Here is a 121,896-nt window from a genome sequence, read left to right as displayed (position 1 = left end):
TCGGATTACAGGCATGAGCCACTAGACCGGGCAGTTTTGCCTGTTTCTAAGCTTGATATAAACAGTAGTATCCTGAATATATTTTTCTGCTGTTTCCCCTTTTCACTCAATGTTGTTTGAGATTCATTCAAATTCACACACGTGGATGTAGTTTTCTCATGTTTGTTGCTGTATAGTATAGAGTACTCCATGGTATAAAGGCACGCTGGTGTCTTTGCCACTGTCCTACAGTTAGACATTTGGATTGTTTCCAGGGTTTTGTTACTGTTATGACAAATCATACTGGCTGGGTGTCGTGGCTCACCCCTGTAATCCCAGTACTCTGGGAGGCTGAGGTGGGCGGATCACCTGAGATCAGGAGTTGGAGATCAGGATGGGGAAACCCCATCTCTGCTAAAAATACAGAAATTAGCCAGGTGTGGTGGCACATGCCTGTAATCCCAGCTACTTGGGAAGCTGAGGCATGAGAATTGCTTGAACCTGGGAGGTGAAGGTTGCAGTGAGTCAAGATTGTGCCACCACACTCCAGTCTGGGTGACAGAGCGAAACACTGTCTCAAAAATTAAAAAATTTGGCCGGGCGCAGTGGCTCAAGCCTGTAACCCCAGCACTTTGGGAGGCAGAGGCAGGTGGATCACGAGGTCAAGAGATCGAGACCATCCTGATCAACATGGTGAAACCCCGTCTCTACTAAAAATACAAAAAATTAGCTGGGCACGGTGGCGCGTGCCTGTAATCCCAGCTACTCGGGAGGCTGAGGCAGGAGAATTGCCTGTTCCCAGGAGGCGGAGGTTGCGGTGAGCCGAGATCGCGTCATTGCACTCCAGCCTGGGTAACAAGAGCGAAACTCTGTCTCAAAAATAAATAAATAAATAAATAAAAAATAAAAATAATAAAGTAATACAAACTCCTGTCCCTTTCTCCTAGTCCAAGAGGGCAAAATTCTGTAGAAGTTTGTGTTCATTTCCTATTGCCACTGTAACAGATGAAGACAAAATCAGCGGCTTTAGACAACCTAAATGTATGATCTTACAGTTCTGGATGTCAGGAATCCAAAATAGTTGTTAGTTTGTTTTGAGACAGAGTCTTGCTCTGTCGCCCAGTGGCACAAGCTTGGCTCACTGCAACCTCTACCTCCCGGGTTCAAGCCATTCTTGTGCCTCAGCCTTTTAAGTAGCTGGGATTATAGGTGTGTGCCACCACATCCAGCTAACTTTTGTATTTTCAGTAGAGATGGGGTCTGACCATGCTGGCCAGGCTGGTGTCAAACTCCTGAGCCCAAGGGGTCCGCCAGACTCAGCCTCCCAAAGTGCTGGGATTACAGGCATGAACCACCTCGCCCTGCCCTAAATGGGCTTTATTGGGCTGAAATCCAGGTGTCCTCCTGGAGATTCCACTCCCTTGCCTTTTTCTGCTTCCAGAGGTTGCCTGCATTCCTTCGCTTGTGGCCTCTTCCTTCATCTTCAAAGCCAGCAAGGGAGCGTCTTCCAATTTCTCTGTGACTCTGACCCTCTGCTTCCACTATCACATTTCCTTCTCTGATTCTGACCCTCCTTTCTCCCTCTTAGAAGACCCCTTGTGATTACATTGGGCCCAACCTGGTGATCTAGGATGCTCACTGCATCTCAAGAGTCTTTTTTTTTTTTGAGTCAGGGTCTTGTTCTGTTGTCCACAGGCTGGAGTGCAGTGGTGCAATTTCAGCTCACTGTAAGCTCCCTTGTTCAAGCAATTCTCCTGCTTCAGCCTCCCAACCATCTCAAGATTCTTAACTTGGCAGGGTGGAGTGGTCAGGAGTTCAAGACCAGCCTGGCCAACATGGTAGAACCCCATCTCTACGAAAAATACAAAAAATTAACCAGGTGTGGTGGCAGGTGCCTGTAATCCCAGCTACTTGGGAGGCTGAGGCAGAGAGTTGCTTCAGCCCAGGAGGTGGAGGTTGCAGTGAGCTGAGATTGTGCCACTGCGCTCTAGCCCGGGTGACAGTGTGAGACTCCATCTCAAAAAAAAAAAAAAATATTTTTAACTCAATTGCATTTGTAGAGTCCCTTTTGTCATGTAAGCTAACATATTTACAGGTTCCAGGGTTAGGGTGGGGACGTCTTTTGGGGTAAGGGGAAATTATTGGATCTACCATAGAACAACCGAGTTGGTGTGATATGAACATCTGAACATCTTTGAGTTACCCAGTTTGTTAAAGTGTTCTCCAAAGTGAACAGATTCTGTCTTCTGATAACAGTGCATAAGAGTTCCTGGTGCTCCCCTTCCTTGCCAACACTTGATGTTATTGGACTTTTTAATTTGCACCAACCTGACAGCTATGAAATGTCTGAGCTCTGATTTCTATGTGATCAAGAAAAGAAGGGTGGTCCATGGTATTGAATGTGAAAAAGCAGGGCCCTAGCAGTAAGAAAGTGATTGGTAACCTTGAGTAGAGCATTTGAAATGCTGGGAGGGAATGAAATTAGACTGAGTCACAGAACAAGGGAGAGCAATGAGAAAATGGACAGAGGAAGTGCAGGGTGTAGAGGGTCCTTTCAAGATATTGGGTGGGGAGAGACAGGGAAGTCTAAAGGCAGAAATTACAGGTGAAACACACACACACACACACACACACACACACACACACACACACAGATTGATTACTGGTGTAGTGGAACAAGGCATCTTTTTTTTGGGTGGGAGGAGATGGAGTCTTGCTCTGTCACCCAGGCTGGAGCACAATGGTGCAATCTTGGCTGACTGCAACCTCTGCTTCCCGAGTTCAAGCAATTCTCCTGCCTCAGCCTCCTGAGTAACTAGGAATAAAGGCGTGTGCCACCACACCCAGCAAATTTTTGTAGTTTTGTATTTTTAGTAGAGACAGGGTTTCACCATGTTGACAAGGCTGGTTTTGAACTCCTGACCTCAGGTGATTAGCACCCCTTGGCCTCCCAAATTGCTGAAATTATAGGTGTGAACCATGATGCCCGGCCCAAGGCATCTGAAAGGAGTAAAGGAGACAGGTGAAAGTGAGACCCACAGCAGGGGTACCTGGGTTGGCTTTGGAATGGAGAGAGGTTGCCCCTCCTGGAGGCAGGAGGGAAGGAAGGGTTCTGAACAGAGGCAAAGAACAGGCTCACGCCTGTAATCCCAGCACTTTGGGAGGCTGAGGAGGGTGAATCACGAGGTCAGGAGTTGGAGACCAGTCTGACCAACATGGTGATTCCCCGTCTCTACCAAAAATATAAAAATTAGCCAGGTGTGGTGTCACGTGCCTGTAATCCCAGTTACTTGGGAGGCTGAGGCAGGAGAATTGCTTGAACCTGGGAGGCAGAGGTTGTAGTGATCACACCACTGCACTCCAGCCCTGGGGACAGAACGAGACTCCTCAAAAAACAAAACAACAATAACAACAAAAAACATGCAAAGGCCAGGTGCGGTGATTCTCACCTGTAATCCTTTAATCCCAGCACTTTGGGAGGCCGTGGTGCAAGGATCACTTGAGCCCGGGAGTTTAAGACCAGCCTGGACAATATAGCAAGACCATATTCCTACAAAAAAAAAGTACAACATTAGCTGGCACAGTGGCACATGTCTGTAGCCACAGCTACTGGGGAGGCTGAGGTGGAAGGATCCTTTGGCCCAGGAGTTCGAGGCTACAGTGAGCTACGAACAAGCCACTGCATTCTTGCCTGGACAACACAGTGAGACTCTGTCTCAAAACAAAAACAAAAAAGCAGGCTCACGCCTGTAATCCCAGCACTTTAGGAGGCCGAGGCGGGCAGATCACAAGGTCAAGGGATTGAAACCATCCTGACCAGCATAGTGAAACCTCGTCTCTACTAAAATAAAAAAATTAGCTGGGCGTGGTGGCCCAGCCCTGTAGCCCCAGCTACTCAGGAGGCTGAGGCAGGAGAATTGCTTGAACCCAGGAGGGAGAGGTTGCAGTGAGCTAAGATCGTCCAGCCTGGCGACAGAGTAAGAAAAAAAAAAGCAAAGATGTGGAGACAGGAACTGGCAGGAAGTTCTCCATGTGATGAGCAGGACAGTTATCTGCTGAGGGGCGGGAGTGGGCTTGGGTGTCTGAGGAGTTTTGGGGACGTTTGCAGGGGCATTGTTGTGGGGTATTGAGGCGGAACAAAGGGAGGTCAGTGAGAAAGAGGGGGCAAGGTGAGGCCGGAGCCTCCCGTCAGAGCTGACCTCGGCCTTTTAGGTTGAAGAAGGCTTGTAACAGAGTGGGAGGGACCAAGGGAGAGCTGATAGAGGGAGTATCTAGGAAACCCCTGAACACTTAGTGAACACACTGGGTCCTGAGGAAGCAGAGCAAACCGGGGAGCTCAGAAAGGCTTACCAGAGGAGGTGACACTTGAGCTGGGTTTCAAAGGTTGAATAGGAGCTCTGAAGTTGATGGAGAGAGTAATGGAACCAAAGCAAAGTCCACAAGGGAAGGCATAAGGGCCCAAAGAAATGGTGAAGGGGGCTGGGCGCAGTGGCTCACGCCTGTAATCACACCACTTTGGGAGGCCGAGGTGGGTGGATCACCTGAGGTCAGGAGTTCGAGACCAACCTGGCCAACATGGTGAAACCCCCTCTCTACTAAAAAATAAAAAAAAATTTATCCAGGCATAGTGGTGCATGCCTATAATCCCAGCCACTCGGGAGGCTGAGGCAGGAGAGTTATTTGAACCCAGGTGGCAGAGATTACAGTAAGCTGAGATCATGCCACTGATTCCAGCCCGGGCGACAGAGTGAAACTCTGACTAAAAGGAACAAAGAAACAGTGAAGGGGCTGTGTGAGTCCAGAGGAAAAGGGACTGACACTCTAGCCTGGGAAGGTGGAAAGGGCTTCCTGGAGGTGGTGATATTCCAGGTGAGTCTTGAAGGGGAAAGCCAATATGGGTTATCATAAAAATGTAGAAGTGTGGCCGGGTGCAACGGACCCTGAGGAAGCAGAGCAAACCGAGGAGCTCAGAAAGGCTTACCGGAGGAGGTGACATTTGAGCTGGGTTTCAAAGGCTGAATAGGAGCTCTGAAGTGGAAGGAGAAAATAATGGAACCAAAGAGAAGTTCACAAGGCAAGGCCTAAGGGCCAGGCGCGGTGGTCCACACCTGTAATTTTAACACTTTGAGAGGCCGATGTGGATGGATCACTTGAGGTCAGGAGTTCCAGACCAACCTGGCCAACATGGTGAAACCCCATCTCTATTAAAAATACAAAAATTGGGTCCGGGCGCGGTGGCTCACACCTGTAATCCCAGCACTTTGGGAGGCCGAGGTGGGTGGATCTCGGTCAAGAGATCGAGACCATCCTGGCCAACACGGTGAAACCCCATCTCTACTAAAAATACAAAAAATTAGCCGGGCATGGTGGCGTGTGCCTGTAATCCCAGCTACTCAGGAGGCTGAGGCAGGAGAATTGCCTGAACCTGGGAGGCGGAGGTTGCGGTGAGCCGAGATCTTGCCATTGCACTCCAGCCTGGGAAACAAGAGCCAGACACTGGCTCAAAACAAAAATGTAGAAGTGTTACCTTCATCGTCTGTCAACAAGCCTGTCCTGCCTTCTCTCCCGGACATTGGCACCATGCCCACCCACCGTGCTATGGCTGGATGGGGAGAGTCCTTGCACAGCTCTTCCTGCCCCTGTGCCTTGGCTTATGGATTTCTGTTTGCCTCCATTATTTTCTCCTTCGACTTCAGAACTCCTATTCAACCTTTGAAACCCAGCTCAAATGCCACCTCCACTGGTAAGCCTTCCTAATTGCCCTCTGTACTTTTGTGGCAGTGTATTAAGGTGGAACAAGCTCAGTTGTCATTTTTGTTTTTGTTTTTTGAGACGGGGTCTCACTCTGTTTCCCAGGCTGGAGTGCAGTGGCAAAATCATAGGTCACTGCAGCTTCAACCTTCTGGGTCCAAGTGATCCTCCCACCTCAGCCTGAGAAGCTGAGACTACAGGCATGAGCAACCATGGCCAGCTAATTTATTTTTTGTTTTTTGGCAGAGATGGGGGTCTCACCCTGTTGTCCATGCTGGGTCACTCACTGTCTGACTTACAATTTCTGAGTGTCTATTTCCTGAGATGAGGACAATGGCTAAGCCTACTTGTAAAGACAAGGTACAGGACATATCAAGCATCACATGGGAAGCACAAAGCCATCATGGGGTGACACCTGCCATTTGTCTTATACTAGAGTTAGTTGAGTGGGAATGGGACTCTGCCTTAGTCCATGAACTCCCTGAGGGCAGGGACAGCGTTCCTGCCTTGAGGGCTGCTCAAGCCAGCAGTGGCATGCAGAGCGGTATCACATGCTCTGTGGACACTCACAGATGAGAAGACAATGTGACATTGTCTCTGTGATGTATTTTTTTCTTTTTTTTTTTTTTTGAGATGAAGCAGAGTCTCGCTCTGTCGCTCAGGCTGGAGGGCAGCCGCCCATCTCGGCTCACTGCAACCACTGCTTCCCTGGTTCAAGTGATACTTCTGCCTCAGCCTCCCAAATAGATGGGATTACAGGTGTCTGCCACCACACCCGGCTAATTTTTGTTTGCCAGGCTGGGCTCGGACTCCTGATCTCAAGTGATCCACCTGACTCAAACTCCCAAAGGGCTGGGATTACAGGCATGAGCGTCCACGCCTGGCTTCTGTGACGTTTCCGCATCTCTAAAATAGGTCATAGTGGGTATTGGCCTTCTATACCATCACTGTCCATATTACTATCCCTCAGCATTTTAATTTTATTTTTATAGAGACAGGATCTTGCTGTGTTGCCCTGGCTGGTCTCAAAACTGAGTTCGAGCGATCTCCCACCTCTACCTCCCGAGTAGCTTGGACTACAGATGCATGCCACCATATGCTGATACTTTTTTTGTTTGTATTTTCGGTAGACACTGGATTTCATGTTGGCTAGGCTGGTCTCGATCTCCTGATCTCATGACCCACCTGCCTTGGCCTCCCAAAGTGCTGGGATTACAGACGTGAGCCACCGCGCCTGTCCTGTCCAGATGGATACTTTAAAAAAACATTTTAGTATTTCTTTAAATTTTTCTTTTCACTCTTTTGACAAATTAAAAATTTTTTTAATATAGATGGGGTCTTACTGTGTTGTCCAGGCTGGTCTCGAACTCCTGGCCTCAAACAATCCTCCCTTCTCAGCCTCCCAAATCTCTGGGATTCCAGGCGTGAGCCACCGCGCCCGGCCAGCAGTCAGCGCTCGCCATCTCTCCAATCCCATTTTACAGAAGAGAAAACTGAGGCTTGGGAAGGGCAGCAAGGCAAGAGCTCCTGGCGTCTGGCCAAAGTCAGAAAATTGTTGCTGCCATCCGAGGGGAAAATATGCACGGGCCCTGCAAATTGTATCCGCCTGGGGTGGGAGAGTCCGTGCCTGGGGGCGTGGTGAGCCAGGGCCCCGTGCTGGGTCGCGCAGCAGGGCGGCTCAGATTCCGGGAGGGGCGGCGGGGAGAACGGGCTGCAGGGCGATCCTGGGGTGCGCGAGGCGCGGCGCGGCGCGGCCGGGGCGGGGAGGGGTGCGGCCCGCCCCCTCCCAGCCCCACCCCCAGCCCCGGCGCGGCGGCTCCTTTAAGAGCGGGCGGGGCGCCCCCTGGCGGCGGAGCGGCGCGTGCGGCCGGAGCCGGAGCGGATCCCGGAGCCGGAGCGGAGCGGAGCGGAGCCGGGGCGGAGCGGGCCGAGCCGGCCGAGCCAGCAGCCGAGCTGGGGGCGCGGGCGGGCGGCATGTACCGGGCCCGGGCGGCGCGGGCGGGGCCGGAGCCCGGCAGCCCGGGGCGCTTTGGGATCCTCAGCACCGGGCAGCTCCGGGACCTGCTTCAGGATGAGCCCAAGCTGGACCGGATCGTGCGGCTCAGCAGGAAGGTAGCGCGGGGGGCGCGGGCGGGGGGCGCGGGGGACGGGCAGCGGCCTGCGGGACCTGCCGCCCGAGCGAAGGGCCGCGCGGGCTGGGCCGCGGGGCCGCCCGTGGGCGCGGAGCCTGGCACGTACGAGTGGGCCCCGCGGAGCCACCCCCGGGGGAGGGGGCGCTTGGAGCTGGCCTGGGGCGGGTGAGGCGCTGGGGACCGGGGGGGAGGCGCCCGTGCACCCCCGGGATGGCCGCGAGGCGTGTCCTACAGCGGATGCTCCGGGGAGGTGTGTTCCGGGGGGCTGTGTTGTGGGGGGCCCTGGCTCGCACACCCACGTTCTGTAAGGGCCAGAAAGAGGAGGCGCCTTCCACGGGGAGAACTCGGGGCCTGTTTGACACCTGGAGGGGCCATTGTGGGGGTCCACGCATTCTGAGGGCGCAAGAGGGGGCTTTGTGCCTGGCGCTGGGGAGGGGTGCTGGAAGCTGCCGTGTGTATTGCATAGCCACCGTAAGAGAAAGTTGTATATTTCACGGGAGATAGGCCCGGGCTGGGTGTCTGTGGGGGGCAGGAAGGGAAAGTGTGTGTTGAAAGCAGGCAGGCGAGGAGGGGCTTATGCATCCCACAGGGGACAGATGGAGGGGAGTGCGTTCTCCAGGGGCAGGGAGGGGAGGCTGGGCCCTGCTAGAGACAAGGAAGAAGCCTTCTCCAGGGCCAGGGGCTGCTGTAAGCCTGAGCAGGGTGGAAAAGGGGGTGTGTATTCCTTGGGGTGTGAGGATTCCACTGGAGGGCAGAGGAGGGGGTGGGAAGGGAGAGAGGGTGACCCGTGGGGGTGCTGTGAGGGGACAGGGTGCGGACATCCCTCTGGAGAGGGTGAGCAGGGGGTGGGAGTGTTTTCAGAGCAAACACCTGAGGAGGAAACAGACAAAGGCCTGGAGTGACAGGGAAGCTGTCCATGCGTGGAAAATGGGGCAGAGGAGGGAGGAGCACTCCTCCGGGACCTGAGCAGACATATTAATTGAAAAATTAAAAATTAACTAACATTTGTAGAGGCCTTTATAGTTTTCCTCACTTAAGTCTCGAAACAACCCGGTAAGTGGATGTTTTTAACTCGATTTATAAAAGAGGAAACTGAGGCCAGAGAGGGAGCTCAGGGTCCCCCTGAGTGGCTCTGGGTGTCTGGTCCCGGCCTGTCGCTGTCCCTTCACCTGTTGGGTTCGCCACCGTGGAGGCTGGGGCCTGACAGGGGCCTCTGGCCAGGCCGGAAGGCACAGTCGTCCAGCGTGGCAGTAGGGAGGACGGGACAGAGCCCCCGAGTGAGCCTCTTAGCTCCTCTCTGCCCGCAGTTCCAGGGCCTGCGGCTGGAGCGTGAGGCCTGCCTGGCCTCCAACTACGCGCTGGCCAAGGAGAACCTGGCCCTGCGGCCCCGCCTGGAGATGGGCCGGGCTGCCCTGGCCATCAAATACCAGGAGCTGCGGGAGGTGGCCGAGAATTGCGCTGACAAGCTGCAGCGACTGGGTGAGGGCACGTCTGGGAGAGCCACCTGGGGCTGGCGGGGGCAGTGGTCCCTCAGGCGTGTTGGCCTTGGAAAGTGCCAGGCTCCGATGAATGGGACCTGGGTGGACCTGCTCCTGGCCTCCTGGGCAATAGAGTTGAGGAAGCGAGAGGGAGTGAGGAGGGTTGGGTGGGAGAAAGGGGACGCAATACCCAGGGGTCCCATTGAGTTGCTCTGGGGGACAAAGCCTCCACTGTCTCTTTTGCAATAGGACAAGGGGAAGAAACTTGGTAGGGGTGGGATCCACGAAGCGGTCACATGGGCACCATACAGATGAGGAAACTAAGGTTCTAGGCCGGGGGGAGGGAAATGTAGAAGCACACGGGGTCGGTGGGAGCATGCAAACGCGGGGCCCTGGCCTGTCTGTCACCCTGTCCCTCTGTGGTCCTCAGAGGACAGCATGCATCGCTGGAGTCCCCACTGCGCACTGGGCTGGCTGCAGGCTGAGCTAGAAGAGGCGGAGCAGGAGGCAGAGGTGAGGGGAGGGGTGGCTGGGGCTGGGGGCCAGGAGAGAGACTCATCCTACAACACTCTTGGGCTCATTTCTTACACCAAAGGCTAGGGAGCCCCTCCTCCAGGAAGCCCCTCCTTCAGGAAGCCCACCCTGAATGCTTGGCCCATAGGAGAGGCTAGCATTGCTGTCCACCAGCACTGGACAGCCAGCAGGGCTCACTTTACTACCTGTGACTTTTTTCGGGGTCCCCTGTGACTGTGCCAGGGCAGCGTGGATCTGGGGCTGTAGAGGAGCAGGAGCAGACTTTGTGCTGGTTTGGGAGGGCTGCGCTCAGTGAGCTGAAGGTGGTGGGCCCCAGGAGGCCACGTGAAGTCTATACCTCATGTGTCACTGCCTCTGCTCCTGCCTCATCTCTGACCCAGCAGGTCTGGTGATGGCATCCTTATTTTAGAAGTTAGGGCCGGGCGTGGTGGCTCACGCCTGTAATCCCTGCACTTTGGGAGACCGAGGCAGGCGGATCACCTGAGGTCAGGAGTTCAAGACCAGCCTGACCAACAGGGCGAAACCCCATCTTTACTAAAAAAAAAAAAAAAAAAAAATTAGCTGGGGGTGATGGTGCATGTCTGTTATCCCAGCTACTTGGGAGGCTGAGGCAGGAGAATTGCTTAAACTTAGGAAGTGGAGGTTGCAGTGAGCTGAGATTGCGCCACTGCACTCCAGCCTGGGCGACAGTGAGACTCTTGTCTTTAAAAAAAAAAAAAAGGATATTTGTCCGCAGTTCACCCAGCAAGTGGTCAGAGGCAGGCCCTGGCTGGAATGCAGGTGGTACCTTGTCCCCCAGCTGAGGGGTGATCACCACGGGGAGGGCCTCGGGGTGGGGGGTGGGAGTGAGGACCAGCTCCCAGTCTGTGGTTGTGCCCCTCCCAAGCCCTCCCTTCCCTCCTGGCCCAGGAGCAGATGGAGCAGCTGCTGCTGGGGGAGCAAAGCCTGGAGGCCTTCCTGCCTGCCTTCCAGCGTGGCCGTGCCCTGGCCCACCTGAGGCGGACGCAGGCGGAGAAGCTGCAGGAGCTGCTGCGGCGCAGGGAGCGCTCTGCCCAGCCGGCCCCCACCTCGGCTGCCGATCCCCCCAAATCCTTCCCGGCTGCAGCTGTCCTGCCCACTGGGGCTGCCCGGGGGCCACCAGCAGTGCCCCGGAGCCTGCCCCCCTTGGACTCCCGCCCAGTGCCCCCACTGAAGGGCTCCCCCGGGTGCCCCCTCGGCCCGGCCCCTCTGCTGAGCCCTCGGCCCTCGCAGCCAGAGCCCCCGCACCGGTAGGATCCAGGGTGTGGCCCCCCAGTGGGGGGTCCTAGACAAACTTGATGCGTGGCTCCTCCTCCTCCCCCACTGCCTGGGTGGGGGGAGGGGCAGGCCCCTCCCCCTGGCCTCAGGCAGGCCCTGGCCCTGGAGGCTGAGCTGGGGAGGAGGGTCGCCTGGAGAGGCCCCAGAGGGGGCTGGGTGGGGGTGGGCAGGGGGTTATACCCCTGGCGCTGAAGACACCCTGCCTTTTTTGTTTCCCTGGCCCGGGGCCTCCAGGGTGGTGGACCAGCCCCATAAAAGAACTTGACTCACCTATGGGGGCCTGGGAAGATGCCTGCGCCCCCCAGGGGCCCTGCCAAGGGGACCATCGCACCCCACCACTCCACTGGGCTCGCACAACGCCAAGCCAAGGCCGCCGGGAGTGTTTTACATCATGTCCTGAGCCTACGTTTCCTCCAAATTCTGGGGCCCACGGCCTAGGAGCCAGGTGGTCAGGCCTTGGCTGTGGGGCCAGGGACACGGTGGTTCTGGGGCTACTACATGCCCCTCATATGCTCCAGACCCTGGGGCCAAGGTAGACCAGGGGCTTCTGACCTGCGCAGGTGAGAGTGGGCCATCCCCAGGAAAGACCATTCTGTATTTTTCTGTCCCTGTCTCCTTAGAATGGAAGCTTTTTGAGGGCAGGTCCTTGTCTTTGTACGTTCTGTCCCCAGCCCCGCCTCTTAGGGGCCGTCAATAAATGTGATGATGAGGATGACATGCTGCCGGACTGCTCTCTGCTGTTTCAGCCTCCAGGGCTCAGCTCCTGTGCTTCCACTTCCTACTTTTGAGATGCTCTTCCCTCCTTTCTGCCTATGCAAAGCCCAGCTGTCCGGGTCCAACACCGCTGCTGCCTCTTCCATGAAGCCTGCTCTGATTACCAACCCATGACAGCCTTTCCTAAATCTTAACTTCCCAGCACTTCCGGTCAGAAGCATGCACTGCTCCATCTTGGTTCTCCAATTGCCTCACCTGTACACACCTTCTTTTCCTGGGTCGATCGTAAGCCCAATGAGGATGGTACCTGGTCCTTCTCTGGCCTGCCAAATGACGGTCCCCACGGAGCGATGGAGTGTGTCCTGCAGGACTGATAGAATCTGTCTTTAGCCAGGGGGAACACTAGGTGCCAGCTTGGCCGATGAGTGTGGGACAAGGATGGGATATGCCCTGGGTCAGCTTAGGTCAAGTCCAGTGACATGACATTTGGCAGGGAGGCATGGAAGTTCTTGCAAACCAAATGGGACAGTCACAGTTTTGTGGAAACCTACAAAGCTAAGTTGGTCTTGGTCCATGTTAACAAGGACATAACTATCTGGAAAGACAGGTGGTGGGTTCACATAAGTTTTATCCTGAAAGAGGGATACCCCCACCCCTGCACCAAATGGCACCTTTGGAGAAATAAGGATGAGAAAGGAACGGTTTCAGTGAGGAACAGCTGAGGATCTGTGTGAAATGTGTGTTTGTGTGTGATGTTGAGACTGAATCTCTAAAGGGCTGGGTCACCTACAGCCAGAGGTCAGAGTCAAGACCAGTGGGTGGAAACCGCAGGGAGACAGATCTAGGCTCCATTTGAGGCCCTTAAATTAGGGGTGAGGCCAGGCGTGGTGGCCTACGCCTGTAATCCCAGCACTTTGGGAGGCTGAGGTGGGTGGATCACCTGAGGTCAGTAGAGCAAGACCAGCTTGGCCAACATGGTGAAACCCCCATCTCTACTAAAAACACAAAAATTAGCTGGGTGTGGTGGTGGGCACTTGTAATCCCAGCTACTGAAGAGGCTGAGGCAGGAGAATTGCTTGAACCCAGGGAGGGCGGAGGTCGAAGTGAGTGGAGATTGTACCACTGTACTCCAGCCCGGGTGACAAAAGCGAAACTCTGTCTCAAAAAAAAAAAGAAGCAAGAGGTGCTCTGTGAGATGGATGGCCCCATCCCTACTGATGTGGGGGCAATGACTGCTTGATAGGCTTTTTAGGGATTTAGACCGTAGCTAGAGGGATGGCGCTGTGAGAGCCTTCGAGCCTTCAGGCTTATTATGGACACGGTTCAAGCGCTGAGGGTGCCCACTTCAGAACCTCCATCCCACCTTGGTCTTGGTTCCACTCTCCTCTCTGCTGGCACTTCCGCTGCTGGAGGCGGAGGGACACCAGAACCGCTGAGTTCCTGCTGATTTGTCAGAAGAAGGAGCAGCCCTGGAAGGCTCTCCTCTGGCTCCCTGTCTCAGCACAGTCTGCCACAGGCCTGGCCCCTCCTGCCCTGGCGTCTGCTTCCTGGTCCAAGCTTCCAGAGTGCAAAGCAGTCCATTCCCATGAAAAAGTACTCTTGCCTTCATTTTATTTTCTTCTGAAAATGCACGGTCCCTCTGCAGTTATTTATTTATTTTTGGCTTTCCTTCATGATGCACATGGAGTAGAATTTGCAACCAAAAGGGAAAAGGGGGCAAAGATTGGGCAGATCTGAGCCTTTTTCCACTATCATCAATTGGGAAGCAGCCTTTAGAAGGCAGCGGTTGGCCAGGCGCGGTAGCTCACACCTGTAATCCCAGCACTTTGGGAGGCTGAGGCGGGCAGATCATGAGGTCAGGAGTTCGAGACCAGTCTGGCCAACATGGTGAAACCCGTCTCTACTAAAAATACAAAAATTGGCTGGGCGTGGTGGTGGGTGGCCTGTCATCCCAGCTACTCGGGAGGCTGAGGCAGGAGAATCACTTGAACCCGGGAGGCAGAGGTTGTGGTGAGCTGAGATGGCACCGCGGCACTCCAGCCTGGGCAACAAGAGCAAGACTCCATCTTAAAAATAAAAAAAAACAGAAGGCAGCGGCTACCAGGTTCAGCCTCCCCTCCCCAGGGCAGGTAAGAAGCAGAGAAAGTTGAGACTTGGACAAGAGAGGGACTGGGAAGAAGTGTTACCATGGGAACCAGATGGGGTCCTTCAGAAGGCCTCCCACACACCTCGTCTTGCACAGAGCTGATTCTGCTTTTGAGGGGCAGGGAGTGAGACCCCTCTGTGTTGAGCTCCAGCCTGAAAATGACCAGAGGCAGGACACCCCCAGAGTGGAGTGGGCCCAGTTCTGGGTGGGCCACCTAAGGCTTAAAGTTGGATGGTTTAAAAAAAAATCATTCACCCCTTTTGCTTGAAAGTAGACTGTTCTGGAAGGTTCTGGAATGTTCTGGAAGGTGCAGTACTCTAGGCCCTTCCTTTTGCCTAAAACCTTCTGGAACTTGCTGCTTCCAGATTCTGGGGGCCCCAGGAATGTTCCTGACTATGATCTTCTGTGAGAGAGAGCAAACTTGAGGGTCTGCATCTGGGGGCTCATGAGAAAGGTCCTACCTATTAGATACCGCCTTGCTTTTACAAAACGAAATCTCCAAATAAAACTCCCACCCCTTTTTGACAAAAACAGAGCTCCCTGTTCCTTGAGAAAGTCTGTTATGTGTACCTCCTCCTTTGCCAATCACTAGCTTCTGCACATTTTCTAACCTTCCCCCTCTTGGTTTCCAAATATGAAACATAGTAACATTAAATGTGCTTTTTTTTTCTCTTAACCAATCAAGGCTCACTGAGCTAAGCAGGCTCCAACCAGTGTGGGCTCAAAGCTTCCCCACTGAATCATGTAGTCCCTGCAAAGCTATGGCTAAGAGCTTGCCCCTGACCTCCAAGGCTACAGAATCGAATGGTTTCTAAGAGACCCAGTTGGACTTGTTGCGGTTTATCCCAGTGTATACAAGGATTTTTACACAAAAGATGGAGTGAAGGAACTGGGGTTACTGTACCAAAAGGCCTCTGGTCGTGTCTAAGAGCTTATCATTGCAATAAGATTTCACTCAACTTCCCTGTATAAAGTGCAGGCTCTTGCAGCAACAGACGATGTAGAAATTTGCAAACTCAAATGCCTCCATGGGTCAGGAAGGTGACACAGAGGTGCCAAGCAGTCCCTTTCCAGCAAGAAGTACCTCCTGTCCCTATTTTTCTGAAATTACGTGGTCCCTTTTTACTTTTCTGCTTTCTCTCTTGATGGATGTGGGGTACAGAAATGTTTTCCTATGGGAAAAATGGTGCCAGTGGACAAAAGGTCTTTACACTTCACCTCTGTTGGAGGAAGAGTAGCAAACTGTGTTGCAGTGTCTCATCTACATGGACACATTTTTCTTTTTTGAGACAGGGTGTTGCTCTGTCGTCCAGGCTGGAGTGCAGTGATGTGATGATAGCTTACTTGCAATCTCAACCTCTGGCCTCAAGCCATCCTCCCACCTCAGCTTCTCAAGTAGCTGGGACTATAGGTGCGTTCCACCATGCCTGGTTAATATTTGTAGAGATGAAGATTTTTTTTTTTTTTTTTTGAGATGAAGTCTCACTCTGTTGCCCAAGCTAGAGTGCAATGGCACAATCTCAGCTCACTGCAACCTCCACCTCCCAGGTTCAAGCGATCCTCCTGCCTCAGCCTCCCAAGTAACTGGGACCACAGGTGTGCGCCACCATGCCTGGCTTTCCCTCATCATCTTGCCCATGGGCAGGTGGCAGTATGTGACTTCATCACAGTGCTGAGGAACTGAGAGGAGGAAAGTTCAGGACAGGGCCAACTTTTCTAGCGCACTGAATTCCAGAGTGTGGACTGAGGTAGTACCTCCTCTTACCAGCCGTCCCTCTCTTGGCCTGTTTGCATGGGGTCTGTTGGACTTCCAGGAAACACAACAGTTTGAAACACAGACCTCTCCCATTTCTGAAAAAGGGAGTGTTGGTGGCCACTCTAAGCCAATCGTGACCCATTAGGACAGCTCTGAGGCCTAAGCTAAGCTATTCCTAATCAACTTGGCTCATACAGAGGTGCACCCAATGAATGAAATGCAGGAACCTCAGAAGGAAGTAGGAGGAACCCTACTCCTTCAACTCTGGGATCTGTAAAGGGTCATCTCATCCAGCAATAAATAAAGGGCAACATGGCTGGGCGCAGGGGCTCATGCCCGTATTCCCAGCACTTTGGGCAGGCAGATTGGGATTACTCATACCCGTAATCCCAGTCTGAGGCAGGCAGATTGCAAGGTCAAGAGATTGAGACCATCCTGGCCAACATGGTGAAACCCCCATCTCTACTAAAAATACAAAAATTAGCTTGGTGTAGTGGCGCATGCCTGTGGTCCCAACTACTTGGGAAGCTGAGGCAGGAGAATTGTTTGAACCCATGAGGCAGAGGTTGCAGTGAGTTGAGATAGGGCCACTGCACTCCAGCCTGGCAACAGAGCAAGACTCTGTCTCTAAATAAATGAATAAGTAAATAAAGGGCAACAGAGGGGGGAAAAGCAGTTTGGCCCAGGAGAAACAAGGTCCCAGTGAAGCTCAAAGACGATACAACTGCCCGGACGTGCGCACTTTTGGTTCAGGACCCATGCCTGCTGCCTACCTGCCTCCCCACCCCACTGAGCACAGCCTGGCCCCTTTACCCTGCTCTCCCATCCTAGGTCCAAACTTCTAGGGAGTTCTGTTTTAGTTTGTGAAAAACAAAGAAAAAGGACTAATGCTGGGCACGTCTGAGCCATCGTCCACGACCGGGAATCGAGGAATAGCCCCTAGAAGGCAGGGGCTGAGGTCGTAGCCCAGTCTGGTCTCTACTTGCAGGGAAGCAGCAGAGAAAGGGAAGACTCAAGCCGATCTGAGTGAGTGGGAGAGCACTGTTTCCATGGAAACCTGTTGGGGGTCCTTCAAAAAGCCTTCCACCCACTGCCCTTCCCATGAAGAGCAAAGGCACAGTTTCAGGGCCGGCAGGGAGAGGTGAGGTCTGGCCCACAAAACCCTGAGGCACCCGGGAATGGACTTATGAATGGAGTGGGCCTTGTTCTGGGCCATGGGAGAGGCTGAGGGTTAGTAAACCTTACACAATACTTTGCTTACAGTTCCATGGAATGCCCTGTAAGTTTATTTCAGTCTGGACGCACCCCCAGTCTGAAACCTTCTGGAACTTTCTGTCTACTCCAGATTCTGGGGCCTGTAGGGAATGCTCTTGGCTGGGATCTGCAGTGGGAAAACAAACTTCTATCTCAAGGAGCCTATGCTGGTATACTGCTAGTGCTTTACAAGCCCACACCGAAAGGACACCTCTTTGGTTTTTTTTTCTTTGAGACAGAGTCTTGCTCCGTTGCCCAGGCTGGAGTGCAATGGTGCGATTTCAGTTCACTGGAACCTCCACCTCCTGGGTTCAAGCAGTTCTCCTGCCTCAGCTTCCCAACCAAGTAGCTGAGATTATAGGCACATGCCACCAAGACTGTCTTAATTTTTATACTTTTAGTAGAGAGGAGGTTTCACCATGTTGGCCAGGCTGGTCTTAAACTCCTGACCTGAGGTGATCCACCCTCATGAGCCTGAAGTACTGGGATTCCAGGCATGAGCCACCATGCCCGACCCACCATGCCCGACCACCCACGCCCGACCACACCCAACCTCTTTCCATAGAAACAAAACGCCCTTGCCCCCCTTCAGAACATTTTGCTACACTCCACTTCCAGCAGTTTGTTTTTCCAGAAAAGACTCTGTCCTGTTTTCCAAATATGAAACATAGTAACATTAAATGTTCTTTTAAAAAGTACACCTCCCCTCCCCCCAAGTCCAGGCTGACTGAACCAGACAAGTCTGAACCAGACCGGGCTCAAATCTCTTTGTTTTCTTTTTTTTTGTTGCCCAGGCTGGAATGCAGCAGCGGGATGGCACCTCACTGCAACCTCAGCCTCCCAGGCTCAAGCCATCTTCCCACCTTAGCCTCCCGAGTAGCTGGGACTAACTACCACACCTAGCATTTGCCACCGCACCTGGCTAATTTTTGTAGAGGTGGGGTTTTGCCGTGTTGCCCAGGCTGGTCTCCCTACTTCTGAGGTCAAGCGATTCATCTGCCTCAGCCTCCCAGTGTTTAGATGACAGGCGTGAGCCACTGTGCCAGGCCCCAGATCTTCATTACTGAATCATATGGTCACTGCAAAGCCCTGACTAGGAGTATACCCCCACTCTCCAAGGCAAGAGACAATCAAATATATATATATATATATATATTTTTTTTTTTTTTTTTTTCTTTTCAGGATAGAATAATGGAATGGTTTTCAAGAGGCTAAGCAGGACCAGCTGTGGGTTTATCCCATTTTACATAAGGATTTTACACAACACATTGAGTACAGGGATTGCACGCAATTATGGCCCTCAGTAGTACATCAAACCACTCCTGGCTTTGTTTAGACCCTAGACTTGGGCCCTCATCCATCTCGTAGACCTCTTGCGAGGATTTTCCCTTTTTACAGATTTACACTCAGTCCTGTGCGTAAACACTCGAGCACCTACAATCTCACCGCCAGCTCACTGCCAATGTCCAGTGACTCACAGTTCAGAGCGCTCAGCAGCAGCTCTGACCAAACGATGAGCAACTAGTTAACATGAAACAGAGGGGAAAGAAACCACGCCTTTAGTCAGCTCTGCATAAAGAACCAAGTCGCCACCTTGAACAGCAAGGCCCCCATCCCTCCGTAGTCCTGTCTACTCCCAAAGTCCCAAAGTTTACCCCAGCATCAAGCAGCCTTGTTTCAAAGGTTCACGCAGGGCCTGTGATAAGCACTGCAAGTTAAACAGCAGCAGGAGACTCAAGCACGGAGTCTGGCATTCCATTTCTGGGAGGGGCTGGGCTGCACAGTGTGCAATGGGGTTGGCTGGTAAAAGGAGGGCCAGGGGACAGCCACACTGTCCCAAGGATGAAGGCGGCCCTGCTAGCATCATGCTATAATCCCCACAGATTAGAACAATGGATAATAGGCTAGGCAAGGTGGCTCACACCCGAAATCCCAGCACTTTGGGAAGCTGAAGCGGGCAGATTGCCTGAGGTCAGGAGTTGAAGACCATCCTAGCCAACATGGTGAAATCCCCTCTCTACTAAAAATCCAAAAACTAGCTCGATATGTTGGCAGGCACCTGTAATCCCAGCTACTCAGGAGGCTGAGGCAGGAGAATAGCTTGAACCCAGGAGGCAGAGGTTGCAGTGAGCCGAGATTGCACCACCGCACTCCATCCGGGGCAACAGAGCGAGACCCCTTCTGAAAAACAAAAACAAACAAAACAATGTCAAATGATTCTCTCCTCTGCTGTCAGGCTCACAGAGTAACTTCTCCAAGGTCACACATTAATATGGGCCCAGGAACACACATTCCTTATGCTCAGTGACCTTGTTTCCTCACTCCCACATGCTATCAACAGAAAGGGGAGTGCCCCAGGGGGCTGACTTTAGAGGGAGGAATGGCAGGCTGTCCACAGACCCCATTCTTACCCTGGACCAGGTCTCACCTGCCGCTTGGGGAACTCACAGAAAGACAAGTTTGGTACAACCCCAGACCTTTTCTTTTGGCAGCCAACAAATGGTCACATTGCACATTTCAAGGTTACAGAGGAGCCCCACCGTACACACGCGGGGCAGGAGCAGATAAATCCTGCCCGAGGCTTTACAATCAAGCTACAGCGAGTGTTACAGAAGTTAGCCACATCTGGAAGCAGGAAGGCAACTTCTGGAAGAAGCACCCTGGAGACTCCAGGGACCCCTCACTCGTGAGCTCTCGGGACTCTTTAGCGTGGGGCCTCTTTCTCAGGCATATGAGGCCTCCTTTTCTGGACCATAGGGAAGGGATGTGCAGGTCATCGGCTATGTTGGGTGGGTCCGGGAGGGGAGGGGGAGCACAGTTCCTTCGGATCCCAGCTGAGGTAGGCTATCAATGGCCAAGAATTCTGGGGCAGGAAAAAAGGCCGTTTTCTGGGGGCTGGCTGGGGACGCTCCCCTTCCTTCCTCTCTCCCGCTAAATATAAAAGCCAACGATGACAATGGTGATGAAGATTCCGAAGAGGAAGAAAACGACACCCGTGTCTCGGATGTCCTCCCAGGGACGGCTGGTCAGGGCCAGAGATTCCCGTCGCTTGCGAAGAGCCTCCCGCCGGGCCCTCAGGCGCCGTTCCCGCTCCAGCTGTTCCCCGTAGTGGGCCTGGTAGAAGGCGTCAAAGTTGAACTTCGTGCGGTTGGCGTCGGGGGCGGTCCAAGAACCGCTGTGGGTCCGAGAGGTGGGCGGCGGGGGACGCGGCGAGCCGGAGTCGGCTGCGGGCGTCCTGGAGGGCCGGACGCCGGGTCCGCGCAGGTCCTCGTCGCTGAGCAGGCCGCGATCATACTTGCGACGGAGGGTGGCACTGCCCAGAACCACGTAGGCCTCGGAGATGCGGGTGAAGCGCTCGGCAGCCTTGGCGTTGCCGGAGTTGCGGTCCGGGTGGTAGAGAAAGCACTGACGGTAGTAAGCCGCCTTGATTTGGGCCTGCGTGGCTGTGGAGGGGACGCCAAGGAGATCATATAGCGCTGTGCGCGAGTACGAAGAGTCGCCCCGGGAATAAAGCCTCGCTCCTAGGCCCGGGCCGGGTGCAGAACGTTGTGGAAAGCCACGGGCCTGTAGCAACCTCCACGTTAACAGTCGTGGAAACAACAACCCACACTTGGCTGCCATCTTGAATTGATTCGGCAGGCGGGGCAAGAGAAACTGGCCAATGGGAGGCGCCGGTTGGTCGCCCTGTAGCCAATCAGGTAAAGAGGAGGGCGAAAGAGGGGGTGGCGCATGCGTATTATTAGGCGGGCGCCGGCTGATGACATAAAAGCCGCGCTCGCTCCGGGAAACGCCAGTTGCAGGCGTGCCGCTGAGGAGTGAGGATGGCGTCTGGTGGCCAGCGTCCGGAGCACGGCGGCCCCCCGGAGCTGGTAAGTTCTGGGGTCAGCGGGCACCCGTCTCCCCATTTCTACGGCCGCGGCGTCTGAATTCCTTCTCCACCTGCCATTTCTTTTTCTCTTTTTCCCAGTTTTATGACAAGAAAGAAGCCCGGAAATACGTTTCCAAGTGAGGGGAGCCCCGGAGTACTGCGCGGCGTCCGGGGGTCGGGAAGCGGCAAGTTGCCCGGGTTGCGGGCGTTGCTCGGAAAGCCCGTAGAATTTGGGGGTGCGGGGAAGGAAGGACCCGGGTGGGTGCCATTTCGGTCTTTGGTAAATCACCTTTAAATTACCGACGTCTCTGGGCCTCGGTGCCTCAGTGTTGAGGTAGAGGGGATCGCGCCTGCTTTCCGTGGGTGGTTTTCAAAGTCGAGTGTGTAACAGCTTGTCCTAAGCATGTGGGCGGTGGGTCCTGGCGAGGGGTCAGTCCTAGTGGGGGGGAAGGAAGTAATGTCCGTAGGGTGCTTATCCCGGCGCCTTGTTTGCCAGTAAGTCTCCACGACGGCCGTCGGTGTGGTACTGTCTGAATTTCCTAGAGGGTGGTTTGTGCAACTACAGACTTGAGGTCAGGTGGGATGGCCCACGCCTGTAATCCCAGCAGTCCCAGGGCTTTGGGAGGGTGAGGCCTCCCGGGAGGATTGCTTCCGCTGGGGTTTGAGACCAGGCTGGGCAACGCAGCAAGACCCCCCCCCCACCCCATCTCCGCAAAAAACAAATTAGTCGGGTGTCGGTGGCCCCCCCCCAGCCTCCCCAGTAGCTGGGACCACAGGCGCCCGCCGCCACTCGTGGCTGCTTCCTATGATTTTTTGAGATGGAGTTTGGCTCTTGTTACCCAGGCTGGAGTGCAATGGCAAGATCTCGGCTCACCGCGACCTCCACCCCCCAGGTTCAAGCGATTCTCCTGCTTCAGCCTCCTGAGTAGCTGAGATAACAGGCACACGCCATCATGCCCGGCTATTTTTGTATTTTTAGTAGAGACAGGATTTCTCCATGTTGGTCAGGCTGGTCTCAAACTCCTGACCTCAGGTGAATCCGCCCGCCGCGGCCTCCCAAAGTACTGGGATTGTAGGCGTGAGCCGCAGCACCCGGCCTATTTTATTTTTTAAATTAAAACGGGGTCTCTCATTCTTCGCCACTTCGAGTGCAGTGGCAAGATATCAGCTCGCTGCAAACCTCCGTCTCCCAGGTTCAAGTGATTCTCCTGCCTCAGCCTCCCTAGTAGCCGGAACTAAAGGTTCATGCCGCCACACCTGGCTAATTTTTTGTATTTTTAGTAGGGACAGGGTTTCGCCGTGTTAGCCAGGATGATCTGAATCTTCTGACCTCATGATCCACCCAATTATTTTTAATTTTTGTAGTGACAGAGTCTCCCTGTGTTGCCCAACGTGGTTCAACCTCAGGGCTGAAAAATTCTCTCGAGCTTCAGTCTCCTGAGCTGTTGGGATTGCAAGCGTGAGCCACGGCACCTCGTCTCAAAAAAAAAAAAAAAAAAAAAAAGTTTGGGGGGCGGGTGTGGTGGTTCACACCTATAATCCTAGCACTTTGAGAGGCCTAGGTGGGCAGATCACGAGGTAAGGAGTTCGAGACCAGCATTGCCAACATGACGAAACCTTGTCTCTATTAAAAATACAAAACTAGCCGGGCATGATGGCGGGCATCTGTAATCCCAGCTATTCCGGGGGCTGAGGCAGGAGAATTGATTGAACCCGGGAGGGGAGGTTGCACTGAGCTAAGATCTAGCTACTGCACTTCAGCCTGGCAACAGAGCGAGCCTCCATCTCAAAAAAAAAAAGATTTTGCGGTTTTTCCATACTCTTATCACTGAGAGACTAGCCCTATTTCAATAAGTGGCTATTGGTCGGGCGCAGTGGCTCACCCCCGTACTCCCAGCACGTTGAGAGGCAGAGGCAGGCAGATCATCTGAGGTCAGAAATTCCGAGACCAATCAGGCCAACACGGGGAAACCCCGTCTCAACAAAAAATTCAAAAATTAACCGCGCGTGGTGGCAGGCGCCTGGCGCATATAGTCCCAGCTACTCCGGAGGCTGAGGTAGCAGAATCACTTGAGCGCGGAGGCGGGGGTTGAGGTGAGCTCAGATCAGATCGCGCCTGTTGCACTCCAGCCTGGGCAACGGAGTGAGACCCTGCTTCAATAAATAGCTATTGGATAACTTTTCTTTCTTTAGGGACAGGGTCTCTCTGTCAGCCAGGCTGGAATGCCATGGCGTGATCCCTAACGACTGCAGCCTCAAGCCGTTCTCCTGAGTAGCTGGAACTAGAGGCACTGGTCACCACAAGGCCGGGATAATCTTGATAATTTTTTTTGTACGAGGCGGGTCTGATTCTTTTGCCCAGGCTGGAGTGCTGCAGTGCTAAAGCCTTACCTCCTGAGTAGTTGGAACTACAGGCTGCCACCATGCTCTCCGCTAGCTTGGGTGATTTTTTTTAGAGGGGGTTTGGCTATGTTGCCCAGGGATCTGGTAAGTTGCTCACGGGATCCGGCTGCCTAGGCCTCCCAAAGTACTGGGATTACAGGTGTGAACCACCAGGCACGGTCATTACTGATGACTTTCTGTGTCGATTATATGTTGACGTGGTATTTGGAAAGTGATGGGTTGAAGAAAATAGGTTATTAAATATATGGGGTTAACAATATGACTCCAGTTTATTTTACCTGTTTCTTTGCATTTCTTTTTGACTGGCTATTGGAAAGCCATATGTGGCTTGCATTCTCTTCTCATGGCCAGCGCTGCTGTAGGTTTCTGTGGATTGTTGATTCTTTTGATGAGAAACTGGAGAATAATTCTTGCAGAAAATGTTTTCAACAAGTGCTAGAGCAGCAGAGCCTAATAGAGTTGCAGATACCCAATCTTTATTAGCTAAGTGATTTGCTTTTACACATCAGCTTGGCAGCTAGTACAGTGATAATTTTTTATCACAAAATAACGTCCTGAATTACGTGGAATTTTGGGGTTACTTTTAAATAGTTGAATTTGTCAATCTGAACTTAGAAGGAGTCAGAAAAGGGTATCTCGGAATGATTGATCCGTTTTTTTTTTAACTTGGCCTTTTTTTTTCTTTTTTTTTTTTTTGTCTGGGTGAGGTATTCACCCAGAACTCCTTTTCCATGTGCACTTGTGTTTCTGCCTTCCTAGCTCCCGGATGATTGAGATCCAGACCCGGATGGCTGGGCGAGCACTGGAGCTTCTCTGTCTGCCACGGAATAAGCCCTGTTACCTGCTGGATATTGGGTGAGACTCTGGGGCCTGGTTCAGATTGTCTAAGATGGTGAAGTCAGTCTTTGCAGACTGACCCTGGGTCTTGATCCTGTCTTCCAGCTGTGGCACTGGGCTGAGTGGAGGTTACCTCTCTAATGAAGGGCACTGTTGGGTGGGCCTGGATATCAGCCCTGCCATGCTGGGTAAGTATGTCCTGTCCAGCACCAGGGTGTATTAACCTGATGGGTGTAGAGAAGCCATGGGTATTCTGTCTCTCTGACTGCCTTTTTTCTGATGTAGATGAGGCCGTGGACCGAGAGGTAGAGGGAGACCTGCTTCTGGGGGACATGGGCCAGGGCATCCCTTTCAAGCCGGGCACATTCGATGGTTGCATCAGGTGAGGGTATTCACTTCCTGCTTTTATTTGTTTAGAGACAGGGTCTCACTCTGTCACTTAGGCTGTAGAGCACTGTCTGTGATTATGGCTCACACTGCAGCCTCTACCTCCTGGGTTCAGGTGATCCGCTCACCTCAGCCTCCTGAGTATCTGGGACTACTACTGCTCATACCTAGCTAATTTTTCTTGTATTTGTTGTAGAGACGGGTTTTTGCCATGTTGTCCAGGTGAGCTACCTGCTTGGGCCTCCTAAAATGCTGGGATTACAGGCATCAGCCATCCCAGCCACTTCCTGCTTTTAGTCCTGTGGCCCAGTGCCTCCCAAACCTGGCTGTGCAGCAGAGTCATGCAGGATATTTACAGATACATCCCATGGGATTTTCAGATTTACAAGGTCAGAGTAAGGCCGAAGAGTGCATTCTTTTTGTATTCTAAAACTTGATAGCCTGGTCAACACGGTGAAATCCTGTCTCTACTAAAAGCCAGGCTTGGTGATGAGCACCTGTAGTCCCAGCTAGCTACCCAGGAGGCTGAGACAGGAGAATTGCTTGAACCCAGGAAGTGGAGGTTTTAGTGAGCCAAGACCTTGCACTTCCATTATGGGTGACAGGGCAAGACTCCATCTCAAAAATAAAACTTGTCTACTGTTGTGGTTATTTTGCATTGCCGGGTTCAGGCATCACGGGTACACATTCTCTGTGGGCTTTGTGTGTCTCGTGGGGGAGGGGAGGTGGTCTTTGAGCCTCTGGCAGCCATTTTGTGGGCCTCATTAGCCATCTTGAGGCCCCAGTAGCCAGGCATCTTATTTCATTTGCCAACAAAGAACGGTGGTGAAGAGGCTGGGCTTGCTCCATCTCTTCAGTGCTCCACAGTCCTTTCTCCATAATCAGGGTCGGGTTGAGCATCTACATAGCACTTCGGGAACAGATCTTAGAATGTTGATCTGTGTGTGTAAGTAGTCTAAAGCTTGTTTCCTTGGATTGGTGGAAGGGAACAATGAGTGTGTGTGCAGACAGTGTTGACACAGGGACAGTTTTCAACTTGAGATGCAGATGGAAACAAGGTTGAGAAAAGGTTTCTTGGGACCGACTGAGGGACATAAATGCAGTCCTTCTGTATGTCCTATTTTTCAGTGTTAACAGAGTCATGACTTGCAGTGAACCTGCCCTTTTTGTCTTTGTCTTAAAATTTTCAAATTTAAAAAATACTTTTAAGTAGAGATGGGGTCTTGCTGTGTTGCTTAGGGTGGTCTTGAACTGGCCTCAGGCAATTCTGTCTTGGCCTCAGAAAGTGCTGGGGTTACAGGGTTTGAGCCACTGGACTTGGCCTGGACCCGCACTTTCTAAGAAGGGAAGCTGTGTGGGAGAAGGGTTTCTCTTGGAAATCCAGGCCGGATGATGACAAGAGGCTTGGAGCAGGTTGGGTTGGCGGGAGCAATGTGGATTGGTCCTTGCCTGACTAGGTCCCTTCCTTTTTAGCATTTCTGCTGTGCAGTGGCTCTGTAATGCTAACAAGAAGTCTGAAAACCCCGTCAAGCGCCTGTACTGCTTTTTTGCTTCTCTTTTTTCTGTTCTTGTGAGTATGAGATGTTCTCCCCATCTGGGTTGGCTGCCTGTCCCTCCCTAGTCCTGCAGGTAGAATGAGGAAGTTGAGGTGTCCCATGATGGGTAAGCTACTTGTATGGGACCGCATGGGGTGGCAGGGCCTTACTGTGGTTGCTTCTTTCCAGATCTTCAGCCTCAATGGAAGTCCAAGCTCAGTGGACTGATATACACTCTAATCAAACCCAGAAGTCACTGACGTCAAAATCAGAGACCCCTTTGTTAACTCATAACAGGGCCTACTTCTGTTGGTCGTAATTCCTATGTCTGCTACGCTGAATTTTAGTCAGAAATTGGTTGGGGGGCACGGACTGAGCAGAGTGAGGATGGAGATGATATGTCCAGACCATCCAGAGGGGTACCTTCCGAAGCGCCCACATCCTTCTGACTCCTCACTTCTCCCGCCTCCTGATGCTGACACTTTTCCTCAGATGGGGAACAGAATAGTTATTTACCATAGAGAGAGCCTTTCACCTTTATCTTGTCTTTTAACTAATGATGTTAATTTCAGTTGTTTACTAGGATTAGCAGATAGTCTGAGATTTTAAGTCCAAAAACTGAGTTCTTTTTAAATTTTATTTTTTGAGACAGACTTGCTCTGTTGCCTGGGATGGAGTGCAATGGTGTGATCGTAGCTCACTGCAGCCTCGAACTCCTGGGTTCAAGTGATCCTCCTGCCTCAGCCTCTCAAGTAGCTTGGATTACAGGCACATGCCACATGCCAGGCTAATTTTTTTACTCTTTTTTTTTTTTTTTTTTTTTTTAGAGATGGGGTCTAGCTATGTTGCCCAGGCTGGTATAAACTCCTGGCTTCAAGCAATCCTCCCGCATTAGCCTTCTGAAGTGATGGGATTATAGGTGTTTGCCACTGCCCCCAGCTTAAAAATGATTCTGTTTTGAAGGATCTGGGTGGTCTGGCCTCCTTAGCCTGATCCAGCCCACCCCTAGCTTTCCTGGGGTGGATCCTTCCTGCCAATGGCTGGCCGCTGGTCTTGTACATCACGTGAATTCTCCTTCCTGCACACTGAGGGCCTTTGTGTTTCTTCTGCCTGCCGGAGGGCTCTTCCCTACATACATTTAAACAGCCAGCTCCTCACTTGAGTTTTCTGCTCCAGTGTCCATCTGAAACAGGCCTTTTTGGAACCAAAAGCAAACTAAACTGAAACATTTCCTACTCTAAATGAGTTGTCTACCCTACTAAAACGTGAGCTCCAAAGTTCAGGGTGATCTCTTGTTCGTGACTATATCCCCAGCCCTAACAGTGCCTCACACGTAACAGAAACTCAGGAAATACTCAGTGAATGAAGGAAAGGAAGGGTGTCCAGGCCCTAAGCTCATGTGGTCATTTGTTAAACAGTGATTCTGTTCCTTTCAGGTCCGGGGATCCCGAGCTGTCCTGCAGCTGTACCCTGAGAACTCAGAGCAGGTGTGTCCGTCAGCTACTGGGTGTGCAGGGGAGAGGGGGGACTTAACAGGTGAGCTGTCCTGGGGAGGTGACAAAGAAACTTACGAAGATTGGTGGGAAAAGGAGGGAACATGCAGCCTAACCCTAGTGTGGCCCCTGATGGCACATTTGGTGACCGGATATCCTAAGAGGTTGGCATCTGTGGATGTGGGGTGGAATGTTTGTCTTCCCTTGGCAGATGACATGTATTACAGATAAGGTGATATGACTGATTTCCATAACAAAATAAGTAAAGGGCATTTAGGAGGGGTGAGAGGGCACCATCTGGTGTGTAATACGTAATTAAGGAATAGTGTAGTAGGATGTAGATGTTGAAAGATGAGTGAAGAGCCGTTCCTGACTAATAATATGAATGAGACTGGCTTCCAGTTGTTGGCCATCTCCTTCCTGAACTTGGGTGGGGGGCTGGGTCCCTGGGCTGGAAGTGAGAATGAGTGGAGCCGCTTTGCTCACTAACTCTCTCAAGGGAGGTATGTGCCATGCCGGGTTCCAGCCTGCACTTTTCTCTACATGGCTTATGGCAACCTTAAGCTCTCCCAGGCAGGATTTGTCTTGGAGCAGACTGGCTTCTGAAGGAGGGGAGGGAGGTGAAGCTGCCCGCTCCTCCCACCTCCCCTGCCTGACCCAGTGCCTTTCTTTCCTCAGTTGGAGCTGATCACAGCCCAGGCCATGAGGGCGGGCTTCTCCGGTGGCGTGGTGGTAGACTACCCCAACAGTGCTAGAGCAAAGAAGTGAGCGCTGGGATCCAGTGTGCTGCCTGGGCTGCGGGAGAGTGGGTAGTGGCATAACCCTCTCAGGTCACTCATTGGACCAGGGGAGAGCTGGGGTGTGGGTCACCAGGGTCCTGGCAGGCAGGAGTAGGGGGCGAGGACTTGTCTCCCTGTGGGGCTTTCTCTGCCCAGCCCTCACTTTGCACTTCTTCATTGCAGGTTCTATCTCTGCTTGTTTTCTGGGTCTTCGACGTTCATCCCAGAGGTGAGGGACACTTGGTTTGCAGGCCTCTCTCTTTGGACTTCCAGGCAGTGGGGCTCAGCCTGCAGAGCCTGCTGGGAGAACACTGGTGGGAAGCCGGGCCCAGCCCCAGAGGCCTGGAGTGCTCACATCTTCTGGAATCTGGAGGCAGAGACCTCTGCTCTTCAGGTCCCAGAATGGCCCAGAAAGTCTCGTGAGACTGGACCTCGTGCCTGTTGGAGGGGCTCAGGCCTGGGTGGCCGGGCTTCTGGAGTGGGGCAGATGGGTTGGAGAACTCTCAGGGTGACCTGAATGCACTTTGGTTCCTGCAGGGGCGGAGTGAAAAGCAGGGTGAAGATGAGCGCATGGAGTCCGTGTTCACCAATGAGAGGTAATGAAGCAACTGTTGAACCCTGCCTCAACTGCAGGGGGTGCTGCTGTGTTTGTTAGATGTCGATTTTCTCTGCTCTTGCCCAAGCCTCTCAGGTTACATGCAGCAGGGACACCAGGGTGGCGGTAGAAATGGCAGGCCCCATTTGGACTGTGCCGGTTTGGGGCTAGGGGTTTGGGGTCCTGGATGTCTCTGGGCAGCCGTGCAGCCCGGACTGTCTTTGTGAGCTTGCCAGGCCTGGCAGGCTGTCTCCCTCCTTCTTTATGCTGCCTTTCATCTGCATCCGGGACCCCTCCCTTGGCCGCCATGGCTCTCCCTTCCCTCCTGCATCCTCAGCTTTACTCTTACGGTCATTCCTGTCAGCACACAGACATGCTGCACAATTTCTCCTGTTCTAGAAAAGTTCTTCCCTTAATTAACCCCGTAACAGCTCCTCTGCTTTCCATCATAGCAGAACTCGGACTTGCCTTTTTCTTTCCCTCCTGCCATTCTTTCAGCCCACTTCTCAGGCAGATAGTTCTGTCTCATCACAAATTGTTCTTGTTAAGGCCACCACCAGTTTCCATCAAGCCAAGTCTGGTCACTTGTGTCTGTTTTTTTTAATGTCCTTACCTTAACATGCCTGCGTGATAGGGTCTGAAACCCTCCTTGACGCTTCCTTCTGGCCTCGTTTCCTCACCATAGATGGCTGGTCCTCAGTCTGCTGCTGCCTTCTCGAGTCCTGGGCGCAGCCTGGATTGGATTCCTTCTCTATTTGCGGTGCTGTAAATGCCAACCGGAAGTTTCTAACTCCCAAACGTGTGTGTGTCTCCAGTCTCAGCCACCTGGGGTTTCCCAGTGCCTCCTCAGTGTCCATACCTGCCTTTCCACAGGCATCTCAAACAAAAGCAGCTCTTGGTTTTCTACCTTTTTTTTTCCTTTGTACACACCTGGCAGCAATAATTTAAGTGAGAACAGCTCTTGGTTTTCATCCCCTAAATGTTCTCTCTTTTTTTTTCTTTCTTGAGGCAGGTTCTCACTCTGTCACCCAGGCTAGAGTGCAGTGGTGCAATCTTAGCTCACTGCAGCCTCGAACCCCTGGGCTCAAACAATCTCCTGCTTCAGCCTCCCAGGTAGCTGAGACTACAGGTGCATACCACTATGCCTGGTTAATTTTTTAAGTTTTTGGTAGAGACGGGGTCTTGCTATGTTGTTCAGGCTGGTCTTGAACTCCCAGCTTCAAGTGATACCCCTATCTCAGCCTCCCAAAGTTCTGGGATGACTGGTGTGAACTACCGTGCCTGGCTATCCTCCATTCTTTACCATTCTTGATGGTTCCTGTCTTTCCCTACATCTCGCATCCTGTCAGCCTGTCATCGAGCCCTGTTGTCCTTCCCTCAGTGTGTATCCCATGCTGACCCTCCCTGCTTCCGGCCTCCGCCAGCACTGCCCCTAGCCTGGATTGCTGAACAGCTGTCCACCTCGTCTCCCTGCCTTTGCCGTCTTTGCCTATTCCAGATTATTTTCTGCATAGCAGCAAGACTGGCCTTTTTCTTTTTTCTAAGATGTAAATTGTATCTCGTCATCGCTCTTTCAGTGTCCTCAGTTCAGTTCCATTCCCCACTTGGGTTTATTTTCCTTAACACCCTTCACTGCTCTGAGTCACACATACCAGTTTACTTGGTTATTATTTGTGTATCCAGCTAGAATGAAAACTTGGTGGGGACTGGTATTACCTCCCTGACATTCAGAACAGTGTCTTGTTAGTAAGACGATCTCAGTGTTTTTCTGAATGAATAACTGATTATAAGGCAGTGAAGAGGGAGGTTATTTCTGAGTTCCAGTTGACATGAGGGAAAGGTCTTCAGACTTTTAAGATACTTAAGAGGAAAAATGGGCCCCAGATGCATGCGTTTCGAAGGCCCACAACTGGGAAAGTCACGTGTTCCTCGCGTCCACCATAGGCTTATGCTGCCTGACCCCTTGGACCTTTGGTCATTTCTCTTAGCTTCCCTAGCCCATTCCCCATGGGGAGCTGGGGGAATGCCCCTTCTCTCAGGCGCCCATCTCGTGCTCCCAGGGAACACCCCATCTCCTCCCTCACAGGGGAAGTACACATTGCCTCAGCTCCTCCATGCACCTTAGGATCGCTCTTGTCCTGACACTGGTGTCTTTAGATGACATGTCCTAAAAGTAAACGTGGGTAAGTTGAATGACCTGAACCTCCATTCCTCAGCTTCTGAAAAGCAGGGATAGTGCCACCCATCTTAGCAGTGTGTTGAGGGTGCAGAGCCTGCTGGCCAGGACTCACCGTGCCTAACATGTACCTTGCCATCCTTGTTCTGTGGGCTCATACTTTGAGTTCCTCAGATGAGGTAGAGGGCAGGGGAGGGGCTCCTCTTACTGTCACCTCAGTCTGACCACATTCAGGACACTTGTTATAAAGTACATAGGTGAGTGAAGAATAAGTCATGTAAGCCTTTACTTGATCAGTCTCCAGGCTGTATTTTTTTGGCCTGTTCCTCCCTTCCTCCTGGCCTCCACCCTCCCATGCCTCTCATGTGCCCCTGGAGGAATGGGCCCCCACTTCTCCCTTGCGAACCTGTGCTTCGGGGCGCTGTGTCTTCACCTCCTCCCTTTATCTCCCTTGATAACTTTCTCTCTTGCTGCTTCTCCCATGGCTCACCTCTTGCCCCGTTTGCCATTCTGCTCCCACTTTATACTCCTTCTAGAATCTTGAGGTGAGTTGTCCTGTCTCTCCAGCCCTGCTGTGCCGCTGCTCCTGCTTTGTGCTGGCCCATCAGGTTCAGGCGTCCAAATGGCGGCTCCTTGGCTCGCCCTGTCTCTGGTTTCTCCTGACGGTCGCAGGGGTCTTCAGGGTTACTCCAGTCCTCTTTCCTTCTTCCCTCACATCCTTCAGTCCTGCCTTTTCAGACCCTCCTTTCTGTCCCGGTTTTCTGCCCCCAAGCTGTGTTCCCCGAGCTCCTGCCGTGAACTGTGGCCTGTGCACTGGAAGTCCAGGTGTTGCTGCATCACTGCACGGGTAGAAAGCGGCTGCTTCCTGCTGCTTAGCTACTTCCCAAGGAGGGAACAGGCTGCTCGCTCGCCTTTACATCTCCATGCCTGGCCCGGCCTGCCCTATCTTCCCATTAACTGCCGTGGCCCTGGTGGATGTCGAGTGGGGACTTGTAGTTAGGAAGGTGGAGCCTTTGAGGGAAGGCATCCGAGGCCACCAGACTCAGAGGGAAGCTTGCCATGGATACATGTGGGGGCCAGCCCGGGCAGTGTCATCAATTAGCTCATAGCTGCGTCTCCACCATAGGGTCCCATTCAGGTTGTTGAGGCGGGCAATGGTGAGGAAGAGCCGGGCATGGGTACTGGAGAAGAAGGAGCGGCACAGGCGCCAGGGCAGGTGAGTGCCAGACTGGGAACTGGCAGGGGGGGATGGTGGGGTAGGGGTGGGGGTGGAAGCCTGTTGCCACTTGAGTTCCCTTGCATTTGAAGAGTCCAGGGCTGCTTGGATCTTTTTTTCTGAGATTGTCCTGTTCCTTTTCTGCACAGGGAAGTCAGACCCGACACCCGGTACACTGGCCGCAAGCGCAAGCCCCGCTTCTGAGTCAGCATGCGGTTCTGGGCAGGCGCTCGCCTCCGTGGGTTTCTATACTGACGTGTTCCGTTGCCAGTAGTAGTTGAGAAAAGTTCTAAAGTTCTGAAAATGTTTCCTGCAGTAAAAAAAGTTCTCTGGGCTGGGCATGGTGGCTCGTGCCTGTAATCCCAGCTCCTTGGGAGGCTGAGGCGGGAGGATCATTTGAGGCCAGGAGTTTTAGACCTGCCTGGGCAACATAGTGAGACCTCGTTTCTAGGGGCAAAAAAAAAAAAGCTCTTTGTTTAAAAACAAGAAGTAAAAATTCCTTTTGTGAAACTCTGGCATCTCCCAGCTCTGCTTCTTAACAAACTTGGGTTCCTCTGTTGGGCTAGTGCACGACTCACCAGGCAGTTACTAGGTTTAAAAAACTTCCATACATGAAAACATTCTTTGAATTTGCAAGGAACAGAGTCCTTTAATTCGGGGCTTCCATGACTATAACATCTCACACTAAGCTAAGTGGGGAAGAGGGCCTGGGTGAAATGTTAGTGGTGCCTGCTGGCCAGTCTGGTTTCCCTTGCTGTGAAGGCCATGCCAGTCCAGCAGCCCCAGCCTCACCTGTTGCAGTGAGCTGCACAGTCAGCTGCCAACTAGTCTAGTGCTTGATGTCTTGGGCTGATCTCTTGTCCCATTGCTAGTGGTTGGAAAGGGCTGGTCCTGCTCTGGGGTTGTGTGGGACCATCCGGCAGGCTGTGATAGAAGAGGTCCACTGGTTGCTTGAGCCTTTTGGGCCATGTGGGAAGAGGGGGAAGATCCTGGGCGTTGCGGTACAGAACTGGATCAGGGCTGCGGTGGCTTAAGACATTGGGAGTGGGTGCAGGAGCCAGAGGGGCTGGGTGTCTGGGAGAAGGGTGGGGCTTGGGGCATGAGGATTTATGCCCCGAATTGGGGTCTCTTGTAGGTGTCAGATTCCAGGCCTTGAGCATGGCCTCTGGGCCTGTTCTCAGGGACTAAGGCCTGGATGGTCTCCACTGCATGGCCAGAGACAGGTCTGAGGAAGTTGAAGGCCCTGGGTGGGGCTGAGGCTGAGTTGGGACCCTTTGCCTCTGAGGCCTTTCGCTTAGAGCCACATCCATGCATCCTCAAGTTCTAAGACTGACACTGCAGATGGCAAGAAGTCCAGAGCAGTCAGGCCAAGCGCAACCTGTGGTCCCAGCTCGGTGGGAGGCCAGCTTGGGCAATGGCAAGAACCCTCCTAGGGTTCCCCCCAGAAGACCTGGGGAAAAAAACCTAGAACAGAGGCCTGGTACAGATACAAATGTTTATTCTACATAAAAATCTCACAAAATGGGCAGCTGGTTGTACCAAGACCTTTGGTGAAGGGGTTCAGGGGGATTGCTGTTGAAGGCAACACGGACGGTGGTCACAGTCACTGGGCAGGAGTAAAGCTGAGGGAGGGCGGGGCACACGGACACAGCCCCATCCCCTGCTGCATGCACTCGCATGCATCTCCCTGCCTGTCCACGAGGGAGGGGGTCCTGGGGCGGGGGCGCATTTCCCATGAGAAGCCCCAAGGTGGTGATGAGGAGGTAGCCCTCTCCAGCTGGCTGCCGAATACTGCATCCGGGACACCTGACACCCACGTGGTACATTGATGGGGGATGGCAAGGGCAGGATGAGACTGCAGGCCTGAAGTGACATCTGACTTCCCAGAGCGCAAGACAGCAGGGGCCACCATCCCAAACATGCAACGCTGGCTCGAGGACCTGACTGCAGCCTGCTCTGCCTCCCTAGCTGCTGGGGTGGCTTCCAGAGGGACACCTTGGGTCAGGCCCAGCCCAAGGGGTAGCTCCTGGGGCTGGAGGAAATGGGAAGGGAGGCGGAGACCCCGGACCCAATGGACTTTGCCCCTCGGCAGGGGAGGGAGCCTGGAGCCATGGCAGCCTGAGCCTCCCTGGCAGTGATCAACAATTGAGGCTCAGAGCTGGCCTATCCCTCAGGGCCACCTCTCCCCTAACCTGAAAAGCAGCACCATGTGGCCAGCTGGTCCCCACCCCTCGGGGCTCTGCTCGTGGGGACAGCTGGAGAGGCCAGAGGGCAGAGCAGGCGAGTTGGAGGCAAGGTTAGGTCCCCAGGGAAGAGTGGACCCTTGGAGCCACCGAGTCACTAAAGGCAAGGAAGGGTGGCCTGTGTCGCCCTGGCGGCCCTGCCTGGGTCTGCCCCTCACTGTGCACACTGCGCCACGCCCCCTGGCTGCCTCCCTCTGCCTCTTCCATACAGACGCACACTCACAGAGATCATGCACACGACACGGGGCAGGGATGGAGGACCCATGGCAGAGAAGGGAGCATGGGGGCTGGGAGGGTGGGTGCTCTGAGCCAGAGGCGGGGGTGGGGAGGGCAGCCCAGCCAGGCGGCAGCAGCCAGGGCCTCCTCGGAGTGGCCCACCCGGAGTGGAGTGGCAGTTTGGGTGGCTTCTAGGCGAAGATGCCCCCGACCGTGGAGGCGATGACGATGCCCAGGATCACACAGCAGATGATGATCATGATTTTCTTCTGCGTGGGGGGGCGGGCATAAGAGGCCTCAGACAGAGGTGGCGGCAGGTGGGGAGGTACTATGGCGAAGGCTGAGGGCTGGGGAGTTGGGGGGGTCCAAGTGGGGGAAGGTGATGGCCGGGGAGGGGGTTGTCATGGGAGGAGAGGTGGGATGGGGAGAGAAGTGGGATGGTTGGGGGTCCCTAATGGGTGCTGGGGCGTGCCTTGGGCAGGGCTGTGCTACTGACCCGGCGTGCCTTGCTCTGGTATTTGACGGCCTTCTTGGTATCAGACACAGCCCTCTCCACGTAGTCCACCGCATGCTCCACATTATACTCGATCCTGTCAATCATTTCCCCCTGCGGGGCCAGGGGCACCCAAGCTCCAGAGGGCCCCCTCCTCAGAGTTGGGTTGGGGCTCAGGGCAGGACTTCAGGAAAGCATCCTGAGGCTAGAGAGGAAAAGGGGCATGAGGTGGACAGGGTACAGCTGCTCACGTGGGCCAGGCAGGCTCCCCAAGGCAGCTCCCACATCTCCCCGCAGAGCAGCAATCCTGGGGGTGGAGCTGGCCATGCAGTCTCAGCCGAGGGTTGGGGACCATGCAGAGAAAACTCAGTGGGGGGCTGACCCTGTGACAGGTGTTAGGTGGCAGTGCCAGGCAGAGGAAGGTGGGGGCAGGAGTGGGTGTGCTGGAGTCTGGGCTGCCCTGGCCATAGCTCCTGAGGTGACCACAGGTTAGCCTCCCCACGCCACCATCGATCGTCAGGCATGACGGCTCCATCTAGTTCTGTCTGCTCTCTGGGGTCTTCAATCTTTAGGGAACCCTCTTCCCAGCCCAACAGCCCTCTTGAGCCCTGTGATCTGGTCCCATGCTGCCCCTAGAGGCCAATCTGACCGTGACTGTGCCCCACAAGACTCCTAGGGCCTGTCTCCAAGTCCATCCGTTACCTTCACTGGCATCCAGTCACCATGGTCTGTTTCTCACCAGATGGCGGCAGCAGCAGCCTCCTCACGGCCTCCCTACGTCCTAACCAAGGTCACGTCACTCCCATACTTAAAACATTCCAACCTGGCCAGGTGCTGTGGCTCACATCTATGACACCAGCACTTTGGGAGGCTGAGGTGGGAGGATCACTTTGAGCCCAGGAGTTTTGAGACTAGCCTGGGCAACACAGCAAGATCCTATCTTTTGCTAAAATAAAAAACCTCTCAAACCCTCTCCAGTCTAGAAGAGACTGCAAATTCCCCAGCACTGCCTGCCAAGGCTCCGTCCACCTTGTCTCCGGCTTCATCTCAGCTCCGACCCCCCTCTTGTGCCCTCGAGGCAGGGACCTCCTTTTTCTGTTCCTGAAATAAGTCCGAGTCTTGCTGGGCTCGGGACATTAGTGTTGCTGGGGCCAGCTCTTCATCTTCCCCTGGGAAGTCTTCACAGCTGGCTCCTTTTCACTCTTTTCACCATCAGCTCAAATACCTCCTCCTGAGAGGCCTTCCTTGATCACGCACCGCAACCAGGCGGCCACCCCAGCATGGTCGTGGTGTTACTCCAAGTGCAGCGGCAGCGGCGTCACCCTTGAGCCTGTCAGAGAGGCACCTTCCGGGGCCTCCACCTCACCTGCCAGCCTCCGCGACAGAGACCTGGAAACCTACCATAAGCCCTCCAGGTGGCTCATTCAAGTGTGAGCCCCAGTGGAGAACCTTCCATTTGTTATTAGGCATCCTTTTGCCCAATAGGCATTCACTCCAGGAAGCAGGTCCCTCGGCTGTCCTGGTCACTGCTATGCCTTCAGTCCCTAGGGAAATGCCTGGCCCACCACAGTGGCCCCATGAGGAAACAGTAGGGGAAGGAGACAGCGGGGGGTGGGGGTGGGGCCATGCAGGGCCTGGGGTCCTTGAAGGCCAAGCAGAGCCATGCAGAGGACAGGGGCCTTCCTGGGGGCAGGGCCCTGGCGGCAGTTGCAACAGCAGGCAAATGGTTACCTGAGAATTTGGTCCCTCCCCGGCAGGGCAGCGTGTTGGGCAGAAAGGGCGAGGTTACGGCAGCCCCAGGTGCCGCTGTGGGCTGGAGTGGAGGACAGGGGGCCCCAGCGCTCACCTGGCTCTCCACCAGCATGGCCATGTCCATGAACATGTCATGCAGCTCACGGATGCTGTTCTCCAGCTTAATGATCTCGCTGTGCCGTGTCTCAATCTCGCTCAGAGCCTGCTTCGAGATGCTGGAGTCCATGATGATCTGGGGGTGGGAGCAGGGGGCTGGGACCCAGAGGCCTGCTGAGGGGCAGGGCAGAGGGCCAAGGGCGAGGGCGGCTGGCATGGGCAGAGCTGCTCCTGAAGGGGGCCCGAGGCTTCTTCCTGAGCCACCGCCCTCCCCGCCTTGCTATCTGGCTCTGCCACCTGCTAGCTGTTACCTAATTTCTCTGCAACTAAATCTCCTACCGGTAACCTGGGGCTAGTGACACTCTCCACCTGTGCTGGCCAGAGAGCGAGTGCTCAGTGACAGTCCTTATCACAAGCATTTTGCAGAGCCCAAGTTGACTGCCCCATGGACCTGGGCCTGGAACCATTTTTCTCTCATCCCTTCCCCAACACTGAATGTGCTGCCTCTCCCCTCTCTCCTGGAACTCACAGCCCCAAACCTGCCTCGAACACCTGTGTGCCACCTCCTTCAGGGAGAACCCCTGCTCGGCTTCACGTGAACGCAGTGATGGCCAAATGTCCTCCAGGAGGGGAAAGGGCCCAAGGATAAGAGGAGGAGCCCCTGGCTGCCGGCGAAAGGAAGTGGATGCAATTGGGAGGCATTAGGAGACAGGGGTTTGAGTCCACCTTTGCCACCGACATTTATGTGACCTCAGCCTGGTGTTTTCCCCTCTCTGGGACTCTTCCTTCCCTAAAACCTGCCTTACAAAGGGTTTGTGTCCAAATACTGTCCAGACCCAACACTAGGGGACATCGTCGTGGGGAACATGGTGTGGGGGTCATGGCAGGAGGGGTGGGGCCCACACTCACACCAGAGGCAAAGATGGCAGGGTTCCCACTCTCCAGCATGTCTTCCAGCTCCTCACTGGTCGTGGTCCGGCCAGCTGCAAGCGAGCGGGGTCACACTGAACCCAGCCCTCTCCGGGGAGCTCAGTAGCACCACTGGGCCCCGCCCCTTCGGCCCCTAACTCAGCAGCAGCCTCGGCCCCGCCCCTTCAGCCCCTAATTCAGCAGCAGCCTCGGCCCCGCCCCTTCGGTCCCTAACTCAGTAGCTGCCTAGGACCCCACCCCTCTAGTCCCTAACTCAGCAGCAGCCTCGGCCCCGCCCCTTCGGTCCCTAACTCAGCCCTGCCTTGGGCCCCGCCCCCAGCTCACTGATCTCCAGTTGCCTCTGGATGCGGCCCTTGCAGCGCTCGCGGTAGTCGGACTGCGTGGCGTTGTACTCCGACATGACCTCCACAAACTTTCTGGATAGTGTGGAGTGCTGGGGGCCCGAGATGGAGGTACAGGTGTCAGGCCCTGCAGGGACCGACCCAGAAACTCAGGTGCCCGCCCACCCTAGACTGCCGGGCCGCACCTGTGTCTTCCGGATCCTCAGGTCAGCGGAGGAGCGGTTCAGGCCTTCCTCCTGCTCGATGGACTGCTCGATGCCTGCGGGCGTAGGGGGCTGCTGAGTCACAACCAGCCCCCTTCACCCTCGGCCCCGACCCGAACACCCAGCATCTATCCACCTCCTAACCTTTCCTGGGGTGTGTGTGTGGCCTGTGGCTGGTGGGGTCAGTGCCAGGCACTGAGGGAGGAGAGGCCTACAAAGGCACTTCCAGCTGTGACGCGGTGTGGTGTGTGCACCTGTGTAAATGCACACCTACCCCAGGCTCTGCATGTGCATGATGTCTGCTAGCTCCGGACACCCTGTGCCTTGGTACCACCCCCTTTCTGCTCAGAGGCTGGCTGTGTAGGAGGGGCCATGTCCACAGTGGGGAGAGCCAAGGGGGGGTCCTCCTGCAGGGCGTGGGGTGTGCGTGTCTGGGTTCACCCAGCATACCGGGCTTCTGCATGAGACCAGGAAGTGCTGGCCACTTCTTTAACCCTCTTTAGCATAAGTGAGGGGCAGTGCCCGCCCAGAGTGGAGTACCCCCTCCACAAAGCCTTGGGCGGGTGTGTCCCTGGGCCCAGCCCAGAGCCTGGCACCAATGGGCCTTGCCAAGTAGCTGTTGAGTGAATGGGCACATGACACCACCCTCAGAAAGGAAAGCAAGATCCGGCACACCCCCTCAAGGCAAGCAAAACCCCATGGGCTACCCAGAGGAAGCAGGCCTAGAATACCCCCCACCCACCCCAGACAAGCCTGACTCACTCTTTAATTTGGATCGGACTTTGTTCGCTGTCTTCTTTATGTCCGACATGAGTTCTTCCAGCTCCTCCTTCGTCTCTGGGGAGGTAGAAAGGGTGGGAGTAGACCCCCTAGGCTCCCCCAAGAACTGATGTTCAGGCTCGGCCTCTGGCACAGGGGACCCAACGGGGGGCTCTCGGTAGATCCCAGTTCTCCCCTGTTCCCCTGGCTAGGGCTCTGCCTGTCCCCCCCAATTCTGGACCAGGGCCACACCAGCTGCAGCCTCACCCCCTCTTGTGCTGTCTTCGGAGGAGCCTCCCTTCCTCCTTCGCCGGCGCCCCCACCCCCTGGAGATAACAGATGGGTCTAAATTTAAGGCAGAAATAATTGTGGAGCAGCTGGCGACGCTGGAGTCAGCGCAAGAAACAGGGACTTGATGCTTGTTGGAGTTGAAGGTGGGGGGTTCGGGCTCACCTGGTGTTACCTAATGGCTCAGGAGGGCACACAGCCCAGCCAGGGACTGACAGGGGACCAGGGGTGGCAGGAAGCCTCCCCCACCTCGCACTTCCTGAGTTGCAGGCTCAAACACTCTGGGTGGGGCAGACAGCTATTTCCACAAAGCTGCGCCTCCCTGGGTGCTAAGTGCCCAGCAGGTGGAAGCGGACAAGGGGCGGACGGCCTGCGTGGGGGCTGATGTGGGCCCTCAGGTTCAAAGAGGTGGGCACAGTCGGCCCTGGCCGTGGCAGGTAGCCGGGGCCCTGGTGAAGCTGGAGGAGGGTGGATAGTGTCGTGTGGTCCTGGTTCCAGCTACAGCCATCTCCCTAAGGCTGGCAGAGGCCGTGGGGCGCCCAGCTCGCCCCCTCCCTGAGAGGAGCTAGCTGGAAAAGTGGGGCAAGACAGCTGCCTCCCCTGGGGGTGCTCCTGGCAACAGCCCAGTCTCAGGACACCCCCAGGACTCCACCCTGGGAGAAGCCGGGATTGAGCTCCGGCTGTCACCTTCCCACCCGCCCCTCTGCCTGCCTCTGGGGCTGGGGTTTGTTCTAGAGGGATGGGGAGGGGTGCTGAGAGAGGTCTATGAGGAAGGCCTCAGATGGGGTCACCTCTCAAGTGGAATGCGATGGGGTGGAGCACAGAAGAGGGGGTTCCGAGGCGCGGAGGAGGGCGCCTCATCCGTAGGAACAAAGGAAAACTCGGTTACCAGCTGCTCTGACGTCTCAGCCTCTTTTGCTCAGACCCAAAATAGCGCAGGCCGGATGGCAGCCCCGAGGAGGCAGAGCCTGCCTTGCCCAGGAGAGCCCCCCACTCACTGCCATCTTTCCTTGAGACTCCTCCCTAAGTCTGTGCCACCTGTGCCCTAGAACCCCCAACATGAGCCCCCTCCCCTTGGCGAGAGCCTGGGACTACCAGGTCTCAACCGTCTGCTCACAGGTGGTGACTCAGAACCAGTCCCTGTGACTGTGCTTGACACCGAGGTGGGAGACGGTGCAGGAGGTGGCCTGCGGGGACCCGAGGTATGGAGCAGACAGCTCTGTTGCCCCACGCCCACCCCACCTACCTGCAATGACAGGCCCACTCCCCTGCTGTTTAGAGCCCTCTGTCCCCACCCCACAATCAGCCACCTCCTGACCCTGAGCAGGAGCAGCCCCACACAGGGAAACATGCACACGGTGACCCAGATACCTCCAGACGCACAGGCATCCGGCTCATGCTGCCATCCAACAAATCTCTCGGGCAAGGAGCGCAGCGTGGTGAGCCCTGGGCATCCCTCTCTCCCTCCTGGCCTTACTGAGGCAATCCACCCTGCTCCCACCTGACCTATTTTGCCTTCCGAGGGCGGGGAACTGGCTTGATTGGTGTGACCTCGACCTCGGTTCAGGCACTGTGGAAAGACCTACTCCAAGTTCTTGAAGATGCCCAAGTGGGCTTGGGGGTAAGCCGTGCTGGAGGTGAGAACATTTGAGCCTGGGAGACTTCCTCCCTCAAACACCTGACTGCTGCATCCCTGGGACTCTGGGTGAGCCCCCCTCCAGAGGAGGGGACCCAGGCGGGCCTGCACCTATGCCATCAGCCTGGCACCTCTCAGGAGAGTGACCAATATCACAACAGGAACGAGAGGGCCAGGTCAGGGGGGCCTGTCTGGGGGCAGAGTGCAAGCCTGACCCACACAGGCTCCCAGCCCGGATGGAGAGGGGTGACTTCCTGGAGCCCTGATAATGCCCACCCCCAGGGTGCCACGTGGCCAGGGGCCAGGGCTGCCAGCTCTTTCCGGAAGCTCTGCCTGCTTGGCCAGCTTGCCCTCCCACAGCGCTGACGCCTCAGAGCTGCCATCTGCTCCCCTGGGAGTCGAGGGGAGGGGCTGGGCTGGGCTGAGAGGGTGCCTAATGATCACAGACAGCTCCTGCCTTCCCTCCCTCACTCCCAGAAGCCTAGGGCTGCAGCCAGCCTGGTTGCCTTAGAAAAAAGCCAGTTCACCTGGGAAGGGTGGAGCCGATCGCCTCTCCCACCACCCAAGTCTTCGTGGATACCTGGTCTGGCTGTCCTGGGATGCTGGGTACTGATCCCCCAATTCCAGGCTGGGGACAGCAGCATTTCCCAAAGCTTCTCATGAAACCCTTCTGACCCTGGCCAGCCCAGGCACACCTAAGCCCACCAGCCATGAAGGCTGCTGAGGTCCTATGAGGCCTTCCTGGCAGCAGCCCCTTTGGGAGACCTGTGGGACCTGAAACCTGTCCCTGACCCCACACTCACTCTCATCAGGGTTGGGGGAGGCCAGGATGGCGCTGTGCTTCCGCTTCACCTCCTCCACGTTCTCTGCGATCTTGTCAATGAAGCCTCGAATCTCCTCCACCTGCGGACCAAGGCCGGGTGATCAGGAGGAGGAAATCGGGGGAGGAGGCTTCTGGGGCCCAGGGCTGGCCCGGAGCAGGGCTGCGGTCAGGGCTCAGGGACAGGCCAGGCAGGCTCCAAGGGGGTGTGTCCCTCCAGACCCAGATGGGGAGGAGTTCGATCCCAGATTTAGCTCTGCTCTGAGCTTCCATCTATTCACCCTCAAAGCGGTTCATTCATTGGCACCCCAGAGCTGCTGAGCCGGGTGCAGGTGGGTAAGAGGCCCCCCGAGGTCTGCTAGTGTGCGGGGAGGGTGGGGTGTGCTCCCACCTGCTCAAAGAACTCATCCATGAAGCGGTCTCGGTCCACGGTGACAGCGACATCGTCATCATCATCGCTGTCCTTGGCCTGTGCGGGGTTGTGTACACATGAGCGGATGTGTGTATAGGACCCACCTGTACACACGCAGGTGCCCAGGGTGCAGCGCCGGAGCCCCACCCCTCCCCCTCTCCCTGGAGGCCTCTGGGCAGGGACAAGAACAGGCCTGGCTGTGCCCTCCACTCTCAGCCACAGGAAGACCTGGAGGACCACTGCGGGGTGGGCAGAAAGAGAGGAACCTTCCCTGGCACACTGGTGTCAAGGCCAAGACTCAACCTCTGGGCCGGGGATTCCCTCCCTCGCCTATCCGACCACCCTCTCCCTGCAGCTGGGGAGGCAATCCAGCCTGGGGCCAGCCCCTCTGGGTCCCCTAGACCCTTGGGACAGCTGCCTGGAAAGAGCATCTCTACTCTCCTGGCCAGTGGTTCGCACACACACCCACACACACTTTTTAGAGCGGAGGTCTTGCTGTGTCACCCAGGATGGAGTGCAGGGGTGCAATCACAGCTCACTGCAGCCTTGAACACCTGGGCTTAATTGATCCTCCCACCTTGGCCTCCCAAGTAGCTGGAATTATAGGTGTGCACAACCATGAGTGGCCCCAGTGGTTTAAATTCAGGTGGAGCCCAGAGGTCCCAAGCTCCCTTTCCAGAGTGGGCCCTGTAACGGGAAGGAAGCCTGTCCACTCTGTTCCAGGGCTGGGCGCCACTAAACCCCAGCCCAGAGGTGGGATGGCTCAGAAGATCTCCTAAGAATCTCTTGGCCATCTTTTTGTAAAACCATTTTTAAATTTAATTTTCATTTTTGTAGAGACGGTGGTTAGGGGGGTCTCACTATGTTGCCCAGGCTGGTCTTGAACTCCTGGCCTCAAGTGATCCTCCTGCCTCAGCCTTCCAGAGCGCTGGGATTATAGGTGTGAGCCACCACACCTGGCCTCCCTGTCAATCTTGACATTGGACCTCACTCTGCCTCCTTCTGCCCCAGACCTGGGCCCAGCAGGCATGAGGGGCCAATCATGTTGCCAGATGTCTCGAGTCCTGCCTTAGGCCTCAGCCACAGGTGCAGGCCCCACCCCACCACCCAGGAGCCGCTGTACAAAAGCCACCCCCATCATGGGGAGGGGGTAGTTATACTTCTGACTTCCCAGCATGCTGGGCATGGTGATTACTGTCTACCTCACACCAAGAGTCAGCCGGGGTCAGCCCACCTGGCTGGCAAGGCCAGCGTCTCTCTCTCTGCAGCCAAGGCAAGGCTATCCGGGGTGGCCATTCTGGATCAGGGACTGACGTCTCTCAGCCTGGGGCTCAGGGCTTGTTCTTACCTCTTTTTTTTTTTTTTTTTTTTAAGAGAGTCACTCTGTTGCCCAGGCTGGAGTGCAGTGTTGTGATCTCAGCTCACTACAACCTCTGCCTGCTGGGTTCAAGCAATTCTCCTGCCTTAGCTTCTTGCCTTAGAGTAGCTGGGACTATAGGCCCGCTCCACCACGCCCGGGTAATTTTTGTATTTTTAGTAGAGATGGGGTTTCACCATGTTGGCCAGGCTGGTCTCGAACTCCTGACCTCAAGTGATCCACCTGCCTCGGCCTCCCAAAGTGCTGGGATTACAGGCGTAAGCCACCTTGCCTGGTCTTGTTCCCCTCATTTCTGACTGCCTCACGGGAGAGGCCACTGCCTGGCCTAGCACTGACTCCACCTTGGTCCTCTCTTGTTAGGATGGAGGCAGGTGAGGCTGAGGGGCTGAGAGTGAGGGGACTCATCAGGCTGGGCCTTGACCCCTCTGGCTGTTTGCTCTTCTATGCCATGGGGACAGTGACACCTGGCTGCGCAGAGGGAGGGCTGAGGATGAGCGGGGAAGCAGGGCATGTTTGTTCATTTGATTGACTGATTGAGACAGGGTCGTGCTCTGTCACCCAGACTGGAGAGCAGTGGCACAATCACAACTCACTGCAGCCTCGACCTCCCAGGCTCGATATCCTTTCCCCTCAGCCTCCCAAGCAGCTGGGACTATAGGTACATGCCACCACAGACAGCTAATTTTTTTATTTTTTTTGTAGAGACAGGGTCCAACTGTGTTGCCCAGACTGGTCTCGGACTCTTGGGCTCAAGTGATCTTCCCACGGTGGCCTCCCAAAGTGCTGGGAGTACACGTGGGAGCCACAGAGCCCGGCCTGAGCATGTTCTGTGAGGGGCTGTGCCCCTGGGGCTCACAGCTCCCATCACACCAGCAAAGTGGGGGGACTCATTGGGAGAGGGGGTGGGTGGGAGCTTTGATAGAGGCGGCTCAGAGGGGCCTCCTCTCTTCAAGATATCACACCACCTCCCCAGCAGCTAAAATAAATTCTTGTTCCTGCTCCCCACCAAGTGCCTGTGGCTGTCACCAGGTGGCACCCCTCCCCCACCAGGCCCCCCACAAATCCAGGAGCTGTTTTCATGTTTTAGACCGTGACAGGCCCAGGAGTTGAGTCAGAGGAGCCCTCCCTAGGGAAACCGAGGCAGAGCACAGCCAGGAGGAGTGCAGTTCCTCCTCTGGGCAGCCTGCCAGGTTGGGAAGGGGCCGCAGGAGTTACTGCCTTCTGCATCCTGCCCTCTCTTCCCTGGCGCTCAGAGAACACAGGTAGATGACAAAGGGTAGAAGGAGAGTTTGCCAGCTCCTTTCCTGTGGCCAGAGACAAGAGTCACTGCCAGCCCCACCAAACCCCTGTCTTGTCCTCAGAGATCCCTGGGCACCTGGCTGGTGCCTCTCTTGACCTCAGCTTGCCCATCTGTGTAGTGGGGGTGTATCTTCTCCAGGCATCTGGCCAGCTCTGACTTGCTACCTCCCAAAAGGCTGAAGACTGAACGAGGAAGCTTCTCTAACAGAAGGGCTGGCAGGAGAGATGCCCACACCCTCCTCTGGCCCCTCTGTCTATGGGGGAAGGGCTGGGGAAAGGGAGACCAGGGCCAGGGTCTGATGGGGGCACCCAGGTCAGGTCTACCCTGGAAGTGGCACTGAGATTGGCCCCTAAGCCAGTTGGAGGGCTGAGGGCCTGACCTCTCAGCCAGGGTCAAATCAGCCACGGCTCCAAGCATAACCTAGAGGGGACGGGCCAAGGGGACCCTTCCTTCCCAGGTCCTCCTCTTCCTTCCTTCTTGGGAATCTTCATCCCCAGCTTTGCTCTTTATCCCACTGCCCTAGCCTGGGATCAGACCCACACCACACCACACCTACAAACGGTTCCTGGCCCTATAATCCCCCCTCTGTCCCCCAAGCTTCCCCCAGGCACATCCCACTGCCTGGGATGCTGATCCCACAAAGGTGACCGTCTCCTCTTCCTCATATACTACCTCCTCCCAGAAGCCTCCCTGTAACCCCAAATCAGTATCTTACCTCGTTCTTCCACACACCATTCACATTCCTACTGGGGCCACGGCCAAAGACTCTCAGGCTCTAAGGGACCTGAAAAATCCCCTTGGCTTTAGCTTCAAGCCTCAGCTTGCATACCTCCTGTGACGGTGAGCTCACTAGCTTTCCCAAACAGCCCGGCCCATCTCCGGCAGCCCCAACTGTTAGAGTCCTTCTCTTTCCTGTGGTTTGGTTCCAGGCCATAAAGAACTTATGGGTGCCCTCTCCCTGGGGTGCCCCTGCTATAGATCTGAAGGTGGCAGGCACCCACAGCCTCCCTAGATTTTTCTTCCCAAGTATTCCTTCCTTTTCAGATCCTTCCCAGGGACCCCAAATTATAGCCCCTGCCCAAGACTTGTTGGACTGTGCTTCTGTCTCCTACAGTAGAGCACACAAACTGAATCTGCTGCTGACTGTGGTCTGGCCAATGCCAAAGAGCTGGTCCATCCCCTCCCTTTTTCTATATGGTCTACCTCTATTACTACAGCCAGAGATCAGTTAAGTAATCACGTAGCACTTCCTGTCAAGGAAAGCCCCAAGCCCTTCCCAACCACTGCCCGTGGAGTGGATTTGGGGTTCGAGTGAAGGACCTTTTTTCTGTTTCATTTCTTCCTTTGTTCCGATGCTTGTTTCAGATTGTGGGATTCTGATGGCCCCTGACTCTGTTGTCCCCTGCACCCTTATCCACATCCAAGCCACAGCCCGGTGGTAACATTCTAGAGATGTCCTCCAGATTAACTCAGGCTGGACGAGGTGGCTCACACCTGTAATCTCAGCACTTTGGGAGGCTGAGGCAGGTGGATCATCTGAGCTGAGGGGTTCGGGACTAGCCTGGTCAATATAATATTTTTAGTCTCTACTAAAAATACAAAAATTAGCCGGGCGTGGTGGTGCCCGCCTGTAATCCTAGCTATTCAGGAGGCTGAGGCAGGAGAATCGCTTGAACCTGGGAGGCGGAGGTTGCAGGGAGCTGAGATCACACCACTGCACTCCAGCCTGGGTGACAGAGTGAGACGCCATCTCTAAATAAATAAACAAATGAAAAGTAATCAGTTCTCATTGGACCCAGAATAAACTCACAAGGACATGGATGGCAGAGCCCCATTGCCACCCTCACCACCTCTATTTCCCGGCCCAGATGCACTCTTGACCAAAATGGAACTAGGTAATGTGGCTAGCCTGGCATGCTGTCTTCCTGATGTGTTGGGCTGGCCTGGGTGGGCACTGTATGCATAAAGTGGCTGGGCATGATGGCACACGCCAGTAATCCCAGCACTTTGGGAGACTGAGGTGGGACGATCACTTGAGTCCAGAAGTTTGAGACCAGCCAGGGCAACATGGCAAGACCCCATCTCTACCAAAAAATACCAAAATTAGCTGGATGTGGTGGCATGGCTCTGCAATTACAGCTACTGAGGAGGCTGGAGTGGGAGGACTGCTTGAGCCCTCGACATGGAGGCTGCAGTGAGCTATGATTGTGCCACTGCACTCCAGCACAGGTGACAGAGCAAGACCCTGTCTCAAAAAAACAAAAGTAAACACCCAGATTTCTACGGAATAATTAGGGCCCAGCTCCCTTGGGAATCTCCCAAGGCTTTCTGAGCAGCAGTCACAGCTCTGGAGAGGGGCTGGATTGGAGCTGGGGACTTGGAACCCTTTCGTGTGCAGGTGGCAGCTGGAACTGCGGGGCGCAAACGCAAAGGCCCAAATGTCTTATGGGCGGATGTGCCCAGATATCATACAGGCACCCCGCCTGCCTCCTGGTCAAAACCAGGCTCCACTTCTTCCTCCAGAGCCCCCTCCTCTGAACTGCCCACCCCAAGGTGCTCCAGGATTCCCAAGCCAGAAACCTAGGGCATCTGCCATCTTCCGCCTCCTCTCTCATCCAACCAACATCCAATTTGTCCTGGAACTTTTTTCTTATTTATTTTTGAGACAGAGTCTTGCTCTGTCGCCCAGGCTGGAGTGCAGTGGCACGTGATCTCAGCTCACTGCAACCTCCAGGTTCAGTTCAAGTGATTCTCTTGCCTCCGCCTCCCGGGTAGCTGGAATTACAGGTGCCCGCCACCAGGCCTGGCTAAATTTTGTATTTTTAGTAGAGACAAGGTTTTGCCACGTTGGCCAGGCTGGTCTTGAACTCCTGACCTCAGGTGATCCGCCTGCCTTGGCCTCCCAAAGTGCTGCGTGAGCCACCACACCCGGCCCTTATATTTTTTAGAGACAGGATCTCGTTTTTGTTGTCCAAACTGGAGTCTGTGGGCAAGATCATAGCTCACTGCAGCGTTCACCTCCCAGGCTCAAGCAATCCTCCAGCCTCAGAGCAGCTGGGACTGCAGGCACCTGCCTCCACACCTGGCTAATTTTAAATTTTTGTAGAGATGGCGGTCTCACTATGTTGCTCAGGCTAGTCTCAAACTCCTGGGCTCAAGCAGTCTTCCTGCCTCAGCCTCCCAAGTGGTGGGGACTACAGGTGTGAGCCCCCAAGCCCAGCTAACATCCTGGTGTTTTACTGTTCCGAATTCAGTGGTTCTCAAAGCTGGCCAAGTACCAGGATGCTTTGGGGCCATTAAAAAAACAAAACAAAACCGGCTTCCAGGGATCCACCCCAAAGAGATGGAATCAGAATTTATAGGGGTGGCTGAGGCAGGCATATCACAAGATCAGGAGTTCAAGACCAGCCTGATCAACATGGTGAAACCCCATCTCTACTAACAATACAAAACATTAGCTAGGCATGGCGGTAGGTGCCTGTAATTCCAGCTATTCGGGAGGCTGAGGCAGGAGAATTGCTTGAACCTGGGAGGCAGAGGTTGCAGGGAGCTGAGATCGTGCCACTGCACTCCAGCCCAGGTGACAGAGCAAGACTGTCTCAAAAAAATAAAATAAAATTAGCTGGCACGGTGGTGCGTGCCTGTAATCCCAGCTACTCGGGAGGCTGAGGCAGGAGAATTGCCTGAACCCAGGAGGCGAAGGTTGCGGTGAGCCAAGATTGCGCCATTGCACTCCAGCCTGGGTAACAAGAGCGAAACTCCGTCTCAAAAAAAAAAAAAAAAAAAAAAAAAATTAAAAAAAAATTTTAAAAATCACCACCTCCAACCAGGAATGAAAGTTGGGAGGTCTGGGAGGGGAGTGCTTGCCTGCCTCCCTACCATGGAGTGCGAGGAATAGCAGACCCTGGCAGAGGGTCTGCCCCTGGCAGAGGTGGGGCAGCCCTGGTGGTCTCTCCTAGCAGAGACTCCCAGATTCCAGGACACCTCTGGATGTAACAGTCTGACTCCTCCAAGCGGAGCAAAGGCCAGGCAACCTCCAGGCCTGTCCCCGGGGAGGGAATCAGGCCGGCAACGTTGATTCATCACTGCTGAGCACAGTGGCTGTTGTCTGCCTCAAGGGCTATTTTTTTCCCCTTTCTTTTAAGTGACTAATCAAAGTCAATATCACTAGTGCAGAGAGGCCCGGAGCTGAGTCAGGGGTGCGCAAGAGGCCAAGCTGGGTCTCCAGGAAAAAGGGCTGTGCAATCCGAGCCTTCTCACCCTGTCCCTGCCTTCCAGGTCTGTGGATACAAGGTCCCTGCCCTGCAGAGCCTTCCCCTTCACAGGGCCCCAGCGAGGCTCAGGGAAGCAGCTTCAGGCCATGGAAAGGGGCTGGGCTCTGCCCCTACATGCTGCGTGACCTCGGATAAACACCTGGCCCTTTCTGGACCAGTGTTCTGATCTGTAAGATAGGAGGCTGGATTAGATGGTCCCGGAAGGCCGTTCCATCTGCACCCAGATGAAAATGTGCCCAAATGCATCACTCATGCTGGGAAAGCTCCGGGAGGTAATGGGAGGAAGGATGGGGGGAGCCCTGTCCGGCCACTGTTCTTACACCCTTGTGCCTGCTACTCTCCCAGGTGGGTAACACTGGCTCCGTGCTGCAGATGAGGAAGTGAGCAGGTGGAGATTCAGGATGAACCTGCCCAGTGTTGCCTCCCAACTGCCAGACTCTTCCCAGCAACAGGAGAGAGAAGGGGAACTGGTGGGCAAAGCAGGGCACTGGGCCCACTCACCCAGGCCTGCCTTTGCTGGTCCAGTGAGTTGGGCCCTGACCTCAAGGCACTTCAGGGGGCCCCAGCAGTCAGGACCACCTGCTATTCTCTTCTGGTTGGTCATTCCAACCTCTCTGCCGTCACTGAGCTGTGCCCTCTTTTGGATCACCCTCTCTCTTCCTATTCAAATCCTGCTCCTGGGCTATCCCAGGGTCTCTTCTTCCAGGATTGTGCTGCTCCAACTCTCCCTCCTTGCTACGTCCTCAGCCTCCTGCAACAGGCCCCATGCATCTGTCCCCCATAGCCTGGCATGCAGACAACAAGCACCGTTCTGGGCCCGGGGAGGGATAGGTCAGCTCTGCGAAGTCCCCAGGAAGAAAATTAGGGAGTCTCTGAGTTGAGGGGAGGAGGCAGCTCATGCCAGGGTGGGGCTCCCTGGCTGTGTGACCCTGGCCCTGGCACTGGTCTCTCTTTGCTACCTGTACCCTGCGAGTGGCCTTTCTGATCTCTGAGGGCCTGCAACAGTGTTGAAGCCCCCTGGCTAGTCCCCAGTGACCCCCTTCGCTCCCCATCTGCAGAGGGAGAGGTGGGAGCTGGAGAAGGATGGAGGGCTGGGCCGGGCCTGCAGCGTGAGGAAACGCGCCAGCTCCTTCCCCAAGTGTGACTTTTATAAATAAGCTCCCTTCGCCTCCTTCCAAATGTGGTGGCGTTGGGTGGGGGAGAAGGAGAAAGAAGGAGGAGGAGGAGGAAGAGGGATGGAGGGAGGGAGGGCTGGGAGCAGTGCACAGCCGCTGTCCCCAGCACCATCTCTGGCCAGCCCAGCCCAGCCCAGTCCAGCCCAGCCCGGCCCAGTCCGGCCCAGTCCAGCCCAGTCCTGCGCAGCCAATGCCAGCTTCTTCCTGGGGATTCTGTGCTGAAAATTCTGACTCCTGGGGTTTCAGGCCTCCTGCAAAAGTGGATGTGGAGTCAGGAAACCCGTGGCCCTCCATCTCGTACCAAGAAATGGGATTCTAGGTTTTCCTATCCCCATTTCACAGATGGGAACCAACCCCAGGTCCAGAGGGAAAGCAGCTTGTGGGAATGGTGGCCCCACCAAGACTGACTGTCCCACCCCACCCCATGTGTGCTCCTGCCAGCCACCCACCAGGCTGCTAGAAACCCCTCCCTTGGCAGGGCCACCCAGCAATGGGTACAGCCTCCCTGGGCTCTGAATGCCTTGTGTGGGGAGGGTGGAGGTGTCTGGAGCGGAAGCCTCAGACCATTCAAAGCAAAGCCTGGCTTCACCATCTAATCAGGGGGCGAGGAGGTAGTAACAGAGACAGACAACACAGCAAAAAGATCTGGGTTCGGCTGGGCACGATGGCTCACGCCTGTCATCCCAGCACTAAGGGAGGCTGAGGCAGGCAGATCACGAGGTCAGGAGTTCGAGACCAGCCTGAACAACATGGTGAAACCCTGTCTCTGCTAAAAATATAAATAATTAGCTGGGCGTGGTGGTGGGTGCCTGTAATCCCAGCTACTAGGGAGGCTGAGGCAGGAGAATCGCTTGAACCTGGGAGGTGGAGGTTGCAGTGAGCTGAGATCGTGCCACTGCACTCCAGCCTGGGTGACAGACGGAGACTCTGTCTCAAAAAAAAAAAAAAAAACAAGAAAAGATCTGGGTTCAAAGGTTTCATAGCCCCGGCTCCACTGGGGGTCCCCCAGTGCCAGCCAGGCCTGAGTCTGACTATCTTCAGGGATGAGGCAAACCCCTTTTCTACTACCCTTCCCTCTAGCAGGCAAGCCACATTTCCTTTGTGCCTCAGTTTCCCCTTCAGCTAGTGGGATGAAGGCTGATACGCCAGAGGCTGTTACCCTACATCCACGTTGCTGTAACGCACACATACCCTCAGGAAACCGACCGGTCTCCCAAACATCAGCAAATACACCACACAGCCATCCATCACCAGGAAAACATTCGTTCTGACTCAACGGAGCTCAGGAAACTTGAGGGCAACCGCAGGGGCCGCAGGGGAAGTGTTTAGAGCCCATACGTGACTTGAGGGACCATCTTCTTCCTTTGAAACCTCATGGGGTTTACCCCGGGGGCCAGGCGCTCAGCCAGGAATGACAGATCTGGAGGCAAAGTGGAGGCTGCGGTGCCAGAGCAAGTGGGTGAGAGGAAGGCAGGGGAGCCCAGGTCCGGCTCCAGGATGCCCAGGAGACAAGATTGACATAATGGGGCAGACAGGCTTCAACTCGGGGAGGCTCTGGGTCGAGAAGACAAGCCGTGCAGTCAAACACCCAGAGGACACTTGACATTTTCCATAGCAGGGGACCTTAGGGTTTTGGTTCCTAGCCGAGGTGGAGGGCAGGGGGGCGCTCCCAGGGATCAGCAGGCAGGGCTGCCAGCCAGTTGACCAGCCAGGGCACAAGATGACCAGATGAGAATCAATCTAGTCTTGAGCCCTGATCCCCCCACAACACACCCAGGGAGACTTCATTTCCTTCATCGCCCCCCACTCCCGGTCACCATCCTCCTGGGCTCCTCATCCCTAAGGGCAGAGGCCAGGGAAAGGGGACCCAGGCAGTCTCCAGGGGTCTCTGGGCTGGGAAGGGCTGGGCTCTGACTCAGAATGTTTGTGCATCCTCCCACTCCCCTCAAACCCCGCCCCAGGAGCCACACCCCAGCGGCTCCTGAGATACAGGTGGAAAAACAGATCCAAGTGGCAGGGAAGGCTGAAGGGTCTGGAAACGCCAGCCAGGGCTGCCCGGAAGCCCGAAGGTGGACAGGTGGACCGAGGGTGGGTGTGACCCCTCCCAGACCAGGGGCGGGCAGCGGATCCCTACTGCGACCAGCGGAGGGGGAGCCACAGGTGATGGGAGCCACAGGTGACAGGGACGGCACCCAGGAGGCCGCCCCCATCCGACCGCCGGGTTTCCGCAGCGCGTCCCGCAGCGGGGCCGGCCCCCAGCCCATTGCGGTCCCCTCGTCTGTCCACACCGAGGGGGTTTCCACCGCGATCCCTTGTCTGTGTACACTGAGCGGGGTCGGGACGTCAGCGATGAGGGACAGTGCGGGGGGGGTGCCAGAGACGGCCTGTTCTGCGGGAGGGGGACGAGGTCCCGCCACCAGAACCCCACCATCACCCTCCGAACCCCCCAAATCAAGGGGACCCCGAAAAGTTTATCCAAGACCCCGGACTCCAGCCTCCTGCCCACGTGTCACCGCGGCCCAACTCACGCGAGCCCGTGACCCCGAGTGGGTCCGAGGGGCGGAACCCGGAGGGGGGTCGGGGTCCCGGGCTCGCCTCGGTGCCTCCAGCCCCGGCTAGGGACTCAGGAGCGGCCGCTCTCCGGGCTGCAGGAGCCGGGCGAGGAGTGTCTGGGGCGTTGGCGCGGGCGGCGGTTGGCCGCGCGCGGGGGCCGGACTCACCGTGCGGAGCTCCTGGGTTCGGTCCTTCATGCTCCCGGGAGTGGTAGCGGCTCCGGCCGCAGCCTTGTAAGCCCCGCATGCGCGACGGCCGCCCCGCGGCTGCGCAGCGCCAGCCCGGCCCCGCCCCGGCCCCCGGGCCCCCGGCCCCGCCCCGCCCCGCCCGGGCCCCGCCCGGGCCCCGCCCCGCCCCGCCCCGCCCCGCCCCGCCCGGGCCCCGCCCCGCCCCGCCCCGCCCCCTCCTCACCCTGCACGAGCAGCCCCTTGGGGGTGGAAGCCGTGGATCTCGTCCTGGACGTTCCGCGCGCGTGATCGCTCCCGGGGATGGGTCCTCGGAGCCCCCTGCTGCCTTCTTTGCCCCAGCCTCGTCTCAGTTTTTATTTTTGGAGACAGGGTCTCGCTCTGTCGCCCAGGCCGGAGTGCAGTGGCGCAATCATAGCTCACTGCAGCCTTGAGCTCCTGGGCTCAGGTGATCCTCCCGCCTCAGCCTCCGAGGTGACTGGGACTACAGGTGCTCGCCACTACTCCTTAATAATCTTCAAATATTTTGTAGAGACAGGGTCTTGCTATGTTACTCAGGCTGGTCTCAAACTCCTGCCCTCAAGAGATCCTCCCTCCTCCCAAAGCTCTGGGATTACAGGCTTGAGCCACCGTGCCTGGCTTTCAGCCTCCTCCTGACCCAGCCGCTCAGCATCCCTGTCCCAGAATCTGGTCCTCACCCCCAGATCCCTTCATTTCCCCAGGATTTGCTGGAGGTTGTAACTATCTCCTTCATTTCATTACCTTGGGACCTCCAGAACTCCCTTCTGTCCCCCAGCCAAAAACCTCCTGGAGAGTTTCAGCCTGGGAGCCTCCACCCTTCCCCCTTGCTTCCATCATCCAATTGGGACTCAGGCACTGGCCCCTTCTTTCCCTAGGATTTCTCAGTTCACAGCTGTGATGCTGGGTGACCCACCCCTTTTTCCTGCAGGATTCAGGAACTTCTCTTTCTTTCTTATTTATTTATTATTTTGAGACAGAGTTTCACTCTTGTCACCGAGGCTAAAGTGTAGTGGCTTCAGCTCTGGAGCACGATCTCAGCTCACTGCAACCTCCACCTCCTGGGTTCAAGCGATTCTCCTGCCTCAGACTCCCGAGTAGCTGAGATTACAGGAACCTGAAACCATAGCTGGCTAATTTTTTTCTATTTTTAGTAGAGAGAGTTTCACCATGTTGGCCAGGCTGGTTTCGAACTCCTGACCTCAAGTGATCTGCCTGTCTCGGCTTCCCAAAGTGCTAGGATTACAGGCGTGAGCCACCACACCTGTCCAGGAACTCTTCTGTCTTTTGAAAAGAGATTTAAATTATAGCTCCCCTTTCCCTGCATCCCCAATCTTTATCTCTGGCCCTAGGCCTGAGGTTCTATTTTCTTTTTTTTCCCCCTTTTTGTAGAGACAGGGGTCTCCTCGGTCTCAAAGTCCTAGCCTCCAGCGATCCTCCTGCCTTGGCCTTCCAAAGCACTGGGATTACACTTGGCCAATATAGGTTCTGTTTCCTATCTAGAAGCCTGGGGCCTGGTTGCCTCTAGGACTTATGGGAAGACCTGTGGAAGAGTGGGACTTGGCAAGGTGGGGGAGGGATCAGTCAACAGCTGATGTTCTTTTGAAGGTCTCTGCCAGCATCTGGTTGCAACAGTGGTCTTTGCACACAAACCCATAAGTCCGCTGTGCCCCCCACCATCCCCAGCTGTCATGTCTGTAGCCCACACCCTCTTGACCCCAAGCCAAGCACACCCCTTCCCTTTTCTAGGACTGCCAAAGCATTGGAGCTCTGGAGCCGATCCAGCTCCCTGCTGCCCAGTGTGTCTGGGCCTGGCACCTCTCCCAGACTGTGGGCACAGGTTAGCTGGCTGCCAGGCAAGCTAGGGACACTGTTCCAGCTTTCCCTCCTTCCCTGGACGATATGGTCCAAGACAGTCTGATGTATCCTGGCACGGGAGACAGCCACACCCACTTCCAGTTGTCCAGGCTTCAACTTTGGGTGCCCCGAAGAACAGGCATTGCTGGTTCCCCATTTGACAGAGGAAAAGCAAGGATGTAAGTGCTAGAGGAACTTGCCAAGAGATGACAAGTGATAGGGGCAGCTGCCTGACTCCTGGTCAGCCTGCAGGGTGAGTCAGTGGGGGGGGGTCATGGGTGTGCCTCCACAACCCAGTGTCTGGCCCCGCGGTGAGAAAGCAGGAAGGGAGGCTCACCTTCTGCCCTCCAAGCACCCTGGTGTCATGCCAAGCATCACTCACTGAGAGCATATTAAACAGTAGCATGAAAAACGAAAAAGTAAATAAATGTGGCCAGGCACAGTGGCTCATGCCCATAATCCAGCATTTTGGGAGGCTGAGGAGGGAGGACTGCTTGAGGCCAGGAGTTTAAGACCAGCCTGGGCAACATAGTGAGACTCCATTTCTAAAAAAAAAAAAAAAGTGCACCTTTCACGTAATTCCATTTTTTTTTTTTTTTTTTGAGTCTGAGTCTCACTCTGTTGCCCAGGCTGGAATGCAGTGGCGCAATCTCGGCTCACTGCAACCTCCACCTCCTATATTCAAGCGATTTTCCTGCCTCCGCTTCTCAAGTAGCTGGGATTATAGGCACCTGCCACCATGCCCAGCTAATTTCTGTACTTTTAGTAGAGATGGGCTTCACCATGTTGGCCAGGCTGGTCTTGAACTTGTGACCTCAAGTGATTCACCCGCCTCAGCCTCCCAAAGTGCTGGGATTGCAGGCATGAGCCACTGCACCCGGCCTTACCCTTCACTTTAAACTCTGTTTTTCTGCTAAGTCTTTTCCTCATTTAAGTATTCATTCATTTATCAAACATTATGTGGGAAACCATGCTCTGGGGCAACTGTTCTGCACTGAGGGTGCTCCCAGTGCAGTGGGGGAGATAGATGTGGTTTTAGTAAGTGAGGAAAACCAGGGTGGCTTCCCAGAGGTGGTGGCATTTGAACAGCATGTTGCAGTGGGATTGCAGCAGGGAGTGAACAAAGAAAGGATGCTGGGGCCCGGGTGGGGGTGGGGAGCTCTCTAAAATGGAGCACTCTACTAGGAGCACCTCAGGAGCCTGCTGTGGCAGTGAGGTGGGCATGGGTGGATGTAGGTGAGGGATGAGCCCAAGGAGGGAGGAGGCCTTGGATGTTCAACTATTGTGCAGACAAGGGAAGTCCACTGAGAGCCAGATTGTCAGTTATTTATTTGCTTGCTTATTTATTTATTTATTTTGAGTCTGAGCTTCATTCTTGTCGCTCAGGCTGGAGTGCAATGGCGCAATCTTGGCTCACTGCAACTTCTGCTTTCCAGGTTCAAGCAATTTTCCTGCCTCAGCCTCCCAAGTAGCTGAGATTACAGGCATGCGCCACCATGCCTGGCTAAATTTTTTTTTTTTTTTTTTTAGACAGAGTTTCACTCTTTGTTACCCAGGCTGGAGTTCAATGGTGCGATCTCGGCTCACCGCAAGCTCTGCCTCCTGGGTTCAGGCAATTCTCCTGCCTCAGCCTCCTGAGCAGCTGGGATTACAGGCACACACCACCACGCCCAGCTAATTATTTTTGTATTTCTAGTAGAGATGGGGTTTCACCATGTTGACCAGGATGGTCTGGATCTCTTGACCTCGTGATCCACCCGCCTCGGCCTCCCAAAGGGCTGGGATTACAGTCGTGAGCCACTGTGCCTGGCAATTTTTGTATTTTTAGTAGAGATGGGGTTTCGCCATGTTTGCCAGGCTGGTCCCGAACTTCTAACCTCAAGTGATCCACCTGCCTTAGCCTCCCAAAGTGCTGGGATTACAGGCATGAGCCACTGTGCCTGGCTTTCATTCCTTTGCTTAAAAAGCACTTATTAGGCTGAGTGTGGTGTGGATCATGCCTGTAATCCCAGCACTTTGGGAGGCAGAGGTGGGAAGATTGCTTGAGGCCAGGAGTTCAAGATCAACCTGGGCAACACAGGGAGACCCCATCTCTAAAGAAAAATCTTTTTCTAAAAATTAGCTGAGCATGGTGGTGCACACCTGTAGTCCCAGTTACCTAGGAAGCTGAGGTGGGAGGATTGCCTTGAGCCCAGGAGTTTGAGCCTTCAGTGAGCCATGATTGTGCCACTCTACTCCAGCCTGGGCAACAGAGTGAGACCCTATCCAAAAATATATAAAAATAAAAAGTATTTATTAAACATCTACTATGTGCCCGCTGTTCTAGATGTTGTGAATATGGCAGAAAACAAGATGGACAAACCATTGTCCCCAAGGAGTCTGTGGGCTAGTAAAAATCCCAAACACACAAATAAATAGCATATATAATGATGAAAATACGTTACAGGGAAGATAAAGGAAAGAAGGGGAAGGAACTACTCGCTGGGTTTGAGGAAGGAATTCCAGTTTTATTGGTACAGTTCAAGTTTTTTCTTTCTTTTCTTTTCTTTTTGATAAGGAGTCTCGCTCTGTCACCCAGGCTGGAGTGCAGTGGCAGGATCTCAGCTCACTGTAACCTCCGACTCCCGGGTTCAAGCAATCCTCCTGCCTTAGTCTCCTGAGTAGCTAAGATTATAGGCATGTGCCACCACGCCTGGCTCATTTTTGTATTTTCAGTAGAGACAGGGGTTTCACAATATTGGCCAGGCTGGTCTCGAACCCCTGACCTTGTGATCTGCCCACCTTGGCCTCCCAAAGTGCTGGAATTACAGGCATGAACCACTGTGCCTGGACTTTTTTGTTTTCAAGGGAGAGTCTTGCTATGTTGCCCAGCCTGGAGTACAGTGGCATGATCATGGCTCACTGCAGCTTGGAACTCCTGGGCTCAAGTAATCCTCCTGCCTCAGCCTCCCAAGTAGCTGGGACTATAGGTGCACACCACCACACCTAGTTAATTTTTGTATTTTTTGCAGAGACAGGATCTTGATGTGCTGGCCAGGCTGGTCTCGAATGCCTGGGCTCAAGTGATCCTCCTGCCTCAGCCTCCCGAGTAGAGACTCCAGGTGTGTGCCTCTGTGCCCAGCTCCAATTCTAGACGATTTGGTCAGGGAGGTTCTTGCCGAGAAGGTGGCATTTTGAGTAAATCTCTGAAGGAGATGAGGGAGTGGGCCATGTAGGTATCTGGGGAAGAGCATTCTGGGCAGAGGGAACAGCAAGGGCTACAACCGTGAGGAGGGAGTCTGCTTGGTGCGAATGGGAAACAGCAAGGAGGCGAGGCCGCCTGGAGTGGAGGAGGTAAGAGAATGCACTGGAAGGAAGTGAGGCCAGGCAGGGCACAGTGGCTCACACTTGTAATCCCAGCACTTTGGGAGGCCACAGTGGATGGATCACTTGAGGTCAGGAGATCGAGACCACCCTAGGCAATATGGCAAAAACCCCGTCTCTACTAAAAATTACAAAAATTAGCCAGGTATGGTGGTGCGTGCCTGTAATCCCAGCTACTTGGGAGGCTGAGGCAGGAGAATCGCCTGAACCCGGGAGACAGAGGTTGCAGTGAGCTAAGATCACACCGTTGCACTCCAGCCTGGCGACAGAGCAAGACTCCCTCTGGGGAAAAAAAAAAAGGCTGGGGAGATGGCTTACACCTGTAATCCCAGCACTTTGGGAGGCTGTGGTGGATGGATCGCTTGAGGTCAGGAGTTCGAGACCATCCTAGGCTAGGCAATATGGCAAAACCCCGTCTCTATTAAAAATACAAAAAACTAAAAAAAAAATACAAAAAACTAGCCAGGTGTGGTGGCAGGTGCCTGAAATCCCAGCTACTTGGGAGGCTGAGGCAGGAGAATCCTTTGAACCCAGGAGGCGGAGGTTGCAGTGAGCCAAGATCTTGCCACTGCACTCCAGCCTGGGCAACAGAGTGAGATTCTATCTCAAAACAACAAACAAACAAACAAAGCAGGCAAGCACGGGGCAAAGCCTGGGCATTTGGGAACTCACAAAGCTCCTGGGCACAGTTTGGTGTTTCCATCCCATAGGCTGGGAGGGCTGGGGTGAGCCCAAGCCCACTGCATCCCTGATGTTGAGCGCTGCTGCCACCTGCTGGGCAGCGCTGGTCTTGCCTTGCCTTGCCTTGTACCTGTATGGGATGGTTGGCATGAAGACTGTCACCACCTGTCCTCCGGTAGGACAGACACAGTGACAGTGACAAGACAATGATGAGGAGGCCCAGGGGCTACTGGGGTCTGGGGGAGGAAGAGGAGGAAGCTTTTGTAGGATTCAGGAACAGACTTGTTCCTGGAGCATGGTTGAGGGGGCTGGGGAATGGGAAGGGCTGCTGAGCCAAGCTCCATGGCTGTGTGTGTGTGTGTGTGTGTGTGTGTGTGTGTGTGTGTGTGTGTGTTTGAGATTCTCTTGTTGTTGCTTTCTTGGGTCTGGCAGGCTTATTCCCTTTTCCTCCTCTCCTGAGAAGCCTGGCCCTGGCCCGTTTTTTTCCTTCTTGTAATTTATTATTATTATTATTATTATTATTATTATTCTTTAAGTTCTAGGGTACATGTGCAGTTCGTGAAGCTTTGTTTTAAAAAATTACAGAGTCAGAAAAAAAACAGAAAAAAAAAATGACAGGGTCTTGCTATGTTGCCCAGGCTGGTCTTGAACTCCTGGGCTCAAGCCATTCTCCAGCCTCAGCCTCCCAAAGGGCTGGGATTACTGTGTTTGATCCCCTGGCCTGTGCTTTATACAAAGCACTGGGCATGGTGTGAGGTGCCTGCCTCCTTTAACCCTTACTGTGACTTGGTTAAGGAGGTCCTCTACTAGCTCCATTTCACAGCTGGGAACACTGAGGCTCTGAGAAGTGCATACAAAGTCGTAAGGCTTGGATGACAGTGTTTAAGCTGCCCGGCCCTGCCAATCCGTTTTGATCACCATGCCCAGCCCCCAGCCGAAATGGTAGCTCTCTCTCCCCATCCCGATTCACGATTAGCTGGGAACCATCTCCTGGCTCAGCCCCAGGCCTGGGCTCAGACATCCTAGGGGAGCAGGACAGGAGGAGGATGTGGACGGCCAGGGAGTGAGTCCTGGTACTTAGCGTGTGATATTTGGGATAGTGCTTTGGGATGAAATTCACTCTGTGCCTGAATATAAATTTCTTTCCTCCTTTTCTCAAGGAGAAGATTAAAAAGAAATTTGGCCCCAAATTCTAATTTAAACTTTTAGAGATACAGATGAATAATCAACTCCCTACTTAAATATTTAGTCAAAATATTTAAAATTTAGATGCTTGAATCCCATATTTCATTATTTCTTTCTTTTTCTTCTTGAGATGGATTCTTGCTCTGTCTCCCAGGCTAGAGTGAAATGGCATGATCTTGGCTCACTGCAACCACTGCCTTCAGGGTTCGAGTGACCCTCTTGCCTCAGCCTCCAGAGTAGCTGGGACTACAGGTATGCACCGCCATGCCTGGTTAATTTTGTTGTATTTTTAGTAGACATGGAGTTTCTCCATATTCACCAGGCAGATCTCGAACTCCTGACCTCATCGTACCAGTGCACTCCAACCTGGGCAACAGAGCAAGACTCCAGCTCAAAAAACAAAACAAGATCAAAACCATGCTTTTTTTTTTTTTCTTTTTCTGAGACAGGGTCTCACTCTGTCGCCTAGGCTGGAGTGCAGTGCCGCGATCGTAGCTCATGGCAGCCTTGACCTCCCAGGCTCAAGCGATCCTTCCTCCTCAGCATCCCAAGTAGCTGGGACCACAGTCATGAGCCACCATGACTGGCTTTTTCCTGTCATTTATTTTGATGCTGAAATTGTCCCAGATTTGATCAGTGGATGCCCCTGACTGACCTCTTGTCATTTTGACAAGCCCCGTCATTCTTTAATCACTTCCTTTCTTTCTGGCTCAACAAGCTATTTCAGGCTCATCTCGTTTCTCCCTGTCCCAGCCCTGAATTCGCCATTTCTTCAAGAATCCTTGGTTTCTTTCTAAGGAGAAATAGTATTTAGACACCAGGATCTCTGTGTTAGGCACATTCAATGCAGTTACGGTCATTCTACCCCAGGGTCCGCTCTGTGGACACACATTTATACACACACACAAATGTGCATATTTACATGTTTATTTTTCTTTCTTTCTTTTTTTGAGATGGAGTTTCACTTTTGTTGCCAGACTGGAGTGCAATGGTGTGATCTTGGCTCACTGCAACCTCTGCCTCCCCGGTTCAAGCGATTCTCCTGCCTCAGCCTCCCAAGTAGCTGGGATTACAGGCGTGTGCCACCATGCCTGGCTAATTTTGTGTTTTTCATAGAGACAGGGTTTCTCCACGTTGGTCAGACTGGTCTTGAACTCCTGAACTCAGGTAACCCTAACCCTCAGCTTCCCAAAGTGTTGGGATCACAGGTGTGGGCCACTGTGCCCGGCCCACATCTGTTTATCTCTTTTTTTTTTTTTTTTGAGACGGAGTTTCGCTCTTGTTACCCAGGCTGGAGTGCAATGGCACAATCTCGGCTCACCGCAACCTCCGCCTCCTGGGTTCAGGCAATTCTCCTGCCTCAGCCTCCCGAGTAGCTGGGATTACAGGCGTGCGCCACCATGCCCAGCTAATTTTTGTATTTTTAGTAGAGACGGGGTTTCACCATGTTGACCAGGATGGTCTCAATCTCTTGACCTTGTGATCCACCCGCCTCGGCCTCCCAAAGTGCTGGGATTACAGGCTTGAGCCACCGCGCCCGGCCTTGTTTATCTCTTTATCTGTCCACATAAACTGGGGAAAAACAAGAGTTTATATTTAGACCTTAAATTACAGTCTAAAAGCACAAGTTTCATCCTTGCCTTTTTTAACCTTTCCACATATGTGTATATATATTTTATACACACATACACACACACACACACACATATATATATATACTTTTTTTTTTTTTGAAACAGGGTCTCATTCTGTTTCCCAGGCTGGAGTGCAGTGGTATAATCACGGCTCACTGCAGCCTCAATCTTCTGGACTCAAGCCATTCTCCCACCTCAGCTTCCTGAGTAGATGGGACCACAAGCCCTTACCACCAAATCCAGTTATTATTTTTTTTTTTTTGAGACACAGCCTCGCACTGTTACCCAGGCTGCAGTGCAGTGGAGCGATCTCAGCTCACTGCAATCTCTGACTCCTGGGTTCAAGCAATTCTTCTGCCTTAGCCTCCTGAGTAGCTGCGACTACAGGCATGTGCCACCACACTCAGCAAATTTTTTTGTATTTTTAGTAGAGACGGAGTTTCACCATGTTGGCCAGGATGGACTCGATCTCCTGACCTCGTGATCCGCTCACCTTGGCCTCCCAAAGTGCTGGGATTACAGGGGTGAGCCACTGAGCCCAGCCGATTTTTTTTTTTGAGACAGAGTCTTACTCTGTTGCCCAGTCTGGAGTTCAGTGGCATGATCTCAGCTCACTGTAACTTCCATCTCCTGGGTTCAAGCAATGCTCCTGCCTCAGCCTCCTGAGTAGCTGGGATTACAGGTGCCCACCACCACGCCTGGCTAATGTTTGTATTTTTAGTAGAGATGGGGTCTCACCATGTTGATCAGGCTGCTCTCAAACTCTTGACCTCGTGATCCGCCCACCACGACCTCCCAAAGGGCTGGGATTAGAGACGTGAACCACCATGCCTGGCCAATTTTGTGACTTTTTAGTAGAGACAGGGTTTCACTATGTTGGCCAGGCTGGTCTCAAACTTCTGACCTTGTGACCTGCCTGCCTCGGCCTCCCAAAGTGCTGGGATTATAGGTGTGAGCCAAGGCACCTGACCAAAAAAAGCATCTGAATCAAGTGATGGACATTGGTGCTACCAGTCATGGCTCCAACGGACGTTGGCTACAGTGAGAACACAGCCTCATTTGTGTGGTATTTCTGTCCAAACGTGTCACGGGGGTCCCGTGATCATCAGGAAGAGGTGGACAAGCCCAAACGGAAGGACAGTCTACAAAATAACTTCCCTGTAATCTCTGGAAACACCGAGGCCGTGACACTCAAACAGAGGCTGCAAATTGTTCAGATGGAGGGACAACAGAGACGTGACAACTGGGTACAGCGTTTCACAACTTACCAGTTTTTTTTGTTTTTGTTTGTTTTGAGATGGAGTCTCATTCTGCTGCCCAGGCTGGAGTGCAATGGCGCAATCTTGGCTCACTGCAACCTCCGCCTCTTGGGTTTAAGCAATTCTCCTGCCTCAGCCTCCGGAGTAGCTGGGATGACAGATGCGCGCCACCACGCCCAGCTAATTTTTGTATTTTTAGTAGAGATGGGGCTTCACCATGTTGACCTTGTGAACCACCCACTTCGACCTCCCAAAGTGCTGGGATTACAGGCATGAGCCACTGCACCCAATTTTTTTTTTTTTTAAGAGACGGGGTTTCACCATGTTGGCCAGGATGGTCTCGATCTCCTGACCTCGTGATCCGCCCACGTTGGTCTCCCAAAATGCTGGGATTACAGGCCTGAGCCACCATGCCCAGCCAACTCTTTTTTCACCTTAAAAGTTAATACTTTTTGGACATGGGAGAACAGTTTGAATTTTTTTTTTTTTTTTTAGTTGTTGTTGTTGTTGAGACGGAGTCTTGCTCTGTTGCCCAGGCTAGAGTGCAGTGGCGTGAACTCGGCTCACTGCAGCCTCCACCTCCTGGGTTTTTTGGCTCACCCTCCTGAGTAGCTGGGACTACAGGTGCCCACTACCATGCTCGGCTAAGTTTTTGTATTTTAAATAGAGACAGGTTTCACTATGTTGGCCAGGCTGGTCTCAAACTCCTCATATCATGATTCACCTGCCTTGACCTCCCACAAAGTGCTGGGACTACAAGCATGAGTCACTGTGCCCAGCCTATTTATTTATTTTAGAGATAGGATCTGGCTGTGTTGCCCAGGCTGAAGTGCAGTGTCTATTCCCAGGCAAGATCCCAGCACTGATGGACACAGGAGTTGTGAGCCCTCTGTTTCTGAGCTGGGCTGGTTCATCTCTCCTTAGGCAACTTGGTGATCCCTGCTCCTGGGAGGTCACCACTGCACTACAGGCATACCACACTACAACCCGGGACTCCCGGGCTCCAGCGATCCTCCTGCCTCAGCCTCCGGAGGAGCTGGGACTACAGCCCAGCACCCAGCAACATTTACTGTTTGCAGCTGGGTTGAGGCCCTAATTCCCAGTATGCAACTTTGCTGAAAAGGCCCTTGCTGAAATGGAGATGTCTTTTTACACATTTATTATGATGATGCTGGTATACTCAAGGGACTTGTGGACGTGGCGGGTACTGAGACCCCTGAGGGCACAGCAGACCGACTCGTGATCTTGGATCGGAGCGTTGGGGATATTAGAGGTACTATTCAAGATGTTAGGAGGGCTGGGTGCTTTGGGAGGCTGACCGTGGAGGCCAGGAGTTCAAGACCAGCCTGGGGACCACAGAGACACCCCATGTCTACAAAACATTTTAAAAACATTTGCTGGGCATGATGGTGAGTGCCTATAGTACCAGCTACTCGGGAGACAGGAGGGAGGATTCGTTGAGCCCAGGAAGTCAAGGCTGTGTGAACTATGATTGTGCCACTGCACTCCAGCCTGGGTGACACAGTGAGTCTAAGAACAAAAAATGTGGGCTGGGCGAGGTGGCTCACACTTGTAATCCCAGCACTTTGGGTGGCTGAAGTGAGTGGATCACTAGGTCAGGAATTCGAGACCAACCTGGCCAACACAGAGAAACCCTGTCTCTACTAAAATACAAAAATTAGCTGGGCGTGGTGACAGGTGCCTGTAATCCCAGCTACTCAGGAGGCTGAGGCAGGAGAATCGCTTGAACTTGGGAGGCAGAGGTTGCAGTGAGCCACAATCACACCACTGCACTCCAGCCTGGGTGACAGAGTGAGACTCTCTTAAAAAAAAAAAATTTAAAAATAAATAACATGTGAGGAAGAATTTGCCAGGGACATACTTTTCTTCCTTCTGTTTTTTTGCTGAGGTAAGATTATATTTGTATCTGTGGATGATGACACTCAAGGTACCAAGGACAACCCTTCAGTATGGGGGCTGGGGTACCTTATGTCTCAGCATCTGAGACAATGCCTTCCTTCCCTCTCTCTCTATTTCTGAGACAAGGTCTTGCTCTGTTGCCTAAGCTGGAGTGCAGTGGCGTGATCCTATGGCTCACTGCAGACTTGAACTCCGGGGCTCAATCGATCCTCCTGCCTTGGCTTCCCTAATAGCCGGGACGACAGGCAGGAGCCACCAAGCCCGGCTCCGCCCCTACTTTGGCAAGATGTGGGTAGAGCACCCTCTTGCGGTGAAGGGAGGAAGGGGCTGAATGTGCTCTGGACCTGGCTGGAGGGTTCTAGGCTGCAGCAGGGCCTCCTCCTTGGACTGATTGGGGCGGGGCCTGCCAGGGAGTGCCTTTCAGGGAGGGAGGGCAAAGGGCCATGTCTTTCACTTGCCCCACCTGGCTGCCAAGAGTTCCAGTCACCAGGCCACCCTGAGTCTGGGCCCTTGAGGGTAAGTGTTCTTCTGAACCCAACTGCCTCGTCCTTCCCTGATGATGGGGTGAGAATTCCTTTGCTCCTTGGGGGTCCAAATACCCTGCCCACCCTGCTCGCATGGAGGCCACACCTGCCACCTCCTCTTCCTTTCCATAGGTCGAGACTGGGAGACTCGGGCAACAACCGGGGGCAGGTACAGGGCACCTCAACCCCCTCCCCACCTGACATCAGCATCAAAGTCAAGCCCAGGGCAGCAGGGCCCAGAGCGGGACACCTCTTCCACACAAGACTTGATCGCCGCCTCCTCCTCTGTCACCCTGCACCACAGCCCAGAGTCCCAGGCGGCTGGAGCACTGGGGGACACCCAGACAGAGCCTTCCCTGGACCAAGTCCTCCAGGAGCGGGATGAAGCCATTGCCAAGTAAGAGGAAGCTGCTTTTGAGGGGTGGGAGGGGAGGTGGGGGCTCCCCTGCAGGGCCTTCCTTTCCTCCTCTCCTTCCCCTCCCTCTTTTTTCGAGACAAGGTCTTGCTCTGTTGCCTAGGCTGGAGTGCTGTGGCGTGACTCTGTGGCTCACTGCAGCCTTGAACTCCTGGGCTCTAGATCCTTCTGCTTTGGCCTCCCTTAGTGCTGGGATGACAGGCAGAAGCCACAGTGCCCAGCTCTGCTCCCCGCTTTCACCTTTCACAAGATGTGGGTAGAGCACCCTCTTATGGTGAAGGGAGGAAGGGAGCTGAGTGTGTTCTGGACCTGGGAAGGAGAGGGGACTAGTCAGGCATTGTGGAAGGAAAGCCACACAAGCAGCAGCCCTATCGCTGAGGCAGGGGCTGTGGCCACACCTGCCCACACCCAGGGGTTAGCCACAGGATCCAAGCCTCAGCTATTCTCTCTTCTACCCACAGGAAGCGGGCAGTGGAGGCGGAGCTGCACACGTGCAAAGCCCGGCTGCATGCTGTAGAGGCCCAGCTGCTGGAGGTCCTGGAGGAGAAACTGAGGCTGAGGCGGGAGCTGGAGGCCTGGGAGGTAAGGGGAATGCTGTCAGAGCCTGGGAGGTGTGGGGAAAGAGGGCACAGACACAGCCTTGAACCTGCTTTCCTGCCCACAGGAAGACATGCAGCGGCTGGTGTGGCAGCAGGTACAGAATCAGCTGCAGAAAGAGGCCGAGGGCACTCGGGGAGCCCACGTGGATCCCGGAGCTGCCAGGACCCCCTGGTCTAGATTCTCCCTGGGTCGGGGACATTGGTGGTGACACAGACCTCAGCCCAGGACTGTGGGAGTAGTGTCTTTATTCATTAAAGCCTGAGGTCTGACCACCCCTGTAAAACCTGTGTCCACTCAGTGCCCGTCTGAGTCCTTCTGTGCCCAAATGTGGAGCAGGCTGCAGGGACTTGAAGCCTGGGGTTTTATGCCTCCTCCGTTTTTTTGTTTTTTTTTTTGAGACAAGAGTCTCGCTGGGTTGCCCAGGCTGGAGTGCAGTGGCGTGATCTTGACTCCCTGCAACCTCTGCCTTCTGGTTTCAAGTAATTCCCCCGTCTCAGCCTCCCGAGTAGCTAGGATTACAGGTGTGTACCACCATGCCAGGCTAATTTTTGCATTTTTAGTAGAGATGGAGTTTCACTATGTTGGCCAGGCTAGTCTCGAACTCCTGGCCCCAAGTGATCCTCCTGCCTCAGCCTCCCAAAGTGCTGGGATTACAGGCATAATCCACTGCGCCAGCCCCGCTTCTTGCCAGCAACTCTTAGACCAGGAAGCCTCGGATGGCAGCTATGAAGTCCTGTGGGCAGTCAGCGTGGATCCAGTGGCCAGCGTTAGGCACCGTCTGCATCTGGGCCCGAGGGAAGAGCCGCAGAATCTCAGGCTGGTGGCTGGGGCTGTGCGTTTCAGCAAAGACCATCAGGAAGGGGTGAGCGTGGGAGGAGGAAGAGAGAAAGACACAAGGGGAAGCAGAGTGGGGAGAAATGGACAGGGCTGTGTGAGCCCACATGCCTGGTGGTATTTCTGGTCTCTCGGCCACCCCCCTTCCACACCCAAGGCCTCCCCTGGGAGGGTCCCCAGACTGGGGGCTGGGTGAATAAAGCACGCCCCTCCCACTACCCAGGCTTACTGCACAAATTGAGAGTTTCCGCCACAGAGAAAGAGCGTTGGCCCGAGGTAGGACTCCTGCCTCTGTGGGAAGGCCAAGATCTTGTCTAGGTGCTTGGTCAGGGCATCCAAGTTCACCCTCCACATGAAGCGCCCATCTACCTCCACCAGGTTAGTGAGCAGGAACTGCCGCACAGCCATGTCCTGTGGGGGTCCAACAGCTGGGGGATTCCTTGTGTGGTCTGGGGGTACCACTCTTCCCTTGACAGGTCCCAGGTCTACAATACCATGTGTCGGAGGGGGGGCTTGGGTGTATCACCTGGACAACAGAACTGAGCTGTTCATCAGCCAGTTTTCGGGCACGGGAGCGGGGCAGCTCATCTGGGATGTTGATGGTCTTCATGGCTGTCACATAGGTTGCAAAGTTGGAGACGCCTGTGGTTTCCACTGGGCTGATATCTACAGCAATCAGACGTTCCACCAGCTCTGGCTGTGGGAGAGAACTGAATTGGGACCAGTCTTAGGGCAGACACAGCAAGTCTCAGGCATGGCTCCTGGAGCCTGAACTTGGTCATCCAAGTCTCGTTTGAGTGCCAGGTTGGCTGTGGGGAACCCAGGGTATATACTGAACAGGGGCAGCTCACCCTCTGTAGTGCCAGCAGCATGGCTGTTTTCCCTCCCATGCTGTGGCCAACGACGACACAGGGTGCCAGGCCCAGCTGGGGCAGGAGGTCCTGCAGGTCCTGGCTCATGATCTCATAGCTCATGTCTGGGCTGTGGGGGCTGTCACCATGGTTACGAGCATCTACCGTCAGCACCTGGGGAGAGGAGTGAGACAGGGCTGCATTGGCATCCACATTCTGAGGGTAGACAGCCAAAGGCCTAGTAGGGACAGCAGGTCGAGGGGTGTGAAGATACACCCTGCAGAGGAGAAGGGCCCAGATGGTGGGAGGGCCCAGTTTCCAGACCTAGGAGGTCCAGATGAAGAACCTGGGGCCATTCTGCCAAAGAAGAGCCAGCCCCAGGGTTGTGACCACATCTCTGAAAGGCTGGCCTCGCTGGGTGGCCATTCTGGAGAATGCTAGGGAGGAGAATCCAAGAAATTTCCAACAGTCGGAGCACAGAAGAATGGGCTGCCATTAAGAGGGGGTCGGCTCTCTGTCATCCCTGGTGAACAAGCAGGGTCTGCCCCTTCATGGGAAGGGTGCAGGCGCCTAGGCATTGGCTAGCGCCGACGGAGATCTACAACATGAATTAATGAAGATGGCAACGTGTGGGAATGAATGGGGTTGCCATTCAGGGCTAATACTCTGCAAGACGGATCCGGAAGTGAGTGTGAGAAGCGGGCCCCGCCCCGCCTCCTCCCATGCCCCGCCCATTCCCGCCTCTCCCCCACATGAGCCCCGCCCACTCGGAAGCGCACCCGCCGGCCCGTCTGCTGGGCCAAGGCCTTGGCGATGGAATTGAAGTTAGTTTTGCTGCCGAAGAGCCCGTGCAGAAAGACGACGGCCGGGAGGGCTGTCTCCCCGTCCAGAAGCCTGTAGGACAGCGGCAGCGGCCTGGTGGGGCAAGGATCGGGGGCTGAGCTGGCGGAGCGGCGGGGCGGCGGGGGGGGCGGGGTAGGAGAGGGAGAAGGGCTTTAGGGGAAAGGCCTGGAAGGGGGCGGGCCCTAGGGGAGGAGGTGGGGCCTTCGGGGCCCGGCGGGAAAGGGAGGACAGAGGATGGCCTCCGACTTGGTGCCCTTGACTGACCTCGGCTCGGCACCCCCTCGGCCTCCGCTGCTGCTGGGTGCGACGGGCACCCTCGTGAAGCTAGGACTGGAGAGGCCGAGTCCCGCATAGGGAAACCTCCAGGCTTGGGTCCAGCGGAGCATGGTTGCAAGCCGGTGTCAGGCGTGCACCTCGTGGGGTCCGTCCTGCCCACACTCCTCCTCCCGCCCAGGCTCGTAACCCCGCCCAGTTCCGGTTGGAGCCCCGCCCTCATCGCGGGATTCCCCGCCCTCGATCTCGTTTCCTTACGTAGTCCCCGAGAACAGTTCGGCCCCGCCTCCAGTCCCGCCCCTTACGCATTACGTAATTCCCTCAGGCCTTGCGCCCGTCGCCCTGAGCGTCGCATCTGGCCACGCCCTAGGCGGGCCACCCAAGGCGCTTACCCCGCCCCTCGCGAAGCCCCGCCCCCTGGGCTGCAGCTTGGGGCTCGCTTCCGGCCCCGCACCTGCACTCACCCACTGACCTGGGTGGCTGCCATCCTTTCTGTGCCGGCGGCGCGGGAGGGCGGCGCCAGGGTGGCTCTGGGCGGCGGAGCGTCAGCGTGGTGGCCCCGTGCTCCACTATGGGGGCCCAGGCAGGACTTCCATCCTGGAGTCATCGATCTAGAAAGAGCTCAGGGGCACTCTAGAGCTCTTCCCCAACCCCCTCCGTCCCCTTTACATTTGGGGAAGCCTCCCCCAGTCTGATCCCACCTGCTTTTCGGCCCACCCCCCCCCCAATTCTCGTACTCTCCTATCACACATCCTGCCTTTAGGTCTTCACGCCCTGCCTCCTCCTGCTGGGGTGCTGTCTTCCAGATAGCCAGTTGCCCGAGTCCTATACATTTTTTGAGGGAGGGTCACACCCTCGCCCGGGCCGGAGTGCAATGACGCAATGTAGCTCACTCCATCTCCTCGCTCAAGCTATCCTCCTGCCTTTACCTCCCAAGTATCTGGGACTACATGCACACAGACTAAATTTTTTTTTTTTTTAACAGTCATTGTTAAAAAAAATTTTTTTTAGGCCGGGCGAGGTGGCTCACACCTGTAATCCCAGAACTTTGGGAGGCCGAGGCAGGTGGATCACCTGAGGCCAGGAGTTCGAGACCACCCTGACAACATGGTGAAACACAGTCTCTATTAAAAATACAAAAATTAGCCAGGTGTGGTGGTGGGCTTCTGTAATCCCAGCTACTCAGGAGACTAAGGCAGGAGAATCGCTTGAACTCAGGAGGCGGAGGTTTCAGTGAGCCGAAATCTCACCACTACCCTCCAGTCTCTGGACGCAAAGACACTCCGTCTCAAAAAAGAAAAAAAAAAAAATCCCCAGGCGTGGTGGCATGGCCTGTAGTCCCAGCTACTCTGGAGGGTGAGGCAGGAGAATGTCCTGAACCTGAGGAGATGGAGATTGCAGTGAGTGAGCCTGTAGCAGGAAACGCCGCAAAACAAACCTCTTGAACACCAAACCAGGGGGAGGGCTCTTAGAAGCGGGTCTCCTTCCTCAAGCTGAGATCTTGCCACTGCACTCCTGCCTCAGTGACAGAGCGAGACTCCACCTCAAAAAAAAAAAAATTTTTTTTTTTTAATAGAGTCAGGGTATTGCTGTGTTGCGTAGGCTGGTCTCCAACTCCTGGGCTCAAAGTGCTGAGATTACAGGCATGAGCCACCACACCTGGCCCAACAAAATTTTTTTGAGAGAAGGGGTCTTGCTAACCTTACTCAAGCTGGTCTCCAGCGAGCCTCCCGTCTCAGGTATATGGGTTGGTTTTTTGTTTTGTTGTGTTTTGTTTTTATGAGACAGATTTGTTCTTGTTGTCCAGGCTGGAGTGAAATGGTGCAATCACGGCTCACCTCGACCTTCACCTCCCAGGTTCAAGTGATTCTCCTGACTCAGTCTCCTGAGTAGCTGGGATTACAGGCATGCACCACCACACCCGGCTAATTTTGTACTTTTAGTAGAGACGGGGTTTCTCCGTATCGGTCAGCTTGGTCTGGAACTCCCGACCTCAGGCGATCTGCCCCCCTCAGCCTCCCAAACTGCTGGGATGACAGGCTTGAGCCACCACACCTGGCTTTTTTTTTTGGGTCTGCATCACCCAGGCTAGAGTGCAGCGGCACAATCACAGCTCACTGCAACCTCTTCCTCCCAGCGCCAAGCAATCCTCCTGCCTCAGCTACCCGAGTATCTGGGACCACAGATGTGCACCACTGTGTCTGGCTAATTTTTTTCTATTTTTTGTAGAGATAGGGTCTTGCTATGCTCCAGGCATAGTTAGGGGATAGTTTCAGGCTGGTCTGGAACTCCCAGACTCAAGTGATCCTGCCGCCTTGGCCCCCTGAGCAGATGGAACTACAGGTGTGTGCCGTCGTGCCCAGCCTCAGCTACTGGTCTTTTAAGGCCTGTATAACTGCTGCCTCCTCCTCAAGCCTTCCCAGATTTCTTGAGTTAAAACTAATCTCTTCCACCCTCTGTTCTCAAAGCATTTCTCAGAGGCTACTGTGTGGTGTGTGTCCACAGCGGGAGCTGCTTCTTCTTCACCTGGTGCAAAGTGGTGATAGTCATCGAGAACTTCAGGGTGCTGGTAAATGCTTAGGTGACAGTTCTGCGGGTGGCTAGGGGCCCTCCCGGAGATGGCACCTAAGCCAGGCAGTCTGACACTGGCCCCTCCCCCACCTCCTTAGGGATCCACAAGATGAGTCCTAATGTTTTGTTTTTTTTTTTTGAGACAGTTTTGCTCTTGTTACCCAGGCTGGAGTGCAATGGCGCGATCTCGGCTCACCACAACCTCCGCCTCCTGGGTTCAGGCGATTCTCCTGCCTCAGCCTCCTGAGTAGCTGGGATTACAGGCACGCGCCACCATGCCCAGCTAATTTTTTGTATTTTTAGTAGAGACGGGGTTTCACCATGTTGACCAGGATGGTCTCGATCTCTTGACCTCGTGATCCACCCGCCTCGGCCTCCCAAAATGCTGGGATTACAGGCTTGAGCCACCGCGCCCGGCCATGTTTTTTTTTTTTTAGACTCAGTTTTGCTCTGTCGCCAGGCTGTAGTGCAGTGGCATGATCTCCGTGCACAGCAACCTCCACCTCCCAGGTTCAAGCAATCCTCTGACTCAGCCTCCCGAGTAGCTGGGACTACAGGTGAGCGCCACCACGCCCAGCTAATTTTTGTATTTTTAGTAGAGATGGTGTTTCGCCATGTTAGCCAGGATGGTCTCGATCTCTTGACCTCGTGATCTACCCGCCTCAGCCTCCCAAAGTGCTGGGATTACAGGAGTGAGCCACTGCGCCCGGCCTTTTTTTTTTTTTTTTTTTTTTTTTTAGTTTATATTATTATTATTTTTGAGACAGCGTCTGACTCTATCGTCCAGGCTGGAACCCGGCTCAGTGCAACCTCTGCCTCCCAGGTTCAAGCAATTCTCATGCCTCAGCCTCCCGAGTAGCTGGGAGTACAGATGCCCACCACCATGCCCAGCTAATGTTTTTCTGTTTTTGATAGATACGGGGTTTCACCAAGTTGGCTGGGCTGAGGATGCGTTCTAGCTCCATATCCTGCCTAGTGGGACTCTAGGTGTTTTGTTCTAATCTGAGGAGGGCTGAGGTAACCAGGGACTCTAAGCACACCAGGTGGTGTGATCAGTTTGGTTCCCCCCCACCCCCCCCGCACCTCCCCCCGCCCCTGGCCCCGCACAGTTATTAGGAGAGTGTGAGGACATCTGAGCCCCTGAAGGGGGGCTGGTCCCGGGTCTGGGAGGGGTCCTTAGAGAGTGTTTTTCTAGAGTTGGTGGATGAAAGGCATGGGATTGAAGATTCAGAAGAATAGTGTTTTTTTTATTTTGGAGACAGAGTCTCTCTCTGTTGCCCAGGCTGGAGTCCAGCGGCACGGTCTCCGCTCACTCCATCTCCCGGGTTCAGGCGATTCTCCTGCCTCAGCCTCCCGAGTGGCTGGGATTAGGTGTGGGCACCACCGCGCCCGGCTAACTTTTGTGTTTTTGGAGACAGAGTCTCTCTCTGTTGCCCAGGCTGGAGTCCAGTGGCACGGTCTCCGCTCACTCCATCTCCCGGGTTCAGGCGATTCTCCTGCCTCAGCCTCCCAAGTAGCTGGGATTACGTGTGTGCACCACCATGGCCGGCTAATTTTTGTGTTTTTGGTAGAGACAAGGTTTCATGGCCAGGCTGGTCTCGAACTCCTGACCTCAGGTGATCCTTCCGCTTTGACCTCCCGAAGTGCTGGTATTACAGGCATGAGCCACCATGCCAGGCCTCAGAAGGTGCTTTCAAAGTGCTCCCTGCCACACATCCCGCCCTCCACCAGGTAATCTGAACCTGGCCCCAGAGCCCCACGTCTAGGGGCAGAAGAAGCCTTGAGACATTTACTCAGAGTCCCGGGCCCCAGCCCTGATCAGGTGGCTGGTGAAGGCAGGCGGAAAAACCAGTTGGTCTGAGGTTTCCACTTGAACATTCCAGAGAAAGTGGTGGGGGCAGGGGAGGGGTCGTTGCTACCTGGCAAGGGATCTGGGGGTGGCAGCATCCTGGGGACTGCCTAGACCTCCAAACTGGGGGAGGCCAGAGGGGAGGCCTTCCGGAGCCCCCGACTTGCAGAGGTGAAGGTGGGAGGTGAAATGGACGATCACTCTTGGGAGGTAGAGTCTACGCTGCCCCGTCCGTGTTCCCAGCCTTCCTGTGAAGTGGGAGGGTGCCGTCCTTATTCTGCTGATGAGGAAAGAGTGGCTAGGACGGTGAAGTAACCCAGCTCCAAGTCACTCAGCCGGTGCACGGCCCGGATTCTTTCATTCACTGACTCCTAACACAGTGCTCCGTGTATGTCGTCACCACCCTTCAGGCTGTGGGGACCCAAGGCCAAAGGGGTGCGGCCTGCGGCGGCAGAGACACTGCGCCTAGGTGGCGGTGGCGCTGAATGGGTTAAGGAGGGGAGGTGGCGGGAGTCCCGTAACCGCACCTGGCCCAGTATCGGTCACGTGGCCAGGGTTTCACCTGCCCCGCTGAGCAGGGACAATCGGGCTGCTTGTTTCGTGGCTGGTCGCCATGGTGACAGCAGCTTGCCAGGGAGGTCACGGGGCAAATTCCTGCTGGCCGGCCGGGTGGGGCAGGAGTGTCAGCTGTGCTGGTACCAGTCGGGGCTTCCTGGAAGACCCCGGGAGCTTTCCCGTGGGGCTGTCCCCAGGGGGCCCCTATGTGACTCTGGTCACAACCTCCTCCCCTCTCAGCCCCCACGTCAGCTTCTCTCCTCCCGGATTTTGAACCTGAGTTATGTGTGAAGCAGCCAGGATTTTCATATACATTATCTCGTTCAATCCGCACAGCAGCCTTTCCCACGTGGGAAAGGTAATCCCTGCGGGTCTGTTGCCGGGTGCGCCTCCCCTGCGACTTGCCCAACGCTTGGAGAACGCTGGCTCCTTCCTGCCTCCTTCGCCATCAGAGCCTCTCATTTCGTGCCAAACACCTTCCTAGACGCAGCCGTGAACAAAACACCAAATTAATCAACCTCACGACAAAGGATTTTGTCCGAGTATTTATTTTCTTCGGAGCAGGTTAGGGAGGCCCCAGCCATCCAGAGAAGGTGGGGACGGCACAGGATCAGGCCAGGGTTCTGGTGTCCAGAGCATCTCCACCAGCTTTCTCTGCCACCTCCCTGCCCCACCCGCACCTTCTCCCCACCAAGCCTTCCCACCATCCCCACAGATTCTCCTGCTTCCAGTCACTCCTCCCTCTGCTCCCTGACCTCCAACAGGTCCTGCTGACAGTAAAGTTGTCAACTATTTTTTTTTTTTAACTAAAGAGATGATGTCTCTGTCCCCCAGGCTGGAGTGCGGTGGTGCCAGCCATCTTGGCTCACTGCAACCTCTGCCTCCCAGGTTCAAGCAACTCTCCTGCCTCAGCCTCCTGAGTAGCTGGGATTACAGGTATGCACCACCATACCCAGCTAATTTTGTATTTTTAGTAGAGATGTGGGTTCTCCATGTTGGTCAGGCTGGTCTCAAACTCCTCACCTCAGGTGATCTGCTGACCTTGGCCTCCCAAAGTGCTGAGATTATAAACATGAGCCACCGTGCCCGGCCAGTTGTCACCTATTTTTTTTCTGCCTCCTGACTCTGTGGAAGTCCCAGTGTCTCCCAGGAACAGCCTCATCACACATACAGATTCTTTTTTTTTTTTTTTTTGAAACGGAGTCTCGCTCTGTTGCCCAGGCTGGAATACAATGTTGCAGTCTCGGCTCACTGCAACCTCCACCTCTCAGGTTCAAGTGATTCTCCTGCCTCAGCCTCCCTCCCAAGTAGCTGAGATTACAGGCATCTGCCACCATGCTCGGCTAATTTTTCTATTTTTAGTAGAGATGGAGTTTCACCATGTTTGCCAGGCTGGTCTCAAACTCCTGACCTCAGGTGATCCATCCACCTCAGACTCCCAAAGTACTGGGATTACAGACATAAACCACCATGTCCGACCTGGAGCCTGTATTTATGGAGCACCTTCTAGGTGCCAGACACTGGGGGTGCTAGAGGGATCCAAGATCAGTGTGCAGACCTGACAGATGCTAGTGGGTGTGTGATCACGCACTGCATAAATACGCAGAAGAGAAGCTAAACCCAGGAATCTGGCCTGGCGCTGGGGTCAGGGAGGCGACTGTGGCAGTGATTATTGGATGGAGGTCTGAAGCATGAGTAGGAGTCAGCCAGGTGAAGGTTAGGGTGGAAGAGGGTGTTTCAGAAGTGGGAACACCACGTGCAAGCAAAGCCATCCCATCTTCCAAGGCAGAATCTTAGGAGTCTTTTTTTTTTTTTTTTTTAAGAGATGGGATCTTGATCTGTTGCCCAGGCTGGAGTATAGTGGCATGATTGTAGCTCACTGCAGCCTCCAACTCCTGGGCTCAAGCAATCCTCCCACCTGAGGCTCCTGAGTAGCTGGGAATACAGACTTGCACGACCACACGTGGCTGGGAGTCGTTCTTGAGGCTTCCCCTTTCCTGTTTCCCTAATCTAATCCTATACCTAGTTCTGTTGATTTTTTTTTTGTTTTTTTTTTTTTTTGAGACAGACTCTCACTCTGTCGCCAGGCTGGAGTGCAGTGGCACAATCTCTGCCTCCTGGGTTCAAGCAATTCTCTTGTCCCAGCCTCCCAAGTAGCTGAGACCACCAGTGTGTGCCACCACGCCCAGCTAATTTTTTTTTTTTTTTTTTTTTGGCAGAGTTTCGCTCTTGTTGCCCAGGCTGGAGTGCACTGGCGTGATCTCGGCTCACCGCAACCTCCACCTCCTGGGTTCAAGTGATTCTCTTGCCTCAGCCTCCCGAGTAGCTTGTATTACAGGCATGCGCCACCATGCCCAGCTAATTTTTTACATTTTTAGTAGAGATGGGCTTTCTCCATGTTGGTCAGGGTGGTCCCGAACTCCCGATCTCAGGTCATCCGCCTGCCTCGGCCTCCCAAAGTGCTGGGATTACAGGCATGAGCCACCACGCCCGGCCAGCATGATCTTTTAACAACATAAAATATGCTTCTATGTTCATCTATTTTGTTCTTTTGTACATTTTCCTATTTTTCTGTGTTCTGGGTTCTGGACTCATTGCCCTAGGGGATGCATATGGCTGGACCTAAGAGTGGAAAAGCTGGTTTATGTGTTTCAAAAGCCGAAGCCCTAGGGGAAGGGAATGCCTCAGCAGAGACGGTATCTTGGCCAGGAATGGAGGGAAGGTCTGCCACCTGCTTCTTGATTGGCAGGGTCCCCAGAGAGGAATGGCCCACAGGCCTGCCAGGTGGGCAGGACCATAAGCAGCTTGCAAAATATTCTCCTGTCCCCCGAGTTCAGAGCAGATGCAGTGCAAGCTGCAGGGCTGGAGGGGCCCTCGACACAGGATGACGGATGTCTTGTCATTGTTGCTTGAGAGCTGGATGCTGTACAACTGTCCCTCCCTGCGACCTCCCTCCTCTCTAAGCAAGTATCGCCCTGTTGCATATCCAGAAATTGTCGCCTGGTCTCAGGAGGACTGAAGTTACATTTGTTTCCAGGCCAGGTGTCATAGTCACGTCTGTAATCCCAGCACTTTGGGAGGCCGAGGCAGGTGGATCACTTGAGACCATCCTGGCCAACATGCTGAAAACCCATCTCTACTAACAATACAAAAATTAGCTGGGCGTGCTGGTCTGCACCTGTAATTCCAGCTACTTGGGAGGCTGAGACAGGAGAATTGCTTGAACCCCAGAGGCAGAGGTTGCAGTGAGCCGAGATCACGTTACTGCATTCCAGCCTGGGCAGCAGAGTGAGACTCCATCTCAAAAAACAAAAAAATTGTGGCCGGGCGCGGTGGCTCACGCCTATAATCCCAGCACTTTGGGAGGCCAAGGCGGGTGGATCACGAGGTCAAGAGATCGAGACCATCATGGTCAACAAGGTGAAACCCCGTCTCTACTAAAAATACAAAAATTAGCTGGTCATGGTGGTGCGCGCCTATAGTCCCAGCTACTCAGGAGGCTGAGGCAGGAGAATTGCCTGAACCCAGGAGGCAGAGGTTTTGGTGAGCCGAGATCGTGCCTTTGCACTCCAGCCTGGGTAGCAACAGCGAAACTCCGTCTCAAAAAAAAAAAAAACAAAACAGTTTCCAGCTGCCTCTGCAGTATAGAACATCAGGGATGAACACTAAGATGAATTACAGAAAATAACGTCATTGTACATTTAAGTTCGTTATGACACTCAGTAACTGCTAGAATGCCATCCATGCTGGTCCACCACAAAGTGACTTTTTTTTTCTGGGACAGGGTCTTGCTCTATTGCCCAGGCTGGAGTGCAGTGGTAGGATCTCGGCTCACTGCAACCTCTGCCTCCCGAGCTCAAGAGATCCTCCCACTTCGGTCTCCCAAGTAGCTGGGACTATAGGCACATGCTGCCACACCGGGCTAATTTTTGCTTGTTTGTTTGAGATCCAAGAACACAGAGCCCAGAAAAAGGAAAATGTACAAAAGAACAAAATTGATTAACATAGAAGCATATTTTATGTTGTAAAAAGATCATGCTGATGAACAGGGAGGGAAATGTCTGCAGGGCCAAAATAACAAGTCCAGGAGGAGGCGGAAATACAGAAGTCTCGCTCTGTCACACGGGCTGGAGTGCAGTGGCGCAATCTCAGCTCACTGCAACCTCTACCTCCCAGGTTCAAGCGATTCTCCTGCCTTAGCCTGCCTAGTAGCTGGCATTAGAGGCGTGTGCCACCACTCCCTGCCTAATTTTTACATTTTTTGTAGAGACAGGGTTTCCCCACATTGCCCACGTTGCTCTCAAACTTCTGATCATTTCTCAAGGTGATCCTCCCACCTCAGCCTTCCAAAATGCTTATAGGCGTAAGCCACTGCACTCAGCCCCCCCCTTTTTTTTTTTGAGACGAAGTCTCACTCTGTCACCCTGGCTGGCGTGCGGTGGTGACATCTCGGCTCACTGCAACCTCCGCCTCCCAGGTTCAAGCGACTCTCCTGCCTCAGCCTCCTGAGTAGCTGGGATTACAGGCATGCGCCACCACTCCCAGCTAATTTTCTATTTTTAGTAGAGATGGGGTTTCTCCATGTTGGTCAGGCTGGTCTCGAACTCCCAACCTCGTGATCCTTTTCCCTTGGCTTCCCAAAGTGCTGTGATTATAGGCGTGAGCCACTGTGCCTGACCTTTTTTTTTTTTTTGAGAGACAAGGTCTTGCACTGTCACACCCAGGCTGGACTGTGAGGTGCAATGAAACAACGATACCTCATTACAGCCTCCAACTTCCTGGCTGAAGTAATTCTCCGGGACTGCAGGTGTTTTAGATATGGGGGTCCCACTATGTTGCCCAGTCTGATGTTGAACTCCTGGGCTCAAGTGATCTTCCCTCTTCAGCCTCTAGACTAGATGGGACTACAGGTGCCAACCACTGTGATTTACATTTATTTTTATTTTTGAGATGGAGTTTTGCCCTTGTTGCCCAGGCTGGAGTGCAGTGGTGCAATCTTGGTTCACTGCAACCTCCGCCTCCCGGGTTCAAGTGATTCTCTTGCCTCAGCCTCCTGAGTAGCTGGGACTACAGGCATGAGCCAACACACCTGGCTAATTTTTTGTATTTTCAGGAGAGATGGGGTTTCACCATGTTGCCAGGCTGGTCTCGAACTGCTGACCTCAAGTGATCCGCACACCTCGGGCTCCCAGAGTGCTGGCATTACAGGCAGGAGCCACTGCACCTGGCCGATTTCCATGGTTAAAGGACTGTTTGACTGTCTAGAAGAAGGTGCAAGGCAGATTAGAGAGGAAGTGGAGGAGAGGCAGCAGAATCAGTTAGAGAGCTACTGCAGACATTCAACTGTGACACGATGTTCACTTCTGACTGGAAGGTGGCTGTGGAAGTGGGGAAAGAAAGATAGATTTGGGATGTATTTTGGAGTTAGAATCAACAGGATTTAGGCCGGGCGCAGTGGCTCATGCCTGAAATCCCAGCACTTTGGGAGGCCGAGGCAGGCGGATCCCGAGCTCAAGAGATCAAGACCATCCTGGCCAACACAGTGAAAGCCCATCTCTACTAAAAATACAAAAAATTAGCTGGGTGTGGTGGTGCGCGCCTGTAGTCCCAGCTACTCAGGAGGCTGAGGCAGGAGAATTGCTTGAACCTGGGAGGTGGAGGTTGCGGTGAGCCGAGATCGCGACACTGTACTCCAGCCTGGGCGACAGAGCTAGACTCCGTCTCAAAAAACAAACAAACAAAAAACCCCCCCAAAACACCAAAGAAACAGGGTTTGATGAGGAATGGGATGGGTAGGAGGAAGACGGTGGCGAGGGACAGGAAGAAACCAAGGACAGCGCCCAGGTTTCTGGACTAAACATGTGAGTGGTGAGTAGTTGTGCTGTTTACTGAGACGGGGAAGTTATTTTTTTCCCCACTCTATAAGGTGTGAGTAAGGAGAATCTAGAGTGTCCCCTTGGGACTTTCTAGCAGTTACCAGATGTCAGTAACAGACGTTGATGTGCAATGACGTTGTTTTCTGTAATTTCCTCTTCGCTTTCACCCCAGGGCTATGTTGGAGACGCTGCTGAGATATTAAAACAGTTAACAGTTATAACAAATGCCGAGCACTGTTCTTATTGCCAAAACACCAGGGGTTCAGGCTAGGCCCTGCTGCTTGCCTCACAGAAAGCCAACCACTAAGACGATCATTGGCAAGGAAGAAGGCTTTAATCGGTGCTGTGTCTGAGATGGCAGATCACTCTCAAATCTACCTCGCTGATCGACTAAAGTTAGGGTCTTGTATAGCAGGGAACAAATGTACCCGTGTATAGGAAAACAGGAACTCGGGAGGGGCAAGGAAGCAGTCATGATGAATGAGGGGGCTGACAATTCATGGTCTAGATGCTGTGAGCTAGTGAGTTTCTCAGTTCTTTGATACTTTCTGTGAGGCCTGCAGGTCATTTACTGAAGAAGGAACTCAGAAAAAGTAAATGTAAGTTTTAAGCTTTAAGACCAGAAGGGTTGGCTGGCACCCGTGGCTCATGCCTATAATTCCAGCACTTTGCGAGGCCCAGGCCGGTGGATCGCTTGAGATCAGGAGTTCAAGACCGACTTGGCCAACATGGTGAAACCCCACGTCTACTAAAATACAAAAACTTGCTGGGTGTGGTGGCAGGTGCCTGAAATCCCAGCTACTCAGGAGGCTGAGGCAGGAGAATTGCTTGAACCCGGGAGGTGGAGGTTGCAACGAGCCAAGATTGTGCCACTGCACTCCAGCCTGCGCAAGAAGAACGAAACTCCATCTCAAACAAACAAACAAGAAAACAAGTACTGGGATTATAGGCACGATCCAACACTGTGTCTGGCTTATCTAAGATTCTCATAGCTAGAGAGAAGTTAATGCCTGGCTTCAGAGATTCAAAGCTTCAAAGCACAGGCTGACTCTTGCTAGTGGCTAAAACACCTGGTGACTTCAACTTAAAGCCAGTGCTCACTTGCCATTCTGAAGATCCCAGGGCCCTTAAGAATTACATTCAGAGGGGGAATGATCCAAGATGGCCGATCGCTAACATCCCGGGATTGCAGCTCTCAGGGAAGGCACGGAGAACTAGAGGACGCCACACTTTCAGACAAATTCTGGTCGCTCACGGAGCAGAAGATCCCCCAGTGGAGGAAACACATGGGTGGCCAGCGCGACTCTCATGGCTGGTGCAGCGGTTCCGCCGGCACCTCGGCGCGGCAGCTCTCGGAGCAGAGTAAACAGGTTCGGAGGACCCACAAGGGCCCCAGCAGGACACCAGAGCCCGGCAGCGGCTGTGACGGCACCTCGGCGCGGGAGCACTCGGCGCAGAGTAAACAGGACCGGTTCCCCTTCTGACTGAGGTTTGGAGCCCCGGGAAGGCAGAGTCACCTACTACAGACACAAGAAGGAAGCCAGACAGGAGAATCCTGGGCAGAAAAGCACCATCAGTTTTAACGCCGCTGCTCTGGCCCTGGGAACTAAAAACCTGGACGTCCACTCAAGAGACCTAATCTGAAAGTTGGTAATTTCAAAGATGGCAGGAGGATAAATTTACAATGATGGGAAGAAACCAGCGTAAAAAAGCTGAGAATACTCAAAGTCAGAACGCCTCTCCCTCTAAAGATGATCACAGTTCCACATCGACAATGGAACAAGGCTTGATGGAGAACGAGCGCATCCTGATGACAGAATCACTCTTCAAGGAATGGATAATAACAAACTTCGGTGAGTTAAAAGACCATGTTGTAGCCCAACGTAAAGAAACTAGGAACTTTGAAAAAAGGTTCGATGAAATCCTATTGAGAATAGACAACTTAGAGAGGAGTATGAGTGAATTAATGGAACTGAAGAATACAATACAGAAACTTGGAGAAGTATGCACAGGTTTAAACACTCGAATTGTTTAAGCAGAAGAAGGGATATCAGAGGTCAAAGTCCAACTTAATGAAATAAAACGGGAATAAAAGATTAGAGAAAAAAGGATAAAAAGGAATGAGCAAAGGCTCCAAGAAATGTGGGACTATGTGAAAAGACCAAATTTACGTTTGATAGGTGTACCTGAATGCGATGGAGAGAATGAATCCAAGCTGGAAAATACCCTTCAGGATATTATTCAGGAAAATTTTCCTAAACTAGCAAAGCAGGTCAACATTCAACCCCAAGTAATACAGAGAACACCACAAAGATATTCCTCAAGAAGAGCAACCCCAAGGCACATAATCGTTAGATTCACCAGGGTTGAAACGAAGGAGAAAATACTAAGGGCAGCCAGAGAGAAAGGTCAGGTTACCCACAAAGGCAAGCCTATCAGACTTACAGCAGATCTCTCAGCAGAAACTCTACAAGCCAGAAGAGAGTGGGGGCCAATATTCAACATCCTCAAAGAACAGAACCTTCAGCCCAGAATTTCATATCCAGCCAAACTAACTTCACAACTGAAGGAAAAATAAAATCTTTTATGAACAAGCAAGAACTCAAAGATTTTATTACCACCAGGCCTGCTTTACAAGAGCTTCTGAAAGAAGCATTACACACAGAAAGAAACAACCAGTATTAGCCTTTCTAAAAATACACCAAAAAGTAAAGAGCACCAACATAAAGAAGAATTTACACCAACGAATGGATAAAACAGCCAGTCAACATCAAATGGCAGTAACTCTAAATTTAAATTGACTAAATCCCCCAATCAAAAGACACAGCCAAAACCCAATGGCATGTTACATCCAGACCTGTTTCACATGCAAGGATACACAAAGACTCAAAACAAAGGGATGGAGAAAGATTTACCAACCAAATGGAGAGCAAAAATAAATAATAAATAAATAAAAAGCAGGAGTTGCAATTCTCGTATCGGATAAAATAGATTTTAAAGCAACAAAGATATAGTGGTAAAAGGATCAGTGCAACAACAAGAGCTAACGATCCTAACACCCAGATACATAGAGACTTAGACTCCATGAGACAGAAAATTAATAAGGATATCAAGGACTCAAACTCAGATCCGGAACAAGTAAACTTAATAAATATTCATAGAGCTCTCCACTTCAAATACACAAAATATACATTCTTGTCAATACCACACCACACCTACCCATAAGTTTAAATGAAACATTGATGGGCCATTATTAATACCCAATTTTTTTCAAAATAAAGCAATATTTCCATTTACTCTCCCTCTTTCTTTTCCTCTTTCTTCCTCTCCTTTACTTATTATTATTTTTTTTTCCTTCTTTCTCTCAAAAAAAAAGAAATCAACTTGTAAACCTCTAGATCCAGGTCGGCAATGTCTCTCTCATTGCTTGATTCCCTTCCTTCCCTTCCCTCCCTCCCTCCCTCCCTCCCCGGTTCCTCCCTTCCTTCCTTCCTTCATCCCTTCCTTCCTCCCTACCGTCCTTCTTCTCTCCCTTCCTGCCTTCCTCCCCCACCAAAATAAAAAATATAAAAAAAAAAAGAATTACATTCAATTGGCTGGGCACGGCAGCTCATGTCTGTAATCCCAGCACTTTGGGAGGCCAAGGTGGGCAGATCACCTGAGGTCAGGAGTTGGAGACCAGCCTGACCAATATTATGAAACCCCGTCTCTACTAAAAATACAAAAATAGCTGGGCCTGGTGGCAGGTGCCTGTAGTCCCAGCTACTCTGGAAGCTGAGATGGGAGAATTGCTTGAACCCAGGAGGCGGAGATTGCAGTGAGCTGAGATCATGCCACTGCACCCCAGCCTGGGCGACAGAGCAAAACTCCGTCTCAAAAAAAAAAAAAAAAAAGAATTACATTAAATCTACTCTGCCTGTGCTCTAGAAGTGGAACAACGCAGCTTAGATGCCTGCACGTCTGTTTACAAGGTTGTTTGCTGAATATTTGAAGCCCACTGTTGACACCTGCTCAGAAATAGAAAAGATTCCTTTCAAACTCTGATTGCCCATCGACAATGCACGTGGTCACCCGAGAGCTCTGCTGAAGATCTACAAAGAGACGAATGTTGTTTTCATGCCTGGTAATAAAACATCCATTCTGCTGTTCATGGATCGAGGAGTAATTCGGAATTTTTTTTTTTTGAGTTGGAGTCTCCCACTCTAGCCCAGGCTGGAGTGCGGTGGTGCATGCTTGGTTCACTGCAACCTCTGCCTCTCGGGTCCCGGGTTCAAGCAATTCTCCTGCCTCAGCCTCTGGAGTAGCTGGGATTGCAGGCACGAGCCACCATGCCCAGCTAATTTTTGTATTTTTTAGTAGAGATGGGATTTCACCATGTTGGCCAGGCTGGTTTTGAACTCCTGACCTCATGATCTACCTGTCTCGACCTCCCAAAGTGCTGGGATTACAGGTGTGAGCCACTGAGCCTGGCCAGTAATTTGGACTTTTAAGTCTTATTCTTTAAGAAATACATTTTGTGAGGCTGTAGCTGCCATAGATAGTGATTCCTCTGGTGGAGCTGGGCAAGGTAAATGGAAAACCTTCTGGAAAGAATTTGCCATTCTCGATGCCATTAAGAACATTCGGGGTTCTTGATAGGAGGTGAAAATATTCACATTAGCAGGAGTTTAGAAGAAGTGGATTCCACCCTGTGGGAAGTAAAAAGTTCCTCTTCAAAATTTCCTTTCTTGTTAAAGAATAAATTATAAGTGTGCTAATAACTCATCCTATGTAGCTGTGAGACATGCCTACAGGGATGTAGTATATTCCATGTCCTCGTACTTTAACCAAGATATCTGTGTTGGTCATGCTCACAGGCATGTCCCAGCTCGCAGCCTGTGCTCCTTATCTGTTTAGAAAAGTTTTAAGTTGGTAGCCAATTGGGCTTTAGTTTAGATTTTGAGGTCTGGCTGCAACCAACGGAGATCAGACACAGCAGTAGGGACGACCCCAAATGCATAAGGGATAAATATGTCTGCTTTGTTCATCGTATTCCCATGGCAGGATGGCCAGCAAGGGTACCCTTCCTGCAGTGCAGGAAGTAAAAATTGCCTTGCCGAGAGACCCTTTGTCTTGGTGCCGATTTGTCTTTGCGGCACCGAGCATCAGTTTCCAACACACCCTCATGGATAACTTCCAGGAGTTCAAAGACTTAGTGGAGGAAGGAATTGCAGATGTGGTGGGAGTAACAAAAGAACTGCTATTAGAAGTGAAGTGTGAAGATGGGACTGAACTGCTACAATCTCTTTTTCTTTTTTCTTTTGTTTTGGAACAGAGTTTCGCTCTTGTTACCCAGGCTGGAGTGCAATGGCATGATCTCGGCTCACCGCCACCTCCGCCTCCTGGGTTCAGGCAATTCTCCTGCCTCGGCCTCCTGAGTAGCTGGGATTACAGGCACGCGCCACCATGCCCAGCTAATTTTTTGTATTTTTAGTAGAGACGGGGTTTCACCATGTTGACCAGGATGGTCTCGATCTCTTGACCTCGTGATCCACCCGCCTCGGCCTCCCAAAGTGCTGGGATTACAGGCTTGAGCCACCGCGCCCGGCCTGAACTGCTGCAATCTCATGATCAAACTTGAACAGATGAGGAGTTGCTTCTTTGTTATGTTTTGTTTATTTTTGAGACATAGTCTCGCTCCTCGTCCAGGCCTGGAGTGCCTCGGTGTGATCCTGGCTCGCTGCAACCTCTGCCTCCCAGGTTCAAGAGACCCTTGTGCCTCTTCTCCCTCCCCAACCCTCGCCCTCAAGTAGACCACACTGTCTGTTGTTCCCCTCTTTGTGTTCATAAGTTCTCATCATTTAGATCCCACTTACAAGTGAGAACATACATGATTTGGTTTTCTGTTCCTGCATCAGTTTGCTGAGGATAATACCCTCAAGCTCCATCCACGTTGCTACAGAAGACACAATCTCATTCTTTTTTTATGTCTGCATAGTACTCCATGGTGTAATGTACCACATTATCTTTATCCAGTCTACCATTGATGGGCATTTAGGTGGAATTGACACCTTTGCTATTGTGAATAGTGCTGCAGGTTTTTTTGTCTTTTTATTTTTCACTATCTCCAGTAATGGCTCTAAGCAAGTTTTTTTGTTTTGTTTTTTAAATTAAATTTCTTTTTCTTCTTCTTTTTTTTTTTTTTTTTGAGGCAGATCACCTTAAGTCAGGAGTTTGAGACCAGCCTGGCCAACATGGTGAAACCCCGCCTCTACTAAAAATGCAAAATTTAGGCCAGTAAATTAGCTCAACCATTGTGGAAGACAGTGTGGCGATTCCTCAAGGATCTAGAAATAGAAATTCCATTTGGCCCAGCCGTCCCATTACTGGGTATACACCCAAAGGATTATAAATCATTCTGTCATAAAGACACATGCACACGTATGTTCATTGCAGTACTATTTACAATAGCAAAGACTTGGAGCCAACCCAAATGCCCATCAAGAACAGACTGGATAAAGAAAATGTGGCACATATACACCATGGAATACTACGCAGCCATAAAAAAGGATGAGTTCATGTCCTTTACAGGGACATGGATGAAACTGGAAACCATCATTCTCAGCAAACTGCCATAAGAACAAAAAACCAAACACTGCATGTTCTCACCCATAAATGGGTGTTGAACAATGAGAACACATGACACAGGGAGGGGAGCATCACACAGTGGGGTCTGTTGCAGGGTGAAGGGCTGGGGAGGGATAGCAAGGGGTGGGGGGATTGGGGAGGGATAGCATTAGGAGAAATACCTAATGTAGGTGACAGGAGGATGGAAACAGCAAACCACCATGGCACGTGTATAGCAATCCCGCAAGATCTGCACATGTACCCTAGAACTTAACGTATAATTAAAAAAAAAAATTTAGGCTGGGTGCAATCTCATGCCTGCAATCTCAGCACTTTGGGAGGCCAAGGTGGGTGGATCACCTGAGGTCGGGAGTTTGAGACCAGGCTGGCCAACATGGAGAAACCCTGTCTCTACCAAAAATATAAAATTAGCTGGGCATGGTGGCAAATGCTTGTAATTTCAGCTATTTGGGAGGCTGAGGCAAGAGAATCGCTTGAACCCAGGAGGCAGAGGTTGCGGTGAGCTGAGATTGCGCTCCAGCCTGGGCAACAAGAGCGAAACTCTGTCTCAAAAAAAAAAAAAAAAAAGCCGGACACGGTGGCACGTGCCTATAATCCCAGTTACTCAGGAGACTGAAGCAGGAGAATCACTTGAACCTGGGAGGTGGAGGTTGCAGTGAGCTGAGATCATGCCACTGTACTCCAGCCTGGGTGACAGAGTGACTCTGTTTCAGAGTCTGTGTCAAAAAAAAAAAAAAAAAAAGCCGCGTGTGGTGGCTCACGCCTGTAATCCCAGCACATTGGGAAGCCAAAGTAGGTGAATCATAAGGTCAGGAGTTCGAGACCAGTCTGGCCAACGTAGTGAAACCCTGTCTCTACTAAAAATACGAAAACTTAGCCAAGTGTGGTGGTGTGCGCCTGTAATCCCAGCTACTCGGGAGGCTGAGGCAGCAGAATCGCTTGAACCTGGGATTACAGGCACCCACCACCACACCTGGCTAATTACTGTCTTTGTAATAGAGACAGGGTTTCACCATGTTGCCAGGCTAGTCTTAAACTCCTGACCTTGTGATCTGCCTTCCTCAGCCTCCAAAAGTGAGGGGCTTATAGGTGTGAGCCACTGCACCTGGCTAAGTTTTGCATGTTTTATTGAGACAGTGTTGCTTTGTTGCCCAGGTTGGTCTTGAACCCCTGGCCTTAAATGATCCCCCTGCCTCTGCCTCCTAAAGTGCCAGGATTACACTGCACCTGACCAATACCCCTTCTTTTCCAGTTACGAGCTAGAGGCAGCAAGTGACTTGGTCCAGGTCCTTCAGTGAGCACCTGATGCCCATGCTCTTCCTCTCTCCTGGCTCTGTGGAGCGTTCTTGTCTCAGCATGGGTGACCTTTCGGGCAATCCTGGCATGGGAGGGGGAAGGAAGGTACTGTCTGTTCTTCTCGGCCAGCCACAGACCTTGAGGAGCCACAATAAACGCTGTGTTTGTTTGATAAAGCAGTTGGCTTTTGGTCTGGCAGGAGGAAGAGCTAGAACAGGTGTGGCAAGAGCGGGCAGCCTGTGGCACCTCTGTGGGAGGTGGGTGAGACTGCCCCAGGGCCTGACAGGGGGCTTTGGAGCTGTGGAGTTTGAAGAAACCTAGGGACTTTCTCACGACCCAGCCAACACTCTCGCATTCCCAGGCCCCTGCCTGAACAAATACACCAAAATCTTTTTTTTTTTTTTTTTTTTTTTTTCCTGAGATGCAGTCTCGCTCTCTCACCCAGGCTCGAGTGCAGTGGCAAGATCTCGGCTCACTGCAACCTTCGCCTCCTGGGTTCAAGCAATCCCCCCCCCCTTAGCCTCCTGAGTAGCTGAGACTGTAGGCATGCACCACCATGCCTAGCTAATTTTTGCATTTTTTAATAGAGACAGGGTGTTGCTTTGTTGCTTAGGCTAGTCTTGAACTCCTGGCCTCAAGTGATCCTCCCAAAGTGCTAGGATGACAAGTGTGAGCCACTGCACCTGGCTGATACCCCTCCTTTTATAGTTATGAGCTATAACTATAAAAGTTCTTCTGCCTCAGTCTCCCAAGTAGCTGGGATTACAGGTGTAAGCCACTGCGCCTGGCTGTGAGCCACTCTGCCCGGTCCCAAATCTTAATACAAACTCACATTAATTGAACTCCTACTGTATACATAGCACCATGCCATGTGCTTTTTGTGCAGACAGGCATGTCTTCATTCCAAAGATATTTCTGAGCAGCCTCCCTGTGCCAGCCCTCTGGGTGCTACAGACAGAGAGAAAAAGCTCAAGACACTGTCCATGACCTTGTCTGGTAGGATGATGACTTTGTGGTAGGAAAGTCTAATAAGAAACAAAATAACAATTGCCCAGGCTTGGTGGCTCATACCTGTAATCCCAGCACTTTGGGAGGCTGAGGCAGGCAGATCGCTTGAGGCCAGGAGTTCGAGACCAGCCTGACCAACATAGCAAAATCCCATCTCTACTAAAAATACAGATTATTAGCTAGACGTGGTGGCTCCCAGCTACTGGGGAGGCTGAGGCAGGAGAATCCCTTGAACCTGGGAGGTGGAGGTTGCAGAGTGAGACTCTTGTCTCAAAAACAAAACAAAACCCAACAAAAAAGCAGTATACAGTGGCAAAGTGGGTGGTGTGATGGTGACAGTAGGCTACATGAAGACTCAAAGGATGGCCCAGTTAAGCCTTAGCACAGCCCAGTGCTATTATCATTCCCATTTTCTAGATGAGGCAACTGAGGTTCAAACAGTGGAGGGAACTCCACTGTTTACCTGGTCAGTTTGGTTTTGGCCATTTTTCTTCTGCAGCCGGCAAGGATAAAGATGGGGCTGGGAAAGACAAGTTAAAGGGGCTCTCAAAGATCAGCCAGTTTCAGCCTCTTTGTTGAAATGATGGGGAAATTGCTGGGTGTGGTGGCTCATGCCCATAATCCCAAGCACTTTGGGAGGCAGGGGCAGGAGGACCACTTGAGGTCAGTTTAAGACCCGTCTGGACAACATAGTGAAACCTTGTTTCTACTTAAAAAAAAAAAAAAAAAAGAGCCTAGTGCGGTGGCGCATGCTTGTGGTCCCAGATGCTTGTGGTGGAGGCTGAGGTGGGAGGATCGCCTGCGCCCACGAGATAGAGGCTGCAGTGAGCCATGACCATGTCACTGTGCTCCAGCTTGGGCAACGGAGTGAGACCCTGTCTCAGAAACAACAACAAAATGATGGGAGGCCGGGCATGGGGGCTCACACCTGTAATCCTTGCACTTTGGGAGGCCAAGGCAGGTGGGTCACTTGAGGTCAGGAGTTCGAGACCAGCCTGGCCAACATGGTGAAACCCCGTCTCTACTAAAAATACAAAACATAAGCCAGGAGTGGTGGCGGGCACCTGTAATCCCAGCTACTCGGGAGGCTGAGGCAGGAGAATTGCTAATGTGACATGGTAAAAAGCCCCATAAACCTGCATACCTCAGCCACACCTCAGCTTTCTGTTGAAACTGCTCTCTAGAACCCAAATGTGAATAAGTAATTAAGGACTGTGATCGCCACCCAGACAAAGTGTAAACGAATGCTAATCTTGACTTTTGTGAACCACTCAAGTAACAACCAGAATGTCAAAAAGTCCCCTGGCCCTCGAATGTCCGGAGCCCCTCGCCCTCGTCTTCGCCTAGGAATCCACTGGAATGTCCGGAACTCCCTCACCCTCATCTCCACCCAGAAGGTGATTTGCAGAATCCACTAGCCCTCGGAATGTCTGAAGCCCCTCACCCCCACCCCCCGCCCCTCACCCTCACTCCCAAAGTGATTTTTACGGGTATAAAAGGTCTTGACACCCTACTTTCGGTGCCATGGGTTGGAGAGGCACGAGTCCTCCGTGGCCGCCAGCAATAAAGACCCTGCAATTTGGCACACTTTTGTCTTGGTGTTGACTTTCTATGCTCGGGCCAGTACAACACTTCGACCTGGGAACAGGAGGCTGCAGTGAGCCAAGATCATGCCACTGCACTCCAGCCTGGGCGACAGAGCGAGATTCTGTCTCAAAAAAAAAAGGTGAGGAAACAGACCTGGAAGGGATTTTCTTTCCTGTGTGGAGTTACACAGGAAAGCAGTGGCCAGGCTGGACCTAGAGTGAGGGTCAGGTTTCCTGCACCCCTTAGCTGGGCCCCTGCTCAGCTTGTGGTCTGTGTGTTACAAGCTCACCACCTCTGCTCAGGCGTTAGACTCTAGAAAGGTCAGAAAAGAAGGCTGGACATGGTGGCTCACGCCTGTAATCCCAGCACTTTGGAAGGCTGCGATAGGCAGATCACCTGAGGTCAGGAGTTCGAGATCAGCCTGGCCAACGTGGCAAAACCCTGTCTCTACTAAAAATACAAAAAGTAGCCAGGTGTGGTAGCGGGCGCCTGTAATCCTAGCTACTCAGGAGGCGGAGGCAGCAGAATTGCTTGAACCCAGGAGGTGGAGGTTGCAAAAATCCAGCCACTGCACTCCAGCCTGCACAACTGGAGGGAGACTCCATCGAAAAAAAAAAAAGAAGAAGTAATTCCGACAGTAATTTGGAGTCGGACACCTCCCTTCCGCCATTGGCCCCAGGGGTGCCCAGGCTTGGGAGAGACCAGGGGAGACTCAGGCCCGGGAGCCCTGCCACAGGGGACTGGTGTGTCTCCCTTCTCTGCCACATCCCCCTGGCTTGGGGGTGCTGGGGTGCGCTGAGGAGGCAGGCGCGACCTGGGCCTCACAGCGTAGCCAGGAGGGATGGTGTCCAGACTGCCCTCTTGAAGCTGGTGGTCAATGAATAACCCTGCCCCTGCCTCCACGGCTCCCAGGCTCTCCCGGCCAGAGACTGCTGCGGGTGGAGGCAGAGGCAACCCCTGGTCCTCAGCCTATGCCTGCAAGCCCACCCCAGACAGGCCCAGAGACACCTCCCCTTGGTTCCCTTCCCTTCACCTCCTATCCCTAAGCACCCTCACCGGCTAAGCTGACGTCCTTCTCCATCCTTCCCTCTCACTAAGCCCCCGCCCCTTCCTGGAGCCCCCTTCCCTCTCCAAGCCCTTCCCCTTGCAGAGCCCTGCCCTTTTCCAGCCCCAGCCGTTCACAGAAGATGCAACCCCTCGCTCCCTCCTTCCCTCCCCTTCTCTTCCTCCCTTTTACCCTCCCTTCCTCCCTCCCTCTCTTCCTCCCTCTTTCTTTTTTTCTTTTTTCTTTCCCTCCTTCCCTCCCTCCTTCCTTCCTCTTTTCTTTCTTTCTCTTTTTTTGTGTCTTTTCCTCCCTCCCCCTTTCTTTCTTTCTCTATCTCCTTCCTTCCTTCCCTCTCTTTTCTTTCTTTCTTTCTTTTTTTTTTGACAGAGTCTCATTCTGCCTCCCAGGCTGGAGTACAATGGTGCAATCTCGGCTCACTGCAAGCTCTGCCTCCCGGGTTCAAGTGATTCTCCTGCCTCAATCCCCAAGTACCCAGGTAATTTTAGTATTTTTAGTAGAGACTCGGTTTCCCATATTGGCCAGGCTGGTCTCGAACTCCTGACCTCGAACACCTTGGCCTCCCAAAGTGCTAGGAATACAGCGTAAGCCACCATGTCCAACCCTTTCTTTCTCTTTTTCTTTCTCTTTCTCTCTTTTTTCTTTTCCCTTCCTTTCTCTCACTTTCACTCTCTTCTCTCTCCTTCTCTCTCCTCTCCCTCTCTCCTGTCTGTCTCCACCCTTCTCTCTCTCTTCTTTTCTTTTGCGATGGAGTTTTGCTTTTGTTGCCAGGCTGGAGTGCAATGGAGCAGTCTCTGATCACTGAAACCTCCGCCTCTCAGGTTCAAGCAATTCTCCTGCCTCAGCCTCCCACGTAGCTGGAAGTACAGGCGCACACCACCCACCACACCCGGCTAATTTTTGTATTTTTAGTAGAGACAGGGTTTCACCACTTTGGCCAGGCTGGTCTTGAACTCCTGATCTCAGGTGATCTGCCCGCCTCAGCCTCCCAAAAAGCTGGGGTTACAGGCGTGAGCCACCTTGCTTGCCTCTCCCCTCCCTTCCCTTCCTTTCTCTCTTTTCTTTTCTTTTTCTTTATCTTTGTCTTGCTGTGTCACCCGGGCTGGAGGGCAGTGGCACCACCATTGCTCACTGCAGCCTCAAACTTCTGGGTTCAAGCTGTCCTCCTGCCTCAGCCTCCCCAATAGCTGGAACTACAAGCATGCACCACCACGCCCAGGTAATTTTTAATATTTTTGTAGCGATGGAATCTTGCTATGTTGCCCAGGTTACCTGCACCCCCTTTCTGAAACTCTCTCCAGGACCCATCTTCGTCCATCCTCCCCAGTGTCTTTGTAATCAGTCTCACTCTCCCTGCCTCCTTTGCAGAGGCGAGCGGTTCCCAAAGGGAAGCCTGCCGGGGAAAGAGTAATCCAAGAATCTTACCGAGACTGACCAGAGGAAGGTCCACTTACTATTACAAAGTGAAGGTACACTTCATTTTTTTTTTCAACAAGAAAGCCAGAGTTTCACTCTTGTTGCCCAGGCTGGAGTGCAGTGGCAGGATCTCAGCTCACTGCAACCTCTGCCTCCCGGATTCAAGCGATTCTCCTGCCTCAGCCCCCAGAGTAGCTGGGATTACAGGTGCCAGACACCACACCTGGCTACTTTTTGTATTTTTAGTAGAGATGGGGTTTTACCATGTTGGCCAGGCTGGTCTTGAACTCCTGGCCCCAGGTGATCCACCTGCCTTGGCCTCCTGAAGTGCTGGGATTAGAGGTGTGAGCCACTGTGCCGGCCTCCCTATTAATAGGAACTGCTTCCTCTTCCCTGGGTCATTAGGAGCGACGACACATTGGTGTTTCTTAACCAGAGAGGAATTCTTCTGGAGTTAAGTGGGATGTTCTACTATGAAGTCTAGGCTGTGCACGGTGGCTCGTGCCTGTAATCCCAGTACTTTCAGAGGCCAAAGTAGGATCCCTTGAACCCAGGGATTTGAAAGTGGCCTGAGTGATATGGCAAGACCCCCATCTCTATAAAAAGGACAAAAATTGGCTCACGCCTGTAATCCCAGCACTTTGGGAGGCCAAGGCAGGCGGATCACCTGAGGTCAGGAGTTTAAGATCAGCCTGACCAACATGGTGAAACCCCATCTCTACTAAAAATACAAAAAATTAGCTGGGCATGGTGGCGCGTGCCTGTAATCCCAGCTACTCAGGAGGCTGAGGCAGGAGAATCGCTTGAACCCAGGAGGTGGAGGTTGCAGTGAGCTGAGTTCACGCCACTGTACTTCAGCCTCACAAAAGTGAGACTCTGTCTCAAAAAAGAAGAAAAAGAAAAAGAAAAAAAAAAATTAGCTGGGCATGGTGGTGCGTGCCTGTAGTCCTGGCTACTCCGCAGGCTGAGGTGTGAGGATTGTCGTTTGAACCCAGCAGGTCAAGGCTGCAGCTGTGATTTTTACCACTGCACTCCAGCATGGGGGACAGAGCAAGACCCTGACTCAAGAAAAAACAAAAAGGAAAAAGAAAAAAAAAGAAACCTATATGCCACGGGGTTGCCCTTTTCGCTTTAGCTTTGCTGCAGCCAAAACCATTGCTTTTTTTGTTTTTTGTCTTTTCAAAAATTATTTGTTTATTTATTTATTTTCTTGAGACAGGGTTTTGCTCTGTCACCCAGGCTGGAGTGAAGTAAGCTAACCATGGCTCACTGCAGCCTCGACCTCTCTGGGCTCAGGTTCCCCCACATCAGCCTCTGGAGTAGCTGAAACTGTAAATGTGAGAGGCTATTCTTTTTTTTTTTTGAAACCGAGTCTTACTTTCTTGCCCAAGCTGGAGTACTGTGGTGCGATCTTGGCTCACTGCAACCTCTGCCTCCCTGGTTCAAGTGATTCTCCTGCCTCAGCCTCCCCAGTAGCTAGGATTACAGGCATGTACCACCACGCCCGGCTGATTCTGTATTTTTAGTAGAGACAGGGCTTCTCCATGTTGGTCAGGCTGGTCTCAAACTTCTGACCTTAGGTGATCCACCTGCCTTGGCCTCCCAAAGTGCTGTGCTAACAGGTGTGAGCCACTGCGCCTGGCCACCCGGCTACTTGCTAATTTTGAATGTTTTTTGTAGAGACAGGGTTTCACCATGTCAGTCAGGCTGGTCTCAAACTTCTGACCTTAGGTAATCCACCTGCCTCGGCCTCCCAAAGTGCCGGGACTACAGGTGCGAGCCACCATGCTCAGTTAATTTTTATATTTTTAGTAGAGATGGGATTTCAGCATGTTGGCCAGGCTGGTCTCAAACTCCTAGGCTTAAGCTATCCCCCCGCCACAACTCGGCCTCCCAAACCGCTGGGGTTACAATCCTGAGCCACTGGGCCCGGCCACAATTCCCTTTCTATGCAAATCTCTTGCACACATTGTCCACAGCTCCCGGTTTCAACTCTCTCCTCCCACTCCCTTTTCTGTCCACTGTTTCGGTTTCCACGCCTCTCACTAAGGCCACCAGTGACCACCTGGCTACTCTGTATGCCATGGCCGTTCCTCAGGCCTCATCTTGCCTGACCACTCCTGCAGCCTCAGACACCGTGGCCCACAGCCACCTCCCTGAAATCTTTTTGTTCTGTGAGTTTCTAGGCTGACTGCTTCCCCGACCCTGGTTTCGGTTGCCATCTGTATGCTAACGACTTGCCGGTTTCATGAGATCTCTAGATGTCACCCTACTTCCTGGACATCTCTGCCGGGGCGTTATCCAGGCTTGCCAAGCTCTACATTTATTTTATTTTAATGAATTTATTTTTTGAGACAAGGTCTCACTCTGTCGCCCAGGCTGAATTGCAGTGGTGCAGCCTTGATCTCCTGGACTGAATGAAGCAAGCCTCCCACCTCAACCTTCTGGGTAGCTGGGACTACAGGCATATACCACCACACCCAGCTAATTACTTTTTTTTTTTTTTTTTTTTTTAGAGATGGGGTCTCACTATGTTACCCAGGCTGGTCTGAGACTCCTAGGCTCAAGCTACCCTCCAGCCTTGGCTTCCCAAAGTGCTGGGATTACAGGCATGAACCACCACACCCGGCCTCACCAAATTCTAGACACTCAACACGGAATCCATCATCTTCCCCCCAGAAACATCCTATTTTGGTAAATGACACCGCAAACCAATCAGTGACCTAAGATAGAAACTCCCAGATTCCAGCCTTCTTTTCTAGATTCTCCTCTCTCTCACCCTGCACATCCTGATGGCTCCCGGGTCCTGCCCACCTTAGCAGCCTCCACCAGGTTCTGCCCCTACTCCCGGCCCGTGCCTAATCTCCAGCCACCATCATTCACTCCACGATGGCGGCTATGCTGCTAGATGGTTCCCTGCCTTTATCTTTCTCCTTGAATCCCCGTTCCAAACAGGCCGCTGCAGAGATTAGATGTATCTGACTGGGTACTTCTCCTTACACCCTACACCCAGAGTAAGGTTCAAAGTCGTAATTCCACACACGGGGCAGTCCATGACTTGGCCTCTGCTGGACCCCTGGGCTTCATTGACCCTTCCTGTCTCCCGTTTTGTTCCACCCAGTCATTTGAACCTCTTGCCCCCATCAAGCCGCCCTGTGCCTGGGCTCCAGGCCCCCTTTCCCTCTCAGTCTCCTGTCTCCTCCAACACCAGTGCCTCTCCACGTTGTTTACCTCAACCACTCCTCCATTTTCTTTTGTTGTTGTTGTTGTGTTTTTGAGACAGGGTCTCTCTCTGTTGCCCCAGCTGGAGTGCAGTGATACAATCAGAGCTCACTGTAGGCTTGGTCTCCTGGGCTGAAGCCATCCTCTTGCTTCAGCCTCCCAAGTAGCTGGGACCACAGGTGTGTGCCATCATACCTAGCTAATTTTTTTTCTCATTTTTTTTTGAGATGGAGTTTCGCTCTTGTTACCCAGGCTGGAGTGCAATGGCGCAATCTCGGCTCATCGCAACCTCCGCCTCCTGGGTTCAGGCAATTCTCCTGCCTCAGCCTCCTGAGTAGCTGGGATTACAGGCACGCGCCACCACGCCCAGCTAATTTTTTTTTTTTTTTGTATTTTTAGTAGAGACGGGGTTTCACCATATTGACCAGGATGGTCTCTATCTCTTGACCTCATGATCCACCCGCCTCAGCCTCCCAAAGTGCTGGGATTACAGGCCTAAGCCACCGCGCCCGACCCTTTTTTTTTTTTTTTTTTTTTTGTAGAGATGGGTTCTTGCTATGTAGCCCAGGTTGGTCTTGAACTCCTGGGCTCAAGCAAGCCTCCCACCTCGTCCTCCAGCAGTGGACCACTGAATCCCAGCCTCAATCCCCTCTGAGATGCCCCTTATAAGTTCTCCCACTTCCCTCCCTTGAGAGTCCCAGGAAGGAGATGGGGCCGCTTTCTCATCTCTCCCCCAGGTGAGAAGACTTGGTCGCCTGTTTTATCGAAACAATAGGTCTTCTTATTTTCTTTGTTCCATAGGAAATGGCAGTACGGAATGCTGAGTGCGCTCTTTCACTAGGCGCACCGGAGATTCCAAATGTGAGGGGGTCGGGCTCCCAGCACAGACCCGGGGGCACATCTCTGCCACCTTCCCCTCCCTCCCCCAGCCACGGGGTGCGGGAAGTTCGCGTGCCGGCTTCCTGGACTGGGCCTTGGCTTTGGCCACCCAGGCTGCCTTCCGAATCCCCAGGGAGTGGGCGAGTGCCCACCCTGTGATCACGAAGCTCAGCTCACAACCCCACCTCCCCTCTAAGCTCCATCCGGGAGAGCGAGATCCAGCCAAGGCCTCCCGGAGCCTGGCGCTCTGCAGGGAGGTGCAGGCGCTTGGAACAAGGAGGCTCCAGCGAGTGCAAAACGAAAAGGCTTTTATTGAAAAACATCAAGTGCCCCCTTTCGTAGCTGCCGGTCCCTGCCCAGCGCGAGCACTGAGGGCAGCGGCCTGATGGGGCTCGACGGGGCGGACAGGTATCGGCGGGCACCCCAGCCCCGTGCTCCAGAGGGTGAGGTTTCACAGTCCATGGGGGTTGGTCCCTGGGCCCCGAAGTCGACTCCCCGGCCCGCAAAGGGGTGGCTGCGGGGGAGGGGGGCGTGGAGTCGGCCCCTCCCAGTCCAGCGCGGGGGCTTCCTGGCATCTGGGGGTGGGCTGGCCTCCGAGGCAAAGCTGCGCGCTGGACAGCCTGACGCGCGGTCCAGCTCGCGGTGGAGGTGGTGGAGGGTCTCCCTGCGTCTGTCCCTTAGACGTAGTCCTTGCGGTCGTAGGCTGTGCCCATGCTGGGTCCTGGGCCGGAGGAGCGCGGGCCGGAGTAGACGACCTTGGTGGGCGTGTATTTCTTCTCGCGCGGGGGGCACGAGCAGCAGAGCAGCGCGCCCCCCAACAGCTGCAGCGCCGCGGCCGCCCAGCCCACGTACAGGCCCGCTCCCATCTCGCGCTTCTGCGCCTCGGGCACCAGGGGGTTGTAGAAGTCGCGGATAATGGTGTTGGCCGACCAGGACACCGGCACGAGGGTGAGCAGGGCGGCCAGCAGGAACAGCACGCCCGCCACGATGGTGATCTTGGCCTTGGCCGTGTCGTCCTGCACGCAGTTGGTGCACTGGGCGCCCACCAGCGCCACGAGCAGCCCGAAGGCGGCCAGCAGGATGGCCACCACGATGAGGGCGCGGGCCGCCTGCAGGTCCTGCGGCAGCGCCAGCAGCGAGTCGTACACCTTGCACTGCATCTGGCCGGTGCTCTGCACCACGCAGTTCATCCACAGGCCCTCCCAGATGGTCTGCGACGTGATGATGTTGCTGCCGATGAAGGCCGTCACGCGCCACATGGGCAGCGCGCAGCACACGATGGTGCCCAGCCAGCCCAGCACGGCCAGCGCGGTGCCCGTGATCTCCAGGCCCATGGACATGGCTGCCGCGGCAAAGCCCGCTCCACCGGGAGGCTTCGGGTGCGGGGTGACTAGGAGCCGGGGCCGCTGGGCCTGGGCGGGAGCTACGGCGCCCCGACCGACCGACCGACGGACGGACGGACGGGCGGACGGGCGGACGGAGGGACGGACTCACCGATTGCGCGCGCTAACGGCTCTGCTCCACACGCTCACGCCGCAGCTGCGCCTGCACCTGCCTGTGGATCTGTGGGCGGGCGGCGGGGACTGGGCTGGTCCTGGGCTGGGGCCGGTGCGTCTTAGCTAAGTGCCCAGCGGTCCGGCGGGGGCGGGAGGGGCGGAGCCGCGCTCTCCAGGGCCTGGGGACAGTGACGTGGCCCCCGCCTCCCACCTTCACCGAGCGCCCTGGGAGGAAGGACTTGGCCCCGCGCGGCCCACGACGCCGGGGTGAGGGGTTGCCAGGGAAGGGCGGGGCCTGCCCCACCCCCCCACCCCTCGGTTCTTGTCCCCCTCTGCTCGGGAACGAATTCTCCTGGGCAAAACGGGAGGACGGGGTGCGTCAGGGGCTTGAGGTGCAAATCCCAAAGCGTTCGACACGGGCGCTCTCTCCTCACCACTTTGGGCGTTTTTGGCAAGGGCCGTGTGGGGAGAACGGCGGGGCGGGGAGGGCCCGGGTGGGCGTGGCCGCGGCTGTGTGCAAGGGCGGCTCACCTGCTCGCACAGGCCTGGCCTGAGTCCGGGCGGTGGGGTTGTCCAGCCCAGGAGGTGTTGGGCCCAGAAGCCAGGGGTCTGCCTGCAAAGGTACCCAAAAGGTCCACTTAAACCCAACTAAGCTCAAATTCCTCTCCAGCTCTCCCTCCAGTTCCCACTGCTGGCCTTGAGCCTGCATGCCTTTAGCTAAGCCGCTCTCCCCTCCCAGAAGTCCCCCCTCTTCTCATCGAGTCCCCTCTCCTCCCTGGCCCTGTCCTCCCTCCCTTTGAGCCCGAGTCAGGGCTGAGGTCCGCCTTAATGAAGTGCTGGTGAAAGAGCTCCGATCTTGGCAAAAGTGGGAAGTCAGGCCGGGCTGAGCACGGTGGCACAAGCCTGTAATGGCAGCGCTTTAGGGGTCGAGAAAGGAGGATCGCTTGAGACCAGGAGTTCAACACCAGCCTGAGCAACATAGTGAGACTCCCTATCTACGAAAAAATTAAAAAATTAGCCAGGTCTGGTGGTGTGTGCCTGTAGTCCTAGCTACTTACTCCAGAGGCTCAGGCAGGAGGATCACTTGAGCCCAGGAGGTGGAGGCTGAGCTTTGATTGCACCACTGCACTCCAGCCTGGGCAACAGAGCAGACCCTGTCTAAAAAAAGAAAAAAAGGAGGCTGGGCGCAGTGGTTCACGCCTGTAATCCCAGCAGTTTGGGAGGCTGAGGTGGACGAATCACCTGAGGTCAGGAGTTCGAGACCAGCCTGGCCAACATGGCGAAACCCTGTCTCTACTAAAAATACAAAATTTAGCAGGTGGGTGCCTGTAATCCCAGCTACCCGGGAGGCTGAAACAAGAGAATTGCTTGAACCTGGAAGGCAGAGGTTGCAGTGAGCTGAGTTTGTGCCACTGCACTCCAGCCTGGGCCACAGAGCAAGGCTCCGTCTCAAAAAAAAAAAAAAAAAAAAGGAAGTCAGAAACGCTATCCTCAAAGCCTTAGCTCTCACACTTGGGCAATCATTCCCCTTTCTTCACCAGGCTCCGAGTCCTTCACAGTTGGTCTTGGAAGTTCAGCCTGGGCTGTCCCTAACCCCATGGCCTCTCTTCCCCTCAGGGCAGGACTTGCGTACCACATGCCCCACATGCCCCTGCCTCAGAGTCCCTGCACAGAGCCCATGTCCCCCTGTGATGGGACATGCCTGCAGACATCCACAGGGATTACTCCTGCCTTGAGCATTTTGCTCTCAGCGAGTCACTCACTGACCACCCTATTAAAAAATTGCAGCTTCTGGCCGGGCACAGTGGCTCAGGCCTGTCATCCCAGCACTTTGGGAGGGCTGAGGTGTGCGGATCACTTGAGGTAAGAAATTCGAGACCAGCCTGGCCAACATGGCGAAACCCTGTCTCTACTAAAAACACAAAAATTAGCCAGGTGTGGTGGTGGGCGCCTGTAGTCCCAGCTACTCGGGAGACTGAGGCAGGAGAATCACTTGATCCCAGGGGGCAGAGGTTGCGGTGAGCCAAGATCGTGCCCCTTCGCTCCAGCCTGGGAGACAGAGCAAGACTCCATCTCAAAAATAAATAAACTAATTAATTTATAGCATTGCAGTTTCTTACCCCACAATGGCCTGCCCCCCTTTAATACTTTATATTCTGCTTAGAGTTTAACATCACGTGACGATATTCTATGTTTTTCTTATTTATGTTTCATTGTACTTAAATTTTTTTAAATTGGCAGTGAGTATACATACACGTGGGACACACAGTGATTTTTTGTTTTTTGAGAGAGAATCTCGCTCTATCACCAGGCTGGAGTGCAGTGGCATGATCTAGGCTCACTGCCACTTTCACCTCCCAGGTTCAAGCGATTCTCCTCCCTCAGCCTTCTGAGTAGCTGGGACTACAGGCATATGCCACCATGCCCAGCTAATTTTTTTTTTGTATTTTTAGTAGAGGCAGGGTTTCACCACATTGGCTAGGTTGGTCTTGAACTTCTGACCTCAAATGATCCACCCACTTTGGCCTCCCAAAGTGCTGGAATTGCAGGCGTGAGCCACCGTGCCCAGCCAGTGATGTTTTAATACATAGAATGTATAGTAGTCAGATCAGGGTAACTGGTCTCCATATATATATATGTATGTATGTATATTATTTAATAAAGACAGGGTTTCACCATGTTGGTCAGGCTGGTCTTGAACTCCTGACCTCAGGTGATATACTCATCTCGGCCTCCCAAAGTGCTGGGTTTACAGGCATGAGCCACCACGCCTGGCCTCATCATCTCAAATATTTCTTTGTGTTGGGAACATTCAATCACTTATTCATTTATTTATTTTAGAGACAGGATCTTGCTCTGTCACCCAGGCTGGAGTGCAGTGGTACTATCGTAGCTCACTGCAGCCTTGAACTCTCGAGCTCAAACAATCCTCCAGGTTCAGCCTCCCAAGTAGCTGGGAGTACAGGCACACCACCCTGCCCACCTAATTTTTTCATTTCTTTGTAGAGATGGGATTTTGATGTGTTGCCCAGGCTGGTCTCAAACTCCCAATCTCAAGTGATCCTCATGCCTTGGCATCCTGAAGTGCTAGGATTACAGGTGTGAGCCACCACGCCCAGCCTATTTTTTAATTGTTTCTTTCTCTCTGTTCCACTATGTCAGCTCCATTGGGACATCTGGAATGTCTCAGAACAGGCACGAATTTTCTGATTCTATTCACTGCTGCATTCCCAGTGCCCAGAATGGTGTTGGGGACTCAAGGGAGAGTCGGTTTAGTGACTTGGATGAAGGGAAGACGTTCTCATGTTCCTACGACCTTGCCTATCCAGGCTTTCCTACTGGTATAAATGAGGTAATGGGATACGACTGTGTTAATGAGTCAAGGGAGCCTGGTCGTCTATTTTTTCTTTCTTTTTTATCGAGATGGAGTTTCATTCTTGTTACCCAGACTGGAGTGCAATGGCACGATCTTGGCTCACTGCAACCTCCGCCTCCTGGGTTCAAGCAATTCTCCTGCCTCAGCCTCCTGAGTAGCTGGGATTACAGGCACGCACCACCATGCCCAGTTAATTTTTTGTATTTTTAGTAGAGACGGGGTTTCACCATGTTGACCAGGATGGTCTCGATCTCTTGACCTCGTGATCCACCCGCCTTGGCCTCCCAAAGTGCTGGGATTATAGGCGTGAGCCACCGCGCCCGACTGGGGCTTGGTCGTCTAGTAGGAGTCAAGGGCTCTTTCAGAGATGAGAGACCCCATGGAGCTGGGCCCAGGGGTTTTTCAAGTTGCCTCCATGTCTCAAATCGCAGGCATGCAGCGGGTGCCCTCTTCATAAGTGCCCAAGCCTTGGCGTGATAGAGGAGTAAGAAACATGGCTGGGCACGGTGCTCCCACCTGCAATCCCAGCACTTTGGGAGGCCGAGGTGGGCGGATCACCTGAGGTCAGGAGTTCGAGACCAGCCTGGGCAACATGGTGAAACGCTGTCTCTACTAAAAACACAAAAATTAGTCAGGCATGGTGGCGGGCGCCTATAGTCTCAGCTACTCGGAGGCTGAGGTGGGAGAATCACTTGAACCCGGGAGGCAGAGGTTGCAGTGAGCTGAGATGGCACCACCGCACTCCAGCCTGGGAGATAGAGCAAGACTCCGTCTCAAAAGAGACAGTACCAGGGGCTCATGGAAACCAGGGTCCTACTTCTTGCAGGAGCAAAGGTCTTGGGCTGGGTTTGCTGGGCAGGGCCTGGGCAGATCTGGGAGTGCCAGTCCAGAGGGCCCAGCTGGTGTTGGGTGGAGCTGCTCTAGAGGAAGTGCTTATAGCCCAGGTCCTCTGGTGGACTACTGGCTGCTACAGTTTCCTGGCGAGTGGGGGTGGCTCTGGGCCAGAGGAAAACTGGACCCTCCAGGTGGTGCGACTAGGCTTAGACCGGGGGCCAGTTGTGCCTGGAATGGGGCTCATGAGCTCTAATTTGCTGGCTTTGAGGCTGGTGAAAGTCAGGTCACCTCTCTTAGCCTCAGTTTCCTCCTCTATAAAATGAGGGAAATGGTGTGTGCATGACTCACTTCCAGGGTTATGGCAAGAACAGAGGCGATGTTAAGTGTGCAATAAAGCAGAAAACAGCCAGGCAGGGCATGTATATGTACAGAGAAACCGCAGAGACAGGGTGGGGTTTGGCCAGGTAGATCCGAACTGGAGCCTGCCTTTGCTCTCCTGGGTCACGAGAGCTGGAGCCGGTCCTTTTTCCACTTCAAGCCTCGGCTTCTCCACCTGTGAGATGAGAGTTGTTCTGACTTGCTTGCCTGTCCCTGAGCCTGGGGGAGGTGGACCTGCTGGGCAGGGCTGCACTGAGATGAGGCCAGCAGGACAGAGCTTCGTGCCCAGGGGCCAAACTTCAGGGACTTTGCAAATAAGACTTTGCCTCTGCGCAAACACAGCTCCAATCAGCTTTTTGCTCAATATCTATCATGATTCCTAGAACTCATAATAAAAAGACAAATAAACCAATTAAAAAATGGCCAAAGAAACTGAGTGGACATTTAGAATAGAGAAAGAAGATATAAAAATGACCAGTAAGTGTGACTGGGGGACGGTGTCTCATGCCTGTGATCTTGGCACTTTGAGAGGCTGAGACAGGGGGATTGCTTGAGGTCAGGAGTTTAAAACCAGCTTGGGCAACATAGTGAGACCTTGTCTCTACTTAAAAAAAAAAAAAAAAAAAAATTGCCAGGAATGGTGGTGCACACCTGTAGTTCCAGCTGCTTGGGAGGCTGAGCTGGGAGAATTGCTTGAGCCTAGGAGTTTGAGGCTGCAGTGAGCTCTAATTGTGCCACTGCACTCCAGTCTGCGCAGCAGAGGGAGACTGTGTCTCAGAAAAAAAAAAAGTCCAATAAATACATGAAAAGATGCTCGACATCATTTGTCAGCAGGGAAATGCAAATCAAAGCCACAAAGAGATACCACTTTGCACCCACGAGGGAGGCGGTAATCACATAACATGCTGATGAGGATGTGGAGAAACGGACACCCTGATGCATGGCTCGTGGTAACGTCAACCGGGCAGCTGCTGTGGAAAACAATCTGTGTCTCCTCAAAAGATTACATTGCTGAGTCGTGTTACCATATGACTCAGCAATTTTCCTCTAGGAATACATACCCAAGAGAAACCAAAGCATATGGGCAGGTCACACAAAAAAACTTGTACCTGAATGTTTTTAGCAGCATTATGCATAATAGCCAAAAAGTGGAAACATCCTAAATGTTCATCAACTGATGAATGGGTAAATAAAATGTGGTCAGCTGGGCGTGGTGGCTCAAGCCTGTAATCCCAGCACTTTGGGAGGGTCATGAGGTCAAGAGATCAAGACCATCCTGGGCAATATGGTGAAACCCTGTCTCTACTGAAAATACAAAAATTAGCAGGGTGTCCTGGTGCATGCCTGTAATCCCAGCTACTCAGGGGGCTGAGGCAGGAGAATCACTTGAGCCTGGGTAGCAGAAGTTGCAGTGAGCAGAGATCACGCCACTACACTCCAGCCTGAGGGGACAGAGTGAGACTCCATTTCAAAAAAACAAAAAAAGTGTACGAGTCTATGGTTTTTAGTATATTCACAGTTATACAACCATCATGAGCACAGCCAATTGCAGAACATTTTCATCACGCCCAAAAAGAAACTCTGTGTTTCCTTTCTCCCGACACCCTCACCCCAGCCCCTGAGTAGCTGGGACTACGGGCGCACGCCACCAAGCCCGGCTAATTTTTGTATTTTTAGTAGAGGTCAGGCTGGTCTGGAACTCCTGACCTCAAGTGATGCACCCACCTCGGCCTCCCAAAGTGCTGGGATTACAGGCAGGAGCCACGGTGAGCCCATGTTTCTGCTTTATTGCACACTTAATGTCGCCTCTATTGTCACCATAACCCTGGAAGTGAGTCATGCAGACGCCATTTCCCTCATTTTATAGAGGAGGAACCTGAGGCTAAGAGATGAGACGTGACTTTCATCAGCCTCAAAGCCAGCCGGAGTAGAGCTCACAGTGGCCGTTCCAGGCACAACTGGCCCCCGGTCTAAGCCCAGTTGCACCACCCGGAGAGTCCACTTTTCAAATGGATTACCATTTGAATCTGTGAATTGTACGGTATGGAAGTGGTATTTCGTAAAATAAAATACCAAGGCCGGTGCGGTGGCTCGCGCCCGTAATCCCAGCACTTTGGGAGGCCGAGGTGGGTACATCACTTGAGGTCAGGAGTTCCAGACCAGCCTGACCTCTACTAAAAATACAAAAATTAGCCGGGCGTGGTGGCACGTGCCTGTAATCCCAGCTACTCAGGAGGCTGAGGCAGGAGAATTGTTTGAACCTGGGAGGCGGAGGTTGCGGTGAGCCAAAATCACACCACTGCACTCCAGCTGGGGCGACAGAGAGAGACTCTGTCTCAAAAAAATAAAATAAAATAAAAACCAGTGTTGTGTTTGGGCCTGCAGTGTGTGTCTGTGAGTGTGTCACTTGAGTGTGTGGGTGCCCAAAGAGTGTAATGCACGTGTCTCCCTATTTTTCTTCTCCCCACCCCTCCTCCTTGTCCTCCTCCTCCTCCTCCTTGTCCTTCCACTGTTTTGCTCTGTTACCCAGGATCAGATCTCATCACTGCAGCTTCAAACTCCGAGACTCAAGCAATCCTCCCACCACACCCTCTGAGGTAGCTAGGACTGCAGGTGAGTGCCACCCCTCTAGAAAATTATTTTTGTGTTTTGTGGAGATGGAGATCTTGCTATGTTGCCCAGGCTTGTCTTGAACTCCTGGACTCAAGTGATCCTCCAGGCTCAGCCTCCCAAAGCACTGGGATTATAGGTGTGAGCCACCGTGCACGGCCTGCAGATGCTTTTTAATGGGAAGTGATATGAAGGGGTGGAGCGGGAGTGAGGCCTGGAGTCTCCAGGCCTGACAAACACCCCTACTCCACTCCCAAACCTCCTCTCCAGAAGCAGCAGCATGACCCCGCTGTGGGACAGCTGCTCCCCAGGAGCGGAGCCCAGCAGTAAGAACCGAGTGTCACAGGGAAGGGAAGCTCTGCAGCTGCCGTGGTCCAGGAGGACTTCCTGTAAGAGGCTGAGTAGGAGCTGGTGGAGATGATGAGGTTTGTTTGCACAGAATGGTGTGAGTGTGGAAGAGAGATTCCAAAGAGCAAAGGGCTAGAAAAAGAGGAACTGAGAGAACAGCACCCACAGCTGGGAAATTAGCTTGTTCTCTGCCTCCCACCTGATGTCCATCTGCCAGGAAATTCCCCAGCTCCCATGGTCTGATTCTCTCCTACGGCAACTACGACATTCTCTTCCTCCGGTCCCAGCGTGTCCCTCTCCTCTCCCCAGCCGCCAATCTCTACGAGGTTCAAGATCCCGCAATCTTTAGCATCAGAAGAGATGAGGATTGGTCGGGCGTGGTGGCCTCTGCCTGTAACCCCAGCACGTTGGGAGGCCAAGGTGGGTGGATCGCCTGAGGTCAGGAGTTCGAGACCAGCCTGGGAAACGTGGTGAAACCCCGCCTCTACCAAAATACAAAAATTAGCCAGGCATGGTGGTGGGCACCTGTAATCCCAGCTACTCCGGAGGCTGAAGCAGAAGAGTAGCTTGAACCCTGGAGGCACAGGTTGCAGTGAGCCGAGATCTCACCACTGCACTCTGGCCTGGGCAACACAGTGAGACTCTGTCTCAAAAAATAATAAATAAATAGCTATAATTAGATTGTTTGTAACACAAAGGATAAATGCTTGAGGTGGATCCATCATTTACCTTGATGTGATTATTACACGTTGTATGCCTGTATCAAAACATCCCACATACCTCACAAATACATACACTTACTATGTACCCACAAAAATTAAACATAAAACAAAATTTTTAGTGTAAATGGTCTCAATATGCCTGTTAGAAGAGATTGGGGCAAGGTGTAGTGGCTCATGCCTGTAATCCCAGCACTTTGGGAGGCCTAGGCGGGTGGGTTACTTGAGGTCAAGAGTTTGAGACCAGCCTGGCCAACATGGTGACACCCCATCTCTACTAAAAATACAAAAATTAGCCAGGCATGGCAGTGTGTGCCTGTAATCCCAGCTACTCGGGAGGCTGAGGCAGGAGAATTGCTTCAAACTGGGAGGTGGAGGTTGCAGTGAGCCAAGATTACGCCACTGCACTCCTGCCTGGGTGGCAGAGTGAGACCCAGTCTCAAAAAAATATAAATAAATAAGATTGGAAGAGTGGATTAAAAACAGAACCTAGTTATATTCTGTCCACAAGAAATTCACTTCAAATGTAGCAATATAGGTAGGTTAACTGGAAAAAGAAATAGTATGCAAACATTTATCAAATGAAAGTGTGAGTAGCTATATTAGTGTAGGATAGAGTAGACTTTAGAGCAAAGAAAATGATCAGAGACAGGGTGGGACGTCATATACTAAATACAAAGCCAATCTACCAAGAAAACGTGGCAACCTTTGTGTGTTTGCATCAAACGATGGAGCTGAGAATATTTGAAGCAAAAATTGACATAACTAAAAGGACAAATAGACAAAACCACAATTAGAGCTGGTGACTTCAACACGATTTTTTCTTTCTTTTGTTTTGGTTTGGTTTGGTTTTTTGTGATGGAGTTTCGCTATTGTTGCCCAGGCAATGGGTGTGCAATAGCTCAATCTCAGCTCATCGCAACTTCCACCTCCCGGGTTCAAGGGATTCTCCTGCCTCGGCCTTATGAGCAACTGGGATTACAGGTGTGCGCCACCACGCCCAGTTAATTTTGTATTTTTAGTAGAGATGGGGTTTTATCATGTTTCCCAGGCTGGTCTTGAACTCCTGACCTCAGGTGATCCGCCTGCCTCAGCCTCCCAAAGTACTGGGATTACAGGTGTGAGCCACTGCACCCGGCCCAACACTCTTTTTTCAGCAGTTGATAGAACAACTAGCCAGAATAGAGCAAAGGTATAGAACCAATACCATCGACCAATAGGATCTAATCAACCTTTATAGAACATTCCACCCAAAAACAGCAGAACACATATTCTTTTCAAGAGCCCATGGAATATATACCAAGACAGACTACATTGTGGGCCACAAAATAAACTTCAACAAACGTCAAAGAATTGAAATCAGATAGAGAGTATTCTCTCACACACCGTAATCAAACTAGAAATCAGTAACAGAAAAATAACAGGAAGATCTGCACACTCTTGAGAACCAAACAACATACTTCTGTTTTTTTTTTTTTTTTTTTTTTTTTTTTTTTTGAGACAGAGTCTCACTCTGTCACCAGGCGCCAGGCTGGAGTGCAGTGGCGCAACCTCGGCTCACTGCAACCTCCGTCTCCCAGGTTCAAGCAATTCTCCTGCCTCAGCCTCCCAAGTAGCTGGGACTACAGGCACACACCACCACGCCCAGTTATTTTTTTTTGTATTTTTAGTAGAGACGGGGTTTCACCATGTTGGCCAGGATGGTCTCGATCTCTTGACCTTGTGATCAGCCTGCCTTGGCCTCCCAGACAACATACTTCTAAATAATTCATAGCTCAAGAGGAAACCATAGGTCAAGATAAACTAAAAAATGCACTGAAGTAAATAAAATTAAAATACAACTTATCCAAAGGGTTACACACATAAAGCATTGCTAATGAAAATGTATAGCACTAAATGCACATGTCAGAAAAGAGGGAGAGACCCAAATCAACAATCTAAGCTCTCACATCAAGAACCTAGAAAAAAGGCTGGTGTGGTGTTGCATGCCTGTAGTCCCAGTCACGGTCACTTGGGAGGCTGAGGAGGAAGTTCAAGGTTGACCCCAGAAGTCCAAGGTCGCAATAAGCTACAATCACACCTTTGTACTCCAGCCTGAGTGACAGAGCGAGATAAGACTCTATCTTCATAAAAAATCAAAATAAAGGATAGCAGAACCTAGAAAAGAAGAGCCAAATAAATGCAAAGCAAGTAGAAGGAAGGAAATATAAAGATGAGAGCAAAAACTAGTGACACTGAAAACAGAAATTTTCGGAACAGAAAAATATCAATGAAATAAAAAACTTCGAAAAAATCAGTAAAATTGACAAACTTCTAGGAAGACCAACAAAAAAAGAAGGCACAGTTTATCGATGGAAATGAAACATGGGCTATTACAACAGATCCTACAGACACGAAAAGGATAATAAGAGAACTATGGCTCTCTGTAGTTCCACCTGTACCAAACGGTATTAATTCTTCTTTATACATTTGGTAGCATTTTCCAAAGAAAATGTGGCCTGTTGATTCTTTTTAAAAGTTTTTTTTTGGTGATGGAGTCTCACTCTATCACCCAGGCTGGAGTGCAGTGACTCGATCTTGGCTCATTGCAACCTCTGCCTCCTGGGTTCAAGTGATTCTTTTGCCTCAGCCTCGTAAGTAGCTGGGATTACAGGCACCCGCCACAATGACTGGCTACTTTTTTGTATTTTTAGTAGAGGCGGGGTTTCACCATGTTGGCCAGGCTGGTCTCGAACTCCTGACCTCAGCTGATCCACCCACCTCGGCCTCCCAAAGTGCTGGGATTACAGGAGTGAGCCACCGCACCTGGCTAAATTAGTCATTTTAAAACTCTCAAAGCCAGGTGTGGTGGCTCACACCTGTAATCCCAGAACTTTGGGAGGTCGAGGCAGGCAGATCACAGGGTCAGGAGTTCTAGACCAGCCTGACCAATGAAACCCCATCTCTACTAAAAAATACAAAAATTAACTTAGTGCTGACCAAATAAAATTATCTGCAAAATTTTTGCCCCTGGGCTGCAGTTTGCAGCCTCTGGCCAAGCCCTGGGAGCATAGTTCAGCGCTGTGAGGCAGTGAAACCGACAAGATGGTTTAAAATGTATATTTAGTTTTTGTTTTTGTTTTGTTTGCTTTTTTGGGTCTCGCTCTACAGCCCAGGCTGAAGTGCAGTGGTGAGATCTGAACTCACTACAACCTCTGCCTCCCAGGTTCAAGTGATCCCCCTGCCTCAGCCTCCCTAGTAGCTGGAACTACAGGTGTTAGCTACCACGCCCAGTTAATTTTTGTAGTTTTAGTAGAGACGGGGTCTCACCTCGCCTGTTGGCAAGGCTGGTCTCAAACTCCTGACCTCAGGTGATCGGCCCACCTTGGCCTCCCAACGTGCTGGGATTACAGGTGTCAGCCACTGCACCCGGAGCCTTTTAGTTATTTTTAAATGTACAATTAAATTATTATTTGTGATTGTCATCCTGTTGTGCTGTCAAATACTAGATTTCATTCATTTTTTTCTATTTTTTTGTGTGGGATTACAGGCATAAGCCACCATGTCGGGCCCTTATTTATTTATTTATTTTTTAAACAGAGTCTCACTCTGTCATCCAGGCTGGAGTGCAGTGGCACAATCTCAGCTCACTGCAACCTCCACCTCCCAGGTTCAAGCGATTCTCCTGCCTCAGCCTCCCGAGTAGCTGGGATTACAAGTGCTCACCATTATGCCCAGCTAATTTTTGTGTTTTTAGTAGAGACGGGGTTTCACCATGTTGGCTCGGCTACTCTCAAACTTCTGACCTCAAGTGATCCACCCGCTTCGGCCTCCCAAAATGCTGAGATTACAGGTATGAGCCACTGTGCCTGGCACTTTTAGTAATTTTTAAAAGTACAATTGAATTATTATTGATGAGGCCGGGTGTGGTTGCTCAGGCCTGTAATCCCAACACTTTGGGAGGCCCATGCTGGTGGATCACCTGAGGTCAAGAGTAAAGTCGGGGTTTCTATAGAGCCTGGCCAATATGATGAAATTCTGTCTCTACAAAAATCCAAAAATCAGCCGGCCGTGGTGGCGCATGCCTGTAGTCCTAGTTGCTCAGTTCCCCACGTTGGCAGAATTGGTGGGAGAACTGCCCGAACTCGGGAGATGGAGGTTGCAGTGAGCCAAGATCACTTGGTTGCACTTCAGCCTGGGTGACAAGAGCGAAACTCCGTCCTAAAACATCAACAACAACAAAAACGTAACATGAAATTTACCATCTTAACTATTTATAGATGTACAATTCCGTGGAATTAACATATTCATAATGTTGTACAAACATCACCGACATCCATTCTACGAGTCTTCATCTTGTAAAACTGAAACTCTATGCCTGCTAAACAATAATGCTCCATTATCTCTGCCCCTCAGTCCCTGGCAGCTACCATTCTACATTTTTTTTTCCTGCATTTGAGAGAATTACTCTGTCAACACCATTCCACTTTCTGTCTCCATGATTAAAAAAAATTTTTTTTTTGTTTTATTCTTAAAACATTTTTTTTTAAAAAGAGACGGGGTCTCGCTGTGTTGCACAGGCTGGAGCGCAGTGGCTATTCACAGGCGCGGTCCCACTACTGATCAGCACGGGAGTTTTGACCTGCTGTTTCTGACCTGGGCCGGTTCACCCCTCCTTAGGCAACCTGGTGGTCCCCTGCTCCCAGGAGGTCACCATATTGATGCTGAACTTACTGTGGACACCAGATCGGCATAGCGCACGACAGCCCAGAACTTCCGGGCTCAAGCGATCCTCCCACCTCAGCCTCCTCAGTAACTGGGACAGCAGGCACGCACCACCGCGCCTTGCAAAACATTTTTTTAAATAGAGATCAAGTCTTGTTATGTTGCCCAGGCTGGTCTCGAACTCCTGGACTCAAGCAAGTGATCCTCCCACCTTGGCCTCCCAAAATACTGGTATTACAGGCGTGAGCCACCATGCCTGGCCTCTCCTCTGCCTCTAGGACTTTGACTACTCTGAATAACTCACATAAGTGAAATCATATAGTGTCTTTTTTCTGTCTAACTCATGGCACTTAGCATAATGTCCTCAAAATTAATCTGTGTTGTAGCACATGTCAGAATCTCCTTTGTTTTTTATTTACCTCATTTTATCTTTTTGGACAGGATCCCACTCTGTCACCCAGACTGGAGTGCAGTGGCATGATCTCGGCTCACTGTGACCTGGACAGCCCGGGCTCAAGCAATCCTCCCACCTCAGCTTCCTAAGTAGCTGGGATTACAGCCCACTGTGCGCAGCTAATTTTTCTTTTTTTTTTTTTTACTTTTTGTAGAGACAGAGTTTCCCCACGTTGGCCAGGCTGGTCTCGAACTCCGCAGATGATCCGTCCGACTCGGTCTCCCAAAGTGCTGGGATTACGGGTGGAAGACACTGCACCTGGCCTCAAACTGTTTCTTTAACTTTTGAAAATTGTTAAATTTACCTACCTAAAGCCATTAGCTTCTAGGTAAGGCCTGGGGACATGTGCAATTAACCACACCCCCAGCTATGCTGGAGAGTCAGCTTCTGCCTAGTGTGTCCCAGGTAGGCTCCATACACAGTACATAATTAAAATCCCTTACTTACCGAGGTTTTTCACCAAAAATAAAACTTGCTAAGAGTTAACATTGTAACATGTAATTAAAACTACAAAAGAAACAGTTTTACACACAAGGTGTGTAAGAAAAGTGAAATGTGGCCGGGCACGGTGGCTCACGCCCGTAATCCCAGCACTTTGGGAGGCCGAGGTGGGTGGATCACGAGGTCAAGAGATCGAGACCATCCTGGTGAGAACCCTGTCTCTACTAAATACAAAAAATTAGCCAGGCATGGTGGCACATGCCTGTAATCCCAGCTACTCAGGAGGCTGAGGCAGGAGAATCATTTGAACCCAGGAGGCGGAGGTTGCGGTGAGCCGAGAATTCGCCATTGCACTCCAGCCTGGGCAACAAGAGTGAAACTCCATCTCAAAAAAAAAAAAAAAAAAAAAAAGAAAAGTGAAATGTGTTTTTGCTTAAAAAAAAAAATATCATAAGAAGGCATGGGAATGTGGCTTTCTTTCTGCCTAAAGTGTTATTGGATTGTTTTAAGTAAGAAAAAAATTTTTTTAAAGGTTTAAACAAGTTGTGGAAGATTTATAAAAATTAATTGTAAGAGATTCTACGTGTGAACATATTGGCTTGTTTTTCTGTAAACTAAACATTGGAATAGAAGCATAACAAGGTTTTCTTGGAGCACTGATCTGCTATTTCTTTCTCTTTTTTTTTGAGACGGAGTTTCACTGTTGTTACCCAGACTGGAGTGCAATGGCACGATCTTGGCTCACCGCAACCTCCTCCTCCTGGGTTCAGGCGATTCTCCTGCCTCAGCCTCCCGAGTAGCTGGGACTACAGGCGCGTGCCACCATGCCCAGCTAATTTTTGTATTTTTAGTAGAGACAGGTTTCACCTTGTTGACCAGGATGGTCTCGATCTCTTGACCTCGTGATCCACCTGCCTCGGCCTCCCAAAGTGCTGGGATTATAGGTGTGAGCCACCGTGCCTGGCCCTGATCTGCTATTTCAAAGAAAAAAGTAAAGGGTGATAACAGGTTTTTAAGAATCGGCCGTGTGTGGTGGCTCATGCCTGTGATCCCAGCACTTTGGGAGGCCGAGTTGGGAGGATCGCTTGAGCCAAGGAGTTTGAGACCAGCCTGGGTAACAGAGCCAGACCTCATCTCTACAAATTAAAAAAAACCTGTTTTTTACAAATAGAAAACACATAATTCCGGTGTGTAGTGGTGCACACCTATAGTCTCAGCCACTGGAGAGGCTGAGGGAAGAGGATCACTTCAGCCCAGGCGATTTAGGCTGCAGTGAGCCAAGACTGTGCAACTGCTTTCCAGCCAGGGCAACAGGCCTGACTCCATTAAAAAAAAAAAAAAGGCCCGGACGCGATGGCTCATGCCTGTAATCCCAGCACTTCGGGAGGCCGAGGTGGGCGGATCACCTGAGGTCGGGAGATCAAGACCAGCCTGACCAATGTGAAGAAACCGCTAAAAATACAAAAATTAGCCAGGCGTGGTGGTGCATGCCTGTAATCCAGCTACTTGGGAGGCTGAGGCAGGAGATCGCTTGAACCCAGGAGGTGGAGGTTGTGGTGAGCTGAGATCCTGCCATCACACTCCAGGTTGGGCAAAAAGAGAGAAACTCCGTCTCAGGGGAGGAAAAAAACAAAAAGAGTATGACAAAGGATAGAGACGCAAACTGACACAAGAACAGAAAATGAAACACCGCATATTCTCACTCATAGGCGGGTGATGAAAAACGAGAACACATGGACACAGAGACGGGAGTACTAAACACCGGGGTCTATTGGGGGGAAAAGGGGAGGGACAGTGGGAGGGGGAGGTGGGGAGGGATAGCCTGGGGAGAAATGCCAAATGTGGGTGAAGGGGAGAAAGGAAGCAAAACACACTGCCATGTGTGTACCAATGCAACTGTATTGCATGCTCTGCACATGTACCCCAAAACCTAAAATGCAATAAAAAAATAAAAATATTTAAAAAAAAAGAAAAAAAAAAAAGAAAAAAAGGATAGAGATGAGAGATGAACAGCCGGATGGAAGAGGTGCACATGGTGAAGTGTGGGCAGCGTGAGGAGCTTCCCTGCTCTTTCTGGTTTGCCATCCGCCAAGCAATTCCACAGATTTTGCAACCCAGGAACTCCCAGAACCCTCGTGGGAATGGGGGTGGGGGCTATGGAGGCTTCATTACACCCCTCCCCAGAGGCTGAGGGGGTGGGGCTAAGTGGTCCAACTCTCCAATCACAGGGTTGGTTCCCCTGACAACCAGCCCTCTTCCCAAGGCTATCCAGGAATCCACCCAGAGTCACCTCCTCAGAACAAAAGATGATCCTACCACCCAGAAAATTCCCAGGGATTTAGGAGCTTCTGTGTCAGGAATCGCGGGGGCGGAGACAAAATATTAGAAGCAAAGATCTTCCCAGCACCCCCTATCAATGAGGGCATTAGAAACTCTGGCTCAAGAACTGAGGGCAGAGACCAAATCTGTGTTGCTTACTGTCACAATGTCACACCCATTGCCTTTTACCTGGCTCCCTGTGCACATTGCAGTTGCCCGTTCAGTTCCTGTTACCATTTGGGTTTGAGATTATTTGCTGAGCCTTTGCAGTTTAGTGTTTTGGCTCTGGGTCCCTTACTAGCGATGAAGATGAGAAAAGGAAAAGAAAGGAATCCTGGGCAGGCGTGGCGGCTGGCGCCTGTAATCCCGGCACTTTGGGAGGCCAAGGCAGAAGGATCGCTTGAGGCCAGGAGTTTGAGACTAGCCTGGGCAACATAGCAAGACCCCATCTCTATAAAAACAATTTTTTTTTTTTTTGAGACGGAGTTTCGCTGTTGTTACCCAGGCTGGAGTGCAGTGGTGTGATCTTGGCTTATTGCAACCTCCGACTCCCTGGTTCAAGCGATTCTCCTGCCTCAGCCTCTCGAGTAGCTGGGATTACAGGAGCCCACCACCATACTCAGCTAATTTTTTGTATTTTTAGTAGAGATGGGGTTTCACCGTGTTAGCCAGGTTGGTCTTGAACTCCTGACCTTGTGGTCTTGGCCTCTCAAAGTGCTGGGATTATAGGTGTGAGCCACTGCGCCTGGCAGTTTTTTTTTTTTTTTTTTCCCAAAAAAGAAAGATATCCAAGGGAATCTCAGTTTGGATTGGGGTGGGAGTGGGGACAGGGGAACTGCAGGTGAGAGGGGCTAAGAGACCTCCATCCCCAGCCTCTGTGGGTCATATGTGCTCATCTCTCTTAAGCTTCCTTCCCAAGGTAACACACTCTCTTGACTTGTAAGTTTATTTAAATGTGTGCACCTTATCATATCTTCATCCTAACAGCACAAGTTAAACAAAGCAGCTTTCGAGGCCCCAGAGAGAAGTTGATTTAAGATAGGCCCCTATCAGAGGTTACTCAGCCGTTTGCAGCTCCTGCCTTATCACTGACAAAGGCCACGCTCCCTTGCCTGGGTACACCCTGAGCTCCAATCCAAAAGACAATCTTGTTGAACAGCCCTGTGGGTGTTAAGCAACTGCCTTCTTCCCCAGCCAGCCCAGCGCCTGCTCTATGGGCCGTGACCACAGTGGCCATGGTGGCAGGGAAGGAGGCCATGCAGGGCTTTCTCTCACCATGACGGATGTGTCCCAAAATGTTATTTGTTTGCAATCCCCGTGTTATCAACTATGCATCTAGACTCGACACGGGACTGGAGGGAGGCTGGTCTCAAACTCCTGACTTCAGGTGATCCACCTGCTTTGGCTTCCCAAAGTGCTGGGGTTAATAGGCATGAGCCACCATGCCTGGCCGATTCTCCTCTTGATAAGCATCTAGGTAGTTTCCAGTTGTTTAGCTGCAACAGATAAGTTGTGATGCACTTCTTTGCAAATACCTCCAGATGCGCATGTGTCCCCCTGGAAGTGAAACTGCTGGGCTGGGTCATCAGGTAAACACACCTTCTACCTGCCCAGATACTGCCAGATAATTCTCTCTCTCTCTCTCTGCCTGTCTCTCTCTCTCTGCCTCTTCTCTCTCTCTCTCTCTGCCTCTCTCTCTCTCTCTCTTTCTCTCTCTCTCTCTCTCTCTCTCTCTCTCTCTCTCTCTCTCTCTCTATCTCTCTCTCTGCGATGGAGTTGCCCAGGCTACAGTGCAGTGGCATGATCTCGGCTCACCACAACCTCCGCCTCCTGGGTTCAAGCGATTCTCCTGCCTCAGACTCCAGAGTAGCTGAGATTACAGGCATGTGCCACCACGCCCGGCTAATTTTGTATTTTTTTAGTAGAGATGGGTTTCTCCTTGTTGGTCAGGATGGTCTCTGACTCCTGACCTCAGGGGATCCGCCCACCTCAGTCTCCCGAAGTCCAAATGATTCTCTAAAATGGCTGCAGCCATTGACAATCCCTCGGCCTGCCAGAGAGGTTGTTTTTGTGTATCATTCTGTGGGTGTCCAATGGCATCTCATTTTAACTTACATTTCTGTGATTACTAGTGGCATTGAGTATCGTTTCTTTTTTTTTTTTTTTTTTGAGATGGAGTTTCGCTCTTGTTACCCAGGCCGGAGGGCAGTGGTACAATCACAGCTCACTGCAACCTCCACCTCCCAGGTTCAAGTGATTCTCCTGCCTCAGCCTCCTACCACCTGTAGCTGGGATTACAGGCACCCACCACCATGCCCGGCTAATTTTTGTATTTTTTAAGTACAGACAGGGTTCGTTATGTTGGCCAAGCTGGTCTCAAACTCCTGACCTCAGGCGATCCACCCGCATTGGCCTCTGAAAGTGCTGGGATTACAGGTGTGAGCCACCATGCCCAGCCAAGTTCTTTATATACTCTGATTACTAGATATTTGACATTAGTTGGCTATATGCATTGCATTTAGCTTATTTTGAAACTTTAAAAATTATATGTATTGTCATGTAAGTTTTTAATATGTCCATCTCCATCCATTTTTTCTTTTTCATATATCTTTTGTGTCTTACTTAGAAAGACTTCTCTAGATCCAAGAAATAAAGATATTCTCCTATAATTTTTTTTTTTTTTTTGAGTTGGAGTCTCGCTCTTGTTGCCCAGGCTGGAGTGCAATGGTGTGATCTCAGTTCACTGCAATCTCTGCCTTCCCAAGTTTCAAGCAATTCTCCTGCCTCAGCCTCCCGAGTAGCTGGGACTACAGGCACCTGCCACCATGCCGAGCTAATTTTTGTATTTTTAGTGGAGACGGGGTTTCACCAAGTTGGCCAGGATGGTCTTGATCTCTTGACCTTGTGATCCGCCCGGCTCAGCCTCCCAAAGTGCCGGGATTGCAGGTGTGGGCCCCCACACCCGGCCTATAGTTTCTTCTAAGTGTTTCACAGTTCTTTTCTTCACATTGAGATGTTTAGTGACAAAAGATTCTTTGCTTGTCCAAACTTTATTGAAGTTTCTGAGTCTTCTCCTAAGCCTATCCGTGGACTTCCTTGTAAAAGTCAGTTTGGGCAGAACCCTGCTAGGTCAGTTCAGCAGGAACTCTCCATCCCCGATATCTGATCACCTTCAGTATCTGATCAATTCCCCATCCTCCACGATCCCCCAGGTGATGTGTGATCACCCTGGCCTGGCCTGTCTTCAGCAACAATCCTTTATTGTGTTTAGCCACAATTCCCTTCACCCCCGATGTTTTCCGTTAGTAATTTTCCTTCCACGGACTCCCACTCTGCTCCTGGGCGATAAATTCCCACTTGGCCATGGTGTATTTGGAGTTATTTGGAGTTTAGCCCAATCTCTCTTCCCCACGGCAAGACCCGCGTGCCGTGGTTCCTATACCTATTGCAAGGGTCCTGAAGAAAGTCTCCCTGGCCATGCTTTAACCTGTGTTATTGAATAACGTTTTGTTTAACAGTTACGGTTCTCAGGTAGGACCACAATTCATCACTGGACCCCTGAGCTTCTCTCTGCGACATTAAGTGAGCGCCTGTGACGTCTTTGTCTTCCTTCCTGACTGACTGATCAGGAAATCAGGCTCCCAAACCATCGCTCCAGACAAACATCCGTTGAAGCAGGTAAAGATAGACTTTGATTTTTTTTTTTGAGACAGAGTCTTGTTCTGTCGCCAGGCGCCAGGCTGGAGTGCAGTGGCGGGATGTCAGCTCACTGCAATCTCTGCCTCCCGGGTTCAAGCAATTCTCCTGCCTCAGCCTCCCGAGTAGCTGGGCTGGTCTTGATCTCTTGACCTCGTGATCCACAGGCCTTGGCCTCCCAAAGTGCTGGGATTACAGGCATGAGCCACTGCGCCCAGCCCAGACTTTGATTTTTGTTTTTGTTGTTTTTTTGAGACAGGGTCTCACTCTAACACCCAGGCTGGAGTGCAGTGGTGCAGTCATAGCTCACTGCAGCCTCAAACTCCAGGGCTCAAGTGATCCTCCCACCTCAGCCTCCCCAGCAGCTGGGACTACAGGCATACCACCATGCCTGGCTAACTTTTTATTTTTTGTAGAGATGGGGTCTCACTATGTTGGCCAGGCTGATCTTGAACTCCTTGGCTCAAGTGACCCTCCCAGCTTGGCCTCCCAAAGTGCTGGGATTAGAGGCAGGAGCCACTATGCCTGGCACAGACTTTGTTTCTTTTTCTTTTTCTTTTTTTCCTGAGATGGAGTCCTGCTGTCACCCGGCTGGAGTACAGTGGCATGATCTCGGCTCACTGCAACCTCCGCCTCCCGGGTTCAAGTGATTCTTCTGCCTCAGTCTCCTGAGTAGCTGGGACTACAGGCATGCACCACCACGCCCAGCCAATTTTTGTGTTTTTAGTAGAGACAGGGTTTCACCATATTGGCTAGGCTGGTCTTGAACTCCTGATCTTGTGATCCGCCCTCCTTGATCTCCCTAAGTGCTGGAATTACAGGTGTGAGCCACCGCTGGCACAGACTTTGATTCTTAAATTGTGGGTGCACTTGCTGAAGCTGGGTTAGAGTCCCAGGCTTCTTTTGAAAGGTACTTTCTGGGCTGGAAGTCCTTCTTCCTGACTCTCTGTGAGGCCTCTCTGTTCGCTCTGTTGGATCCTGCTTCTCCCACAGGAAGCTTTCTGTCACCGGGAAGCCTCTTCTCGAACCCCTGCTGACTCTATCCTCTGCCAACTGTGTACCCCAGTACCAGACCCTTTTTCTTTCCACTCCAGCTCCTCAGTCACTTGTACCTTAGGTCCTCTACCGTTCACTGGGGGCTCTCAAGGAACTCAGCACCCCATCCCCCAGGCAAGCACCTGAAGCTGAAAAGAAAACACAACAACAACAAATAGAACTGTGGCCGGGTGCGGTGGCTCACACCTGTAGCCCCAGCACTTTCGGAGGCTGAGGCAGGCGGATCACCTGAGGTCAGAAGTGCGAGACCAGCCTGGCCAACATAGTGAAACCTCGTCTCTACTACAAATACAAAAATTAGCCGGGCATAGTGGCGTGTGCCTGTAATCTCAGCTACTTGGGAGGCTGAGGCAGGAGAATCGCTTGAACCCAGGAGGCGGAGGTTGCAGTGAGCCAAGATCGAGCCACTGCACTCCAGCCTGGGCAACAGAGCAAGACTCCATCAACAACAACATTAAAAAAAAAAAAAAAAAAAGAACTGTTTGAAAACTGAGGTTGAGTGTGGTGGCTCATGCCTGTAATCCCAGCGCTTTGGGAGGCTGAGGCAGGATTCCTTGAGCTGAGGAGTTTGAAATGAATCTGGGTGACAAGGCAAGACCCCATCTCTATAAAAAACTTAAAAATTAGCCAGGTTTGAAGGCACACATACACCTGTGGTCTCAGCTACTTGGGAGGCTGAGTTTGGTACATTACTTGAGCCTGGGAAGTCGAGGCTGTAGTGAGCTGTGATCACACCACTGCATTCCAGCCTGGGCAACAGAGTGACACCTTGTCTCAAATATAAAAGAGAATAATAATAAAGAAAGCTGGAGACATTAAAAGTCTTAAAAGCTGGCTGGGCGCGGTGGCTCAAGCCTGTAATCCCAGCACTTTGGGAGGCCGAGGCGGGTGGATCACGAGGTCAAGAGATCGAGACCACCCTGGTCAACATGGTGAAACCCCGTCTCTACTAAAAATACAAAAAATTAGCTGGGCATGGTGGTGCGCGCCTGTAGTCCCAGCTACTCAGGAGGCTGAGGCAGGAGAATTGCCTGAACCCAGGAGGCGGAGGTTGCAGTGAGCCGAGATCGTGCCATCGCACTCCAGCCTGGGTAACAAGAGAGAAACTCCGTCTCAAAAAAAAAAAAAATCTTAAAAGCTGCCTTCACAGATATTAGTAAAAAGTTTTAGTGCTTACTGGGGTGGTAATCTCAATTCGTCCCATTTTCATCAGAGATGTAACTGGATAGAATATAAAGTGGAGCTAAACAAGTGAGCTTGTGTTATCCTGGTCCACCGTCTCATGATTAAAGTGTTTCAGATGAAAAGCTGTAAGATCTGGTTACATCTGTCTGTATGTTTGTGTATGTGTACACGTATGTATGTATGTATGTATGTATGTATGTATGTATGTTTGTTCGTTAGGTATACATAATATTTTTCTTTTTTTTTTTGAGACGGAGTTTCGCTCTTGTTACCCAGGCTGGAGTACAATGGCGCGATCTCGGCTCACCGCAGCCTCCGCCTCCTGGGTTCAGGCAATTCTCCTGCCTCAGCCTCCCGAGTAGCTGGGATTACAGGCACGCACCACCATACCCAGCTAAGTTTTTGTATTTTCAGTAGAGACGGGGTTTCACCATGTTGACCAGGATGGTCTCGATCTCTTGACCTCGTGATCCACCCGCCTCGGCCTCCCAAAGTGCTGGGATTACAGGCGTGAGCCGCCGCGCCCGGCCCACATATTTTTCTAACTTCAACGGTAATACAAAACTAAAATAGCAGATTGTCTCCTAGGGATAAATGGTCACTCAAACTAAGTATTCATAGAATTATCAGAAAAATAAAAAACGGAACAATCTTTTAAAGTTGACACGATCCACGAGAGTCTTTGGTAAAT

The 121,896-nt window shown here is 52.7% G+C and overlaps 6 protein-coding genes and 1 long non-coding RNA gene across 21 annotated transcripts; 3 read left to right on the top strand and 4 right to left on the bottom strand.

The window, feature by feature from the left end:
* Positions 1 to 7,581: 7,581 nt before the first annotated feature.
* On the top strand, positions 7,582 to 11,882 carry VPS37D (VPS37D subunit of ESCRT-I). Of its 2 annotated transcripts, none has more exons than XM_008981576.5 (4): positions 7,582 to 7,842; positions 9,170 to 9,341; positions 9,771 to 9,853; positions 10,790 to 11,882. In XM_008981576.5, exons 1-4 carry the CDS (start codon positions 7,705 to 7,707, stop codon positions 11,144 to 11,146), a joined length of 750 nt encoding a protein of 249 aa, XP_008979824.1. In that variant the 5' UTR covers positions 7,582 to 7,704; the 3' UTR covers positions 11,147 to 11,882. The 2 variants fall into 2 exon arrangements, with proteins under 2 accessions (XP_008979824.1, XP_002743977.1); XM_002743931.4 differs by having other exon boundaries at positions 10,784 to 11,882.
* A 6,370-nt stretch (positions 11,883 to 18,252) lies between these two features.
* Positions 18,253 to 20,669, bottom strand: DNAJC30 (DnaJ heat shock protein family (Hsp40) member C30). The gene has a single exon (XM_008981555.5). It carries the CDS (start codon positions 20,659 to 20,661, stop codon positions 19,972 to 19,974), a length of 690 nt encoding a protein of 229 aa, XP_008979803.1. The 5' UTR covers positions 20,662 to 20,669; the 3' UTR covers positions 18,253 to 19,971.
* Positions 20,670 to 20,832: 163 nt separating this feature from the next.
* BUD23 (BUD23 rRNA methyltransferase and ribosome maturation factor) lies at positions 20,833 to 32,839 on the top strand. 3 transcript variants are annotated; one of them, XM_035279950.3, is made up of 12 exons: positions 20,833 to 20,909; positions 21,008 to 21,045; positions 24,071 to 24,166; positions 24,254 to 24,336; positions 24,434 to 24,530; positions 26,009 to 26,105; positions 27,507 to 27,557; positions 28,242 to 28,327; positions 28,526 to 28,571; positions 28,880 to 28,938; positions 32,240 to 32,329; positions 32,479 to 32,839. In XM_035279950.3, exons 1-12 carry the CDS (start codon positions 20,862 to 20,864, stop codon positions 32,531 to 32,533), a joined length of 846 nt encoding a protein of 281 aa, XP_035135841.1. In that variant the 5' UTR covers positions 20,833 to 20,861; the 3' UTR covers positions 32,534 to 32,839. The 3 variants fall into 3 exon arrangements, with proteins under 3 accessions (XP_035135841.1, XP_054103488.1, XP_078211102.1); XM_054247513.2 differs by having other exon boundaries at positions 21,008 to 21,093; XM_078354976.1 differs by lacking the exon at positions 21,008 to 21,045.
* Positions 32,840 to 33,810: 971 nt separating this feature from the next.
* On the bottom strand, positions 33,811 to 53,451 carry STX1A (syntaxin 1A). Of its 7 annotated transcripts, none has more exons than XM_078354955.1 (11): positions 53,174 to 53,451; positions 45,912 to 50,896; positions 42,498 to 42,575; positions 42,090 to 42,189; positions 39,366 to 39,440; positions 38,586 to 38,659; positions 38,384 to 38,492; positions 38,039 to 38,112; positions 37,128 to 37,265; positions 35,285 to 35,395; positions 33,811 to 35,057 (listed from the first exon to the last, which is right to left on the bottom strand). In XM_078354955.1, exons 3-11 carry the CDS (start codon positions 42,516 to 42,518, stop codon positions 34,980 to 34,982), a joined length of 780 nt encoding a protein of 259 aa, XP_078211081.1. In that variant the 5' UTR covers positions 42,519 to 42,575; positions 45,912 to 50,896; positions 53,174 to 53,451; the 3' UTR covers positions 33,811 to 34,979. The 7 variants fall into 7 exon arrangements, 4 of the variants coding, with proteins under 4 accessions (XP_078211081.1, XP_078211092.1, XP_035135832.1 ...); XM_078354966.1 differs by having other exon boundaries at positions 45,912 to 50,221; XR_013528862.1 differs by lacking the exon at positions 45,912 to 50,896 and having other exon boundaries at positions 35,285 to 35,486.
* Positions 53,452 to 65,745: 12,294 nt separating this feature from the next.
* LOC103788228 (uncharacterized) lies at positions 65,746 to 66,080 on the top strand. The gene is made up of 2 exons (XR_013528888.1): positions 65,746 to 65,816; positions 65,957 to 66,080. It is a non-coding gene; the product is annotated as an uncharacterized LOC103788228 (long non-coding RNA).
* A 987-nt stretch (positions 66,081 to 67,067) lies between these two features.
* Positions 67,068 to 69,833, bottom strand: ABHD11 (abhydrolase domain containing 11). Of its 6 annotated transcripts, none has more exons than XR_013528854.1 (6): positions 69,632 to 69,833; positions 69,304 to 69,439; positions 68,525 to 68,698; positions 68,200 to 68,383; positions 67,903 to 68,084; positions 67,068 to 67,669 (listed from the first exon to the last, which is right to left on the bottom strand). XR_013528854.1 is itself a non-coding variant. In XM_035279907.3 (6 exons), exons 1-6 carry the CDS (start codon positions 69,751 to 69,753, stop codon positions 67,537 to 67,539), a joined length of 918 nt encoding a protein of 305 aa, XP_035135798.1. In that variant the 5' UTR covers positions 69,754 to 69,833; the 3' UTR covers positions 67,068 to 67,536. The 6 variants fall into 6 exon arrangements, 3 of the variants coding, with proteins under 3 accessions (XP_035135798.1, XP_035135804.1, XP_054103466.1); XM_035279907.3 differs by having other exon boundaries at positions 68,200 to 68,370; XM_035279913.3 differs by having other exon boundaries at positions 67,903 to 67,964; positions 68,200 to 68,370.
* Positions 69,834 to 97,880: 28,047 nt separating this feature from the next.
* On the bottom strand, positions 97,881 to 99,179 carry CLDN3 (claudin 3). The gene has a single exon (XM_002743929.7). The coding sequence runs from the start codon at positions 98,927 to 98,929 to the stop codon at positions 98,267 to 98,269; it is 663 nt and encodes a 220-aa protein (XP_002743975.1). The 5' UTR covers positions 98,930 to 99,179; the 3' UTR covers positions 97,881 to 98,266.
* Between the last annotated feature and the right edge of the window lie 22,717 nt (positions 99,180 to 121,896).

Source organism: Callithrix jacchus, chromosome 2, assembly GCF_049354715.1.
Source record: "Callithrix jacchus isolate 240 chromosome 2, calJac240_pri, whole genome shotgun sequence".
Lineage (NCBI taxonomy): Eukaryota > Metazoa > Chordata > Mammalia > Primates > Cebidae > Callithrix > Callithrix jacchus.
Note: the sequence above shows the minus strand (reverse complement) of the source record. Positions and strands in the feature narration are given on the sequence as shown.

Excerpts from the sequence above, each read along its gene's own strand:
- STX1A (XM_002743930.6), bottom strand. The coding sequence starts at position 53,395 with ATGAAGGACCGAACCCAGGAGCTCCGCACG. Across the intron at positions 37,266-38,038 it reads CTGCCATCTTTGCCTCTGGT|ATCATCATGGACTCCAGCAT; the intron begins GTGAGTGTGGGC and ends TCCCACCCCCAG. Across the intron at positions 35,396-37,127 it reads CCATGCTGGTGGAGAGCCAG|GGGGAAATGATTGACAGGAT; the intron begins GTGAGCGCTGGG and ends CTGGCCCCGCAG.
- CLDN3 (XM_002743929.7), bottom strand. The coding sequence starts at position 98,929 with ATGTCCATGGGCCTGGAGATCACGGGCACCGCGCTGGCCGTGCTGGGC.
- VPS37D (XM_002743931.4), top strand. The coding sequence starts at position 7,705 with ATGTACCGGGCCCGGGCGGCGCGGGCGGGGCCGGAGCCCGGCAGCCCG. Across the intron at positions 9,342-9,770 it reads TGACAAGCTGCAGCGACTGG|AGGACAGCATGCATCGCTGG; the intron begins GTGAGGGCACGT and ends TGTGGTCCTCAG. Across the intron at positions 9,854-10,783 it reads AGGCGGAGCAGGAGGCAGAG|GAGCAGATGGAGCAGCTGCT; the intron begins GTGAGGGGAGGG and ends CTCCTGGCCCAG.
- DNAJC30 (XM_008981555.5), bottom strand. The coding sequence starts at position 20,661 with ATGGCAGCCAAGTGTGGGTTGTTGTTTCCACGACTGTTAACGTGGAGG.
- BUD23 (XM_035279950.3), top strand. The coding sequence starts at position 20,862 with ATGGCGTCTGGTGGCCAGCGTCCGGAGCACGGCGGCCCCCCGGAGCTG. Across the intron at positions 24,167-24,253 it reads TGTTACCTGCTGGATATTGG|CTGTGGCACTGGGCTGAGTG; the intron begins GTGAGACTCTGG and ends CCTGTCTTCCAG. Across the intron at positions 27,558-28,241 it reads ACCCTGAGAACTCAGAGCAG|TTGGAGCTGATCACAGCCCA; the intron begins GTGTGTCCGTCA and ends TTCTTTCCTCAG.
- ABHD11 (XM_035279907.3), bottom strand. The coding sequence starts at position 69,753 with ATGCTCCGCTGGACCCAAGCCTGGAGGTTTCCCTATGCGGGACTCGGC. Across the intron at positions 68,371-68,524 it reads TGCTGCTGGCACTACAGAGG|CCAGAGCTGGTGGAACGTCT; the intron begins GTGAGCTGCCCC and ends TCTCTCCCACAG. Across the intron at positions 67,670-67,902 it reads GGAAACTCTCAATTTGTGCA|CCCCAGCCACCAGCCTGAGA; the intron begins GTAAGCCTGGGT and ends TGAAACGCACAG.